General features: G+C 41.1%; 1 protein-coding gene across 3 annotated transcripts; it reads right to left on the bottom strand.

Moving 5' to 3' along the window:
• Nucleotides 1-326: 326 nt before the first annotated feature.
• On the bottom strand, nucleotides 327-80,604 carry LOC307048756 (phosphatidylinositol 3-kinase regulatory subunit gamma; the record flags this gene model as incomplete). Of its 3 annotated transcripts, XM_079697953.1 has the most annotated exons (10): nucleotides 327-570; nucleotides 7,172-7,342; nucleotides 7,779-7,853; nucleotides 13,179-13,355; nucleotides 15,879-16,021; nucleotides 24,278-24,403; nucleotides 24,796-24,976; nucleotides 33,031-33,129; nucleotides 35,042-35,150; nucleotides 80,499-80,604. In XM_079697953.1, 10 exons carry the CDS (start codon nucleotides 80,602-80,604, stop codon nucleotides 372-374), a joined length of 1,386 nt encoding a protein of 461 aa, XP_079554079.1. In that variant the 3' UTR covers nucleotides 327-371. The 3 variants fall into 3 exon arrangements, with proteins under 3 accessions (XP_079554079.1, XP_079554081.1, XP_079554080.1); XM_079697955.1 differs by lacking the exon at nucleotides 13,179-13,355; XM_079697954.1 differs by lacking the exon at nucleotides 7,172-7,342.
• Between the last annotated feature and the right edge of the window lie 41,652 nt (nucleotides 80,605-122,256).

Below are 122,256 nucleotides of genomic sequence, written 5' to 3' on the forward strand. Positions count from 1 at the left end.
AGAGCAACATGGCCTCTCAGAAGAGGACGTGGACTCCTCAGAGGCTTCCAGATATAACCCTCACCCCCATCAGGCCTAATGTGTTCTGTTGAGGGTGCCTGGCTAAATAAAACAAAACCCCCAATGAAACAGACTTTCCAAAAAACAGCATCTGCTCCCAGCTTCCTATGTCAGTGCAGTGGTGAGTCCCAGAGAACCCCAGGCCCTGTATATGCCCCCACTCTGGCCGGCTGCTGCTCGGCCTCTCCACTTCACATTCACAGAATCACTTCTTGTGCAAAACAAGCAGTCTACGTAGAAAGAATGCCCTCGTAGTCTAATAAAAACTGTAGAAAAATCGCTAGAGAGCCACCGCTCTTCCCACTCCCTCTTTATCTGCAGAGCGAGGGCATCTGTGCATGGACAGGGTAGGCAAGCCTGACGTTGAGGGAGTCATTGTGCTGGACGAGGGATGTCTGCTGGTAATGGAGCACCAGCTCCTTCAGTGAGCTGTACAGGTTGTAGGGCTCTGCAAAGCCATAGCCCCGAGCAGTGCTGTAGATCACGCAGTGCTTCACTTCCCCGTCAGCACTGCAACGATACAACACACAAACACCACAGGGAATTAAGGCAGATAGCAACAGATGAAGAGACCCTAAATGAACAGAAGTCTGAGAGCAGTTCTGCAAAGGAGAAGCAGAGGCTTTTTGTCAATCAAAGCTTGTATGATATCACACCCTTGTGTCCCCTCACCCCTACAGACTTGTCACAGAGATACCCTTCATTTCCCAAGACCTGGTAGCTAAAATGGATGGCTGCATTTAATCACTCAGCTCTGGACCTCCATTAGGCGAGAATGCACTGCAAGGGGCAAAACAAACCAAAAAAAAAAAAAAAAAAAATTAAGTGTGCAAATCAGTGGTTTTTAGAATATTCATAAGGTTGTGCAACAATCAACACTATCTCACTCCAGAATATTTTCATCACCCTAAAAAGAAACCATGTATCCATTAGTAGTCACTCTGTATTCCTCCCTCTCCCTAGACCCGGGCAACCACTAACCTACTGTCACTATGGATTTGCCTATTCTGGACATTTCATATAAATGGAATCATACAGTATCACTCAATCTTTTGGTCTGGCTACTTTCACTTAATACACCATTTTCAAAGTTCTTCTGTATTGATACTTCATTTCTCCTCATGGCTGAGTAATGTTCTATTGTATGGATATGCCACAATTTGGTTGTCCATTTATCAATTGATGGGACACCTGGATTGTTAACACTTTTTGGCTATAGTGAATAGTCACGTACAAGTTTTTGTATGGACACGGGTTTTCAGTTCTCTTGGATATATACCTATGAGGGGAACTGTTGAGTCATAAGTTAAACTTCTTGCGAATTCCCCAGAGGTCCAGTGGTTAGGACTCTGTGCTTTCACCACCGTGGCCCTGGGTTCAATCGCTGGTCGGGGAACAAAGATCCCACAAGCTGTGTGGCATGGCACCCCCCAACCCCACCAAAAAGAAAGTTAAACTTGAGAAACTGCCAAACTGTTTTCTGAAGTGGTTGCACCATTTTAAATTCCTGCCAGCAGTGTATGAGGGTTCTAATTTCTCCACATCCCTGTCAACACTTGTTATTGTCCATCTCTTTGATTACCATCATCCTTGTAGTATCTCATGGTGGTTTTGATTTACAGTTCCCTAATGACTAATGACATTGAGCATCTTTTCATATGCTTATTGACCATTTATATGTCTTCTTTAAAGAAATGTCTACTTGAATCCTTTGCCCATTTTTAATTGGGGCACTTGTCTTTTTATTGTTAAGAGTTTTTTATATATTAGATACTAGTTGCTTAGATATATGATTTGCAAATATTTCCTCCCATTCTGTGGGTTGTCTTCTTTACTTTCTTGATAGTGCCCTTTGATGCACAGTCTTTAATTACGGTGAAGTCCAATTTATCTTTTTCTTTTGTCGTCTGTGTTTTTGATGTGTAAGAGACCACTGCCTAATCCAAAGTCACAAAGATTTATACCTAATCTTTTCTCCTAAGTGTTTTATCTTTTAGCTCTTACATTTAGTTCTATGATACATTTTGGGTTTTTAAAAAAATATTTATTTTTGGCTGCATCAGGGCTTAGTTGCAGCATGCGGGATCTTTTCACTGCAGTGCGTGGGCTTCTAATTGCAGCGCGCAGACTCTAGCTGTGGTGCACGGACTTAGTTGCCCTGTGGCATGTGGGATCTTAGTTCCCTGATCAGGGATTGAACCCAAGTCCCCTGCATTGGAAGGTGGATTCTTAATCACTGGACCACCAGGGAAGTCCCTAAGATACACTTTGAGCTAAGTTTTGTATATGGTGTGAGGTGGGGGTCCAACCTCATTCTTCTGCATGTGGCTCACCAGTTGTCCCAGTACCATGTGTTGAAATGACTATTTTTTCCCCTTTGAATGGTCTTGAGACCCTTGTTGAAAACCAACTGACCATAATTGTAAGGGTTTATTTCCTGGCTCTCATTTCTATTCATTGATCTACATGTTTAATCTTATGTTAGTACCTCACAATTTTGATTACTACAGCTTTGTTGTAAGTTTTCAAATTGGGAGGTGTACTTCAACTCTTTTCTATTCTTTCAAGGTTATTTTAGCTGTTCTGGATCCCTTGCATTTTCATATGAATTTTAAGACCATCTTGACATTTCTGTAAAAAGCCAGCTGGTACTGTTTATAGGGATTACACTGAACACATAGATCAATTTGGGAAGTACTGCCATCCATGAACACGGATGTTTTTCCACTTATTTAGGTTTTCTTTAAGTTCTTTCAATGATGTTTCATAGTTTTCACTGTATAGCTTTTGCACTTTTTTTTAAGCTTAGGCATTTTAGCATTTTTTATGCCATTATAAATAGAATGTCTTCATTTCATTTTCAGATTGTTCACTGCTAGTATATAGAAATACAACTGATTTTTGGTATCCTAATCTTTTAACCTGCAACCTTGCTGAACTCATTTACTAGCTCTAATAGTTTACTTCTTCTTTTCCAATCTGGATACCTTTTATTTCTTTTTCTTGCCTAAATGCTCTAGCTAGAACCTTCTGTACAATGATTAGAAGTGGTGAGAGCAGACATCCTTGTCTTCTTCCTGATCTTAAGCATTCAGTCTTTTACCACTAAGTATGATATTAGCTCTGGGTTTTTCATACCCTTTATCAGGCTGAGGAAGTGCCCTGATGTTCCTAGTTTATTCAGTGTTTTTTAACATGTAAGAGTGTCAAACACTTTTTCTGAGTCTACTGAAATAATCAGTAGATTATTGTCAGTTGATTTTTGTCCTTAATTCTATTAATATGGTTTATTACATTGATTTTTTAATGTTGAACCTCTTGGCATTCCTAAGGTGAATTCTATTTAGTCATGGTTTATAATCCTTTTTATATGCTGCTGGAGTTGCTTTGCTAGTGTTTTGTTAAAAGATTTTTATGTCTATATTCATAAGGAGTATGCCTTCATAAAATGAATTAAGAAGTGTTCTCTCCTATTTTTTGGAAGAGTTTGTGAAGGACCTGTGTTAATTCCTTTTACAATATTTGGTAGAATTCACCAGTGAAGCCAATTTCTTTACTTGTTATAGTTCTATTCAGAATTTCTACTTCCTCTTAAGTCAGTTTTGGTAGTTTGTGTGCTTCCAGGAATTTGCCCATTTCATCTAGGTTGTTTAATTTGTTAGCATATAATTATTCATAGTATTCCATCATTATTGTTTTTTATTTCTGTAAGGACTACAAGTAGTGTCCCCTCTTTCATCCTGATTTTAGTAATTTGTGTCTTCTCTCTCTCCCGTGTATGTGTGTGTGTGCGAGACTTTAACTATTTGTTCATCCCAATTTCTGGTTTCACTGATTTCCTCAATTGTTTCCTTTTTTAAAAATTTTTATTTATTTTATTTATTTATTTTTGGCTGCATTGGGTCTTCGTTGCTGCGCACAGGCTTTCTCTAGTTATGGCGAGCAGGGGCTACTCTTCATTGCAGTGTGCAGGCTTCTCACTGCAGTGGCTTCTCTTGTTGCAGAGGTCGGGCTCTAGGCACACGGGCTTCAATAGTTGTGACACGTGGGCTCAGTAGTTATGGTTTGCCGACTCTAGAGCACAGGCTCAGTCGTTGTGGCACACAGGCTTAGTTGCTCTGCGGCATGTGGGATCTCCCTGGACCAGGGCTTGAACCCACGTCCCCTGCATTGGCAGGCAGACTCTTAACCACTGTGCCACCAGGGAAGCCCTCCTCAATTGTTTTCTATTCTCTATTTGATTTAATTCTGTTCTAATCTTTATTATTCCCTTCCTTTTGCTCGCTTGGGTTTAGTTTGCTCTTTTTTTAGTTTCTTAAGGTGAAAGAAGGGTAGGTTATTGATTTGAGAGCTTTTTTTTTTTTTTTTTTTTTTGTGGTACGCGGGCCTCTCACTGTTGTGGCCTCTCCCGTTGCGGAGCACAGGCTGCGAACGCGCAGGCTCAGCGGCCATGGCTCACGGGCCCAGCCACTCCGTGGCATGTGGGATCTTCCCGGACTGGGGCACGAACCCGCGTCCCCTGCATCGGCAGGCGGACTCTCAACCACTGCGCCACCAGGGAAACCCGAGAGCTTTTTTAATATAAATGCTTACAGTTACAAATTTCCCTCTTAGCACTGCTTTAGCTGCATTCCATAAGTTTTGAATTTTGTGTTTCTCTTTTTAACTCGAAGTATTTTCTAACTTCCCTTGTTTTCTTTTTTTGATCTATTGGTTATTTAGGAGTGTGTTATTTATTGTCCACATTTGTGAATTTCCCAAATTTCCTTATTTTTACTTTCTAATTTCTTTCCATTGTGGTTATAGACAACATATTTTGTATGATTTCAACCCTATTTATTGAGACTTGTGACCTAACCTGTAGTCTAGCCTGTATAATGTTTCATGTGTGCTTGAGAAGAATGTGTATTCTGCTGTTGTTAGACGGAGTGTTCTAGAGATGGCTGTTAGGTCTAGTTGTTTTATAGTGTTGTTCAAGTCTTCTGTTTCCTTGTTGATCTAATTGTTCTATCCCTAATCAAATTTCTTACCCCAAATGGCAATTACAATTAGGATCACAAGTGCTCACTACCTAACTCCTTAACCTAGTGAAACGCACATATTGTTGGCTCTAGCCTGAGAAGGCTGTAGAGTTAAGCAATTTCTTCTCAGCCTTCTTTATAATGTCATTTACAGAAATTAAAATGGAAAAACAAGTGAGTTTTATGCCTTGACTTCCTACTACACGATCATTTTAATTTTGCTATGAGAGTCTCCTTAAAAACTGATCTTATTCACATCCCTAACTTCAGCAAATGTCCTGAGTAAACTGAGAAATCACTGTAAGCAGGCTTTCTGTAGCTGGAGTGGCTAACAAACAAGTGGAAGTCTGTGATGCCAGACTCTTTTGCTTCCAATCTCTCCAAAAGTGAACCCCAATATTACTGCAGTTGGTTTTCATAGGCAACAGAAATCCACACTGCTGTGGACCTGAGTCTGGTTAAGTCTGTGGCTAAAGGAAGGAGAAGGAGAAAAAGAATACAGCTCCCCAAGATAGTCAAGCTGCTCCTTGGTCTCCCAGGAATTAGCCGAGCTGCTGAGCAGCATTTCCACCAGCCAAGTCTTGAACCCACAGGCTGCCACCCAACGACCTAGATAAGAGTGAGGGACTACTGATGCGCTGGGCTTATTGTCTTCCTTCTTTTTTTTTTTTCTTAAAATATCTCAGATCCTGCAAGAGCCATCTTCTCCTGCCATTTCCACTCAAATAAACTTGAGTATCTGAGGCCAGGTCAGAGAGAAATGAAATGTTTCAAGTAGCTCTGTCTTTGGATAATACTAATCCAATTCCTGCCTTCCTTTTTGCCCATAGATGTCCCACTGTTCAATATCCTTTCAAAGTCCAGCTCAAATGCCACCTCTTCCACAAAATCTCCCAACCCTCTTTCTCCATCAGAATTAGTTCTTCAGGCACACAGCCTACTAGTGATACCTATGTCACAGTGATTTTATTTATCTTGGATATTTAACTGTGAAATGAAGAAAGTGTGGTGCAAAAGAAAAATGTGGGCTTTGAAACCAGGTAAAGTTGGATTCAAACTCTGACTGCATGACAGAGACAGACCACTAAGGACAAGATGATCATGTAAAGCACTAAACATTCTGTTAATATGAGTGTCTTGTCTATCCTCACCACTTTGTCCTCTTTGAGGGCAAAATCATTTTGTTATCTTTGCCTTCTGGCATGTCCATCAGCAGCATCATTATCATAATAATATTAGTAGATAACATTACTTATTATGTTCCAGCACTGATCAAAGTATATTAAATCACATATATTAACTCGAGTAATACTTTAAAAACCCTTAAGTAGATATTATTATTATCCTTATTTTACAAATAAGGAAACTAGGCAAAGAAAGTTTAAGTAACTTACCCTAGGTCACATATCTAGTAAGTGGTAGAGTCAGGATCTGAATCCTATATATCTGGCCCCAAAGCTTGCTCTCATGACCACCATACTATACCTCCACTCTGAAAACAGTTGCCTTTTTAAGGAATATATATATAACACTTTGGCAGAATCTTACTGAGGCATGATTAGTTGTCCCCAGAATTTCACTTTCCATTAAAAGGAAAATAGGCTTTTCCAAACAAAGTCATAAGATCATCTTACAGCAAACATCCAACATTTTCTATCACTACCTCAACAGAATACTATTTAAGTACAAATTTTAGATAGTTTTTCTTCTGAAGTAAAAACAGTTCTGTTTAATCAAGCCTTCCTTAATATGACAATGAAGGCCAAGTTAGGCAAGCAGGAGACTACTAAAGAATTAAGTGATATTTTCAATTGAAAATCTGAAATTACTTTTCACAGATACCTAAAATCCAATAGCAACAGTGCAGGGCCTAGTCTGCTTACCATTCAAATTAAAATCCCCGAAATAATTTCAGATGGTATTTCTCTTAAAGCAACTAACTGTTTTCTTTGTACTAATATTAATGGTCTAAGCCATGGTTCCTCATTTTACTGTACTTCAACTAACTTGATCTGAACTTTAGGAGGGGTTGATTTTCTATTAATCAATGTGGAAGTTTTCAAAAGGTTATACCCCCAGAGAAGACTTACACCACAGAGCAAGCATAACATCCTTTCTTGCTACTCTCACGAATTAAGAATGCACCATCAGGTTTCCCATAAAGCAAGTCCTCTGCTTGTACTCGATTGATATCCTCAACAAACCAGGTTTTCTCATCATAATGGGGCAGGTTTTCATCTTCCTCATTGATAAAATAGGTCCTAAAAATTAAATGTTAAAATATTATTCTAACAATCAGTTTACTTATATCTAAAAGCAAATTCATGAATAAAACTCTCTTCTAAATCTTTAACCACAAAATGACAAAGTGGAATTGCAATTAGTTGGATTTTTTAACAACTTTATTATTTGCTATCATGCAGAAAGCACAGAATTCACATGTCTCATCCAATAACCTGACACATGAATGTCTGAATGAGCAATGCTTAAGCATCCAGGTTTCATATGGTTCAGCAGGTCTTTGAATTCAAGTGCCTATAGGGTATTCTTGAGGCAATTCAATTTAAAGAGGTGCAAAGTTCTTGATTCAAATGTCCTCAAGTAACAAAGAGAACCAGCACTCAGTATGTATTAAGAAGTCCCATGTCTTATCCTGGAAACAAAGCCCTCTGACAGAAAGGTACAGAGAGAACTTACTCAGCAGCATCCTCATTCTTGATTCCCAGCCAGGCATTTAGGCGCTTCTGTCTTACTCCTTTGTGATTGAGCCACCTGCCAGAGGGAAGACACCAGTGTCAGTGTCTATGCAAACTCTGCCTGGACAAAGTAGACACGTCCAAGCCAACCAAGCTTCCAGGGTCCAGGAACTTATTTTCCCCAGTCCCACTAAGAATGGCCAGAGATTTCCCTAAACTTGTTTCTCCATTACTTTTCCTTCAACTTTTTGCAAAAAGGCAGAAACACAGAAAGCTACTTGAAATTAGGCACTTCTCTCACTTTTCACTTTCCTTTTCTAGAAGGTTATATAACCACAAGCACACATATACTTGCACTCAAACACAATGGGACACTTGTTTCTGAAATCATTAGTTAGGTGAGCATGGTGTCACATTTGCAATCTCCACTAAGCCAGAGTATGCAATCCCTCACTGGCCTACTACATTGAGTTAAATTCTAAAACAGAATTTCAAGGTCTATTTTTGCACCTAAGCAAGCCACAAGAAATTCAGGGTGGCAATCTGAGTAATTAATACAAATCTACTTCATCACCAGGTAAATCACAGTATTTCAAAATATACCAACATTTTAGACGTAAAATGAAATAAACCATTTCATCTCCTTCCACTGAGATGGACGATGGCCTAAAACTTCAGTGGAGTATAAAAACTCTTTCATTCATCACCATCCTCCAACCAGGCCCCTGAGCATTCAGGTGTCATCATAAACATCTCAGGGAAGACTACCCTAAACTGTCCCAACTAAGGCAGTCCACCAGTCACTCTACACTTTTCTTTATTTTATCATCTTCATAGTACTTGCCTGCAATTCATGTTTTTTAATGTTTTTTTTTTTTTTTGGCCACGCTGCGTGGCTTGTGGGATCTTAGTCCCCAACCAGGGATTGAACCCAGGCCACAGTAGTGAAAGCACTGAGTCCTAACCACTGGACCATCAGGGAACTCCCTGAAATTCATTATTTTCACTTGGTTATGTTTGTCTCCCCAGCTAAAATGTAAGCTGCTTTAAAGAAAGGGATCTGTCCTGCTCATGGCTATTCCAAACGCTGAAAACAGTGCCAACACATGGTAGATATTCAATAAATAGTAAATATCTGTAGGTGGGCCACTTTTAACAAAGTCTTCAGGGTCAACTCCAAGGTCATCTTGTATCTCCCTCTGACCCCAAGTACACTAGATAACTTGGCATTGCACCTAATTTTAAAGTTATTTTAAGACAGATTACACAGCCTTTCTCAATAAGACATGTTCTTCAGTTAACCTGGATTTCATTTTGTATGCTTTAGTGAAACTGGAAAACAACTAACATATGATCATGATAGAATTTATTTAGTAACAAACCCCATCCTACACTATCACATCTCTTAGCAAAATATCCAGATACCCTCCTCTAAACACTCTTAACATCCAAAGTTTTCTATCCTTGAAGAACTGATCTTTCCTTTATTAAATAAAGAGACAAGCACACTGGGTAAAAGGCTTAAAATGAACAAACTTCACCACATTTTCTCTTGAGTCCCCATTTTCTTGTAAACCACCAACCTCTGTAAACTGAGCCTCCCTTTCTGCCACAAGGAATGTTAAGACACCCAGGAAAATCCAGGCGAAAGAGAAGAATACTTTGGTTCACGCTCTATCTATGATGGTCTTTGCCTTCTGACACAGGCAACTTTTCTAATCTCCCAAAAGTCCATTTCAAATACTACTATATAGTTCTGACTCCTTAAACATCTAATAACAATGCCAGGAACTGACTAGCTTCTAAAAATGATTTTTAAAAAGCTCAAGTAAATTTAGCATGTTAATTCATATTTAACTTACTGTTATTGAGTAATGCCACATATAAAACAGTACATTCTAGGGGAAAAACCTGAACAAAGCATCAAAGACCTAACATCCAATTCTCATTCTGTCACTAACCGTGTGTTTTTTTCTTTGTTTATTCTAAAAAAGATATGAAGTTGAAGTTACAACATAAATTCAGTACACATAGGATGAACTTATTTTCTTTATGTTCAATTTCATCTTCAACATAAAATCCCTCATCAAACTATCATTTTGTTTACTGTGTACTATGACATTTCGTACTATGACATTTCGCCTAATTTGTATCAGTTAGGGCCTTGGCTAGAAGCAGAAGGCACAGTCAAACTGGTAGTTGAGGAGAGTTTACTATTTACAAAGGTCTTGAGATGTTTTAGAGAAACTCCCTGGGGCTAGCAATAGTGGGAAGACATAACCTCTCTTAGAACTGAAGAATCAGTTGGAGACAGCAGTGACTTGAACCCAGAGAGTATCGTATGGAGAGTGCCACCTTTGGTAGAGAATGAGGACACAGCCAACTCACTGTGATCACACAGAGAGGAAGCCAGAAAATAAATATTCTTACTTCACTCTCCTCCTGCCCTCTCATCTCCTGCCAGTGCCTCCAAATGGCCAAAACTAATTAGAAGCTAGAGGGCAAATAGATCCATTTTCTTAGGCACAGAGCAGGGCAGAGAAAGATGAAGAGTAGAAACTGTGAGGGCAGATGGAAAATTCCAGCACACCCTTTGAAATGGATTAACTTTAAGTGGACTTTTTTTTTCCAGGACCTATCATCCTCAGATAAAGAGATGGCTTCCTGTACTCAAGGAGTGTTTACCCAGCATAAGAGAATGGGACTTTTAATGGCTTATTTAGGATACATTTCAATGTAAGATTAAACTAACTTTTGTAGTCACAATATGTACCTTTACTGAACAATTACTGACACAGTAATAATATCCTTCAGAATTCCTCATACACACGGCTGCCTCATCTTGCCTCTAGAATTTTACTTTCAGGAAGTTGACTTTTTGGAGCTATGTGTAAGATGACATTTATTCAAATTAAGTTTCATGATATTCAATTTGGATCATAGTTTCAGTCTCCTGAGATCTTTCTGGAGCCTGATATTTTATCATCTATCTGATCAGGTACTTATCCCAGCTTTTTAAAATATGATCAGCTGCTAATGACGATCCAATCACTGATAATAATGTTACTTTGGGCGTAGCTGTGGATGGACTGATGCACACTACACAGAGCCTACTCTAGGGTGGCAATAAGTCATAGTTTATTAGTCAGGTTAGACTAAGTTGTGTTATGGCAAATTATTCTTTATTTTGAATTCAGGTTTATGAATACCAAGAAAAGTAAATGGTAATCATGAAAACTAGCTCCTGATGAAAAAGAATTGCAAATGAACTCCTTTTTTTTTTTTTTTTTCGGTACGCGGGCCTCTCACTGCTGTGGCCTCTCCCGTTGCAGAGCACAGGCTCCCGACGCGCAGGCTCAGCGGCCATGGCTCACGGGCCCAGGCGCTCCGCGGCATGTGGGATCCTCCAGGGCCGGGGCACGAACCCGTGTCCCCTGCATCGGCAGGCGGACTCACAACCACTGCGCCACCAGGGAAGCCCTGAACTCCTTTTTTTGAAAAGGAATTTTAAAGGCTTTTAGGGAATTCCCTGGCGGTCCTGTGGTTAGGACTCCGCGCACTCACTGCTGTGGGGCCTGATTGGGGAACTAAGATCCCGCAAGCCACATGGCATGGCCAAAAACTAAAAATAAAGTAAAAATAAATAAAGGATTTTATATTTAAGAAATATTTTATTCTATATTTAAGAAATGAAATTCTGCATTTAGGCATTCAAGAATATTCTAGAAACAGTACATTGGAATCTCGGCAGAAAATCTCAAAAAATCCTTATGGGCTATACAGCAGGAAGTCAGGGAAATGTCCACACGCAAAAGGGACCTGATAAACTAATGACAGTCTCTCGTTGGGTGCTGCAGAATTCCAACCTATTCCAACTTCAACACAGGACCAAAGAGAGATCATATTCAGTATCATGCAGCAATACAACCAGTCTCTTTCAGGACTGACTGTACAATTTCAGCATTAGAGCAGATCAAGCCTACCAATCCTAGTATTGTCTTTGTTAGAAACATCAAAGCATGGACTATGGGACAGTGGACTATCCTCCCTGAAGCAATACTTCCAAAAGAGGCAATGGTTTTCTGTGTCTCCTTAAATATCCTAGCAAGATACAAGCAGGTCATGGCTTATCATCCATGATAAATTCTAAATATAGAGCTAAGTTCTCTTATATTTAGCTTACATAACTTGTTAAAGGAACTTTCAAGGTCTGGTTTGCCACCCTTAGTCATGCACCTAGGAATGGTAGGTTTCTTAATATCTCATCACTTTCCAGGGCAAAGAAGTGCTTCCATTCATTCCTTTGGTCCCTAGCACAGCCTTCTTGGGCCTTTCTTCAGCTTCATTATATGACCCGAACCATATAAGCATTCCAAGAGCAGACACATCCTGCTTTTACACAAGGGCACCTCCCTGCCTTGCTTCCAAAGCTCTTCTGTATGCTATGTGTACTTCCTTGACTTTTTTTGGCCACAACAGCAAACTGAAAGATCTCTAGAGAGGAGTGCTACTAAAAATTACTCAGTATAGTGTAGTTATAATTGTTTGCTCCCAAAACAATCACCTTAAATTTTCCTCTACTGAAACTCAACAGCCAATGTTCCAACCTCTAAGCTTATATTTTATCCCCTCTCTCTTTCTGACACAAAGAAACCCTCAGAGGTCTTTACTCTGTCTCCTCCTGCCAAGAGTTTGAACTGAGTGTGTTACATGCATGAAAGTCACCCATAAACATATTACATAACAGTCTATTCATTACCTAGAACTAAACCTAATATATTTTCCTTTCTCATGGATTTTCTCCTTCTATGAAACAGTCATCTGGCCTAAAACCCTTAATCCACACATCTCGCTCTGACAATATATCTTTCAATCTATATTTAGATAATATCCCTATATCTAGCTAAATCACAGTTTTCCATCACTCCTCAGGTGTGCCATTTTTCATACCTGCTATCAACAGTAATATTTCTATTACTTAAATATAGAATCTTATTTCTTAAATATAAAAACCCTTTAACGGACTATTCTGTATACTTCTTTGTAGGCCCCCACTATTAGTGCCCTTGCCTTTGAGGGGTAATTTCTGTTTCTATGGTTCTTCTATGTAGTCGAAGATTCTGGGTTTTGTGTTTTAGGCACACATTAATGAATTTGTACCTTTAAAACTCAACCACTTTGCTCATTTGTACGGATTACAGTCTCACCTTCTGACTGGCCCCACACGCTTGACTTCAGGTAGACTCTGATACCCCAACTACTAACAGGACTGCTTTCCTAAATTCTTACAATCTCACTGGCCAGTTCTCAATGACAAATCTCTGCTTCTACCTCTAAGGTCTCTAGCGCAGTAGGAATCAGGTGGTGGTGGATCCCTCCCACATAGTCCCAGAATACTTACACAAGGTGCTGATCTCGGATCTTGCGCAGCTGGATCAGGTCGGGTTTGATACTGTTCATTTTTTTATCTATTTCCCGGTTGTCCAAAGCTTGTTTCTTCAAATCCTGCTCTAGACGCATTTTGCTATCATGAATCTCACCCAGACGTGATTTCAATTTGTCATAGTTCATCATAATTCTGTGAAAATATTTGACATATTAAGGCTAAAACATGAACCAAGCAGGAGCTTTCTACAGTATGAACACAGTCCTAACACCTGAAGTGTGGTGGACATCTGCTGTTTTTGCCTAGCACATATCCATTCCTACTCTTCTGGGAGCAGCACCCTCATGTTCCCTGCCCCCATCTCAGATTCACAGGTGAACATCCACACCACCCAGCCTGGCCAATAAGAGTGTTCCATTCCTGGTGGTGCAGTGGTTAAGAATCCGCCTGCCAATGCAGAGGACATGGGTTTGAGCCCTGGTCCAGGAAGATCCCACATGCCCTGGAGCAACTAAGCCTGTGTGCCACAACTACGGAATCCTGTGGGCCACAACTACTGAAGCCTGTGTGCCCTAGAGCCTGTGCTCAACAAGAGAAGCCACAGCAATAAGAAGCCCGCACACCACAATGAAGAGTAGACACTGCTCACCCAAACTAGAGAAAGCCCATGCGCAGCAACAAAGACCCAACGCAGCCGAAAATCAATAAATTAAAAAAAAAAAAAAAGTGTTCCATTCCATCCTATCCCTGCCTCAGGCCACAATGACTTGTTCAGAAATGGGAATAATACCCAAACTGACCCAATGAGAGTCAAATCTAGGACTCTTACTAGAAATATTGTAAACAGAGATTCTCTCTTTCCACTGGGACTAAGTTGTGAACATGTGATTCTAGGACTCCCAGCAGCTAATATTGCTACCTCGTAGGGAAAGCCTGCCTGATGATGAAGCCAACATAGAGAAAAACTGAGCCAAAAGACACAGCATGAGGAGAATCCTGATGATCTTGTTTGGGCCCTGGATCCAGCCATGACTGAACAAGTAAAGCTGGGTTACTGTGTGAATTAATTGTGGTAATACATGTAAAAGGACTAAACTGTGCCTGGGACATCTTGGTAAGCACTCAGTAGATGATGGCCCTTAGCTTTTCCAGCACACAAAGTTTTGCTGTGCTCTGAATCCTAAGGCAACAACTGTCCACATTACTCATTTGTCACTCAATAATATGTAGTTTTATATTACTATTAAAACATCATCATGATACTATAACTCCCTTTGCAACTAAACTATAAGTTCTTTTCTATTTCTTCATTATTAGTAATAACTGTCACTTACTGATACCATATGTCAAGATATACACACACACACACACACACATACCTTTCTCTACCATAAATGTGTGTGTGTGTATCACTTAGTCCTCATAGCATTTCAACAAGGTTTTATCCATAGTTTTATGGAGGGAGAAACAGGCTCAGAGAGTTAAGTAACTCACTCAAGGTCACACAGCTAGTAAATGGTTAATATAGCATTTAAGCCCACAGTTTTATTCATGAAGCTATACTGCTTCACAGCACTTAATACTATTCTTAGGCACACAGAAGTTCACTGACACTTTGGTGCTAATATGAGAAATAATTTTGCTTTTCCCTTGCATGTGATTCATTTTTATTACTCACTTTTTCACTCCTCAACCCCATGTTATTTGGCTCATTTTCTAATACTCCACTAAATTTGCTTTGATAAAGGTTCCCAATATTCTTTTAGTTGCCAGATCCAATACTTCTCATGCTTCTCACTCTCTGTGTAATCTCATCCTTAGCATCTACCATCACCTACAACACTTTGGCCTCCCAAATGCTTTCTGTACTGTGAGTTCCAAATCCAGATAACCAGCCTGCCTCTCAGACAACTCCATTTGGGTTTTCACAGGAACCTCAAAACTCATTGGTTCCAACCCTGAACTCCCCTCATGTACTTCCCATTTTGGTGAATTACACATCCCTTAGTCACTAATATCAGAAATCTAGGAATAATCTTTGGCTTCTCCCACACCTGCCAGATCTGGTCAGGCACCAAGTCCTCAGCATTTCTATTACTCCCTCTCCTTTCATGCCATTGCTCTGGTTCAGGCCTTCACCATCTTTTAACCTGATGACCACAAAGACGCAATCAGTCACCTGCAACATGCAGGCTGGTCTTCCTGCCAATGGTCTTGCTCTGCCTTCAACTTATTCCCAGACTGCTGCCGTTGGTTTTCAGTTCAACAAATATTCCATGGGCACCACTATGTACTCTCAGGCACCATAAAACCTGCTGGAGCTATCAGGGAATATAAGCCACCACCCTTACTCTCAACAAGCTCAAAATTCAGTGAGTGTGACTTTCAGTAAATGTTACACTAGGGATCAGGATAGATGCTGTAGGGGTGGGGATAAAAAGCCCCTAAACCAGTCTAGGGAATCAGGGGAAATTTTCCAGTAAGTTATATCTAAACCGAGTCCTAAAGGATGAGCCGGGGTCAACAATTTTGGAGGACGGAGAAAGAACGCAGAAGAGAGAAGGTTCAGCTTGGTGCCATTAGTGGGAACAGCAAGTAATCCCATATGGCAGGACTGTCAAGTTTGAGGGCGTAAAAGCAGACATGTCAGAGATTATTGGAGAAGAAAAGACGTCTCCGCTCACTGATGCACTTGGAGGTATTAGGTAGATTTACCGTTCAATTTCCTTTTCATTCCCCTCCTTCCGAAATCGCTCAATATATTCTTTGCTATGTTGTTCTTGTGTATGACACTGCTCTTCAAATATTTTAATTGTTTCATTAAAAGCTTCAATTGCAGTCCTCTTCATCTGTATTTCCTATAAAAAAAAGAAAACACACATACTTCATTACCTTTGTATTTTTTGTAACCTTAGGCTTAAAACAAATCTTACAATTCTTGTTACGATTCCATATAATATCAAATTAAGGGGACCAAAACAAACCCTTCTACCCGTATTACTTGTATATAAAATACATCATTCAAACCCTAAAATAAAAGAAAAATAACTATTAGCTGAAATATAGTTGAGAAACACAGAAAGGCCTCTGAGTTGCTAAGAGAGATTAACCCTGAATATCTTGAAGACAAGGATAAAGTTCTGCCTTTGTAACTAATGTAGTGCTGACCCCAAAAGGTGCTGAACGAGTGAAGAGACAGCAGAGGAGCTCATGCACCAACATGCAAAGCCTTATTTCCAGAAAAGCCCTAGAGTCTACTTATACTTACTTTCATTTCTAAAGCATGGCGTTTTCTAAACAGATTCATTAGTAGATTAATCTGATTAGAAGCAGAAAATGCAAAGGGGAAGAATAGCTGCTAAAATGAGATGCAGAATAATAAGAAAAACTAAAAACTCCACAAAACAGAAGCCCAGGAGGCTAAGCCGTTCACACTAGGGTAAGTGGTCCTCCGCATTCCAATGAGCTCTGAATGTATTTGTACACTTTAGCTTATGAATCATGATTCTCCTAAAATCTTCAAAGAGGGTTAAATTTTGTTCAACTTACTTTAGAAAATCAAGAAGTATGTGTAAAGGTCTAGAAAGATTACAATCCTGAATGTTTACAATTTTAAAAGTTTTGGTGCTTATGGGATAACTCAACTATTTAGCACTGATTAATTTCAACAAATGATTATTGAGAATCCACTGTTTAGAAAGTACCACCTGGTGTTAAAGAGATTCATAAAACATGGGGCCTGCCCTCCAGGATTCAGAATATACAGGCAAAATAGATTTCTGAACTTTTATAAGGTTTTGTTTCATGTCATGATAGAGGCAATAAAGTTACTTACTGCTTTACAGAGACTTCATGGACGAGGCAACATCTGAGCTAGGTCTTAACTGAGAAGAAAATTCAGCATTGCACATAGAAGGCATGGCATGACATATACATGAAATAATAGTGGATGTTAGGGATCAGCAATTGCTCGGTAGGGCTGGAACATAAGGGGATTAGCAGATATGGGACACTAGAACCTTGTGATGTTTCATACAGCTGAGGTTACGTCATACATACCTCAAGCAGTATTGTAAACTTATTGTAATGCCCATATCTAAATATCTAGCTATAAATTCTACAACTCTCAAATTATAGTCTTGGCTCCCTTGCAAGGTTAGAAATTACCTATTAAAAGTTCTGGCCCTGTATCTTCAAAGGAAACACTAAAAATTTGACTTTACTGACACTGTTGTGTGTGTTGGTAGGTAGGGCAGCAAAGGAAAAAGTATTCGGTGCTGCTGCCAAAGCAGCAGCTCCCCAACAAACAATGCCATTATACCTACCACCAAAACTGTAACCCTACCTTTATTTATACCTGCTCTCCTTTCTCTTCTCTTTTACCTACATGTGCTCTGGGTCTCACCTCCTTTTGCTTTCTCAGGCACTTCATCTCATCACATCAACTAGCCCCTCTTACAGCATTCACTCTCCCAGTTTAAGGTTCCTTCTCATCGGCATACACACAAGTTCTAGTAACACCACTTTGAAAAAAAAAAAGTTCCTTAACCTTAATTTCTCTTCCAGTCACAGTTAAGCTTCTTAAAAAAGTTGTTTATATGGGTTCTCTCTCTTTCCTCATCTCTCATTCATACTGCAACTCGCCCTGTTCTGGCTTCTGTACTCACCATTCCACAGAGACTGCTCTTTCCAAGGTCACCAATGATCTCATTGCTGAATTCTTGTCTCTAATCCCAAACCATCGCTAAATCCTATCACTTTGCCTCCTAATTATATGTAATCCAGATGCCAAACATCCCCACATACAGCCTATTCTCACCCTGTGCCAGCTCTGATTCAGGATACACCATCTCTTCCCATTCTCTGGGAAGAATTCGATTACATCAAAGCAATCTAGATTTTATCTAAGATTTCACAGAAAAAAACAGAGAAGGTCTATAACACTTAGAAACACTGTAACACAAACAGAGGTCAATTCTTTAATCTCCCTTTAACACCCATTGTCCCAGCACATCTCCTAAACTGCTAATCACTGGATCCCTTTGGATCCCTCCCTCTCTTCCTCTACCTCCCAAAGCGTTAAGCCTCCAAGGCTCTTCTCCGCTCAGCCCCATCTCAGGTCTTGCTCTCAATTCTCACACAGAGGAATTAGCCCTCTTCTAGCTTTGACCTCGTGGCTTTTTTGGTTGCTTCCATCCACCCCCGTTCCCAGCTCCCCAACCAGGGATTCCAATTCCAGAACCCAGTCTCTTATCAGCTGCTCAGAACTCATATTCTGCTGTTAAAGCCCCCATATTACTGGGCATGTGTGCAGCACGTGGAGCTTTCTCTGCTTTCTCCAGTCATGACAAGAAAGCAGAAATGCAGCTCTACACAAACCAAAGCCATATGCAAAAGTGGCCATTTTTTCTAGCCTCCATTCACAGGAGGGTTAGCCCTCCCCAAGATTCCAGTCCATACCATGAGTCTGACTTCACACCCTTGACAAGGGTGGAGTGCTTTGGTTCATTATCTTGCATAAATTCATTCAACAAATAATTGAACACTGACTATATGCCAGGCATTATTTGAAGCATTTGGGATATGTAAGTAAACAAACTTAAAGATTTCTGCCCTCCTGAAACTTATAGTTTAGGGGGTTATACAGACAATAAATAATAGAACAAGTAAATAAATTACGTAGTTTGTTAGAAGGTAAGAAGTATTATGGAAAAAGAAAAGTAGAGTGGGAAAGGAGAAGTGAAATGTGAGCTGGAATTTCAAATAAAGTTGTCAAGTGAGCATCGCTGAGATGACAACATTTAAGCAAAGCCTTGAAGGAGGTGAGGTGCTTGGCCAGGTGCGTATCTCGGGGGAAAGTGTTTCAGGCAAGGAACTGGCTGGTGCAAAGACTCAAAGATAGGCAGCAGGTCTAGTATATTCGCGGAGCCACAAGGAGGCTAGTGTGGCTGGAGTACAGTGGGGAAGAGAGTTATAAGAAATGAGGTCAGAGAGGAAGAGGGACACAGATCATACTGGCATTGTAGAGAGAACTCTGGCTTTCACTCTATGTAAAACATGGAACCAGAGGTGGGTCTCAAACAAAGGAGTGCTATGATCTTACCTATGTTTTACAAGTATCACCTAGCTGCTATGTTGAGAACTGACCAGGGCAAGGGGAGTATAGATAAGGACAAGAAGACCAGTTGGGAGGTTTCTGTGATAAATGACTGACAGTGGCTTAGATCAAGGTATTAGCAATGGATGTGGTGAGAAGGAGTAGGATTCTGGGTATATTCTAAAGGTAAAGTCAACAGGAATGCCTGATGGACTGGACGCAACATGTAAAAGAAAGAGACTTCAGGGCTTTTGACCTGAGTGAGAAGAATATTATAACTCTCAACTGAGATGGGGAAAGCAAAGGGTAGAACAGCCTTGACGTGGAATATCAGAGTTCAATTTTGGATATGTTAAGCCTGAGATATCTACTTAAACATCCAAGTGGGGCTGTTGAATAGGCAGTTGAATATATGAGTCTAGAGTTAAAAGAAGTCAGAAGAACCAGAGATAGAAGTTTGGGAGTTACTGACATATAGGTGGTATGTAAAGGCATGAGACTCTCACACCAGACAGTGAATGACCATCCAGAAAGGAGAACTGAACCATGGTCAAAGAGGAGAAATCAGCAAAGAAGACTGAGAAGGAACTACCAGGGAGGTCAAGCTCTCAGCTGTCTCTGCTTATTTCCAGATCCAAAAGTTCCATTTACGATTATTTATTATGGGTTTCTCTTCCACCTCTGATCTATAGAAATATTCACATTGCTTTTGCATACAGCCATGGGCTTTTAATGTTTATCATTTTTTAGCATGAGATATAACATAACAGTAAAGTACATAAAAAATACATAGCTTAACAAGTTATTATAAAATGAACATCCACTACCAGCACCCCAGAAATTCCCTGTGTATGCTTTCTGGATCACAACTCCCTGCCTTTTCCCACTCCACCTTCCCTGCCTTGGTGATAACATTATCCTGCCCTTTATGATGATCATTTCCTTGTTATTCTTTTTTTTTTTTTTTTTTGCGGTATGCAGGCCTCTCACTGTTGTGGCCTCTCCCGCTGCGGAGCACAGGCTCTGGACGCGCAGGCCCAGTGGTCATGGCTCATGGGCCTAGCCGCTCCGCGGCATGTGGGATATTCCCGGACCGGGGCACGAACCCGTGTCCCCTGCATCGGCAGGCGGACTCTCAACCACTGTGCCACCAGGGAAGCCCCCTTGTTATTCTTTATGGTTTTACCACTTTATGCTCACAGCCAAAATTAAAAATTTAACATTTGCTTGGTTTAGTACCTTATAGAATACACTCATATTATATATATATTCTTTTGAATCTTTTACTCAATGTTTTTGTGAGATTAAACATAGTGTTATACGTTGCCCTTTAAATAAATATACACACACAATTATAGTAACCCATCACTGTTTTATTTGATGCAGAGGAAAGGGATTAAATAATGCTATTTTGACTAATGCACATTATATTTAACAAATATTGTCAGAGTACTTTGCCCTTTTACAAAATAGGGCCTCATCTCTCCCTCTGTATTTCTAGAGTCAAATATAGTTTCATACCTAGACTAGGTATTCAATAAATGTTTTTGGATGGTTGTGCTAACTGTTTATACCTGATTCTCCCCCCCCTCTCACAAACACACACTCACACTCAAATATAGTTGTAGTTGCCAGTATCTGCATCTTATAGATGGGAACTTGAAGCATGGACAAGTGATGTCTCTCATGGGACATCACTAGTTTTTAACATAACCAGGATTAGAAAATAAATCTCCTAAATTCCAATTCAGTTCATTTTATATTTTTTAAAAAGGTAATACATGCCCAGAGAAAAAAATAAATCAAACAATACAAAAGAATAGTAAAGATTAAGTTCCCTACTCCTGCACCCTCACTGCCTTAATTATCTTCCCCAGAGAGTATGTCAGTTTTTGACCAGAGATATTCTGAGTACATATAAATATATAACACCTTCCAAATTCTTTTCTTAACCATAAATGACAGTATACCACATATATTTTTCTTTTTTAAAATAATTAATTAATTTATTTATTTGGCTGCATCGGGTCTTAGTTGTCAGTGGGATCTTCATTGCAGCATGTGGGATCTTCCGTTGCAGCACACGGGCTTCTCTCTACCACATACATTTTTCTGTATCTCCCCCCCCTTTTTTTTTTTACTTAATATGTCTTAGAAACCACTCAAAATCAGTAAATGTAGACTGCCTTATTCTTTTTGATGGTTGTAGAATAATTTCATTTCATTTTGGGTCTTTTGGGGTTTTTTTAACATCTTTATTGGAGTATAATTGCTTTACAATGGTGTGTTAGTTTCTGCTTTATAACAAAGTGAATCAGTTATACATACACATATGTCCCCATATCTCTTCCCTCTTGCATCTCCCTCCCTCCCACCCTCCCTATCCTACCCCTCTGGAGATGGTCACAAAGCACCGAGCTGATCTCCCTGTGCTATGCGGCTGCTTCCCACTAGCTATCTATTTTACGTTTGGTAGTGTTCATTTTGTTTTAAAAAGAAGAAATGCCATTTTTGTTATAGAATAATACATGCATATTATTATTTTTATTATTTCCTTCTTTCTATTTTAACTGTATCTTCCCCAAATCTCTCTAATTCTATCCCCAAACATCCCAGCATATTTTTATAAAGTCTTCTCCCTTCAGGTGAGTAGGTACACCCACAGCTGAAATCATGTACACACAATTCTAAATGCTGTCTCCTTTACCTGAAACTACATCATTAGCATTTCTCAGGTCACCAGAAATTCCTAAGAAGCACTTAATAACAGCAGTTGCCTCTGGGGAATGGGGACTTTTACTTTGTGTGATATAATTCATAGAATTCAGCAACATTTATATTGAATTTAACATACATATTTATATAACTTTTTCACTTTTTAAAAATCAAGAAGTTTTAAAATAATTTCTGAAAACTATTCTAATAGCTGTATAACTTTCTATTATATGTATGATAATTTCACCATCCCCTAATGTTGACCACATATGTTGATTCCTCAGTAACTTTTTCCCCATTCTAACTCAAACACTAGCCTCATCACAGATAATGCACCTAGAAGAGGTAAATGAATACAGAAAAGCTGAAATCTGCAGTGTAAAAAAAGCATACACAGGGCTTCCCTGGTGGCGCAGTGGTTGAGAGCCAATGCAAGGGACACGGGTTCGTGCCCCGGTCCGGGAAGATCCCACATGCCGCGGAGTGGCTAGGCCCGTGAGCCATGGCCACTGAGCCTGTGCGTCCGGAGCCTGTGCTCCGCAGCGGGAGAGGCCACAACAGTGAGAGGCCCGTGTACCGCAAAAAAAAAAAAAAAAAAAAAGCATACACACACAGGCACACCACAGACACAAGTATCAGAAAAGGGAAAAAAAGTTATTAAAATCATTCTGAATAACTAATTAACTAATAAAAGAAAACCTGAAAATAAAATGAAATCAAACATCTCACATAGAAAAATGGACCATTATGGCAATTCTGGCCACTGTAATCCCACACCTTTCCCCAATCAGCACTATATCTCATACCTAACCTATAATCCTCACAAGCCAATATCCCCTAATAAACTCCTCCAGTCCTGAGGTTCCTGGTGCAGTCTCTACCTTTACACTGCCCACCACAGACACTAGCTTAGAAATAAGATCAAGGGCTTTGGGGCTGAGAAATCAAGAACATTAATTCTAGGGTCAAAACAAGGTACCATGAAGCACAGTAATACTGGAATACCCTTCACAGTTAACAATTATAAACTATAGACAAAGATATAAAAAAACAAGTATTTCACATTATAGTCAAATTGTCAAAACACAAAGAGAGAATTTTGAAAGCAGCAAGAGAGAAGCAACCTGTCATATACAAATGACCCCCAATAAAATTAATAGCTGATTTCTCATCTGAAACATAGAGGCCAGAAGGCAGTGGGTAGGCATATTTAAAGCCCTGAAAGAAAAAAAAAAACTGTCAACCAAAAATTCTATAACCAGCAGTACTATCCTTCAAGAATGAAGGAGGAGAAATTAAGATATGCCCAGAAAAACAAAAGTTGAAGGAGTTTGTTACCACTAGACCTGCCCTACAAGAAATGCTCAAGAGACTCCTTCAGGGTGAAATGAAAGGACACTAGACAGTAACTCAAAGCTACATGAAGAGGGACTTCCCTGATGGTCCAGTGGCTAAGACTCCGAGTTCCCAGTGCAGGGAGCCCGGGTTTGATCCCTGGTCAGGGAACTAGATCCCATGTGCTGCAACTAAGATCCCACATGCGGCAACGAAGATCCCGCGTGCTACAACTAAGACCTGGTGCAGCCAAATAAATATTAAAAAAAAAAAAAGCTAAATGAAGAAATAAAGAATACTGGTAAAGGTAACTGGATAAGTAAATATAAAAGCCTATATGATTTAAAGGACAAATGCATAAAACAATAATTATAAATCTATGCTAATTGGCAATGTATAAAAATGTAATCAGTGGCAGTAACAATATAAAGGGGGAGGAATAAAGATATATAGGAGCACAGTGTTTACACCCTATTGAAAACTTATTCAATGATAAGTTGGTATTATTCAAACTAGTTTATTTGATATTGAAAGATATTAATATGAAAAAGAATATGTATACATATGTATAACTGAATCACTTTGCTGTACACCAGAAACTAACACAACATTGTAAATCAAGGATACTTCAATTAAAAACAAAAAGATATTAAGACAGCTTAAACAACAAGGTCCTACTGTATCACACAGGGAACTATATTCAATATCTTGTAATAACCTATAATGGAAAAGAATCTGAAAAATAATTTATATATATAAATATATATATTTAAGAATTTATATATGTAAATCAACTATACGTCAATAAAAATAAAAATAAATTTAAAATTTTTTTAAATTAAAAATGATATTAAGACAGCTAAAGATTGTCAGGTGAATTATAGAAAATTATAAAATTATAGAAAATCTGATACAACTATAATACTTATTGCATACTTATTGGCCTAAACAACAAAAATATACTAACCTGGGATGTTCTCGTATATTCTTCATATAGCCTGTCATACTCTTTACTCTTTTCCTGATACTGAGAGTGATACTCTTGCAGTTTTTTACCTACTGCATCAATGTTATCTTCTTTTACCAACTGATCCTATACAGGTAAACAAAAGAAATAAAGAATAGGAAACATAAACAGAAGTATTTTTATATAAAGTTAATAAACACATACAACAAGCTATTAAGGAATAGTAGCCACAAAATAAGTTCTAAAAATATCTTAAATCTTAAGTAGGAAATTTTAAATGTCTAAATTTCTTTTTTTTTCCTAACTGATAAGCCTGGTAAGTTAGAATCAAATGATGTTGTTAAATAATGACTTGCCGATTAGCTATCAAGAGCTTGTGTAATCATGGGACTTCCCTGGCAGTCCAGTGGTTAAGACTTCACACTTCCACTGACGGGGGCACGGGTTCGATCCCTGGTGAGGGAACTAAGATCCTGCATGCTGCGCAGCACAGCCAAAAAATAATTGTGTAATCATACCTGTTGGTATCTGGACACTGGGTACATCAGCTTCACATCAAGTTTGGGATTGTACTGAGCAAGAGATTCATGATGATAGTGGCTAATGAGCTCCACCACAGAATTAAATGTCAGAGGATCAGAAAAGCCATATTTACCATCTCGATGATAGATCTTTATTAGCTTATTATTGCCTCCCTTCCTGTGAACAAGACAACAACTGTTGATTTTTTTCCCCCAAAATTCTATTGAAGTACTACTTTCACATGGAGATATGAAAGCTTGGTGTCACACTATAAACAAGTTTTTACTATGTTAATGAAACTGGAATGGGTAAAAAGGCACATGTTATGTGTGTAGAAGTATACATAATATCATTTTTTTTACAACTATTTCTTTTGTCTATAAAATATCTTGGTTACTAAAGGTCAGCATACTTACACAGCCTCCAGTATCAACAAATTTAGCAAAAATAATCACAAAAAAAAACAACACAAGTAAATTGTATCTTTTGTTTATTTTCTGAATGAATTTTTAAATTTAAATTCTATATCAGGAAGAACAGGGACAATCTCCTTGGGATCTAAAGATACGTGGTTGTGTGTCTGTGGAGGGAAGCAGAAGCAATCTCTACATGAAGGGGGATGATAACCATTTGTCACACATACACCAACACAGCACTCAAGGTTTTATTGTTAATGCACAAACATAATTAAGCTCCTTGAATGATTTATAACTGAGTAATTAATCTAACACCTTACATTATTTTTTCTTTTATATTTGCTTATAATTCTTGGAAATGACTATTTATTTAGGCTATCACAATATGTAAATGATTCAACTGTCATTCAACTGTTTTACAAAGTACAGCTTTTGAAGAGTCATTTATATTAGATAGATGTAATCTGATGCTTGAATAGTTTAGACCACTTTTGCTTACTGAGTCATATCCAATGGTCCCTTAAAAGATAATTTATAACCAAAGCTTAAAATGGCAGTGTTTTACAAGTCCCATAAGGTATAATCTAAAACCAGAGCAGATGTATTCATTATATCATAGCAAAATACTGTACTATTCCCACTCAACTGTTCTTATAGCAGAAAGCAGACTTAATGGGGAAAAAATATGCTTCTGTATCTCTTTATGCCATGCCATTACACATGATAAATGAACCACTGGGATTTGTGAAAGGTCAAACACAATTGGTTTGAATCTGTGGATTGATTTAAATTTAATGCTCAGAAGGTCAGTATTTAGATGGATGAAGAACTATTCCTGTAAAATGTACATTAGAAGGACCATCTAATCATACACAGTTTCTATAGGTGTATATACCCACACATATACCCACAATAAATGCAAGCTGGTCTTTCTGCTAGAGAAAAGCTAAAAAGCACTCATTCATTCAAAAAAACTTATTGAACATCTACTATGTGCCAGGAACTGTATGAGGCACAGTGGACATAATGATAAGCAGGCCAGATACAGTACATGCTCTCACAGAACTTCCAGTTTAGGAGCATGAGGAATGTATCTCCGTCTTTATAAAGAGGATAAAGAATTTTTCATTAAGATAGAACATATAAAATAAACAACTAGATATATCAACTGGTATTAAGTCCTTTGGAAAAAAAATAAAGCAGAGTAAAGGGAAGAGATCATTATGAGGGTGGAGAGATTGCTATTTTATACATGTTACACAAGGAAAACCACTCTGTTCAGGTGACATTTAGCAGAGCCCTAAATGAAGTGAGGGAACTAGCACAGCAGATATCTGGGGGAGAAGTTTTCCAGACAGAGGGAATGGCAAGTGCAAAGCCCCTGAGGTAGAAGCAAGCTTGGCATATTCCAGGCACAGCAATGAGGCCAGTGATGCTGGGGCTGAATGAGCAAAAAGGAGAGTAGTGGCAGACAAAGTAAAAGATATAAAAGGAGTTTAGATCATTTAATAGCCTGTGGGTCATCGTAATGGCTTTGGATTTTGCTGAGTAAGATAGGGAAACACAAGAGGGTCTAAGCAGAATGATATCATCTATTTCGTGTTTTAAAAGGCTCATTCTAGCTGCTAGGTTGAGATGAGACCATTCAAAGTGGGAAGGGGTAGAGTGGAAAGATAATCTAGGCAAGACATGATGGTGTCCTGGACAAGGGTAGTAGCAGTGGAGACACTGAGAAATGGAGGGATTCTGAATATATGTTGAAGAGAGAGCTGACAGGATATGCTGTGGCCTGGATATGGATATGAGAGGAAGAGACAAGGTAAAGATGATTTCAAGGTTTTTATCTTAAGCAGTCAGAACGGAATTGTCATTTATTGGAGTGAAAAAGGATATATAAAAGGAACATGTTTAAAGAGGAAAAAACATTTTGGTTTTAGACACGTTACATTTGAGATGCCTAGTGAACATCCAAGAGCAGAGGATCCTGCAGCCTATGTGAAGAATCTAAAGTTCAGGAGAAAGTTCTGGGCTAGATGTATAAAATCAGGAATTGTCAGCCTATAGATGTTATTTGAAGATGAACACAGTTGAATAAGAGAAAAGGTCCGAGGTCTAAGTCCTGGGGTACACCAATGTTTAGTGGTCAGGGAGATGACAAAGGAAACCAAGAGAGGGGAATTAATGAAGTAAATGGTATCCAAAAAAACAATTTAAAAAAAAGCATTTCAACAAAGAGGAAATAATCAACTGGGTAAATGATCTTGGGGCTTGGCAAAGTAGAGAATCACTAAGTGATCTTGACAAAATGGTTTCAGTGGAATGGTAAGGATGGAAGCCTGACTAGAATGGATTAAAGAGAATGAAAGAAGAGATAGAAGAAATGCCTATAGAGAACTGTCTTGAGGAATACTGCTGTAAATGGGAGCAGAGAAATAGGGAAACAGCTGGAAAGAGAAAGAGAGCAAAGGGAGTATTCTTTATTTACTATTCCTAAGTGAGAGACAGTATAGCATATTTATATACTGATGGGAACAGCTCAGTAGAGAGACAAAAACTGTTGATACAAAAGAAAGGACAAGATAATTCCTAGGGTGATGTCCTTGAGTAGGTTAGAAGGATGGGATGGGATCCAGTCCACAACGGGATCTTGGACAAGGACATGAGTGGAACAGGAAAAAGGCAGAGTATTCATATGCATGTTGACAGCTATAGCAACAGGAGCATGATGGAATTATGTCTTCTAACTGCTTCCATGTCCTCAGAGAAACAGGAAGCAGCTTGTTAAAAGGGAAGGAGGTGGGTTGTTGATATGAAGAGAAAAAAAAGAATATGTGGAATTATCATCTAGGAAAAGTGAGAGAGCAAATGGATTGCGGAAATGCAAATTCAGCTGGGCAGTACTAAATGCCCACTTAAGATCAGCAGTCACAAAGTTAATGTGAGACCAATCAGCATGATGTATTTTTCTCCACATTCAGTTGCCCAGGTATAAGCAAAAAATAGATGGAGAGTTGAATTTAACAAGTGTTGGAATATAGTTAGACAACTACTATGAAGGGAGGGAGGAGCAAGTTTGGAGAGAGGATATATTCACAAGGGTAATTTTAATAGTGGACCATGGACCTTAAACAGAGGAGGGAAGTAAAGACATGAAAGAATTGTGGAATGGTGGATTTTTAATTATGCCTCTCCCTCATTGTAATCTTCTTGAACAGAAGAATCATGCTATTCCTTCTTATATCCTAGCACCTGGCCCAATGCCTGGCATATATCAGATTCCTAAAGATTTGTTAACTATCCAGATTTTCTACAATAAATACTATTTGTTGATTTTTTAAATGGTTACTGAATTGAAAAACCTCTACTTTCTTATCACCTACTCTCTGTAGTCTGACTTCACTCTCATTCCTCTCATGTGAGGGTCACCAATGACTTTTACCAAATTCAGACTCTGCTCACTTCCTCTATCACAGGCTCAGATTCTTTGCAGTGACTAAAATTTCCCTACTCCCTTCCTTCCCTCTGTCCCCACTTCCTTCTTAATATTTCATACTCCCATGACCTCTAGGACATTACTCTTTTCTCTCAACCTCTTAGACTGCTCTTCCTCTGCCTCCATCCTGCTGCTAAACACAGTTATTCCCTAAAAAAATTTGCCTTCAGCCTCTACCCATTTTTTCCAAAATAAACTCTTCCTTTAAAATTCCAATTATTCTATATAGATGGTACCTGAATCTTTTTCTGGCCCTATACTCTCTCCTAAGCATTAAACCTAAATTTCTAGCCATATTCTAGATATATTTTTACCTGGAAGTTCTGAAGCAGCTAAAAATCAACTGCTCCTGGCTCTCCTATTTCTATAAATGGCACATTCATTCTAAGCCCCGCAGGGTCAAACCACAGTCACTTTTAACTCCTTCTCAACCTCATATCTTTTCTATTATCAAATTCTTTTAGCTCTTAGCTCCACATTGCCTCTTACTTTGATTCCTCAACTCCATTCCTAGAGCCACCATCCTAGGTAATAGTTTATTTAATCTTTCAATCATGTCATTTTCCTGCTTAAAACGTTTTATTAATTTTTTTTGCACCTAGAAATAAAGTTCAAATTCCCTACCATGGCTCATCAGGCTCTCTGCATTGGGCTCTTTCCCACTTTCAACTTCATCTCCTACCACTCTGTGGTTCACACTGGAAGCCAGGCACAGCAGTCTCTGCATTCATTGGATCCACCAAATCTTTCCAAAATCAGTGTCTTTGCATTTTCTGTTCCCTCTCTCTGGAACACTTTTCTGGATGGCTCTTTCTAATCCTTCAGTTTTCCAAAGTCATATCCTCAGAGAGGCCCTCCTGAAAACTATGTAAAATTCCCTTTCCTCATATTGTGTTATCAGATAACCTTATGTATTCCCTATATAGCACTTCATACGTTATGAAATTATCTTTTCTTTTTTTTATTGAACTAAGTTGATTTACAATATTGTGTTAGTTTCGGGTGTACAACAAAGTGATTCAGTCTCATTTCTTTTTTGGCTGTGCCTCGCAGCTTGCGGGATCTTAGTTCCCCAACCAGGGACTGAACCCAGAGCCACGCCAAGTCCTAACCACTGGACTGCCAGGGAACTCCCTCATTTCTTTTTTATGTGTTTATTTTGTCTCCCTCTCCCCCACTAATACCCCTTCCCAAATATAAACACTATAGACAAGAGATCATGTCTGGCTTGTCCATCATTTTCTTTTCCTAGAACAATGTAGGCACTCAATAATATTAAATGATTAAAGAGTAAATCTAGTTCTGGATGATCATTCCCTCTCAATTAATAATAGCCTTCTAACTCTTTACTAGTCTCTATCCTCTTTTATTTTTTTCTGTTCAAATATGGCCTGATCATATAACTTCCCTATTTAAAAAATGAAATGGGGGACTTCCCTGGTGGGACGGTGGTTAAGAATCCGCCTGCCGATGCAGGGGACAGGGGTTCAAGCCCTGGTCTGGGAAGATCCCACATGCCGCAGAGCATCTAAGCCTGTGCGCCACAACTACTGACCCTGAGCTGTAGAGCCCGCAAGCCACAACTACTGACCCCACGTGCCACACCTACTGAAGCCCACGTGCCTAGAGCCCGTGCTCCGCAACAAAGAGAAGCCACTGTAATGAGAAGCCCGCTCACCGCAGCGAAGAATGGCCCTGCTGGCCGCAACTGGAGAAAGCCCACATGCAACAATGAAGACCCAACGCAGCCAAAAATAAACAAATAAATTTTTTTAAAAAATGAAATGGTTCCCCCACCTCCTTATGATAATAAACACAAACCCCAAATTTTAGAATTCAAGGCCCTCTTCAACATGACCCTTTTCCAACCTTCTATCCCCTACTGCTTTTTCCTCTTTTCAAATGTTACCCTCTAGCCAAATGGGATTGCATCTCACAGAACAGGACTCTATAGTTCTTCACCTTCATATCTTTGTTCCTATTGTTACCTAATCCTGCAAACCTCCTCTCCCAACTTTCTACATATCCAAATCTGTTAGCAGGTAACTATGAAATATAAGCAAGGAGATGGTGGCTTAGATTTGGATGGTAGAGAAGTGTGAAGAGATTATGGATGTAGATTTGGAGGTAGAGTTGGCAGGACTTGTTTAATGATGGATTGGATGTGAGGCTGAGGGAAAGGGAGGAAAAAAAGATTTGTGGCTCTAGTAACTGTAGAAATGGTGGTTCTGCTTCTGAAAAAAGGAAAGACTAGAAGAGAAACAGTCTGGGTAAAGGAGGTGCATTAGAAATCAAGAATTCTGGGCTTCCCTGGTGGCGCAGTGGTTGAGAGTCTGCCTGCCGATGCAGGGGACACAGGTTCGTGCCCCGGTCCGGGAAGGTCCCACATGCCGCAGAGCGGCTGGGCCCATGAGCCATGGCCGCTGGGCCTGCGCATCCGGAGCCTGTGCTCCGCAACGGGAGAGGCCACAACAGTGAGAGGCCCGTGTACCGCAAAAAAAAAAAAAAAAAAAAGAAATCAAGAATTCTGCTTTGACTATATTAAAATTAGTATGTTCTCTAGTTATCTAAGTAGCAACTGGATATATGCACCTGGAATTCAGGAGGTCAGAGCTGGAGATAAGGTTTATGAATCATCACCACGAAGCTGTATATTAAAGCCATGGGAGAGGACAAGCTCACCTTGGGAGAATGAATACAGAGGAGAAAAGGAGGCCCAATTCTGAGCCCTGGGATATTGAGCAAAGGAGTCAGGAAGAAAATTAGGAGAGAGTGATGTCACAACAGCCAAGACAATAAACTGTTTCTAAGAAGAAGTGTCTATGACTAATGCTGCTAAGAGGTCAGGTAAGGTAAGAGAGAAGTGGCAACTGGTTTAGCTGTCCGTGTAGAGTAGCAGAGACAGAAGCCTGACTGGAATGGGAAAAAATTATGTTGAATGAATCACTGTAGAACACTAATTATTCCTCAGCACAACTGAAGTCCTAAGGTATTAATGTCTTTACTAGAAACTGATATAAGCCCCAAATTTCTAGCATAAAATATGGGATTATTTTTCCTAAAGATACTAGGCTGGAAAGGCAGCAAAGAGACAGATAAGTCTGGATTTGAACTCATCCTCTGCCACTTACAAGCTGTGTCTTTAGGACAAGTTTCTTAACCAAGCGAAGCTTCAGTTACTTCATCTATAAAATAGAAATATTAATAATACCTACCTCATAAGGTTGTTTTGATAAATAAATAGATATTGAATGTAAAATGCTTAGTACAAGGAAGTTGTTATTGTCACTATTGTTATCATTATTCTTTTCTTTAGATATTCCTTTTTAAAAAAAAAAAATCACAAGACTTTATTGCCCTTAGGCTATGTTAATTGTTAAAACTAAATGTGGAAATATCTAATACAGTATTCCTAACCTATTTAAATATACATGCCATCTGGGCTTCCCTGGTGGCGCAGTGGTTAAGAATCCGCCTGCCATTGCAGGGGACATGGGTTCGAGCCCTGGTCCGGGAAGATCCCACATGCCACAGAGCAACAAAGCCCATGTGTCACAATTACTAAGACTGCGCTCTAGAGGCCGCGAGCCACAACTACTGAAGCCCGTGTGCCTAGAGCCCATGCTCCACAACAAGAGAAGCCACCGCAATGAGAAGCCTGCGCACCTGCGCAATGAAGAGTAGCCCCCACTCTCCAAAACTAGAGAAAGTCCGTGCACAGCAACGAAGATCCAACGCAGCCAAAAATTAATTAATTAAAAATATATCTATAAAAAAAATTTTTTATAAATATATATACATCCCATCTTTGTAAGTATAAAGAATGATACATCCACGTTATGAGATTCTAATATGCCCATATGGATGGCATGATATAGGCTGAGAATTGCTTTATCTTCTACATATCCTCATCAGCCTAAACTATGTTGAGTTTTACTCTCTGAAGTCTATATTGAGGAAAACAATAGTTATTGGAGGGGTGGATTCCCAGCACATCATTAATAACCTTAGGCTGTGCCCATGACCTCTCCTTCACTCATAAGGTCAACAGTATATTTCTTACTTCATTACATTTAGGGATTTTAAGCCTTTTTGTCTTATTGCTACATAAAAATAAAAACTGTTGCCTTTTTAATATTACATTTAAATATTTAAATGTGTAGAAAAAGGACAGTTAGCCAAACTAAAAATTATGTATCTAAATTAAATAAAAATATGAAAAAATTTGTATGTAAAGATTTAAATAAAATATGGGAATCTTTGTATATCCAGAAATAAATAATCCTAGCAGAACCCTAGTCAAAATGCTGAAAAATACTCACCGTAAAGTCAAAGTGTAATCTCCCTGCATTTTTGTTGAGGCATCTCTGACCAAGAAGGTACCATCTGGCATGTCCCGTAATTTGTCATTTACCTCCTCCCTGAAGAACAGAATTATAGGAAAAATGAAAAAAATGTAAGTGTTGGTTGTTCTTTTCACATATTATCACTAAGACTATTTGGGAGGTAGGTACGTATAAGGTTATAGAATCATGGGGGCTGCCAGAGGTCATTTAGTTCCTCCCCGTAGATATTTCCTTCTGTTTTGATTTTTGGTGTTATGCAATCTAAGGAAGGGTATTTGATTTTTAAACTCTTCCAGGTTTCAACTGTCTGTAAGGAATAGTGTTTCCATTAAGCCTTTAGGGCTTCCTTAGGCAGGTATGAACTTGTAGAGTTTCAGAAAAAAACAACAGCTGTTTAGAAAGAAGATTAAGTTTAAGCAACAGTGGCAGCTGGGTCAGATCAGAGTGGGGATAATTTATTCAGTTCACAACCTTTAATATAATATTCTCCAATATGAATTTATACTGATAACAAATTCCTTCTGCAGAGTTGGTTTAGGACTTTAAGGAACAACACTAGAAGACTCAAAGAAAATGGCAGGGCATAAAAGAACCTTGAATTATAGAACCACATGGTCTTAAAATATAAATTAAGTAGTATTTAAATATAACAGATCCTTTTATTGTACACTGCTAAAATTTAAATTTTCTGATCAATTTGAATATGAAATATATTAAGTCTTCCTTAAAAAATTAAATAAGGAATTACCACAAGACCCAGAAATTTCACTTCTGGGTATACACCCAAAGAACTGAAAGCAGAAACTTGAACAAACATTTATATACCAATGTTCACAGCAACATTATTCACAATAGCCCAAAGCTGTAAACAATCCAAATATTCACCAAAGCCAAATGTCCAGATGAATGAATAAATAAAAATGTGGTATGTACATATAATGGAATAATATTCAGCCTTAAAAAGGAAATTCTGACACATGCTACAACATGGATGAACCTTGAAGACATTTTGCTAAGTGAAATAAGCCAAACACAAAAGGACAAATTTTGTATGATTCCACTTATATGAGGTACCTAGAATAGTCAAATTCATAGAAAGAGAAGGCAGGATGGTGCTTGCCAGGGGCTGGGGAGAACAGGAGGAAAGGGGAGTTAGTGTTTAATTGGTCAGAGCTTCACTTTGGGAAGATGAGAGTTCCAGAGATGGATGGTGGTGATGGTTGAACAATAATGTGAATGTACTTTATGCCACTGAACTGTATATTTAAAGATGGTTAAAATGATAAGGAAAAAAATGAAATGAGTGCTACTTTGTAATGGGAGAGAACAGACAAGAGAAAGAGAAGGACAAGCATATTGAGCAATATAGAAGCAACCTGGAATCTGACTTGGCAGAAATGGATAGGACTTTTTAAAAACAAGAAAATACAATGTTCAAATTTTAAAATATATATACATATATATTTTTTCCTTCTGTAAGTTAAAAGCTTTCCAAAACCAAATTTTACCCAAAAAGCAAATCTATCCTAGAGTTCTGTTTCTCAAAAGGAGGTGTGTGAAGGGTGCATAAAAATCACCTGGGAGGTTATAAGTGCAGATTCCTGGACCCTACCCCATGATTCTTGTGCATGCAAAGATTGTGGAACCATTGCCTTAGAAACAGAAAAGTAAGGAAAATTAAGGACAGATAAATATCTTTTATCCTAAAACACATGCACCTATCCTAAATGTATAGGTTTCATTTATTCAAAAGTCTACCCTCAATACAGTATTAAAAGTAATCATCACAGCCATAATTGAAAGATTTTCTTGTCACTTGTTCTGTGGGAAGAAAAGCGTTTAGAAAATTTGAAAGGTTCTCCTAAACAATTTTTTAAATGGTAATCTTTAAATGACAACTTGTGGGGCATTAAAAATGTTTTATTTTAACTCCTAATCTCAAAATTATTTTTTAAGCTTCATTCAATTATAGTACCCTTCTAGTTACCTTGAAATATCCCCCCAGTACCATTCTGCATCCTGAAGAGAAACAGAACCGTCCTTCATTCCATTGGTAATGGCTGAAGTCACTGGCTTAGGTGGCTTTGGTGGAAGAGCTAGAAGATAAATGAATATTATTATTTTGTAGATGTAAATTATTATTTGTTTTCTAATTTCCTCAAACTCAGCTCGTTAACCAATGTACATTAAGATTCAAATAATTATAAATCAAATTAAAAGTTATTTTATGTTAAATGTTAAACATTAGCCAAAGAAAGAATCCTTTTAGAACTCTACCAATAATTGCCTGAAAAAATGAAATATTCGAGCTATTTGCGTTTTCTTCCTTCTTATAAAATACTAACTTTTCATTGGATTCCTTTCTCCTAGACCAGGGGTGGAGAATAGAGAATGTCTGTGCCACCATTCTTTCAAGGTGGCATTGTGAATGAGCAGCACTCCTTTCCTCCATGCCAGGAATTGGTCTCAAAATCCACGTCATTTTTTCTTTATGCAGTTTCTTTTTTTTTTTTTTTTGCCCCACTGAGTGGCCTGTGGGGATCTTAGTTCCCCAACCAGTGATTGCAACCGTGCATCTGCAGTGGAAGCATGGAGTCTTAACCACTGGACTGCCAAGGAAGTCCCCTCAAAATCTGTGTCATTCATGCTTCCAGGCATCCATTACCAGTCCATCAGAGTGAGATAAAGTCTGTTTGTCATCCCTGCCTTAGGCAGAGGAGTGAATGAATTGCGTGAATAGACACCACCCAAAATGGCTTTGAAAGCAGCGAGCTGATTCAGCTCAGTTCCCTGGTTCCCAAAAATACGTATTAAATGTCTATCATGTGCAAGAAAGTGCTAAGAAGTGGGGATACAGACTTGAGTAAGCCACCGTCCCTGGCCTTGAAGAGTTTACAGCTTTGTGAAAATGTTTGCCACGATGGTCGTAATTAGACTGTCCATCTGGAGCATGCCCACTTTCGTCAGGCGCACTGGGGCTCCCTGGCCTTCCTGCCTCTCCAGTCCTGGCCCAATCTGCCCCCTACTTTATGATTTACTGACAATTATCATGAACTAGCTCTTCTCTAAATTTGAACATCACATCCTATGGTTTTGGTTTTTTGTTTTTCACAGTATGCTCTTTCTCACTACTTTCCATAGTCTTCTCTGTACTTCAGTTTTCAGAAAAGGATGATATGAGATCTGCTTTATTTAAAAATACTGACTAGGCACCACAGCCTCTGTAGCTGAGGGCTCAGTAGCTTGATCCCATGAAAAGGAGGAGCAAGGCCAGGTAAGTGGTTACTGGGAGAGAAGTAAGCTGTTCACATGTGCGTTTATACCTACGCCTTTAACACATTTCCTTAAAAAGCATTAATAAAGAAATGGACATTGAGACACTAGTCCTGACTAAAAATCAGTTGATTCTGCCTTTGTAATAACTATCAAAGGGTATGTTTCATTCACATAAGAGTACTTATTTTTCATTTTCTGGTGTTAAGAACACAATATAAAATACACACCAATTGATACAGACTGACTTCTGCACCTGACATAACCATTTACATCCATTCCTTACATGAGACAGATTAAGTGTAAAAGATGGTCAATTTTGAATTGCAGAAATGACTTTAGTAGGGTTGGGTAGTGCTTTGTCAAATGGATGTCATAGTTTATTACTAGTAAAGAAAAGGGAAACATAGTTTGCATTATCATGTCATATTTTCTAAAAAAAAACTTAATAGGGGCTCTATATTTAGTGGTCATATTAGGAAAAATGATAATCTGTAGAATGAATAGCTATGTTTTGTTACAACTAATACTTTCTTTGTTAAAAAGGTTGTATTGGCCATAAAAAGGAACGAAACTGGGTCATTTGTAGAGACATGGATGGATCTAGAGACTGCCATACAGAGTGAAGTGAGTCAGAAAGAGAAAAACAAATATCGAATATTAACGCATACATGTGGAACCTAGAAAAATGGTACAGATGAACCGGTTTGCAGGGCAGAAATAGAGACACAGATGTAGAGAACAAACGTATGGACACCAAGGGGGGAAAGTGGCGGGGTGGTGGAGGTATGATGAATTGGGAGATCGGGATTGACATATATATACTAATATGTATAAAATGGATAACTAATAAGAGCCTGCTATATAAAAAAATAAATAAAATAAAATTCAAAAAAATAATAAAGCCTAAAAAATATGTATATTTGTACATACACACACAATAAATTAAGTAAATTTAAAAAATAATAATAAAAATGGGGCTTCCCTGGTGGCGCAGTGGTTGGGAGTCCGCCTGCCGATGCAGGGGACACGGGTTCGTGCCCCGGTCTGGGAGGATGCCACATGCCGCGGAGCAGCTGGGCCCATGAGCCACAGCCACTGAGCCTGCGCGTCCAGAGCCTGTGCTCCGCAACGGGAGAGGCCACAACAGCAAGAGGTCCGCGTACCGCAAAAAAATAAAAATAAATAAATAAATAAATAAAAAGTAATAAAAATGTTGTATTGGGACTTCCCTGGTGGCGCAGTGGTTAAGAATCCACCTGCCAATGCAGGGGACACGGGTTTGAGCCCTGGTCCGGGAAGATCCCACATGCCATGGAGCAACTAAGCCCGTGCACCACAACTACTGAAGCCCGCACACCTAGAGCCCATGCTCCTCAACAAGAGAAGCCACCACAATGAGAAACCCGCGCACCGCAATGAAGAGTAGCCCCTGCTCGCTGCAACTAGAGAAAGCCTACGCGCAGGAACGAAGGCCCAATGTAGCCAAAAATAAATAAATAAATAAATAAATTTTTTTTTAAAAAGCTTGTATTGAGTCTTCAAATTCAAGTGTGGCTTAAAATGTAAATATATCACATGATGCATTTAAATACAATGATGCCTCTGAAGCAGTCAAACAGCATTCGTTTTGTGTTTAGAACTACAAAAGAAAATCTCTTCAAATAAAATAGTTCTAAATTAGAAAAAAAATAAACTTTTAATTCTAAACAGATGTCCAAAAAACTTCTCTCTCAAAAGACAACATGAAGCCCCTTCACAAACAATTCAGTCCAAAAGCCATTAAGGGAGAGCTGGTCATGATGGCCAAGAGCTGGTGTCAGAGCGCAAAGCAGGTGAGGGAGGACTATGTCCATGTTTGAGGGCAGCTGCACAACAAGGATCTCAGAGCTCCAGCAGGGTGAGGAGGGAATCCTCAAGAGGGCAACTTGGCGTGGGGTGTTGAAGGTGAGTGAAGAAGAAGGGCAGTGGCCTGGGGCCCGGGTGGCACAGAGTGTTGGAGACCAAGCTAACAAGGACACAGTCCTAGGAGGTGGGCATCCCAACACAGTGGGGCAAAGCCAGATTAGGATGCAAAGAATTTCTAATTGGGCAGGGGATGGGAGGGGGTAGGCAGAATGTAGCAATAACTATGAAAGACTGGGTAATACAGAGAAATGGATCAAATAAGTAAAACTACTATAGATAATAGGAGCTGGGGTTCTCACAGTCCAAAAAGGAAGTTACAAATATGGAAAGGTAGAAAAATAGAATGAACCCCCTGGTTTGGACTGCAGTTGCAGCTATTGATGGGAACTCATGGAATTCAACAGATAGATGGATAGATAGATAGATATAAATGTCTGTACTTATAGAAAATACAACTATTCCCTAGCTCTGTCCCCTGAGAGGTCCTGGGATCAGCAAAATCCTAATATGCACACCGAGCACCCAGATCTTGGTTTCTAATGCCATTCTCTACTAAAAGGAACCAGGGCTCTTTGGAGAAATGGCTGAGGTGGGGCAGAGCAAGTACCAAATGAACCTGGAACATTATGTTGTGCTAAAAAGTAACCAAGTACTCAAAGAATGAGGGGCCATGACAAAAGAACAAAGAAGCCAGCTTGAAGGGGCTCCCACTACCAAATCTGGGATAATTGGAGCATCAATACAAATAATAGTAAGGGAATATAAGCCATTAAACAAAATAGGAATCTATGTGTCCACACAGATATAAATAAATAAATGGAAAAATTGAAAGATTAATGAGGAGGAAGACATATAATTTTGAAGGCCTTCCCACAAATGCTTATTAATCACAAAAGTATTGAAAAAGACTAATATAATAGTGGAGAAACCTGGCAAATATACCTTAAGCAAGTAATCAAGGTTACTACCAACAGTAATGATGAGATCACGGGCCCCCAACAGGATGCATCACGAAGGACACAACATCACTTCTGCCAAATACCTGCCATATATGCATAAGCTGAATCTAATCATGAGGAAATCAGACAAACCACAGACAAATCATCAGACAAACCACAACTGAAAGACATTCTACAAAATAACTGGCTTGGTGCTTCCCTGGTGGTGCAGTGGTTAAGAATCCACCTGCCAATGCAGGGGACACGGTTCGAGCCCTGGGCCAGGAAGATCCCACATGCCACGGAGCAACTAAGCCCGTGCACCACACACCTAGAGCCTGTGCTCCGCAACAAGAGAAGCCACCGCAATGAGAAGCCCACACACCTCAACAAAGAGTAGCCCCCGCTAGCCGCAACTAGAGAAAGCCCACGCGCACCAATGAAGACCCAACGCAGCCAAAAATAAATAAATAAAATAAATAAATTTATTTAAAAAAAAGAAAAGAGATTCTCTCTTAAAAAAAAAAAAACTGGCTTGGAATCTTCAAAAATGTTAAGGTCGTGAAAGTCAAGAAAGACTGAGGGACTGTTCCAGGTTGAAGAAGACTAGAGAATCATGACAATTAAATACAATGTGTGAGTCTGGACTGGCTCCTTTTGTTATAAAAGACATTACTGGGACAATGGCAAAACCTCAATGGGATCTGAGGATGAGATGGTAGTAATGCATTAATTTTCTGATTTTGATAGTTGTATTGTGGTTACATTGGAGAATGTTCTTATTGGTGGGAAATACACACAAACATGGTCATCATGGACTATCATGTCAGCAACCTACTCTGAATGGTTCAAGAAATCAAGTTCTTTGTATCATACTTGCAACTTTTCTTTAAGTTTTAGATTGTTTCAAAAAAACTTTTTTTAATTAACAAAAAAGTTATAGATAATACTGTGGGGAAAGGGGAACAATGTGAATATAAGAATGCAGTTGGTCCCCCATCTCACACCATATATGCAAAAATTAACTCAAAATGGATCAAAGACCTAAATGTTAAGAGCCAAATTATATACCTGACAAAAAATTGTATCTAGAACACATAATGAACCTTGAAACTTAACAGAAAAAGAAGTGACTAAAATTAAAAATGGGTAAAGGATCTGAATAGACATCTCTCCAAAGAAGATATACAAATGGCCCACAAGCACATGAAAAGATATTCAATATCATTAGGCATCACGGAAATGAAAATCAAACCGCAATGAGATACCACTTCATACCCACTAGGATGACTATAATCAAAGAGACAGATAATAACAAGTGTTGGTGAGGATGTGGAGAAATTGGAACTTTCATACACTGCTCATGAAAATGTAAAATGATGCAACTGGTTGGAAAACAGTCTAGTAGTTCCTCAAAAGGTTAAACATACAGTTACCATATAACCCAGCAATTTCAATCCTAGCTGTATATTTCAAGAGAAATGAAACATACAACCATATAAAAACTTGTATATAAATGTTCATAGCTGTATTATTTATAATAGCCCAAAAGTAGAAACAACCCAAATGAATAAATAAAACGTGGTGTGTGTGAATACATATACATATAATTAAATATATTTAATATTTAATTATAAATTAAAAGGCAGTAAAAAGGAATAAAACATGCTGTAACATGGATGAACCATGAAAACATTAGACTAAGTGAAAAAACAGTCATGAAAGACCACATATTATATGATTCCATTGTCCAGAACATGAAAATCTATAGAAGACAAAGTAGAATAATGGTTGCCTAGGGTTGAGTTGAAGGGGAAAAGGGAATGACAGTTAATGTATGCAGTTATGTATGCAGGTTTCTTTGGGGGGTAATGAAAATGTTCCAAAATTGCTTGTGGTGATGGCTGCACAACTCTGTGAATATATTAAACACTACTGAATCATATACTTTTTAAGTGGATGAATTGTATGGTATGTGAATTATATCTCAATAAAGCTGTTTTTTTAAAAAAAATCAGACTTCTGAAATCACTAGATGCGGGAGAGCTTGCTATAATCCATACTTCTTTTTCTAATTGGCTACTTATTTATACTTATCTTCTTTGAAAAGGATGTGGCTTATAAAAGTAGCAACAGTTGGAACTATAATTTTGTAGAATTTAAAATTCTGCTACGTATAAGGATTAACAGTTTAAATGTGTGCTACACAAAAGCACTTTGCTATCACTATGAAAGGTACAAAGACAAGGCACTCAAAAGAACAAATCTAGAGGGAATCACACTTAGAAACACCTAACCATAATTCTCAGCAGAATGAGGTAAATAACTATAATAAAAGTAAAGTAAGGTGCAATGAAAACGCAGCAAAAGGAAAAATTGATCCCCTCCTGGGGAAACTTCAAGTTCAAACACTGGGCCTCTCAAACCTAGTCCTTACTGAACTGAATGCCATGACCAGGAGGGCCCAACAAGAACCAATTCGCCTCCTTGAATCAGCAGGTAGATTACAACTTAATCACCAAAAGGAGCCACAGAGACTTGCTTCTGTCTATATCCCTTCTCTGGGGGAGCTCTATACTGAACTGAGTTGACCAGCAGCATGGGGAATCTGCTATTTATGGATAATGACAGTTTACTGATAGCTCCACCACCACCAAACAGATAATGACCACGTCACATGTATTACAGAGGGCTCCCATAGCCTCCTTATAACTTGCTTTTCTCATCTGCAGAAATATAAGAAGAATGAAATGATTATAAAGCTGTTCCTACATAAAGTTGCTAAAAGAACACAATTAAGAATGAATGAGGGCTTCCCTGGTGGCGCAGTGGTTGAGAATCTGCCTGCTAGTGCAGGGGACACGGGTTCGAGCCCTGGTCTGGGAGGGTCCCAAATGCCGCGGAGCAACTAGGCCCGTGAGCCACAACTACTGAGCCTGCGCGTCTGGAGCCTGTGCTCCGCAATAGGAAAGGCCGCGATAGTGAGAGGCCCGCGCACCGCGATGAAGAGTGGCCCCCGCTTGCCACAACTAGAGAAAGCCCTCACACATAAACGAAGACTCAACACAGCAAAAATAAATAAATTAATTAAAAAAAAAAAAAAGAATGAATGAAATACTGGCCTATTTCTACATTCTCATCTATCATCATTCCATACATATATTAAACAAGTATTTATTGAATACCTTCTATGTTCTAAAAGCTGGGAATATAGCAATGAACTAGACAGACACAGTCTTTATACTTATGAACTTTGTAATCCAAAAGGATAAACTTCAAGATAATTCATCATTCTTAAAATCGTGAGTATGTTCAAATTTAGTTCAACTAAACTAACATGAGTCTTCAAACTAAATGTTTTGCTTTCTCTAGCAGTTGATCTCCCTCCCATGTAAATTATAGAATTTACTGGATGAAAGTAAGTAAAAATTTACCTTACATAACCTTCTTATTACATGGAGATAAGCATATTTTTATCTATATGTCACTTCCAGATTATGATATTATAAATAAAGGGAAAAATTACAAATCACATACATTTTAAGTAGGTCAAGTGGAACACATAAAGGGAGAAGCTAATTAGGGTACATTAATTACCTTTCAACCTCTTGACAAGGTGATTCTTGCACTGAGTAAGCACTGCAGTACTGAGTGATAAATTAAATGCACCTGAGCAAATATTGGGCTGGCCAAAAAATTTGTTCAGGTTTTTCCATAAGATCTTACAGGAAAACCCAAAAGAACTTTTTGGCCAACCCAATACCTTCCTACATAAGTATTCATAAAATACCTAGCACTTTTGTTTCTATCTAGTAGACAATGAACAGTACTTCTCTTCCCATTTTGAAAAATTATATTACAAGTTTTAAAATATTAGCCATACATAAAGATGTTTCAAATCCAGTTTTTAATATGTAGACATAAGAACAAACATACACACATATATGTCTGTGTGTATGTACATACATGCATAAAAACACCTGGAAGAATACACAAACTGCTAATAGTGTATACAACAGGAATGTTGGGAGCAACACAGGAGAGCACTTTACCTATATATGCATGCTTTATTTATGTATGTTTAAAAAAAACAAAACCAAAAATGGTTATGAATAATTTTTCATTTTAATTTCTTGTGTTTTCTGACTTTTTTAAAAAAACTTTCAAAAATTCACTTTGATTTTTTTAATTAAAGAAAGTGTTCAGGGGCTACAATGCTGTAAAAAAATTATTTCTTTGGTCATAATCTACAAATAATGTACAAATAGGAGATTAAAGTATTGTATCAAAGTTAAATGTACTGGGCTTCCCTGGTGGCACAGTGGTTAAGAATCTGCCTGCCAATGCAGGAGACACGGGTTCAAGCCCTGGTCTGGGAAGATCCCACATGCCGCAGAGCAGCTAAGCCTGTGCGCCACAGCTACTGAGCCTGTGCTCTAGAGCCCGCAAGCCGCAACTACTGAGCCCACATGCCACAACTACTGAAGCCCATGCACCTAGAGCCCGTGCTCCGCAACGAGAAGCCACCGCAATGAGAAACCCACACACTGCAATGAAGAACAGCCCCCGCTCACCGCAACTAGAGAAAGCCCGTGTGCAGCAACAAAGACCCTACATAGCCAAAAATAAATTAATAAAAAAAAAAACTACTAGAGCTAATAAATAAGTTTGGCAAAGTTGTAGTGGTCCAAGATCAACACATAAAAGTCAGTTATATTTCTATAAACCAGCAATGAACAATCTAAAAGAAAATTAAGAAAACAATTCCATAAATAAGTGGAAACACATCCTAGGTTCACAGATGGACAAAAGCAATCTACAGATCCAATGTAATCCCTATCAAAATTGCAGTAAGCTTTTTGTAGGACTAGAAAAAGCAATCAAATTCATATGGAATTAAAAGGGACCCTGAAAAATCAAAATCATTTTGAAAAAGAAGAACAAGGTTAGAAGATTCACACTTACTTGTTTTAAAACTTACTATAAAGCTACAGTAATCAAAACAGGATGATACTGGCAGAAGGACAGACACACAGACTAATGGAACAGAACTGACAAATCAGAAATAAACCTTCATATGTATATGGTAAACTGATTTAGGACAAGAGTCCAAAAACCATTTCTGGGAAAGTCTTTACAACATATGGGGCTGGGGAAACTGTATATTCATATGCAAAATAATGCAGTTAAACTCCTACCTCACGCTATAAAAAAAATTAATACAAACTGGATAAACTTCTAAATGTAAGAGCCAAAACTATAAATATCTTAGAAGAAAATATACAGAGAAATCTTCACAACATTAGATTTGGTAATAATTTCTTGGATTTGACACCAAAAACACAGGCAAAAGGGAAAAAATAAACTGGAATTAATCAAAATTTAAAACTTTTAGGGACCTCCCAGGCAGTCCAGTGGTTAGGAGTCCACGCTCCCACTGCAGGGGGCACGGGTTCAATCCCTGGTTAGGGAACTAGATCCCACATGCTGCAAGGTGTGGCCCAAAAATAAAGTTTAAAAAAAATTTTTTAACCTTTGTGCATCAAAGGACACCATCAAAAAAGTGCAAAAGACAACTCACAGAATTGGAGGAAGTATTTGCAAATCATATATCTACAAGGGTTTAATATCGAGAATACATATAAAGAACAAATCAACCAAAAACAAACAACTGAATTTAAAAAATGGGCAAAGGACTTGAATAGTTATTTCTCCAAAGCAGATATATGAAAGGCCAATAAGCACATGAAAAGATTATTATTAGTTATTAGAGAACTGCAAATCAAACCCACAATGAGTTATCACTTCATACCCATTAGGATGGCTATTATCAAAATAACAGAAAATAGCAAATGATGGCAAACATCTGAAGAAATTGGAACCCTGGTGCATTGGTGCTGGGAATGTAAAAATGGTACAGATGCTGTGAAAACAATTTGGTGGTTCCTTAAAAAGTTAAACAAAATTACCAGATTATCCAGCAATTCCACTTGTAGGTATATACTAAAAGAATTAAAAGCAATGACTCAAACAGATACTTGTACACCAGTGTTCATAGCAGCACTGTTCACAATAGCCAAAGGCAGAAACAAACCAGTGTCCATCAACAGAAGAACAGACAAATAAAATGTGGTATACACATATAAAGGAATATTATTCAGCCTTAAAAAAGAATGAAATTCTGATACAGGTTACAACATGAATAAATCCTGAATGCACAATGCTAAGTGAAATAAGCCAGACAAAAAGGATAAATACTGTATATTTATCTCAACTTACATGAAGTACCCAGAATAGGCAAATTAATAGAGACAGAAAGTAGAATAGAGGTTACCAGGAACTGTGGGGTGGGGAGAACGGAGGAATTATTGTCTAATAGGTACTAAGTTTCTGTTAGCGATGATGAAAAATTCTAGAAATTGATAGTGGTACTGGTTGCACAACATTATGAATTTACTTAAGGCCACTGAATTACACACTTAAAATGGTTAAAATTATAAATTTTATATTCTGTATATATTAGAACAATTTTTTTAAATTGCACAACCAGAATCTTTTCTTTTTGTCTTCCTACACAATACCAAATAAATGGCTAAGGTGATTTCTACTAAAATGGTCACGACAGGAGCTTCCCTGGTGGCACAGTAGTTAAGAATCCGCCTGCCAATGCAGGGGACACAGGTTCAGGCCCTGGTCCAGGAAGATCCCATGTGCCGTGGAGCAACTAAGCCCATGCACCACAACTACTGAGCCTGTGCTCTAGAGCCTGTGAGCTGCAACTACTGAGCCCACGAGCCACAACTACTGAAGCCCACGCACCTAGAGCCCATGCTCTACAACAAGAGAAGCCACTGCAATGAGAAGCCTACACACCGCAACGAAGAGTAGCCCCCGCTCACTGCAACTAGAGAAAGCCCGTGCAGAGCAAAGATGACCCAACACACTCAAAAATAAATAAAATAAAATTTTAAAAAAGCTTTAAAAATAAAAAAATAAAATGGTCGTGACATAGATAAAGCACTCTTCTCTTTATAGTAGTGCAACAGCCTGTGCTCCGCAACGGGAGAGGCCACAACAGTGAGAGGCCTGCCTACCGCAAAAAAAAAAAAAAAAAAAAAAGGCTAACAAACTATAATTATTCAGACTTGGGTATTTGGCAGACATTTTTCCTAAAAATAAATAAAGCTTCTCACTTTACAGAAAACTACGGACAGTATTTGTTGCCATTGATAAAACAGAGCTTTCAAAAGAACATTACAATTTTTGTAAAATTTGAAAACTTCCCAATAACTTTAAAACTTTTCTGCTGAGGTCAACAGTGATATTAATATGATTACTTAATATTGCAGAATGCAATGTGAAAACATCTGGAAGACCTACATAATTCAGTCAACCAATATTTTCAAAAAGACTGCTATAGGCTGAATGTTTGTATCTTATATGACGAGGCCACCCAAGACAGCTGTTTTCCTGCTCTCTGTACATCCCCTGCTCCACCAGTCCCTGCTTCACCTACACCTACTCACGTGACTGACCTTCCCTCTTTTTTTAAAAAAAATATATTTATTTATTTATTTTTATTTTTGTCTGCGTTGGTCTTTGTTGCTGCATGCAGGCTAAGCGGTGAGCGGGGGCTACTCTTCGTTATGGTGCACAGGCTGCTCACTGCAGTGGCTTCTCTTGTTGCGGAGCACGGGCTCTAGGCACACGGGCTTCAGTAGTTGTGGCTCGTGGGCTCAACAGTTGTGGATCGCAGGCTCTAGAGCTCAGGCTCAGTAGTTGTGGTACACGAGCTTAGTTGCTCCGCGGCATGTGGGATCTTCCCGGAGCAGGGCTCGAACCCGTGTCCCCTGCATTGGCAGGAGGATTCTTTACCACCACACCACCAGGGAAGCCCCTGACCTTCCCTTTTAATCATAGAATCTAGGCAAACACCTGCTCTGCACCAGCTAGTGATTGTTTTAATCTTTAGATAAGAACTATCTCCACTAGATAGTTTATCAAAGGCGTGTGCGCCTCTGCTGGTTCCCTGGTAACCAATGAGCCAACCTGATGTGAATCATTCCGCTCCCCCTCCTCCAGTAGCCTCTGCTGTTTATGTAAGATTCACCCACTTATGAAACCACTGATATCTCTATCGGCTGACTCCAGGTTCTGTCTTCAGTCTTGAGGTGGAGCAAGTACAGGTAGGGCTTGCAAGCCTGCAGGGTGCAGCCCAGCATATCTCCCCGAAATTCTTATGTTAAACCCTAACTCCCAACATGATGGTATTTGGAGGTGGGGGTCTCTGGGAGGTCATTAGGTCATGAGGGTGGAGCCTTCATGAATGGGATTAGTATCCTTATGAAAGAGACACAAGAGACCTCCCTTGCCCCTTCCACCATGTGAGGACATAGGGAGAACAGACACCTATGAATGTGAAAGTGGGTTCTCACCAGATACCAAATCTGACTGAGCCTTGATTGTAGATTTCTCTGCCTCCAGAACTGTGAACAATAAACTTCTGCTGTTGATAAGCCAGTCCATCTAAAGTATTTTCATTATAGCAGCCCAAATGGACTACAACAATTCATGATGTTATAAAATCATACATGGGTAAGAAATCCATTAAAGTACAAGATAGACCAATGGATTGTAATATAACAGAGTTTGAAAAGTTCTTTGATATGGCTCTTGATTCCACATTTGAACTAATCTTTAAGAAACTATCAAAGTTTTGGTAGAGTGTCAAGGAAGACCTTAAACACTAATATTAATTATATTAAAATATTCCTCCCTTTTGCAACTACCTATCTGTGTAAGACTAGACTTTTCTTCATAGACTTCAACCAAAACATATCACACTTCGCAAAGAAGTAAAGGGATTTCCCTGGTGGCGCAGTGGTTAAGAATCCGCCTGCCAATGCTAGAGGAAATGGGTTCGAGCCCTAGTCTGGGAAGATCCCACATGCTTCGGAGCAACTGAGCCCATGCACCACAACTACTGAGCCTGCGCTCTAGAGCCCGTGTGCCACAACTACTGAAGCCCACAGGCCTAGAGCCCACGCTCTGCAACAAGAGAAGCCACCACAATGAGAAGCCCGCACACCGCAATGATGAGTAGCCCCTGCTTGCCGCAACTACAGAAAGCCCGCATGCAGCAACGAAGACCCAACATAGCCAAAAAATAAATAAAAATTTTAAAAAGGAGTAAATATGAGAATCCATCTGCCTTTTATTAACCAGAGATTAAAGAGATTCGAAAAAAAATGTAAACCAATGCCATTCTTCTAACTAAATTTGTTTGGAAATTATTTTTCATTTCAAATGTCATTTATGTTACATGTAATGGTTTTGTTATTGTTATTTTTAAAAATTCATTAATTAATTTATTTTGGCTGCGCCGTGTCTTAGTTGTGGCACACAGGATCTTCATTGCAGCATGTGGGATCTTTTAGTCGCAGCATGCAGACTCTTAGTTGTGGCATGCAGACTTCTTAGTTGCAGCATGCAGAATTCTTAGTTGCGGCATGTGGACTCTTAGGTGCAGCATGCATGCAGGATCTAGTTCCCCGACCAGGAATTGAACCCAGGCCCCCTGCGTTGGGTGCACAGAGTCTTACCCACTGGACCACCAGGGAAGTCCCTGTTATTGTTATTTTTAAATGAATAAGGTAAACATTTTCAAATTTTTTCAGTTTTAATTTCTAATACAGTAACAATAGACATAACTCCCATAAACAAAAATGCTTTAGGGTCTTCAATAGTGTTTAAGGGTGTAAAGGGTCCCAAACCAAAAAGTTCAAGAACTGCTAATCTAATCAGGCCTGTGTTCAAATCAAAGAGGGATTTTTTTCACTACCACTTTTTGTTCATGTACAAAAGGATTTATATATAACTGAATTGTACCCTGAAACCAAAAAAACGAGCTAGGATAAAGAATAGGCTCAGGTTCTGGTCCTACAACCTATTCAGAAGGCCATATGTGTTACAGAATAAAACATGCCTCAGTGAAGGGGATCAGAATATACCACCCCAGGGCTTCCCTGGTGGCGCAGTGGTTGAGAGTCTGCCTGCCAATGCAGGGGACATGGGTTCGAGCCCTGGTCCGGGAAGATGCCACATGTCTCAGAGTAACTAAGCCCATGCATCACAACTACTGAGCCTGCGCTCTAGAGCCCATGAGCCACAACTACTGAGCCCAAATGCCACAGCTAATGAAGCCCGCACACCTAGAGCCCATGCTCCACACAAGAAGCCACCACAATGAGAAGCCCGTACAACACAACGAAGAGTAGACCCTGCTCGCCACAACTAGGGAAAGCCCGCATGCAGCAACAAATACCCAATGCAGTCAAAAATTTAAAAATTTTAAAAAGACAAGAAATAACAAGTGTTGGCAAGGATGTGAAGAAAAGAAAACCCTTGTGTATTGTCAGTGGGAATGTAAATTGGTACAGCAACTATGGAAAACAGTATGAAGGTTCCTCAAAAAATTAAAAATAGAATTAATGTATGAACCAGCAACTCCACTTCTGGGTATTTATCCCCCCAAAATGAAAACACTAACTCAAAAAGATATATGCACCCCCATGTTCACTGCAGCATTATTTACAGTAGCCAAGATATGGAAACAACCTAAGTGTCCACTGATGGATGAATGGATAAAGAAAATATATACAATGGAGGGAATTCCCTGGAGGTCCAGTGGTTAGGACTTGGTGCTTTCAGGCTTTCACTGCTGCGGCCCAGGTTTGATCCCTGGTCGGGGAACTAATATCCTGGCAAGCTGCACAGCTTGGCCAAAAAAAAAAAAAAAAAAAAAGAAAGAAAGAAAAAGAAAATATATACAATGGAATATTATTCAGTCATAAAAAGAAGATAATCCTGCCATTTGTGACAACATGGATGGACCTTGAGGGCGTTATGCTAAGTGAAATAAGACAGAGAAAGACAAACACTGTATGATCTCACTTATACATAGAATCTAAAAAAAACAGAAAAAGAATGAAAAAAACAGAACTCATAGAGAGAACAGGTTGGTAATTGCCAGAGGAAAGGGATGAGAGATGGGTGAAATGGGTAAAGGTGGCAAAAAGATACCAACTTCCAGTTATAAAATTAATAAGTCCTAGGGATATAATGTACAGCATGGTGACCATAGTTAATAATACTATATTGTATATTTGAAAGTTGCTAAGAGAATATATCTTAAAAGTTCCCATCATGAGAAAAAAAATTGTAACTATAATGTGATGATAGATGTTAACTAGACTTGTGATCACTTCACAATATATACATATATCAAATCATTATGTCGTACACCTGAAACTAATATAATGTAATATATCAATTATAGTCTAATTTAAAAGAAAAGAAAATAAAAAAATATGGCATACAAGCTCTTAAGCCTCACTGCTTCTTTGGGTTTTCACTTCTTTTCTGTGACATTCCTGTGTATATATGAGGAGTAAACCTTTTCTTTTGTTAATCTGGCATTTGTCAATTTAATTAGCAATCCTCAGTAACTAAACCTATGAGGGTAGAGAAAAAGGTTTTTTTCTCCCCCAAAGATGATATAGTGGGCACCAAAAATATTTATTAGGCATTCACAGGATATTTCAGTTATCACTAAACCAGACCTAAGTAACATATGCAGAACCAAAAGGCAAACAAAAAAGCAGTCATCTCTGTGCTAGGGAAAAAGTCCTTAGCACCTCTGGCTTAGTCAGCTGTTACTGGTAGTTTAGTATAACTAGAGATGGCAAACCAGGAGATCAGAAATTGTTTTTATTTGCATAAAGAAAAAGAAAAAATAAACTACTAATTCATGTTTACTCTTTACAGTTAATTCATTTAAGCTATATTTAGATACTGGTTCTGATCAATCAACTAAAAGTAAAAAAGGAATTTGCAATGCTCTCTTAAAATCTTTCTGTATCAACCTCTTACATTTTTTAAATTCTTAATATTTACCCTCTAAATAGTAAATCTTATCTTCTACAAATATCCTTGACATAAAAATTCTGTTTAAGAAAGGTGTTTCATTCATATAAACCTTTGCTGTATGGTACTGAGGGTACTGTGTTTAAGTACTAAGTAAATAAGGAAATTATCCTGTTAAGTGTTGTCAAAGGCAAATGATGTTATCAAGTACACATAACAAACCTGAAATATTTCATCAGATGATAAATTCTGACTACCTGAACAGAAAGTGTTATCCATGGTACTTTAAATGACCATTTTATTAAAAACGTACTCTGAATTTCTGGAAACATCAAACCAGCTGTTACTAACCTCTGCTAAGGAACCAGGGAACAAGAGAAAAATTCCCAGTACATATATTTGTGAATAATCGGAAATTATACAAGGTTTTAAACACAATAGTTATAAAACTAAATAATTCTATTAAAATACAGTTCTAAACTCATGAACCTATTTCATTTTAGAGAAATTTTTTAAAATAATTTTTTTAAAGAATTAAGAATTTAAAATTTTTTAAAAAGAATTAGAACTACTCTGGATGTTGATATAATCTTAGATATAGAAAAATGCTTAGAAAAGAACGACTGGTTGATCAGGCTATCCAGAGTTTTTCCCAACTATATTCAGAGGGAAGGAAAACTTTTACTTAAATTAAATCTTCAGCTTTTTGAAAACCTAAAAATAAAATTATGGAAACATGAGGAGAGAAAGAAACAAAAACAACATTTCATCCTTCTAAAAGAAAAACAACTGACACCTTTAACCAACCTCTTTTTCAAGGATAATGATTAAAACAAAATTTCGCCCCCAGCACCAGTGAGCTGCCACATTCAAATCCAGACTTCACAGACTATTTGGCGTACAACAGTGAATTACAGAACAATTTTGCTCACATATGGACAAATGCTATTTTTCTCCACTGAAATTATTTCTCTGTAGTATGCTCATTAGTAACACTGACCCTTTCCTATGTCCCAATAACCAACCTGCTTTGTGAGCTAAATCCCAATCCCAAATCAGATGTTGCTGGTAAAACTAATCTCCGAATGAAAACAGTACGTAAACCAGTCACAACACAGAATTTGGTTTGTATGTTACTGACATTGAGACAGAAAACTGCAATTTCCAGCACGTATTTTTAGTTGAGCTTCTTGGCTCAGCAAAACTGAAGTTATGATTTTATCTTTAGAAACATATATGTTATTTTCTTAAAATTATACTGCTGATTTTTTCTTTGAAAATATATGTTTCTAAAAGACTGTCTCACAACCAAAAAAATGATTTTAACAATTGGTAGAAGTAACATTTAATTAATAATTCAAGGTTAAAACACTTAGATTGAAATAGTAATGTGATTTCCCCTCCCTTTGTGCCTTTCCCCAAGCTAGAGACAGAATTCCCTCTGATTTCAATTTTTTTTTTAAAGATTTTATTTATTTATTTATTTATTTATTTATTTATTTATTTATTTATTTATTTATTTTAGGCTGCGTTGGGTCTTAGTTGTGGCACGCAGGATCTTTCATTGCGGTGTGCGGGCTTCTCTCTAGTTGTGGCATGTGGGTTTTCTCCCTCTAGTTGTAGCACAGGCTCCAGAGCACGTGGGCTAGGTAGTTTGTGGCACGCGGGCTCTAGTTGTGGCGCGAGCTCAACAGTTGTGGTGTGTGGACTTAGTTGCCCCGTGGCATGTAGGATCTTAGTTCCCTGACCAGGGATCGAACCCACGTCCCCTGCATTGGAAGCAGATGCTTTAGCACTGGACCACCAGGGAAGTCCCTCAATTTATTTTGACACTGCCTTTTTTTGTCCACTCACATGATATAATTTAGGTAAACAGCAGTTTCTTCAGTTAAAGTTAACTGCTTTGAAGATTCTAATAATAATAATAATAATAATATCATCTTCCTGATAGCAATGAATTCATTATATTTTCAAAGACTTCTCCAATTGGAAAATACGATGATTACAATATGATAAGTTTTAGACATATTTCTTTCAAATAAATAGAATACTGTTTCTTAGTATTGCTCACAAACACACAGAAAACTACTGGTCTAAAATAAAATCTCCAGACTTGGCCATAACCCAGCAATGTAACTTTGAACAATCCTCTTAAACTCTCGTCTTCTTATCTATAAAATGTTTGATTACGTCTAAATAGTTCCTCCTGTCCTTGTATTTGGCTATCCAAAAGAGACAGTATTTTAGGCAGATTTCATTTAAAGTTTGCTGTGTACCATGAGTCATATTCCCAACTGGTAAGCTAAATGCAATTATGAAGACTATATTTCTAGGTGTTCATAAAAAGAACAACCAGAATCAAAAAAATAGCATTAATATTTTTTAAAGTGAACAACGGAACTGAAGAAAACTAGGATTAGACTTTAGGGGGAGAGAGGGATTAGCAAAACAGAGGAGGGAACTCCTTCCAACTCATTGTATGAGGCCAGTATAACTCTGATAGCAATACCAGAAAAAGACAACACAAGAGAAGAAAACTATAGACCCAATATCCCTTAGGAACACAGATACAAAAATCCTCTACTAAATACTAGCAAACCAACTCCAGCAACACATAAAAAGTATTATATACCATGACCAAGTGAGATTTGTTCCAGGAATGCAAGGTTGGTTCAACAAACAAAAATCAATCAGTGTAATACACCATATTAACAGAATAAGAATAAAGGTTTGGTCATCACAGTAGATGCAGAAAAAGCATCTGACAATATCAAACACCCTTTCAAGATAAAAACACTCAACAAACTAGGAGTAGACGGGATTTTCCTCAACCTGATAAAGGGCATCTATGAAAAAACGCTCAGCTAACATGATACTTAATGGTGAAAGACTGAATGCTTTCCCCTAAATCAGGAACAATACAAGGATGTTTTTTCTTGCCATTTCTATTTAATACTACTAAGGTTCTCACCAGAGCAATTAGGGAAATAAAATATATAAAAGGCATCTAGATTGGAAAGGAAGAAGTAAAACTATGTCTATTTGCATACAGAAAATTACAAGAAATACACACACCAAAAAAACACTATTAGAGCTAACAAACAAGCTCAGCAAGATCGCAGGACACAAGATCAACATACAAAAATCAATTGAGGGGACTTCCCTGGTGGCGCAGTGGTTAGGAATCCGCCTGCCAATGCAGGGACACGGGTTCGAGCCCTGGTCCGGGAAGGTCCCACATGCCACGGAGCAACTAAGCTCAACAACTACTGAGCCTGCATTCTAGAGGCCCACGAGCCACAACTACTGAGCCCGCGTGCCACAACTACTGAAGCCCATGTGCCTAGAGCCCATGCTCTGCAACGAGAAGCCACCGCAATGAGAAGCCCACACACCGCAATAAAGAGTAGCCCCCACTAGCCGCAACTAGAGAAAGCGCATGTGCAGCAACAAAGACCTAACGCAGCCGTAAATAAATAAATAAACTTATTTTTTTAAAAAAATCTATTGAGGGACTTCCCTGGTGGTCCAGTGGTTAAGACTCCGTGCTTCCACTGCAGGAGGCGCAGGTTCGATCTCTCATTGGGGAACTAAGATCCCACATGCCACGTGGTGCGGCCAAAAAAGAAAAAAAAAAAAACGTGTAAGCCTCCTATAATCATATCCCAAAAAAACCCACTATTAACGATTTAGCTAATAAACCCTTGTTTAAAAAAAAGTCAACTGAATTCCTACACACTAGCAATTCACAATCAAAAATTAAATTAAGAAAACAATTCTACTTACAATAGCCCCTGAAGAGAATAAAATATTGAACAGACATTTCAGCAAAGAAAGTATACAAATGTCCAATAAGCACATGAAAAATGCTCAACTTCATTAGTCTTAGGGAAATGCAAATCAAAACCACAATGAGATACTACTTCACATCTGCTAGGATGGCTATAATAAAAATGACAGGGTTTCCCTAGTGGCGCAGTAGTTGAGAGTCTGCCTGCCGATGCAGGGGACACAGGTTCGTGCCCCGGTCCGGGAAGATCCCACATGCCACGGAGCAGCTAGGCCCGTGAGCCATGGCCGCTGAGCCTGTGCGTCCGGAGCCTGCGCATCCGGAGCCTGTGCTTCGCAATGGGAGAGGCCACGACAGTGAAAGGCCCGTGTACTGCAAAAAAAAAAAAAAAAAAAAAAAAGACAGATAACAAGTGTTGATGAGAACGTATAAAAAGTGGAACCCTCATACACTGCTGGCAAGGATGTAAAATCATGCAGCAGCCACTGTGGGAAACAGTTTGGCAGTTTCTCAAAAAGTTTAACATAAAGGTATCATATGACCCAGGAATTCCACTCCAAGGTATAAACCCATGAGAATTGAAAATTGAAATTTTTTTTTTTTTTTTTTTTTTTTTGCGGTATGCGGGCCTCTCACTGTTGTGGCCTCTCCCGTTGCAGAACACAGGCTCCAGACGCACAGGCTCAGTGGCCATGGCTCACGGGCCCAGCCGCTCCGCGGCATATGGGATCTTCCCGGACCAGGGCACAAACCCGTGTCCCCTGCATTGGCAGGTGGACTCTCAACCACTGCGCCACCAGGGAAGCCCGAAAATTGAAAATTTTGCACGTGAATGTTCATAGCAACATTCTTCCTAATAGCTGAAAAGTAGAAACAACCCAAATATCTATCAACTGATGAATGGATAAACAAATGTAGTATATACATAAAGTGGAATATTATTCAGCCATAAGAAGAAATACTGATAGATGCTATAAATAGATGAAGCTTGAAAACATTTTGCTATGTGAAAGAAGCCAAACACAAAAGGCCATAAACTGTATCATTTCATTTACATGAAATGTCCTAACCAGGCAAATCCATAGAGATGGGAGTAGGTTAGTTGTTGCCATGGGCTGGGGTAAGCAGAATGGGGAGTGACTGCTAACAGCTACAAGGTTTACAACATTTTTTAATGTTCTGGAATTAGATGGCTGCACAACTTTATGAATATACTTAAAACCACTGAATTGTATATTTTAAAAGGATGAATATAACAGCATGTGAATTATATCTCAATATAAAAGAGAGAAAGAAGGCAAACCAAGGTACTTTTAAAATTCCAATTTAAAACAGACTTTTATCAGACCTTTTCAATAGACCTTTTGTAACCTCATAACAAAGAAAGTATAAAAATACATACACACAGAGACCAATCACAGAAAGAATAATGTGTTTCAGTTCAAGGCTTACCTTCAACCCAGTACCACAATTTTGGAACCCCAGTGCACTGTTGGTGGGAATGTAAAATGGTCCAACCACTATGGAAAACGGTATGCAGGTACCACAAAAAAATTAAAAATAGCGCTTCCCTGGTGGTGCAGTAGTTAAGAATCCACCTGCCAATGCAGGGGAAACGGGTTCAAGCCCTGGTCCGGGAAGATCCCACATGCCGCGGAGCAACTAAGCCCGTGCACCACAACTACTGAGCCTGTGCTCTAGAGCCCGTGAGCCACAACTACTGAGCCCACGTGCCACAACTACGGAAGCCCGCGTGCCTAGAGCCCATGCTCCACAACAAGAGAAGCCATTGCAATAAGAAGCCCACACACCGCAACGAAGAGTAGCCCCCACTCACTGCAACTACAGAAAGCCCGTGCACAGCAACAAAGGACCCAACGCAGCCAAAATAAATAAATAAATAAATAATAAAATAAATAAATTTATGAAAAAAATTAAAAATAGAAATACCATTTGAGGGACTTCCCTGTCAGTCCAGTGGTTAAGATTCTGTGCTTCCACTGCAGGGGGCACGGGTTCGATCCCTGGTTAGGGAACTAAGATCCTGCATGATGCACAGTGTGGCCAAAAAAGTTTTTTTAATTAAAATAAAAAAAAAAGAAATATCATTTGATCCAACAATGTCAATTTGGATATATACTCATATATCCAAAAGAAATGAAAGCAGGGTCTCAAAGAGACACTGGATACCTATGTCCACAGCAGCACTATTCACAATAGCCACCAGTGAAAACAACCCAAATGTCCCCTGACAGATGAATGGATAAACAAAATGTGGCATATACATATAGTGGAATATTACTCAGCCTTAAAAAGGAAGGAAGACCTGTCACAGGCTACAATATAGATGAATCTTAAGGATATTACATGAAGTGAAATAAGCAGTCACAAAAAGACAGAGACTATATGATTTTTCTTATATGAGGTATCTAAAGTAGTCAAATTCATAGAAACACAAAGTAGAATGGTGGTCACCGGATGCTAAGGGGAGGAGGAAAAGGGAGTTGTTTAAATGGTACAGCATTTCAGATTTGCAAGATGAAAAAGTTCTGGAGATATGTTCTATAACAATGTATGTTTAACTCTACTGAATTACACATTTAAAAAGGGTCAAGCTGGTAAATTTTATTTTTTTTAAATCATGATTTTTAAAACTATATGAACCTGGAATCGTTTCAGTAGGTAGATTTTTTTAATCACTAATTCAATTTCTTTTATGGTTAAAAGACTATATAAAGATTTTTAATTTCTTCTCAAGTCAGTATTGGTAAGTCATTCTTAGTTGTTTTTAAACTGTGCTTTCCCTATGGAAGCTACGTTTTCACAGCTCATTAAATTGTCTGTTTTATCCTTACTTTTTGTAGTTACCAGATGAGCCCTATTAAAAAGTATCAAGTACTCATTTGAAGCCATAATCTATTACATATGGACTTGATCTACAAATGAGACAGATTACAACGGTGACTACTTTTTGTAGAAATTTACAGATGGCAATTATAGGCATCTCCAAACATAAAACCTGATAAATAACAAATCCACACAGAGCAAACCCTACTTTATGAGTAATGTGAGATATACTTACTAAATTCCTTCTGACACGTTCTTGAAGATTCCTTAATGTAAAATATTCTACATTCAAATGTTTCTTCCACTAAAACCACAGAAGGAAAGTGTCAAGACTGGGGAAAAAGGAAATTTAAACTACTACCCTTAAAGAGTCCTTATTTTTGCCCGTTTCAATTCAGCATGAAAGAACTAATTTTCAGTGGCCTTTTCATTGTTCTTTCAAATGAAGTGTTTTCTTCTGTTAACCACAGTAAAAATAATACCCAAATATAAATGACTGTGTTAAGAGAAAAATAACTTAAGATCAATATACAGATAAATGGATTGATTTATATTTATATTTGAAACCTATTCTAGAAGGCCTACCAAGGAATTCATGAATCAACTAGCAAAGCTGATTGGAAGCTATTATTTCTTCCACTCCTTCCAAAGGAGTCTCAAATGTGATATACTCAAGATCTGGATATTACATTGAGTCCCTTATGACATCTATAGATAGCCTTGGTCTCTTCATTAAAAATAAGAAAAATATTTTTTTTAGCTGAGCAAAAGGCTCCAGAAACATGATACAGTAGACTATTATAGAGAACCTTTTTTTAACGTGGAAAATGTAAATCAAAGAGACCCACTGCAAAAATAAATACTATCCTACCTATCCTTCATAGTCCAAGTTCAAACACCATCATTTCCAAAGTCCTTCCTTCCACTCTAGCCCACAATCCCCCCCTTCTCTTGAATTTCTAAAAGCACTTGTTGGTATCACATTTTGATAGTTATCTATTGCTCATATTATTACTCTCCACTGAGTCTGTTTCCTTAACTGAGAAATGAAAATTAGAGCAATATGTGAGGAAAATATTAAATAAGACTACTTAAGTAGAACAATGCTTAACTACCCAATAAGTACTATAATAGTTATTACTCTGCCATTTATCAAATCTATGACTCTGAATAGTCACCTTTGCTAAATCTCATTTTCTTCACCTGTAAAGCAGACATAATAATCCCTGTCGAATGACTGTCTGTGTGTGAACAGGGACAACCAATACTCTTTTGGTTTTGAGAGTATTTATTCATCATTAAGCCTAAGACAATCCCTAGAGTATTACAGTTGATCATTACTGAACCTTTGTACAACATACAGCACTCTTATTACCTTAATACTATAAAATAAGCATTTTATAAACATAAATTTTAATAGCTGCAAGAGTTTTTTATATGAATGTGTCATAATTCATTTAACTATGCCCTCAGTGTTGAGCATCAACCACTCTCTTATTGATATCTCTACCCAGCTCCTTGTTGTTCTTTTGCCACACCAGCCCAGTACATCTCTCAATCATGGGGAATTATCCAACCACCTGCTTCCTCTGGTTCCATACCACAACTGCTGAGTGCTGCTGAAGAAAAGCACAACGAGCATGGAATTTGTGCCACTGCAAATTTGCAAGTCTCTAATCTTCACTGACATTAACTATCTTATTAGTAATTCATTTATATATCAGTGGCCCTTTCCATCCCACACAGCAATCACTCTACACTCTTCTTCTTTCACAATTGCCCTCTACCAGAAAAAAGAACTCTGACCTCACCCAATTTTCCAACCTACATTGTTCTTCAAACCCATCTCCTTCCTTCTAAGTGTTAGACAAAGGTATCTTTCCTCCTCCCCTGGGATAATAATTCCTCTCACCTCCAAACACATCACTTTCCTGTTCCATCAAATCACCCGCCCCACCCATATATTCAACCTTATCTCTGCTTCAGCCTTATCTCTGCTTTATTATCTCCACCAAAATGTATCAGTTGTTCAACTTTTCTGTCTTTAAAAAAAAAAATTCTGTTTCTCAGGTCTATGTCTCTCTTTTGCTACTTCTCACTTTTCCTTCACAGCAAGTTTTCTAAGAGTGGTCTATATATTTATAGTCTATACTCTCACCTCTCACCCACTCTTCAACTTACTGTAATTTGATTTCTTCTCAATAACAAGGTCCAGCAGAAACTTTTCTATCGTTGTTTCACAAAATCACTTCAGGTTTTACAATGTAAGCCATTTTTAAATTTTTATTTATTTATTTATTTTTGGCTGCGTTGGGTCTTCATTGCTGTGCACGGGCTTTCTCTAGTTGTGGTGAGTGGGGGCTACTCCTCGTAGCGGTGCGCAGGCTTCTCATTGCGGTGGCTTCTCTTGTTGCAGAGCACGGGCTCTAGGGGCACAGGCTTCGGTAGTTGTGGCACGCAGGCTCGGTAGTTGTGGCTTGTGGGCTCTAGAGCACAGGCTTAGTAGTTGTGGCGCATGGGCTTAGTTGCTCCGCAGCATGTGGGATCTTCCCAGAGCAGGGCTTGAACCCGTATCCCCTGCACTGGCAGGTGGATTCTTAACCACTGTGCCATCAGGGAAGTCCCTGTAAGCCATTTTTTCCTTCTTGAAAATCTGCCCCTGAGCTTCCCAGAGACCAATCTTCTCTTCCTACCTGCCCTGCTACTTTTGAGTCTTGAATCTTATCATATTGCTTTAGCATACTATGTTTCAGGAGTTCTGTACTACCTGTAAGATAAAATCCAAATTCTTCAGTGTGGAATATAAGGCCCTTCAGGGCCTGGCCCTGCTTACTTTTCTAAGCTCATTTTCTTATTATTTTCCCACAGGCACCTTTCACCCTAGCCACACCCAAATACCCACAGCTCATCCAAACACACAACACCCTCTCATGCCTTTGTACATATGGTTCCCTGTACCGCAAAGAATGCCCATTCCTCTCTTTTTCTTTCTCCCTCTCTCTCTCTCTCTCTCTCCTCCTCCCCCCTCTTCTTCTCCTTCTTCTCTCTCCTTCTCTCTCTCTTACCACACTCTCCTTCCACTTACTTTTTAAAGACTCAGGTCATACATAGTTTTATCTATGAAACCTTCCCTCACATTTTTAGGCCTAGGTAAGCACTATCTCCTCTTTGATTCCATAGAGCTTTGCTGAACATTCTAATATAAAGCTTATCCATTATAGTATAGCTATTTACCTGTCTTTGTACTGAAACTGGAGCTCCTTGAAGACACACCTTTTCTTATTTATCTTCGTGTCTCCAGTGCTGAGTGTCTCACTGATAGAAGGCACTTGATAAATATTTGTTGAATTAATGTATGAGATGATCAGCATTTAGGCTTACCATAGAGAAAAAGAGAAGATCCAAGAATAATTATGCTGAAAGAACAGCAGTAGAGTTTTATTGAAGGCAGAAAAGGAAAAAAAGGTCAGCCTGAAGACAGAAAAACATTTTTGAAATTTCCCATAGAAAAAGGTAAAATGAAAAAAAAAAGAAAAAGGTAAAATGAGCCATAAAAAAAGAATAATGATCAGTGACACTTGCTACAAATATTAACCCACTGTTTCTCTTGTCCCAAAAGTTTACCCATCCTGACCTTAGAGCCAAGCACACACTAGAGTCAGGCAGCTTCTAGCAACTGAGATGTGCAGCTGCCTCTAGCAAAGCTTCCAGCACAAGCCCCTCACCTTAACCTCTCTAACATTTCCCTATCAGTATATCACAAAAGCACTGACCTTCAAGAAAAGTGAGTACCTGCTATATGCCAGATACTAAGCTAAGTATTATTTCATTATATGTATATGTATATTTGTGTATGTGTGTATATATATATATTATAATTCTTATTAAAATCTTTGTGAATTAAGTACCACTACTCCCATTTCACAGATGAAGACTGTTCAGTGTTACACAATTGTTAAGCAGACCAAATTCAAACCAGTCTTCTAACAAAGCACAATCCTCTTTCTCTCAAGGCATCAACTACATGAAATGTGACTTAAAAGTTCCCAGCAATCTTTCAGGTACTTCTCACATCATGTGTAAGGCTAACTCTAAGCTATCACTCTATGGCAGATGTTGTAGAATATTCAAAATTAAGATAAGACATTCACCAAGCTCCTTCTCTGCTAATGAGGGCCCTTTCTCTTTTATCTATACTTCTAATTCCTCATTCATCAAACCCTAAGAAACAGGATTAAGTGAAATTTTTATTCTCAAATTTAGAGTCTGCAGTAGATAGAATAACAGCCCTCCAAGGATGCAGACATCCCTAGAATGTTCCTGGAACCTGTGAATATGTTACATTACATGGCAAAAGGGACTTTGTAGATGTGATTCTGTTAAGAATATTGCGATGGGAAGATCATTTTGGATTATCCAAGTGAGCTAAAGAAATCACAAACGTCCTCATAAGAGGAAGGCAAGAATATGAGTCAGAGAAGGCGATATGACAACAGAAGCAGAGGTCAGAGAGAGAGTTTTGAAGATGCAATGCTACTGGCTTTGAAAGAGTAAGGGGCCAGGAGTCAAGGAATGCAGGCAGCTTCTAGAATGTGGAAAAAGCAAGATAATGAATTCTTCTCTAGTGCCTCCAAAAGGAATACAGCCTGCCAACACCTTGATTTTAGAACTTTTGATTTCCGGAACTGCAAGATAATAATGATTTAAGCCACTAAGTTTATGGTAACTGGTTATGGTAGCAATAGGAAACTAATACAGAGTTTCTACGTACTAATGCCTGAGAGTAAGAGGCAGCTCCGAGATTATCTTTCTGAAAATTAATTTTTTTAACTTAACTGTAGTATCCACTTGCAAATCTTTTCTCTTTTTAAATGTACTTTTAACATTGTTTTCGATATATAACAAATCTAGGACAAAAATTATCCACAATCCCATCATTAAATTATTCTTTTCATTTGATTGTATTCTAGTTCTCTTCCTTCACCATACTCCATTTTTACATATTTGTAGTAATAGCAAAGAATGGATTTTATAGTCTATATTTTTACTAGGAACACTCCATGAGTTTTGGGGGGTTTTTTTGGTTTTTTGTTTTAATTTATTTTTTTATTTATTTTGGCTGCATTGGATCCTTTGTTGCTGCGCGGGGTTTCTCTAGTTGCGGCTAGCGGGGGCTACTCTTCGCTGCGGTGTACAGGCTTCTCACTGCAGTGGCCTCTCTTGTTGCGGAGCATGGGCTCTAGACACGTGGGATTCAGTAGTTGTGGCTTGTGGGCTCAGTAGTTGTGGATCGTGGGCTCTAGAGCTCAGGCTCAGTAGTTGTAGTGCACGGGCTTAGTTGCTCCGCGGCATGTGGGATCTTCCTGGGCCAGGGCTTGAACCTGTGTCCCTTGCATTGGCAGGTGGATTCTTAACCACTGTACCACCAGGGAAGCCCCATGAGTTGTTTTTTTTCTTTTCTTTTCTTTTTGCTTCATTTTTTTCTGAGATCCTCCTACCCCTCTCTCTTTCAACCTCAGGTAAGCATCCTTTGCTGCTCCTACAACATTTCAAAAATACTCCTGCCTCAAGGTCTTTGTATGTTATTGTTGCTCACTCTACCTGTAATACTCTTCATTCAGCTAACCCCATGGCTCACTCATTCATTTCCTTTAGGTCTCTGCTCAGAATGTCACCTTAAGAGAAAATATCTGCAATACATGTACAATAATAAACAAGGACTGGGGCTTCCCTCGTGGCGCAGCGGTTGAGAGTCCGCCTGCCGATGCAGGGGACGCGGGTTCATGCCCCAGTCTGGGAGGATCCCACATGCCGCGGAGCAGCTGGGCCCGTGAGCCATGGCCGCTGAGCCTGCGTGTCCGGAGCCTGTGCTCCGCAACGGGAGAGGCCACAGCGGTGAGAGGCCCGCGTACCGCTAAATAAATAAATAAATAAATAAATAAATAAATAAACAAACAAACAAACAAGGACTGACACCCATATCTATAATTCCTACAAATCTAAGAAAAAGAAAAAATAGGGGACTTACCTGGTGACGCAGTGGATAAGACTCCATGCTCCCAATGCAGGGGGCCCAGGTTCGATCCCTGGTCAGGGAACTAGATCCCACATGCATGCCACAACTAAGGAGCCCTACAGTCACAACTAAGGAGCCCACTTGCTGCAACTAAGACCCAGTGCAACCAAATAAATAAGTAAATAAATATTTTTAAAAATAGACAATCCAACAGAAAAACAGGCAAAAGACATGAAAAGGCATTTTATAAGAAGATAACCAAATGGCCTACATATGAAAAGATTATCAACCTCATTCGGAATAAGGAAAATGCAAATGAATTTAAACCACAATGAGATACCACTACACACTTATGAGATTTACAAAAATGTAAATGTCTGACAATGCCGAGGGTTAGAGTAACATATACTGTTACAAAAGGAAACAGTTTGGCATTCTCTAGAAGGGCTGAGATACACATATTCTATAAACAGAATTCTGAATCCTAGATATACCCTACAAAAATGCATTGATGTAAAACAGGGCATGTGTGCAAAAATGTTCATAGCGGCACTGTCCATAATAGACAAAATAGAAACTACCCAAATATCTATCAACAGTAGGAATAAACTGTGATACACAATGAAATACCATATAATAAAAAAAGAAGAAACTACAGCTAGTTCAAAACAATATAGATGACTTCATGCTGAACAAAAACCACAAGAGAATACATATGGTATAATTCCACATATCTGAAACTCAAAAGAAAGGCAAAACTAAAATATATCATTTAAGAACAGGGAATTCCCTGGAGGTCCAGTGGTTAGGACTTGGTGCTCTCACTGCCAGGGGCCTGGGTTCGATCCCGGGTCAGGGAAATAAAATCTCGCATGCCGCGCAGCGCAGACAAATAAAAAGAAAAAGAAAAGAAAAGAAAGAAAACAAGGAAGTAATTGCATAAAATGTCAAGTCAATGGTTACCTCTGGTGGGAAGAAGAGAAGGGGGATATTAATTGGAAAGGGGCATGCTTTTGGCTTCTGGGAAGCTATCTTCAACATCTTTATCTAAGTGGTGGTTACAAGGTTGTTCACTTTATATGAAGTCAGTAAACTGTACATTTATGTTTTATATACTTATTAATATGTATTTTATGTCACAATAAGGTTAAATCACCGTATCAGTGAGGCTTTCTCTGATTACCCAAAATAAAACAGTAATTCCTTCTCTGACTTCCATCTCCCTGAGCCAGTAGCTTTTTTTTGTTTTGTTTTTTCCTTTTTTTTTGGATGTGTCACATGGCTTGTGGGATTTTAGTTCCCCGACCAGGGATTGAACCCGAGCCCTCCACAGTGAGAGTGTGTAGTTACAACCACTGGACCACCAGGGAATTCCTAAGCCAGTAGTTTTTTTTCTTCTATAGCCTTTGTCTTCACCTAACATAACTATGTATTTACTTCTTAATTTGTTTACTGTCATATCTCCTCCTGCATAAACAAGCACTTTGTTTTGTTCATTGCTATATTCCCAGCCATTAGAAGAGTACCTAGAATAAAATACACCTTTACACTTTTCTCCATGTGATCCAAGCCTGTCCTTCCTCTTTAAATTGTGTCTCTTAGTTTATGGTACCACCATCTCCCAAGCCAGAAAACTAAAAATCACTCTAGAGTCTTTGATTTTTCTCAAGATAGTCTCTAAGTCCCATCAATTCTACTTTTTAAATAACTCTCCTATTCATTCTCTCCGCTACTACCTTACTTTAGGCTTTTTTTTGGGGGGGGGGCGGAGGGCAGGTAATTTCCACTATTTTTTTTAAATGATTAGACGATAAAACAGAAACATAATCTCTAGTTACAAATATAAAGTGGGTATGTATATAGAACTATGCGTCAGTAGTTAAGATTGGCTAAGGCAGTCTCTGTTGCTAAAACAAAATTAAATTATAGTAAAAATCTCCATGAGTCAACATGAATTCTTATGCACAGGGTCTCCCCCCAACCTCCATATTGTTCTTTTTTTTTTTTTTCCATTTACCTTAGGCTTTCATAACATCTTTCATCTGTACTGAAATAGCCTCCTAGAGAGTTTACTTTCTTCAATCTGGCTTTCCTCCAATCTGTTTTTCACTTTGCAGCCAATATATTCTTTTCCCTACTTGAAACCAATCAGTCAGTGGCTCCCCAACTGCCCATAGGAAAAAATCCAGCCTCTAAGTGTAGCATTCAGGGCCTTTCATCAATTGGCCCTCACCTATCTCTCCAGGCTCATTTACCACCACTTCCTACCTCACACTTGTTTCAACAAAACTGAATTAGTTACAGTTCCCAAATACACCAAGTTGTGTGCATTTACCCAGGCTGCTACCTCTCTACTACCCCACCAGTAAACCAATCATTCCCTCTTCTGTTTATACATTTTTCTATTACTATACTTAAAACATTCATTCAATCAATATATACTGAGTACCTCTATGTGCCAGAGACAGTGCTAGGTACTGGAAACCCAGCAGTTAATTAAGGACTCAGCCCTTATCCTGATGGAATTGATAATCTAATAAGGACTAAAGATGCTAAACAACTAATTATAACCGTGGTTAAGGATTATAAAGTGGGTAATACAGTATACAATGGAAATGTATATTAGATGATAGACATGAGAAAGGGAGGAAGTTATAAAGAGAAGTACTACATGCATTTCTTTACATGTGGGTACTCCTTAATTAGTCTGAGCTCCTTAAGGACAAGGATTATGCCATCTTTATATCACTAGTCAGGACAGTAAATAGTAACATATAGTAATGTGCATTAACTATATTACAAAGATCACTGCCCTGTTAACTCCTAGGCTAATCTCCCTGGCCAGGCAAATGCAGTGATCTTATTGGCCAGGCCTGGGTCATGTGCCCACCCTTAAAGCCAATGGCTTAGATCAATTCTACCTAAGCCACACTGATTGCAAATAGGGGAGAAATGGTTCCAAGACAAAAATCAAGAAGCTGTTACCCCAATAAGAGGGAAGGAAAAACAAGAAAAAAAAAAAAAGAGGGAAGGGAAGCTGGACAGGCAAAAAACAGCCAGCAGTCCTCTCTTTAGTGGACATTGTAATTATCTCCTCAAAACCTATCTTGTTCCTTCCCCACACTGGTAAGGAGTTTATGTGGGACTGACTCCTTCCCCAGCTCCAGGTGCAGGCCCTGATTCCACACAGCAGTAGTTCTCAAAGTGTGGTTTGCAGACCAGCCAAATCAGTAACATCTGGAAACTTGTTACAAATACAAATTTTTAGAACCCAAACCTACTGAATCAGAAACTCTGGGGGTAAGGCCTAGCAATCTGTGTTTTTACAAGTCCTCCAGGTGGTTCTGATGCACTCTCAAGTTTACCAGACAGAGAAAGCTACAATTAATAGTTCAAGGAATCCAGATTTTAAGACAGTGATCCTTTGAGACACAGGAATAGTCTAAGTAGTGACAAACTCAGGATTTCTGTGTTATATTTGTGGGAAGCATCCTTTTTTCCCACCCAGAATTGAGGAAACATGTAGTCCCAGGAGCCACAGGCAGTCATCTTGTACTACCAGGGAAGCCAGCCTGAGAAAAAAGCTGATATAGGGGAGAGCCAAGAGAAATGCAGAAAAACAGGGCCAAAGCCTGACAGTCTTGATCAAACCCAGCCAGGGACCCCCATTCCCTTTTTTTTTTTTTAACTGAAGTATAATTGATTTACAATGTTGTGCTAATTTCTGCTGTACAGCAAAGTGACTCAGTTATACACATATATACTTTCTTTTTTTATATTCTTTTCCATTATGGTTTATCCCAGGAGATTGGATATAGTTCCCTGTGCTATACAGTACAATCCTGTTTATTCCCTCATTCCCTTTCAACTTTTCAACTACACAAACCCATAAATTCTCTTTGTTTACACCAATTTGAGTTGGACTTTTTGCTACTGAAACTAAAAAATCCTGATATCCTTTACAACAAGTTACATGTCTATCCCTACACATCTATCTCCATGGGGAGAATGTACTAGGAAATAGTGTCTATTCAACTGCCTAGCCTCTCTCTAAATTAGGCTTGGCAAATTTAGCAAATAAAAATACAAGACACCCAGTTGAATTTGAATTTCAGATAAACAATGAATAACTTTCTAGTATAAATATGTCCCAAATATTGCATGGGACATACTGAATGTATTTTATCTGGCAACTCTACTCTAAATGCCCACTGTTGATCCCTAGGAATCAAAAGAGAGGCCCATGTCAATCTCAGTCAGACAGAAGTGATAACGTCTCTTACATAGTTCATGACTACTAGGAAAAAGACTAAACTCCCAAGTCCTGATCTAACATCCTACAAGAGGTCTGAACTACCTGATTGTCTTAAGCAAACTTCTTTCTAAAAGTCAAACATGTTATACCCTCTATGGCAGAGAAGTGTGACAAAATGAAATATGTTGCTATATGAGTATTCATAGCTTCTTTTCTTTACTCCCTTGGTTACTGGCCCTTATTATACAGATCAGAGTAAAGAAATAGGCAAAGGAGAGAGCTGAAAGAGAAACAGGTACTCCTGGAAGAGAAACTAATAAGTTTGAGAAAGGGAGGAAAGAAACAAAAACAATGAGACTGTTCAAGTTGCTATAGAGAGTCTGGCAAGTTTTAAAAGAGAGAAGGAAGTTTGGGATTAACCGTGCAAAGATACTGATAAAAAATGGAGAAATCAGGGACTTCTCTGGTGGTCCAGTGGTTGAGACTCCGAGCTCCCAATGCAGAGGGCCTGGGTTCAATCCCTGGTCGGGGAACTAGGATCCCACATACCACAACTAAACCCATGTGCCACAACTACTGAGCCCGCGCACCGCAACTAGAGAGCCCGCACGCCACAACTACTGGGCCCACGCACTCTAGAGCCCACATGCTGCAACTAGCGAAGCCCACATGCTGCAACTAGAGAGCCCGTGCACTACACCTAGAGAAGCCTGCGTGCTGCAACTAGAGAAGCCCACGCGCTGCAACTACTGAGCCCGCACATTCTAAAGCCTGCGCACCACAACTAGAGAAGCCCATGTGCCGCAACTAGAGAAGCCCACGTGCCATGATGAAGACCCAGTGCAGACAAAATTAATTAATTAATTAATTATTTTTAAACAGATACTCAAAAAAAATGGAGAAATCAGATTTTAAGTAGTAATGCAATATGGAATGAATGTAATCCCCTTTGGCATTTTTGAGAAGCTGGAATAAAGATTTAAATTACTTTTCAATTCAATTTAAATGTTAGGCTGGTGCTTCCTCTGAATGCAAGAGAGGAGATATGTCACAAAGCATCCCAGCTTAATAATAAAAATAGCAACAACAACAGATACCTGCTCTAAGTGTCTAACATGTACTAATTCATGTAATTCTCACAACAACCTTACAATGGGGTTAATATTCTTCTCCTCCCTGCTATACAGATTAAGAAACTGTCCAGGGTCACAAACCAGAAGTAGACAGGGCTAGAACTGGAAATCCAAGCAGCCCGAGTTCAGAGCTCCTAAACACTGAGCAACACTTCCCTATTTCAAAGCAATGTCTATACTCAAGCACTTAAGCATTCCACTAATAAGCAAAAACACATAAATATAGTTTAATTATTCTAAAACACTAACAACTTTAGCACATAAAGTAAAATGACACATATATGGCATGGCTTCCTTCTCTTTAATTTCTTCTCCCCTTCAAAGCCCACCATAGAAACTTAGAACTTTAAGATAATTTTCTTTTCAAAGTTACTTTTGAAAGTAAATTATAGTACAGTCTAGATTTATACAGCAATGTTTATCAAAGCAACTTATGAGTAAGCCTTCATCAAATAACTAAGGCCACATATTATACTGCTTTGCACTCAGATGGCAGAGATTAGAAATCATAACACTTCAAAAAAGAGAAAAATCCATCCAAAATATATAGTTTTGACATAATTTTAAAAGCTAAATCTTTTCATTACTAAAGCATACTTAAAGCTAAGAAATTAGAAAATAATTAAGTCAGTTTAGAAATGACAAGCTACATAACTGGTCATAATATTCAGAATCCAACTACTTTCACCACCTCCTCAGCGTCCACCCTTGTCCAAGCCACCACCATCCCTCAGCTTGTTTATTGCAGTAGCTTCCTAACCAGTTTCTCCACTTCCACCAGCAGCCAGAATCATCCTTTTAAGCCAGGAATCATAATACATCACTGTTCAATACCCTTGAATGGCTTCTCATCACAGTTAAGTTTTTTTAATTGAAATATAAGTTGATGTACAAGTTACAGGTGTACAGAATAGTGATTCACAATTTTTAAAGGTTATATTCCATTTATAGTTATAAAATATTGGCTATATTCCTCAGTCAAGTTTTAAAAGCCAAGGTTCTTACAATGTCCTACGTGGTCTTCCCCACCATCCACACCATTACTTGTCTTTAAATTTTACTACTTTCCCCTCATCCCACTCCAAACACACTAGCCTCGTAGATGATCCCTGAATACATGACACACACGCTCCTGCCTCAGAGTAAGTCATATGGTATCCCCTCTACCAGGCACACTCCCCCGCCCTCTCAGCTCCCATATATCTACCTGGCTAGCCCCCTCATTTCTTTTAGGTCAGGCCCTCCCTGTCCTATTATTTAAAATAGCAGGTCCCCCACCCAGCACTCTCTTTTTGTTCTCTGCTTTTTCTCCATATCATTTAACACCATCACTATGTATTTCAATTATGAATTTGTTCATTCTTTGTTCTCTCCCCTCCCTTAAAAATGTATACTCCATGAATACAGGGAGCTTTGCTGTTCTGTTCACTGCTATACCTAGAACACTATCTGGCAATCAAATATTTGTTGAAAAACATGAATTAATCAATACACATGAACAAAAACATTTTTGGATGCTTAATATGGTCTGGGCATGTTAGCTGCTTTACATTTGTTAATTCAGTAAATTCTCACAACAATCCTACTGAAGTAGGGACCATCATCATCCCCATTTTTTAGGTGAGGAAACCAAAACACAGAAAACATAAGTAAATTGCTCAATGACATATGCTAGGAAGTGGCAGAGGCACAATCTGAACTCAGGCAATCTGATTCCAGAACCCTCTCTCTTAACAGCCCCACTATATTGCCTCTAAATTTCTAACTAGTTAATACATTTTAATTGAAAGATATGATCTGTGGGTTACTTTAAGTGTCCTAATTTTTAATGTCATTCAAATCATAAATCATTCTACCAGTCCAAGGCTTCATATACCAAACTTACTTAAGTTACTAAACTTTGAAATTTGGAGTTTACAGTTTTACAAAATTCTCTCTTCACACTCATTTACTTGATATACTAATATACTCTATTCCAACACCTACATGACTCAAATAAGGAACTGTCAACCAGAGAAGTTAGTTTCCTCATCTTCTAGAAAGCAACTGGTAAGATAGGAAAAGGCCTGTCTTATATTTAACTCCCAGTACTATGTGACCCTGTGAATTCCAATTTATAAAATGAAAATGGGTTTCATAATACATCACTATACTAATTAGATTTTAGTTTTGAAAAAGAAAATAAAAATAACTCGCTAATTCTTTTCATTTCCAAACACAGAGACGAGAACTTTGAAAGAACTATGGTTCTCCAAATTACTTTCCATATTGGCCACTGTTGTTTGCCTACCTAGAATCCATCCCCTCCTTCTTCCTTCCTAATAGAATCCTTCCCCAGTATAATGCCTCAGGGGAAGTCAACACCACTCCAGATTCAGGCACAAACGTGGTTAGTTTGATAGTAATCACTATTGAACCATTCCTGATGGGTTCAGGAATGGACATACTACCCAATTCTGGCCGAAAAGGTCTGAAAGAAGCCTGCTAGAGGCTTTTGGAGAAAGTTTCCTCTCTCTGTAAATAGAGGCACAGGAAGAGACATCTTCCTTCTTTTAGAAGTTGTGTGTATGGATGTGATGCCTGTAAGCCTATCCCATGGAGGGAAGCAGAATTGAGCAATGGAAAGAATATGGGTTTTTACTGACATTGTTGAATTTCTGTAATAAACCAATGCTGAAGCCTATTATATGAGAAGATAAAATTTCTTATTTCTTAAGCCATGTTGAATTAGGTTCTGCTGCTTACAGCTGAAAACATACTAACTACATACTTTTTTATGAAACATATCCCAGGACTAACCTCAGAAAAAAAAGTTTGTGGTTAAATAGAATTAGGTCAATAAATATGCTATATCCCTACAAATGAATACAATCCTATTACTTAAAATGATGTTGACATGAATAGTTATTGTCATGGGAAAGTGTTCATGACAAATTAAGTGAAAAAAAAGCAGGTGTTGGGCTTCCCTGGTGACGCAGTGGTTAAGCACCCACCTGCCAATGCAGGGGACACAGGTTCAATCCCTGGTCCAGGAAGATCCCACATGCCGCAGAGCAACTAAGCCCATGCGCCACACTACTGAGCCTGCGCTCTAGAGTTCATGAGCCACAACTACTGAGCCCATGCACCACAGCTACTGAAGCCCACGCACCTAGAGCCCATGCTCTGCAACAGGAGAGGTCACCACAATGAGAAGCCCTTGTACCGCAACGAAGAGAAGCCCCGGCTCGCCGCAACTAGAGAAAGCCCGCGCGCAGCAATGAAGACCCAACACAGTCAAAAATAAAAATAAAATAAATAAATAAATAAATAAAGCAGGTGTTTAACTGGGTGAAAGGTATATGGGAATTCTCTGTACTACTTTGCAACTTTTCTGTAAATCTAAAACTATTCTCAAATGTAAAAGTTTGTATAAAAACCTTAAAAAGCAGATATTTACAGTACTGTCTCATTTGAATTTGAAATGAGAAATACACGCATGAAAGAATATATCTGAAGGTGATCACAGTGGTTATTCTGTGTGGTAGGATCGGGAGCTCTTACTTTCTTCTTTTTACTTATCTGTATTTTCTATCTTTTCTACAATGACTATGTAGTACTTTTGTAGTGCTTTTAATAAGAAAAATAAAATTTATCTTAAATTATCTTTAAAAAAAGGTTTGTGGCTAATTCTACAAATGCATATTAGAAGTTCAACATGAATTATACCATACTGAATGACTCAGCTGTAGAGTTAGAAAGTTAAAAAGGATACATGTGAAAGAACGAACTCTAAAGCAGTATTCTTCTAGCACAATCATTTCAATAAGGCCTTCTCCAAAACAATTTATAAACAAATTTTAAATTTTGACTCATGATTGAATTTATTTTTTCTTAAGTTTAAAAAAAAAAAAACTAGGGAATTCCCTGGTGGTCCAGTGATTAGTACTCGGCACTTTCACTGCCATGGCCCGGGTTCAATCCCTGGTCGGGGAACTAAGATCCTGCAAGCCACGTGGCACAGCCAAAAAAAAAAAAAAAAAGAAACTATAACAATAAGTATTTAAGATTACATAGCTACATGCTCTGGATTTGTTGCCCTATACCCTTACACACAGGTAGACAACTAATCTGGTCCACAACCAGAACATCAGACAGGAAATCCAAGGCTGGATAATGGCGGATGGTATGACACCATGGTGTTGACTTTGGCTTTGTGTTGGCTCATATTCACAGGTCACAGGGCAGTTTTTATATTGACGTGGGACATGCAAAATGGTATGATCTGGCAGGCTGGACCTAGCCTACTGCTTCTTTTATTTAAAAAATTAGATAACCCTCTTACTTTATATGAACTTACAAATAATACACAAGGAACAAAAAATATACCATATATGGGCAAACAATTTGGAAACTGATCTTATAAGGCTCTATGCTTGACCTTACCTTGTTATCCCAAGTCAAGTCCTACACAATCTAAATTTAATTGGGATAGTAACACATTAAGTAAATTAAATCTACATTTAACCCAATACTGTGTTAAAACTGGCCTAACAAACTTTCAAAAACTTACTACTCACTTTAATTCTTCCAAATTTCAAATGTGACTTTTACGCAAAACCATAAAATTTTGCTGATAACATTAAGTATTGCAATTTTTCATTATTTCTTTTGTTAGAATAAATTATCTTTATAAGTTTAAAGGTCACATGTTGATAATAAATAATATCAACATTTTGAAACAAGTCACAAATGAAGCTGGGTGGGTCCACAGGTCTAAGATTTAACAAAATATTTGGACACTAGGTATTTAGAGAAAAAAATAGATACAAAAGAAATATGACAGCTTGACCTCAAGAAGCTTACCTTGTTGGGGAGACAAATTATATTCACAAAATAATTAATGCCATAATATAACATGATTTTGTGTCAAAATAACAGACCTTAGCCCTAGATAATGTTCAGTACTAGAATTTTCAGAGGAAGAAAAAAAGAAAGAAGAACTTGCAAAGGATCCTGATTTGAAGATGGGGTGGGATGGGCATAATCTAACACAAGAAGCGGCATAACCAAAAGTCTGGAGATGGAAATAAGCAACGTATATTGAGGGGATAAGCAAGGTATATTGAGGGGATAAGCAAGGAATTGGGCAAGATGAGAAATGAGAATAGAGGATTAGTAATTAAGTTGGAAATGTAAATTGGTACCATATTACTAAAGACTATGTAAGCCAAGTTTAAGAATACAGCCTCTGCTTAAAAGAAATGGAGAGCTGCTGATTATTTCTAAATAGAGCAGTAAGGCAATGAAAATAACATTTCAGTAGGATTAACCTGGCTGAAGAATTCAGGATGAATTTATGGGGGAGGGGAAAAAAATTAGAAACAAAGCAATCACTTAGGAGGCACTGATTAAGAACTTGGGCATTAAAGTCAGGCAGACAGACCTGCTCTGCTACTTGCTGGCTGGGAGGCACTGAATAATTTACTAAACACATTTATGCCTCAGTTTCCTGTCTGTAAAGTGGGATACTAATAGCGCTTATTTTATAAGGTTGTTGTATGGCTAAAGGAAATACTACATATGAAAGCATTTAACATAGTGCTTGTTCTGTAATAACTACTCAACAAATGTTGGCAACAATTACCGTATTACAAACCATTTCAAATGCGAGGTGATGAGGAACAAGGGCAATAGAAACTAAAAAGAAAGGATGACTTGAGTCGTATTTCTATAGACTCATGAGATGTTACAACTAGAAAAGACCCTAGAGAATTCTTCCAAAAACAAAACGGTCCCAGTTTAAAAGTCAAGGATGAGACAAGAATGGAGCAAGATAGCTCAAGAGGTTTTGACTGCAAGAATGCCCAAAGCAGTAGAGTTAAGATAATTAAATATTATCAATATGCTTTAAGAGGGACTTTCCTAGCAGTCCAGTGGTTGAGACTTTGCCTTCTGGTGCAGGGGGTGAGGGAGCTAGGATCCCGCATGCCTCTAGCCAGAAAACCAAAACATAAAAACATTGTAACAAATTCAATAGAGACATTGAAGGTGGTCCACATCAAAAAAAAAAAATCTTTAAACAAAAATATGCTTTAAAATATAAGCTACAATGAACTGAGTATATAACATGTGCCAAACACTGTGCTAGATTACGATATAGTACTTCTAATTCCCAGAACAACTGTGAAAGGTACGTATTAGTTCAATTTTACAAAAGAGAAAATGGATGCTCACAGAGGTTAAGCACTAGCCACGTAACCTTGGGCAGAGTTAAGAAGCAAAGCTAGGTTTGGGACCCATACCATCTGTTTCCAAAGCCTGTGTTCTTTCTAGTACATTCAGGCTGCATCCCCCTTTAATATCAATAAAAATTATATCATACCACACAGACATATTTGTAATTATTTTTCTATCCACTTTGTGAAATATGGTGAGCATAAACATGTCCAATCTTTTCTACATTCTAAGATAAATATAAAAATGAGAATAAATTTTAAAAGCATTATAAAATGAAGACTTACCATATTTCTAATGAAACGTAGTTGGATATACTATAAACTATAATATATTGAATGAAAGCAATGACTAATCTTTTTCAATAAGAACATGCAGAAAAAGTTGGCATGGCTTTTTACATCATTTGACGATATTAACATTTGTCCCATACTACAGCATCATTAAAAAGTGACACCTAGCTCATAAAAGAAATACCTTACTACACATAGGAGAAGCATTTTACATAAGATGAATCCATCAAATGTTCAGAGTTATAAAGAAAAATTACACCACAGAAGCAGAATGCTCAATCTGCTAATAGTAAGGACCACATGGTGGCAGGTGACCTATTTCTTCAGTGTTGCTTCTCAGCAGATATTTCCTTCAACCACAGGGCCAGTATGCTAGTTCTCCACCAGAATGTTACTTAATCTAAATTTTACCAGGATGAAAATACCAAGTATGCCAAAGCAAGGAAGTTTCCTGAAACAACCTTTTCATTTGGCTTCAAAAAAGTCAGAAGATACTTTACTGGGTTGGCCATCAAACTATGTAGTCAAGTAACTACTAAACTAGTACTTTTCAAAGTGTAGTCCAGAGACCAGTGAGAGTCCCCAAGACCTTTTCAGAGGGTCCAACAGATCAAAAATACTTTCAGAATGTCACTAAGACATTACTTGCCTTCTGTACCCTCATTCTTTCACAACTGTGTAGTGGAGTTTTCCAGAGGCTATGCTATGACCTGTGGTATCTCAACAGACTGAATAGAGGAGCAGACTTAGGAATTTACATGTCTTCCATTTAAGCCAGACATTAAAGATTAAAAAGCCAGACATTAAAGTTATTTGCAGAAACATAAAATGATGCCACTCTTCCCACTTTTTTGTTTGTTTTTTGGGAAATATAGCTATTTTCTCATTTTAAAGTTATGTTAACATGTAATGCTTTATTATTTCTAAGTGAATTAAATATTTTTTAACTTCTCAGTTTTATTCTAATATAGTAAATTTCAATAGATATAACCCACTTAAACAGAAACTCTTTGGGATCCTCAATAATTTTTAAGAGTATAAAAGGGGTACTGAGATAAAAAAAAAATGAGAACCACTTTTCTAGACCTTCCTGTATTTATGTTTTGCCAAACAATTAAATTTTTAATTTTCTAGTGACCACTGAGGAGATGTTGCTGCCATACAGATTATTTCAGAAATTTGTCTTGATAAGAACAAAAAAGTCTACAGACAATCTTAAAACGAATTGTATCCATTAGTTTAAAAAATAAATCATTTATTACATCTCCTCAAAATAAATACAATAACAATGTCAAAACTAAAGTGCAAGCTAATAGACCACTATCTATAAGCTCTGGGCATGAGTTTATGATCAGTTATGTACTGGTAATCCTCCAATAGCTCCTATACCAAAAACAGGGCTCTTTGAGAGGCCTATCCAGTAACTGTTCTGTTATGGAATAATCCTGATTCCCAAATCACAACAGGACTAACTGAGATGCTTAAAAGCAATTCTCCGTACCATAATCTTAACATCTCCAAAATAAAAAGTTTTGTTTCATCTAAACAGTTCAATATTTCCCAGTATTTCTGGGAAATACACAAACATTAAGACATCAAAGTCCCATCTGGATCCAATCCTTACGTTGTCAATAAATTGTAATAGATGTAGCTATCCGTGCAGTTATTAGAAACCTTCAGGATGCATGGTAATGGTAGTTTTTGAAAATACAGGCTGGAGGGAAACACCTTTCAATACTAGTTTTTGAGGCTGCTGGAAGCAATAACAGATAAAAACTTCACATTTATGCTTCAGTCTAAAATTAAAATGAAAGCCATATTTTGAAAACTGTAATATTAATATTATAGTTAAGGAACCTAAGTCAACAACTGTCTAATTTGAAAGTTACTTAACCCTAGGCTATTGCAATAGCCAAGAAATGAGGTGACCAAAGACCTTAAGTAGAAAAGTACTTAAAGGCTAGAAAGAAATGATGCTCCTTAGGTATTCATTAATTCATATATTTATTGTCTACTACTTTCAAGACCTTGAGCAAGCTAAGAAGCTCATAAGCTGGTGGGAAGAAAATTCCAAAGGGGGAAGTATACATAAATAAATGCAGAAGCTACTCTAGACAGAATGGAAGAAGTTCTATCTGAGAAGTGCTAGAAGAGGGAGGGAAGGATGTCTCCTAATAGAAGGGATCATGGAACATACATTCTGGCATAGAAGGCATCTCACCAGGGCCCTTAACATATATAAGATTCCAACCCAAAGTGAAAGACATCCCAGGAAGAGGAAAACACACACAGTAAGGAACAGCAAGTATAAAATAGCTTCCACGGAACTTGTGATGGACTCCAGGAGGAGAAAAGACTGGAACATTAGGCTGGAAGCAAAAATAAAGGGACTTACATGACAGGATAAGCAAGACAGGGCTTTTTTTCTGTAGGCAAAGGGAAGCCATTGGACAGTTTTTAAAGTCATCGGAAGATTTGCCATTGGAAGGTAAATCATCAGATGATACTTTAATAATACTGTGGATTGGACAGAGTAGAAACGGGGAGAACAGTCAGTGCACTATCACACCAGTCCAGGCAGGAAATAATAAGAGCTTGATCTGGGACAGGAACTAGGAAAAAGGCAGACACAAGACATGCTGCAACCTCTTCACTAAAAATTAACTTAGTTTTAAATGTTTTGAAACTTAATTTACCACACAAAACAAGGTTCTTCACATTATTTACATTAAAAACCATCCACTTCATAGGCAATACTTCAGCATACTCAAGTGTGCTTCTTTTTTAAAAAGCTGTTAGGAATAACTGACTGTATTCTACATTAAGACTATAAAATGGGTAATAAAGAGCAGCATAACCATACTTTCAATATTTTGATTAGAATCACAGTATGCAAAATTTCTTTTAAGGCTGAACATTTTAAACTCAGAAGTTTATTTCCATGGAATACACAAAGTTTGGATCAGAATTTTCTACACAATCTTGTAAGACCCACACTACTACATAATTATAATAGTTCACTTTTCTTAAAATCATTTCTGGACAACTCAACTCAACTCGGTCTACACTTCTACCAGGCCCATATTTTTCAAATATTAGTGCCTTCTTCATTTTCTCCCCTCCTCCCCACTCACCTCTCCGCCCAACAAATTCCCTTTGTATGTCTGCAAGGCAAGATACTATGTGATACAGTATGATTCTAAGGCAGTTCCAATATATAATTCTTATAGTAACAGAAATCTAGAATTATTAACCTTACTTTTTACAGGAGAGGAACCAATGATGTACTAAATTTTCATTTATGTGAATGATAAATGCATCTAATAGAAATGATGCTTTACCATTAGGGGGAAACAAAGGGGGAAATACACACAATAGATGGGTGGCAAATCTCACAAACTTTGCAAAATACAAAAAAAGCTGCATCTGGACTGCAGTCACAATTATAAAAGCAAATAAAGAAGGCCCCAAAATGAAGGGAAAAGAAAAAATTCTAAGTGATCATTAAGAGTGAAAAAGGTTGATTCAATATTAGTACTAGTATTTAATGTAACATCATTTAACACTCTATCTCTCTATGACTAGTTGAAAAAAACCCAAAGAGGATAATTCACTGTTCACAAGGACACAGGAAATAATTTCTACATACATGCTATAAGACAGTTATACTTCATTACACTTTCATGGGCTCAAATCCTTTCAAAGGCTTCCAAAAACACATAGTCTTATGATAACTGAGATTCCCCAATGACACACAATTTATTCTGTAGGCTTAGCTATAACACATTTTTTAAAGACATAACAAATTCATCCTCAACAAAAATAGTCACAAAGGCCCTCTACTTATTCAAAAATCATTACATAAAGCACTGTATATAACTGCAAACAGGGTTTGAAAATCTGACAGCTAATAATCATAAAATGGGGTAGACTTTAAAGAAAAAAAAATTACCCAACTTTTCCATTTTTCCTTCCTTTTCCTTTCCTACCAGATACACAAAATGTCTGTAAGGATCTCAGACAAAGCTCTAAAGTAAAAATACAGTATATGTATACTTTACATTATGTATACTCAAACCTATCTCATATATGTACATATCACATATATTCACACAAAAAAAGGCTTCTCCTTTTTTTTACGCTAAGAATTGAAGTTATGTTAAATCTTATCCCATAAATGAAGTTAAATCACCATAAATTAAAGAGTAATAAAATAGGGCACGTAGATCTGAGTGACTATATTCTGAAAAGAAAAACCTCAGACTAAGGCCTTGACTGAATAAAAACGCCCAATCCCTGAAAATCACTAACCGGCATTCAGTTTCCGTGGGAGAAAAAGGGGGTCTTAAAACGAATCATCACATAGGTAACCCAGTTTCAGAAGTTAACGAACGTAAAACACAGCGAACCAAACAAGACAAAAGTACGAAATGACAAGCTTTAAATAATTTCCCCAAAGGGAAAGACTGACTTCAACACTGGGATATAAAGCATCCTTTGCAGGTAGAAGAATCTTTAATTGAAAAAGAAAAAAAGGGGGGGCGGTGGTGAAGGGTACGACAAAAAACCGAACAACAAGCAAAGGCAAAGAAGTAAAAGAAATGGGTCTCTCCTCCCATCCCCCACCCCAGCCCCCACCCCCACTCTCACAGGACAATAGGATCGGGGTCCTAACTGAAAACTTTAAACGTGTAAACCAGAAGCAGTTTTACTGCAGCTCTAACTGCAAATCTGCCCCTCATCCCGAACCTAGTTCACCCAAGAATACTTCTGCCCTGAAAACATCACCAAGGTTTTGTTAAACACAAATCAGACCCATCACAAGATTCTCTTTTTTTTCTCCCAAGTACCTGGAGGATCCATTTCAATATAAAATATCAGTTCTGTCGAATAGGGCATCATCACCTCCCTCCAGTCTGCGTCATCGCGGTCCATACTCCACACCGTATTGTACATCGCGCTGTCAGGGGCAGGTCGTCAGGAAATATATAGAAAGCATATATATTTTTTATCTGCTATTTAAAAATCTAAAAATATATATCTGTAAAAGTCCCACTCGGAAATGTACTTCGGGGTTTCCAACGGCCGGTACAAGTCCAGCCAACTACCAGGACAAGGACGGGGTCCTCCTCCCCTCTCCTGCTCTGGCAGCCAGCAAAATGCCCCCCGAACGTTTAATCTACGGGCTTTTCTCCTCGAAGGGGTATAGAAAGGCTTGGGGGGCGGAGGGCAGAAGTGTTAAAAAGCGGCTTCCCCAAAATCCCTCCTACACAGTCGTTCTCCAAAGAGAAAAGCTCCCACCGCCTTCAAATCTTTCCGCGGAAGCCACTTTTGTGTCCTTCGAGAGAGGGAGAACAGAGAGGGGGTTAAAAGAACGCGCTGGGAGAAAGGTGGGTAAGTGACAAAGGAAGGCATAAAAAGGAGGTTGGGTATTGCGTTCAAGTTTCGGGGTCCCACTGGTCTGCGGGGAGAAATCCCCTCAGGGGCCAGGACTCGGGCTCCGTTCCGGTCGGGCTCGGAACCGAAGCTGCTGCAGCCTGGGGATGGGGGCCCGTCCGAGAGTCCAGTTAGCTCTGCTTGGCAGTGCGCTCCCGCCCGGCTGCAAGCAAGCTCGCCAGCGCCGGCTCCCCTCACGCTCTGCCCTGACTCAAGCCACTAGAGTTTCATTTTAACGGCGCGGAGGGGGGACACCCTCCCCCGCCCCCACACTCTCCCGCTGAGGCGCCACCTAACCGCGCCGAGCAGGGGGGATGGCCAGCATCGCCACTGCCCCTTCCATTCTATTCCGCCTCGAAGTGTTGGGGCTTTTATCAGGTGCCTGAGAGACTGGTTAGGAAGCTGTCCTCCGCCTCGGCTATCAACTCTCCCCACCGCTCCCTAGGCCTCGGCTCCTTAACCCTCCAACCTCTCTCCCCCCAGCCTCAATCAGAATGGTAGGGCCCGGGCGCTGGCCGCTCGCCAGGAGTCAGTGCCGGGAGCACGCGAGCCGCGCGGGGAGGGAGAAGCGAGAGGGGAGGTTGGGGGGGGTGGAAATGAGAGGATGAAGTGGCTGGTGATTGGCTGAGCCTGGTTGCCGGAGCCCGGAGCCTGCGTCTTTTGTCTGCCTTGCTCCAGCTGAGGAGCGGGAGACGGCTGCGCGCCCCAAGCGAGCCAATCAGGAGCCAGCCGGCGCCGGCCGGTGAGGCGGCGATTGGTCGCAGCCCAGTTACTAAGCGGGACAAAGGCAGAAGGGGGAAAGAAAAGAGGAGGAAAAAAAAAAAAGAAGAAAGAAAGAAAGAAAGCGCAAACGGCGGTTACTGACAGGCTCGGCGAGCGCTCAGGGGCTCAAGCTGCCCGGAGACAGGCGGGGCTCCCGCTGAGGCTCGGTCCGCCCGGACGAGTCGGAGAGGGGGAGGACGGCCTGGCGCGAGACACCTCTGCCCGGAGACTGGCCGCGGGGGAGGGGAGCGGACAGAGAGGGCGCGTGCTGTCACTTGGCGGGACGCGCGCTCTTCTGGTCCTTAGGAGGCCCTCGGTTAGAGTCCCTCCCCACGGACCTCTTCTCCGAGCTGAGACAGCCCGCCCCACCCCCCATGATAAGTTGTCAAATATAGCAAAGGTCCACAAACCCACTTGCAGGACCGTGCTGCTAAGTGAGAGGATGTGCCCATGGGCCCCGTGCAGCCGTCCGCGGCCTTTACCTGAGCCCAGCCGCGACTTCTCCCCTTGAGCAGTGAGGCACTTCTTAAGCAGGTATTTCGCGGTTACCCTGAGCTTTCCACCCCAGGATTTTTGAACCCAGAGGGAACTGCCCACACCTGAAATAAATGGTGGAACGCCACAGCAGGCCCCTCAGCTCTAATGCTCAAGCCGGAAAAAAATGCCTTGCAATTACAGCGCGTGTGTGATTTTTGAGATAAATCACAGGTGTTGGAATCCCTCGCCAAAAGGGCTCTATTCTGTTTCCCCGACAGATGCCTTTCCACATACACCCAATCCCTACACCCATTCTTAAAATGCTGAATATTTCCACGCATTTCAGAAACTGCTAATTAACTTGCTGGGGGGACACGGAATAGCCAAAAGCAGATTTGTGTCTCGTGAAGCTTGTGCCTGGAATTGCCATTCTGCATACCCTGCAATACAGTCTGGGGAGGCCAAAAACTGCTCTTTCCTCTTCACACAGGAGTAACGAAGCCCATTGTGTTTGGGTTGACAACCTGATTAAAGCCCTAGCAAAACCTCCTACCATGAGTGGCTCTGCTGTATTGACATGCCTGTGGAAAAGTTGCCACGTTTCATCCTCAACCTCCTAAAGTGGTTCTGCCTTCTTTAAAGGTGCTCTGAGTTGAAACAGTTCCTGGGAACAGTCAAAATGTGTATGGACTGGGTATAAAGTCATGGGTTAAAAAGAGCCAAGAAGAATGAATGGACAGGGTTGAGCTGAGAAAACATATCAGGATTCTCATATGCTTGCTTGCTTACGTTTCTGAAATCCAAATGTGATTCTGGAGCCAAATCAACCTGGGACAGGTCACATTAATTTGAATGTCCTGAACCATTCCTCCAGGTAGAAGATACTGGAAGATCAACCCTAATTTGTGGCTGGTTTCCCAGCAGGCTCTTTACTTCACTGTATCTGGGAGCCAGAAGTACTCACATCTGATAACTCAAAAAGCAGAACAATCAGTCAAGGGCAAGTTGGTTTATTTTTGTTCACGGGTGTCCCTGTGCATTCCCAAACAAAATGAAGGTGAAGAGAGGAAGTGTGGAAAAGATAATAGCTTTCAGATTTCCATAACAGCTTTTGCCTGGACCACTTCTCATGATTTAGTGGTGGGGATTCAATCTCCAATGCACAGAGCAATCACCCAGGCCTTCCCCACAGCTAAGGCTTTGGGAAATGTAGTGAAGAAACAGCACAGTATATAATGTGTGCTCAGAACTGATACATTGAGTAAAGCTGTGTGATTCAACCTTGCCACCTAAAATCATATGACCCAGCTGTCCAACAAATAAAGGAGGCCTCCAAAGAATAACAGTGATGCAAGAGGCAACGATGAATCAAGGGGAAGCACACTTCCTTCAGATGGACTTGAACCAATGCCCTGCCATGGTGGGAAGTGCCTGTTATATGATGTTGGCTTTACTTTCTTTCAGTTGAGAAATAGAAGTGAGTTTCTGACTACTTGTCACCAAACCGCCTCAGGCTCTTTGGCAAAGGTAGACAATGTTAGCTCTGGTGCCCTGGATCATTTCCATCCTGGAGAATTATATTTGGCCTGGGTGTGGAGTAAATTCAGCTGTAAGAGCTCAAACTCCTGGGTCACAACCTGCTACTTTGGGAGTTGTTTTTTCCCCTTTGCCTCCTGCCTTTTTAAAATTTAAAGTAGTCTTAGGTAAATCACAAAATCTGCCTTCATTTATATATCTGTGAAATTGGAGATTACCTTCAGATTTATGCAAGCTACTTAGTTTATTGTGAAACACTCTGAGAATGAAAAAAATGCCACTTAAGTACTTAGAATTAATAGTACCTTTCTGTAACTCCAAACAGAGTGTCCTTCACTTTTCACCCTGCTCTTGTCTTGCTATGAAACAGTTCAAATATGCTTCGTTTTCCCCTCTTTATTTCAGAGGTGGGTGAAATATTTCTTCTGTGCACTGAATATAGGGTATGATCTCAGACCTCTCTGTGCCAGCAGAATCAGCCTGGAACTCAGCCAAAAGTTCTTCGTGATTAAAGGTGCCATCTGAGCACATGATATTTTTTTTAAAGCCTTGCAAAATGGAAACATACTTTTATTATTTTTTTAAGGTCACTGGCTTTAACACAGAACTGGCTTTAGGCTTTGGGGAGGATCAGTGGCCTCAATCCCCCTCTTTTTTTCCTTTCTCATTATCTTCCCTTCGCCACTTGTCTTGTGATAAGGCCAAGTCCGTGCAGCAAAATAAACTCATTTAATAAATGGGATTCCAAGAAGACTCTACAAATTATCAGTTGCAGATTTTAGGACCTCCCCAGCCACATGCCTTATAAGTTGGGGGTATATCAAGTTTTTATGGAAAAGTTTGCCTTTACAATGTAAAAAAAAACAATGCTAGTAGATCTTCTAGAAAGACATCTCCCCTGGGGATGGATAGTCATCTCTTGAGATACCAGTGTCTAACATCTTGGTTTTCCATTTTTTTTAGAATGATACCCCTTTTATTTGGCATTTGTAATTTTTTATTTCTCCTCTACATCTTTCTTGAAACTTGGAAAACCATGGTAGGGTTAATCCTATCAGCCCAAGGCACTGAGAAATTATGACATTAGATGAATGAGCAGTTTTCATAGGAGTGGCATTTCTCCAGATGCTGCTAAATTCCTGGGCTTATAGGGCTCTGTTTGAGGGCTTCCTCAGACCCTTCAGCACATGGTATAGATCTCCCCACTTTGGGTCCTCCTTCAGCTTTGGAGATCACCAAAAAAGCAGGTCTCTCTCTCTCTAGCCTAACTTGTTCCCCTCTTTTTGGTGTCTGCCCTTTTAGCAACACAAGGGCCACCTGGATGGTATGTTATGCAAACTTCCCCTCCATCAAGGCAACAGCTTTCAACTCAGCTCTCACCGGGAGAGAGAGAGAGCAAATGAGATCCAAATGATAGGAACAATAGTCCAGGCTGTTTCACGAGGGCAGGGCACAAACAGGGCAGCTGGTGAGCTCTGCTACCTCATTTCATCTCCATAACCCTGAGGAAGTTTGTGTTTTATTCTCCTTTTACAGATGAGGAAATTGAGACCCAGAGCAGTGAAGAGACTTGTTCAAAGTCACACAGCCACTCAGTAGCACAGCCAGCATTAGAGCCCCAGGTCCTGATGCCTTTCCCACTACACCACACAGCTTCCCACCCCTTCATTCACTTAGCGAATGTTTATTGATGCTTCCAAACACTGGGGATACAAAAATGAATATGACAGAGTGCCTAACATTGAGTCCAGAGTCCATAGAGAAGGAGACCAATTATATGCCTGTATTTATAGAAGTATGCTATAATAGAGAAACTGACAAAGTGCTATATGAGCCCCCAAAACAGTAATGATCTCTGCCCACAATGCAGCTGAGTAAAGGCTTCCTTGAGGAGGTGATATTTGGCCTGCCCCAAACTTCTATGCACCTGCTTTGAACATGTGGCCTCTTTACTTCTCACTTTGTCCAATCCGTATGATTAGCTCCAAGCCTGAAAAAGTTTCACTGAAAGCTGACCCAAAGATCAGATCACCAGAGTCTTTCATTATCTTTAATCAGGCTGCAACAGCCTCCTCATAATCTCCCTGCCTTGCTTCTTCCAGTTCATACTCTATAAAGTTAGAGTGATAGCTCTAAATAAAAAATCTGGGCATGTCACTCCCTTGCAGAAACTGCATGGTAATCCCATTTGCCCTCAGGATAAGGTTTCAGTCTCTTAGCCTGGCATTCAAGGCTTTGATGGTCTAACCCTTGCCTCCCTCTCCAGTCTTTTCTCACACATTTCTTCCTGTCACTCCTAAGAACTAGCTATACTGAAGTACAGCATTTCTCAGAAAATTTCTCCTCCACGCAATACCCTCCACTAGAAACTTGCCAGCTCCCACTTATGTGCATCCTATTTTGAAGATTGTGCTCACTCAGCCCCCTGCACTGGCCTCTGTACAGCCCTTAGCACACTGGGTTCAAAGTGTCTGTTTCCAGGTCTAACTGTCCCCTCCTGCTCTTGGAGCTCTTCATGGGTGGAAAGCATGTCCTCAGACCATCAGTGCCCAGCATCAGGCCTGGTGCACAGTGCATAGCCGATGAATATTCTTTGAATGAATAAACAAAAGTCACAAGAAGAAATGAAACTCTCCAAGAAAGTTCTGGGGCTGTCTAAGTTCAGGTTACCCTGATAATCCTTTCTGTAGTTCCTCAGTTGATTCCCATTTATTTGAACAAAAAGAAGAAATTTTAACTGTACAGTTTTTGGTTACAGAAGTGTGAGGGGCAGACAGTGACATTTCTCTCCTGCTGGGTGCCTCTAGGGTCTTCACCACAGACACTCAGTTCCACTACCCTTTTATTTTATCAGCTGTGAATTGTTAGCAAAATTCCAAGCAGCTTGTAGAAAATTCAGAAAAACTCAGCAGTGAGAAGAGGAGCTGGTTTCATTTTCCAGGCCAGCTCATTTCTGAAATGTAACACCATATAGAGCTTTAAAGTACGCTCACTTCCTGTGGTCATTATTTCAATAGTTTGGAACAATTTGTAGTTCATGCCCCCTTTCTGGAATGTACAATAATCTCCCTGTAATTCCAGGGTCTCAAATCTAAAAACTGTCTTATATGTTTCATTGTAGAGGAAAAAATCAGTCCAGTTCCCATATTGGACAATTTTGGTTTAAAAAAAAAAACAAATAGCATTTTTCATTGCTTCTATGAATAATAAAATCACAAACATCCTTTAGAAATATTCTATAAAATCTATGCATTAAAAGAAAAGTTGGGACTTCCCTGGTGGTCCAGTGGTTAAGACTCCGTGAGCTTCCACTACAGGGGGCACGGGGTTCAATCCCTGGTGGGGGAACTAAGATCCTGCAGGGTGCAGGGAAGGAGGGAAGGAGGGAAGGAAGGAAGGAAGGGAGGGAGGGAGGGAGGGTGAGCCTCTTGCAGCCTCCCCAGACACCTCTGCATGGGCATCCTTGAAATCTGGGAAAATGATGCAACCTCTAGGGCTTAAAGATCACCATTTGAATAAGAAAAGTACAGGCATGGAATGTAAAAGGCTTGATCTTCAGATCTGAGAATTTGACTGAAAAAAGTGATACACGCACAGTGACTTTTTTTTAATTCAAGGGTAGAGACTACCTTGTATTCTGCTCATCTTACACTTCTTGCAAAGGAAACGCTCTGCAAAGATCACTATTATTCCCCAAACTTCATCCAGGATCCTGTTGCTCCCCTCTCAGTACCAATATGTGAAATTCTAAATTATGCAATGTTAGGGCTAAGTAAAGGCACCTAAGGTCCTGATAGTAGAAGTAAAACACCTTAGGTACTCCTAGCATAAGGAACTGGGAGTTCTAAAGCAATATATTTTCATATAGTGAACAAAAAAAAATTTAACTGGTCATCACATATATCAAAAATGTAATATGATAATTGCACCTAAAGTAGATTTATTAAATGTTAAAGGTGGAAGGGAAGAACAATCCAAAATGACAAGCTCTTTCAGTTCAACTGAACCCCTTTCACGATCTACAGTTTATGCTGAGTACTCAGTAAGATGCTATTTCTGTCCTTGTTGAGCCCATCATCTAGTAAGGGAGACTCATGTGAACAAGCAATAATAGTTTCACTGACCTTTGTGCTTTTTTTTTAATAAATTGAAGTATAGTTGATTTACAATGTTTCAGGTGTACTGCAAAGTGATTCAGTTATGCATTCTTTTTCAGATTCTTTTCTACCATAGGTTATTACAGGATATTGAGTATAGTCCCCTGTGCTATACAGTAGGTCCTTGTTGTTTACCTATTTTATATACAGTAGTGTGTATCTGTTAATCCCAAACTCCCAATTTATCCCTCCCCCACAGCCCTTGTGCTTTTAAACTGGCTAACTCTCTTGAGGTCAAAAGATCAGGGCAAGACAGCCTCTATTTACCCTCTCCATCTTCTTCTCCAATAGCTCTACTGTTCCTTAGCCTCTTTCTCGTCTCCTCGACTGTTATCTTATCGTCACACTCCTCACTGATTCTGTTCTTGCAGCACTGACTTCTGGCTGTGTTCCCTAACCACAGCTCAAATGTGTCCCTTGCCTTCTTTTTCAGGGCAATGGAGGAATATAGCTCTGTATCCTACCCTGATATAGGGCCTTGTGGTTGGTGTTTCTCCTGAGTTCTCCCAGGACCCTGCAAACAAGAAGCAGACAATATTATACCCATGAATTGCTCCTTCTCTGAAATCTCAACTCAAACAGATAACTCTCTCCAACCCTCCCTGACCTTTTTTTTTTTTTTTTTTTGCCAAGCATAGGCATTGGAGGAAAATGATTACCATCTCATACCACGGTAGTAAATAGTGGTCCCCAAAAAAGATCTGTCTAAGTCCTAACCCTTCAGAAGCTCTGGGTGTGATCTTATTTGGAAAAAGGGTCTTTGCAGTTATAAAGATCTGAAAATGAGATCATCCTGGATTTAGGGTGAGTCCTAGATCCAAAGGCAGGTGTCCATATGGAAAAAGGCAGAGGGGATTTGAGACACAGACAGAGGGGAAGGCAATGTGAAGCAGGCGCAGAAATTGGAGTAATGCATGTCCAAGCCAAGGAACACCAAGGATTGCCTACAACCACAAAAAGCTAGGAGAGAGGCATAGAACAGATTCTCCTTCGGAGTCTTTAGAAAGAATCAGTCCTGCCAACAACTTGATTTCAGACGTCTAACCTCCAAAATTGTGAGAGAATAAATTTTTGTTGTTTTAATTCACCCAGTTTGTGGTAGTTCATTACGCTAGCCCTACAAAACTAATACATTGCCTGATAATTTAATAAAGACATTTTAATATCAAGACATAGAAAGAAAGAAAGAAAAAAGATATAGAAAGAATATAACTTCAAACTAAAGGATCATCCTTCCCAAGAAATGACCTTAAGTCACTTTAAATATAGTGTTCAAACTGATGAAACGTTGTTATAGACTAGCCCCAGTATTCAGAACCTCAGTCCTAACCCAAGGTGTATCTTTTTAACAATTTTCTCACAATACCTTCAACTTTGTCTCCCCTGTGTCCTTCCAAAAAAGTCACCCTGCTGAAGCCAAATCCCAGACCAAAACAAGAGTCCTGCTTCTGCTCTTACACTCAGGCAGCTGGGGCTTAGATAAAGAAAAACCAAGTTTACCAAGTTCGCTCTGGGCTGGTCTCTGGTCATAATTGGGCTTCCTTTTACTTAATCCTCAATGTGCTCTCTCCGATGTTCCAAACCTTCACCACTTATCTCAAATGACTACACCCCACCCTCAGATCAGTAAATATAACCTGGCCTTTTACTTCACAGAGACCATCAGGCATAATGACCCCCCTGCTTACATCCCCTCCAGAGCCTATAAACTTCTACCATCCTTGCTTCCTTTCCTCCCTCTGAAGCAGCATGTCTTTACTCCAACTGAAAGCCGATCACCCATTCTGACCTCTGGTAGCACCCACATCAACCTCCTAAAGCATCCCTTCTCCTGTCTACCCAAATGCCTACTAGATAGCCCCAAAACATCTCAAAATCATCATATCTAAGCTGGTTCCTTTTCTAGTTGGGTGACAGGGCCAGATGGGAATACAGGCCCACAAGGAAAAAAGCATGTGCAGATGCCCAGAGGAGAGCATGTGTCTCTTGGGGGCGCTGGAAATAGTGCCATAAAGGATGTAGAGGATGGTGAGGGATGAAGCTGCAGGGCAAAGAGCCTTGTAAACCAAGATAAGGAATGCATTCTTTTTTTCTTTTTTGGCCGCACCACTAGGCTTGCAGGATCTTAGTTCCCCGACCAGGGATTGAACCTGGGCCCTCAGCAGTGAAAGCGCGGAGTACTAACCACTGGACCGCTGGGGAATTCCCAGGAATGCATTCTTTATGCTCAGAGCAATGAGGGCAGATCTGTATTTGAGAATCATTACAGATTGCAGAGTAAATTGAAGGGACAAACTGAAAACCATTTGAAGACAAAACATTGTTAAAACAATGTAGACAAAAGATGGAGAGCCCTGGGTAGATTTGAGAAACGTTTAAGAGGTAGGAAAGGCAACACTTGGTAGTATTAGGTAACCAGCACATCCCCAACCTAAAAAACGGCTCATTGCAAAATGAGATTACAACTTTTCTAGTTGAGAATCTTTCTCTTTATTGGTAGTATTTTCCTCCTCTGCTTTTCTAGGTGATACACTCACTTCTGGGACCTCGCTGGGTGGATTAACCAGCCCCGAGAATACTGTTTATGGGTTAAGGCTTGAGGGTGTGAGTGGATTGATGACCCAGACTGGTTGGTCAGTTGCCCCACTGTAGTAGACACCTTTTAATACCTCTGGCCAGTTCACCATGACATTTCTCTCCTCAATTTGTACATGACCTTGCTGCTGGCCATAGTTGATGGGACACAGACTGAGTTACATTTTCTGTCACAAATATTTGCAAACAGTAGCCAACACAAGAACTGGTCTCTCCAGGGGTTTGGACGTGTAGCATGGAATCTCTGTCACAAATATTTGCAAACAGTAGCCAACACAAGAACTGGTCTCTCCAGGGGTTTGGACGTGTAACATGGAATCTCTGGAGCTGGCCAGTGTTCAGAAAGCCAAAGAAGGATGAAGAAAATGCTCTGAAAGGAGCAGGGATGAAGAATGGAAAGGACCTAAGCAGTAGTCAACTTCTTTTTTTTGTTTGGCCGCTCAGCATGGTATACAGGATCTTAGTCCCCTGACCAGGGATCGAACTTGTGCCCCCTGCAGTGGAAGCGCAGAGTCTTAACCACTGAACTGCCAGGGAAGTCCCCCAGTAGTCAGTTTCTTCAGTCTATAGCCTCCTAATGCCCAGCTTTGTCCCTGTTCTAAGGTCAGGCCCACCTCTAACATTTGCAGAGCCCAGGACGATAATATAAATAGAAGCACACATACCATATGTCAAAATACTTAAAAGTTATAAATCAAAGGAACAAACCATTAAGTAAAATATATTCAATCCTCCTATCTTGCCAAATATACCTTCATGTAAACCTGGAAGACTAGGTTCAAATTTAGAATTCATGGGGCTTCCCTGGTGGTGCAGTGGTTGAGAGTCCACCTGCCGATGCAGGGGACACGGGTTCATGCCCCGGTCCGGGAAGATCTCACATGCCGTGGAGCGGCTGGGCCCGTGAGCCATGGCCACTGAGCCTGCGCATCCAGAGCCTGTGCTCCGCAAAGGGAGAGGCCACGACAGTGAGAGGCCCGCGTACCGCAAAAAAAAAAAAAAAAAAAAATTTAGAATTCATGGATTCTTAGAGTTCTGACTCCCATCTCTTTTCACCCCTGGCTTCATCCTGCACTGTGAAGGGGATCCTTGTGCACATGTCCAAGCCCCTTCCATCCATTCTGCTACAAATAGCAGTCGCTTGACCACCCCTTGGGTCTAAAGGTACTGACATTGACAATGCTGTCTGTCCTTAGGAGAACAGATCCAGGGAAAAGGCCCAGTGCAGTCCTGGAAACAGGCTTGGGGCCATTTGGGTGAAGAACTCCAAAAGCATGGTCTAGAAGAAGGAACCGAAGCCTCTGGGTGGCTCTACTGATTTCTCATCCTATGAGGAAAGGTGGGCTCAGGACCCTCTAGATCCTGTCCTGGGCCCCTCTTTCTCAGACCTAATAGGGGCTGCTTATATGAATTCTTTATTTAAGTAGGCTCCAACTGGATTCTTTTATTTGCAACCCAAGAATCCTAAATAAGACTGATGTCTTTACCCTCTCAACCACTGTCCAATTTTCTCTCTCTGTTCCCCATGGGGCCTCTGGTAGTGCCTGGGGGAGGGTTTCCTCATGAACCCTAATGCCTACCAAGTGGGCCAGAAAAAAGGAGGGTTCCCCCATCAGTGGTAAGTTATTTTGGTCAAGCACTGTGACTGTCCTCTCCCACTCTCAGGCTATATGTTATACCTCCAATTAGCTATTTTGAGCTTAATGGGCAGCCCCAAATCCTAAAATAGCATTTTATTTCATTCTTGCCTTTTTGGCACCATACTCAACATCATATCAGAGTTTATGGACCCCACCTCCCACCTGATTTGGGAGTCCTCCAAAACGGAAGGGCGTTCAGATGCCAGGCGGCCAAAAACGTCAAATGTTCGGTACTATGCTATTAATCAGGTCTTGAAGCCATCTCTATTGGAGGATGCTCTGGTCCTATTCCTTAGGAAGTTTTGAGTATTTTCTTTGGAGAGAACCCCCACACACATTCGGCTTGGGTCCTGCCTATCATTCCTCTCTCCAACTCTACACTCACATTGAAGATAGTAATGGTCTGCCCTGGACCACACAGTCAAATGCCACTGTGATCACAGTGTCCAAGGCCTGTGTCAAAGCCTGATTCTCAGTGGCCCGTGAGTATAGACAGTGAAGAAAAACCACCAGCATGCTTACAGATCGATAATAGTCAGGTACCAGAAGAAACCAACTTAGTACTGGGAAACACATGGGCAAACGAGATGTAGTCTAGCACCTGACACATCCGCTCTCTCTCTCGGAATGTACCTGTGATTTCCCACTTTTGATCCAGGAACTCTATTTTTTAAATAGTGTTGCACCTCACTATCAGACAGACTTGATAACAAAAACTATAAACCTTCTCTCTTCTTCATTCTTTTAACATAATACTTACTTAGATGCCCTCAAAACTGACATCAGCGTGGGTCAGCAATTGCTAGGACAATCCTGAGCTAAGGAGCTCAGCAAACTTACCAAGGCCTTGAACTCTCACAAGGGAGTGATGGATTTGACTTCCTTCTGGATTTTAAGCTGACTTATGAATTGGTGAGCTGGGTCTGTCCTGATAATGCCACGTTAGAATACAAGTGAATTCTGCAATCTTGGAAGAGCTTTTCATAAACATTATGAATATTTCTAGTTTTTCATAGTTGATGGGGCAGAACTAGTTGTTAATAGAGATCTTCTCGTGGCCTGTTCTTAACCTCGTGTGACATTACATGTCATCCTCTTTTACTGAAATCAAGCAAAATTACTTGAGTTGTAAAGTCTCCCAAGCGGTCTAGTATCACTATTGTATTAGTATGACTTTTTCGGATGTGTGACAGAAAACTAGCTTAATCCAAATAAACATATCTAAGTAGAGGTGCTCAAATAATGCTAGCAGGAACTAGATTCATTCTCAGTTCTCCTTCCCTCTGATGTTCTCCCAAATGGTGACAAGGAAAGCTTCCAGCAGCCCCAGGCCTACATTCCACATGCTTAGCAACTCCATCTAGCAAAGTGCAAGTTTCTCCATATAGTTACAGAAAAATTCTGAGGGTTGAGTCTCATTGGCCTACCTTGGATCACATGCTCACCCCTGAACCAATCACTGAGCCTAGTTAGATGGAATGTTCTAATTGGACAGTTCTAGGTCATGTGGCACTCCTGGAAGCAGAGTATGGGGTCAGCTGCACCCACCATACATAGATTGAGAATTTAGATTGAGAACTGGGGAGGGCAGTTTCTTAAAGAAAATCTGGGCAGACCAAAAAAAAATGTTTACTACTCTTTTTTTTTTTTTTTTTTTTTTGGCTGTGTTGGGTCTTATTTGCAGCATGCGGGATCTTTGTTGTGGCATGCAGAATCTTTCATTGAGGCATGCGGGCTTCTCTCTAGTTGTGGTGCTCGGGCTCTAGAGTGCCTGAGCTCAGTAGTTGTGGCACGCGGGCCCAGCTGCCCTGCAGCATGTGAGATCCTAGTTCCCTGACCAAGGATCAAACCCACATCTCCTGCATTGGAAGGTGGACTCCCAGCCACTGGACCACCAGGGAAGTCCCCATGTTCACTACTCTTGAAGAACCATTCTTCATGCTTTTCCAAGGTTTTGGAGAACATGAATATATGTGTATATATATAAATAATGAATATATAAATATTACATATAAATGAATAAATAAACACTTCCAGATAAATTCAAATGACCAATCACTTTCTCCAGTAACCTCTGAACAGTAACAGGGGTTCCTGAAACCCCAATCCCTTCATATTGGTAGACCTACACAAGACAGATAAAATCTACCCTGTTAACGTCCTCTGCAGTCATAGGGATTTTATAATACTTGCTCTGACATCCAATTCTGGAAACAACTGACTCCATAGGAAGTGGCTAAGCCATCCTGTATAAGGAAAACAGTATGCTGGACTATTTTAGACTGTCTATTCAGAGCCAGGAAATCCACACAAACCCAGAATTTACTTGATTTTTTTCTCTTCACTATCACAAAAGGGAATCTGTGGGATATGGAACCCAGAGATGATGCAGTTAATCAGTAAATCTTTAAGGTGATCTAAAAGATCATCCCTTTCAGACAATATAGACTTCCGGCACTCTTTTCTAAAGAGTCTAGGTTTCCAACTTCAAGCTTATGCTACTTCCCCTAAGCCCAGTCACAGTCCATTCTTAAAGAGAGAAAACTATTCTTGGTTTGGGCCTTCCATGACACCTTCTATTTCCTCCTTTTGAATTTTAGGAATCCCCCAAATTAAAGCTTAACATAGAGGACCCAGAATGGAAAAAGGGAGGATGGGAATTTGGGGCTCTTCCTTGCCTTGATTTTCCTGTGGCTTCCATTCCTGCATGAGGGTTGAACACAACTGCATGCTTTCGGTAGACACTTTAAAGGGTCTGGACTTGATCCCTATAAGGTACCTACCTTTCTTGAGCACTTCCAGGGTCCAACCTATAACCACAGATTTTTCACTCCTTCCATCATCTCCACAAGTCCTGTAGGAAACTCAAGCTTCACAATCACTACTAAAACAAAACCACATCTGACCCATTCTTTTTTTTTAAATAGATTTTAATGAGTTATTTTATTTGTTTTATTTTTGTCTGCATTGGGTCTTTGTTGCTGCATTCGGGCTTTCTCTAGTTGCAGTGAGTGCACAGCCTTCTCATTATGGTGGCTTCTGTTGTTGCGGAGCACAGGCTCTAGGCACGTGGGCTCAGTAGTTGTGGCATGCAGGCTCAGTAGTTGTGGTGCATGGACTTAGTTGCTCTGCGGCATGTGGGATCTTCCCGGACCAGGGGTCGAACCCGTGTCCCCTGCCTTGGCAGGCAGATTCTTAACCACTGTACCACCAGGGAAGCCCAGACCCATTCTATTTTCATCATGGAGAATGGCTTGCGTGCTTGCTACTTGTGGATTCACCATCAAGCCGTGCTTAGTACTTGGTGCTTTTCTTGGCTGCTCCTCTTCCTAGTATTTTTCCCTCCACAAGACAAAGATGGGCTCTTCACCTGGCAGGGGATCCTCTTGTGAGGGTTGAAGACAGCTCAAACTCCAGGCCCATCTCCATTCCCTTTCCCTGGTGCTCTTCAACCTTAGGAATGCTATAGCTGGGATTTCTTCTTGACCTGGAGCCTCCTCACCCCTCCAGTGTTTTGCCTTTTAGGGGCTCTGAAGTGTCCACCCTCATAGCTCTTTCCCCAAACCTAGAAGGCCATCATTAGGGCTCTCATCTTTACTGTGAAGTCCTTCTGTATAGTAGTCATTGGAGTCCTTGCTACATATCTACAATCACCTCAATTGACGGAGTTTCCTTCATTCCATGACTTGAGCTGCCTCCCTTCCTCCTTTTCCTGTGCTAATTTCAATAATTGGAAGAACCTAAAAGACTACTATGGGTCTGGCAGCTGAAAATTTCCCCAAAGCCTTAATTTAGGATAGCCCTAGTCCTTGCCTGTTACACAGGGGACTTGATTCACACTGTTTAGAACTTTGGCTCCTGTTTCCTCTGCCTCCTATAAGTGTGTCTCCAGGCCCAATTCAAAAGTAGGCATCTTTTCAACATCACTAATTATTAGAGAAATGCAAATCAAAACTACAATGAGGTATCACCTCACACGGGTCAGAATGGCCATCATCAAAAAATCTACAAACACGAACTTCCCTGGTGGCATAGTGGTCAAGAATCCACCTGCCAGTGCAGGGGACACAGGTTCGATCCCTGGTCTGGGAAGATCCCACAATCCGCGGAGCAACTAAGCCTGTGTGCCACAACTACTGAAGCCTGCGCGCCTAGAGCCCGTGCTCCGCAACAAGAGAAGCCACTTCAATGAGAAGCCTGTGCACTGCAGCGAAGAGTAGCCCCCGCTCACCACAACTAGAGAAAGACCCAATGCAGCCAAAAAAAAAAAATCTACAAACAATAAATGCTGGAAAGGATGTGAAGAAAAGGGAACCTTCCTACACTGTTGGTGAGAATGTAAATTGGTACAGCCACTATGGAGAACAGTATGGAGGTTCCTCAAAAAACTAAAAATAGAACTACCATATGACCCAGCACTCCCACTTCTGGCCATATACCCAGAGGAAACCATAATTCAAAAAGATACATGCACCCCAATATTCATTGTAGCATGATTTATAATAGCCAGGACATGGAAGCAACCTAAATGTCCATCGACAGAGAAATGGATAAAGAAGATGTGGTACATATATACAATGGAATATTACTCAGCCATAAAAAGGAACAAAATAGTGCCATTTGCAAAGACATGGATAGACCTAGAGTCTGTCATACAGAGTGAAGTAAGTCAGAAAGAGAAAAACAGATATTGTATAACATTGCTTGTATGTAGAATCTAGAAAAATAGTACAGATGAATTTATTTGCAAAGCAGAAATAGAGACACAGATGTAGGGAACAAACTTATGGATACCAGGGGGGGTGGGGGGATGGGATTAATTGGGAGATTGGGATTGACATATATACACTACTATGTATAAAATAGATGACTAATGAAAACCTACTGTAGAGCACAGGGAACTCTACTCAGTGCTCTGTGGTGACCTAAATGGGAAGGAAATCTAAAAAAGAGGGGATATATGTATATGTATACCTGATTCACTTTGCTGTACAGCAGAAACTAACACAACATTGTAAAGCAACTATACTCCAATACAAATTTAAAACAAACAAAAAGTAGGCATCTTTAAAAAATAAAGTAGGCATCTTTTCTCACACCCTCCAATAGAGCAGAGAAAAATATCTGAACAACCCTATGGTTATAAACCCTCCCAACTGCTAAAGTGGTCAGAGAATTTGGCACTCAGGCAACTGATGCTGAGACCTTGATAGCCTTGAAAACTCCCTTTGTCAGACTCAGAGGTTCTGCTCTCACTTCTCCACTACTGGTATCCACTTGTAGTATCTCAGTAGAATGCCCAACCAAAAGCACACTTTCCTCATACTAGGGGTGGCCTTCCCCCCAAATACTCTCAACTTTGGATCTCATAAATCTCTAACTGGAAGGCCTTTCCTTCCCCCTGTCCCCAGTAACTAGGCCAATGATTCTGGTGGCAGTTGGAACTATCTATTTTCATGTAGGAGAACTTCTAGCTATATCCAACACTGAAACTCTGTTCCCTGGTATCTCCCTGGGACTGCAGACTAGTTAACATCTTTAGAAACTTGAGTAAGGCTGTGTTCTCTCCCCTCCTGAAGACCTTGCTGGGCCCAGGGACCTAACAGAAGTTTGCACACCTGTTCAATTTCAGGTTTTCCATAGTTCTTTTGAATCCCACAAGTCATAGAGATTTCTGGAAGTCTACATCTACCACCAGGCACAAATTTTCTAATGTTTTCTTGGCCATTATCCTAAACATTTATTGGCTTTATTTCTAGAAGTAGTGGTGAGTTCATGGTACAGATATAAACTTTTGGTACAGATATAGACTTCAATAAGATTCATAAAAATTCCAGGTGGAACCCCCTCCAAAATATAACCCACATATCCTCAGCCTCATTTGCCTCCAACTACCAAATGAGATTATATTATTTAATAACCTTTTATACCTAAGTTATTCTAGCATGAACACACACTTCCCTATTTGTAGGAATTAACCCCACGTCAGCTATTTCGGACTCTCTCCAGGGCCTCTTGAGTCCTCAAAAATAAGTTCTTCAATGGCTGGTCATCTTGCCACCATACTACTCTTTCAGCTTGTGTCAGATGACTCCCAGGAGCTTTAATTGGCTATGGGATTTGCCCAAAACCACAGATGTTTCAGTGTTCTTTCAGCACCTTCACACTATCTGAGTTGTCAACTCTGTCACCCTCCAACTTTCATCTGAGATTTTCACCAAAACATTAGCTTTGGGTTTTAAATATTTCACAATTCTGAATGTGTTCAACATGACAGAACACTCATTAGACACATAACTGTTTCAAAAGAATTCACCTTTAGGAATTTTATTTAAAATGTGAGATTCAACAGTGTGATGTTAGCAAAAAGGTAGACACATAGATCAATGGAACAGAACAGAGAGTCCAGAAACAGTCCCACACATATATCCTCAGCTGACTTTTGACAAAAGTGCAAAGGCAGTTCAATGGAGAAAGGACAGTCTTTTCAACAAATAGTGCTGAAACAATTAGATACCCAACATGCAAAAAAAGAAAAAAAAAACATACCTCACATCTTATACAAAAATTAATTCAAAATGGGTCATAGACCTAAATGTAAAACCTAAAACTATAAAACTTCTAAAAGAAAACAGAGGAAAAAATCTTTGTGAGCTTGGGTTAGGCAAAGATTTCTTAGATATGATATAACAGAGCAATCTATAAAAGAAAAAAATTGATAAACTGGACTTCCTCAAAATTAAAAACATCTGCTTGCAAAAGATCCTGTTAAGAGAATAAAAGAAAGTTACAGACTGAGAGAAAATATTTGCAAATCACAGATCCAACAAAGGACTTGTATCCAGAATATACAAAGAACTTAGTAACAAAGAACTTAGTAACAAATCACCTAATAAAAAATGGGCAAGAGATATGAACACTTCAGCAACAAAGATATACAGATAGCACATTAAAATGTGCTTAACACCACTAATCAATAGGGAAATGCAAATTAAAACCACAATGAAACACCACTACGCACCTATTAGAATGGCTTAAAAAAACATACCCTGACAATACCAAGTGCTAGTGAGAATGTGGAACAAATGGAATGCTCATACATGGCTGGTGGGAATTTAAAATCGTACGGCCACTTTGGAAAACAATTTGGCAGTTTATTATAAAATTAAACATACAATTACCATATGATCCCTGAATTCCACTCCTAGGTATTTACCTAAGAAAATTGAAAGTTTTTTTTAAAGTATTTATTTATTTTACTTTGGCTGCGCTGGGTCTTAGTTGTGGCACACAGGATCTTTTTTTTTTTTAATATTTATTTATTTGTTTATTTTGGCTGTGCTGGGTCTTAGTTGTGGCCCATGGGATCTTCGTTGTGGCATGCATGATCTTTAGTTGTGGCATCAGACTTCTTAGTTGCGGCATGTGTGCGGGATCTAGTTCCTCAACCAGGGATCGAACCCAGGCCCCCTGTATTGGGGCCCGGAGTCTTACCCACTGGACCACCAGGGAAGTCCCAGAAAAATGAAGATTTACATTCAGACAAAAACCTGCACACAAATGTTCAAAGCAATTTCATCCATAATCACAAAAAACTGGAAATAACACAAACATCTTTTAACTGGTGAACGGATAAACTATGATATGTCCATAAAATTGAATATTACTCAGCAATAAAAAGGAATGAATTACTGATACACTCAACAACATGAATGAATCTCAAATGCATTACGCTAAGCAAAAGTAGTCAAACTCATGCCTTATGATTCTACCTATGTATTACTCTGGAAAAGACAAAATTATAGAAACAGAAAACAGTGACTGCCAGGGATTGGGATGGAGCGGGGTGTTGACTACAGAGGTGCAGTATGAGGGACTTTTTTAGGATAATAGAACTATTCTGTCTCTTGATGGTTGTGGTAGTGAACTGACTGTATGCATTTGTCTAAACCAGTGGTGCTCAACAGGAGGCAATTCTGCTCCCTAGAGGATATTAGACAATGTCTGGAGACATTTTTGGTTGTCACAACGCAGAGGAGGGGGTGCCACTGGCATCTAGTGGGTAGAGACCAAGGATGCTGCCAAACATTTTACAGTGCAGCAGGACAGCATCCACAGCAAAGAATTATCTGCCCTGAAATGCCAATATTGCCAAGGTTGAGAAATCCTGGTCTGAACCAGAGGTCAGAAAACTACAGCCCAAGGGCCAAATTCAGCCCATCACCTATCTTTGTATTGCCCACAAGCTAAGAATGTTTTTTAGATTTTTTTCATGATTGCAGAAAAACATCAAAAGAAAAAGAGTATTTCATGAAAATTATATAAATCAAATTTCAGTGTTCATAAATAAAATTATGCTCATTCATTTATGTATTATCTGTAGATGTTCTGGTGCTCCAAAGGCAGAGTTGAGTATTTATGACAGACTGTATGTCCACAAAGCCTAAAATATTTCCTATGCAGCTCTTTACAGTTAAGTCTAAACCCATAGAAATGTACACAAAAAATAGTATATTTTACTTACATAAAAATGTTAAGGTGAATTTTATTTTATTTTGTTTTGGCCGCCCCTCAAGGCATGCAGGATCTTAGTTCCCCCACCAAGGATCGAACCCATGTCCCCTGCAGTGGAAGCACAGAGTCTTAACCACTGAACCACCAGGAAAGCCCCTAAGGTGAATTTTAAAATGTGAAATTATAGATGTCTACACTGAATTACTATAAGCTGTGCTAAAACACACTCATTTCTGTAAATGTGCTTGTCTTTTCTGGTTTTCCTTATAGAAAATAAATAGTAAATAATAGGAATTCATCACTGGCTGGGCTCTGATGTGCAAGTTTCCTATTTAAAAAATCATATGCGACATCTCTGACCGTGAAGAATTTCATTCAGTCTCCTGGACACAGAGACAGTTCACCGGAGCAGTCATCTGTGGTGAAGCAGCTAATATGCCGTGCACTTGTCATCAGATCAGTAACAGGGTCTGACTGGGTCTCTCTGACTGTGACTGCCCCTGGACTGAATGGGGCATTTAGCACACTGTCCCAGATAAACCAGCTGACCATCACTCGCATGGGCCCAAGAGCCTGTCAATTAGCTCCTGTCCATTAGTCCCTGTCCAAACACTCAAACGCCCTGGCCCTATTACTGCAGTCATGTTATCAGTCCCCTCCAGACCCTGAAAGCGTGATCAGGCATGAGCTCCCTGTCTCCTACCATCCCTCATTTCTACTTGGACAAACTGTCAGTTAATTAGCTAATGTGGGTAAAAATGCTCGAAGCTTAAAAATGCTCAGCTGGGCTATTATGATAATCATCTGCTGGGCCCCCTCTCTCCAATTCCCTCCACTCCAAAGTCAGCCCGCAGGACTCCTTGCTGCCCGTCAGTGGGAAAGCTCCACAGGAGATGGCTGAGTGGTCATTCATGTTCAAGGACAGAGCCTCCCCAGTCTCCTAATATTGATGCTATGGATTCAGCCAACTAGTATCGTAAATCCTGAAGTTCAGGGACTGGATTGGCTTTCTTCTTTTAGAGGAACTGGCAGCATGGCAGATCTGGGTTCCCCCAAATTATCAAATTTTAGTTATCTTTGATTTCTTTCTTCAGCTAGATAGACCATTTAGAAAGTCAAAACAGCCTTGGAAAAGATTATGTGGAAATCACAGCATTATTTGCTCCAAGATTACAGAGCTTTATACCTGACATTTCCAGGGCCAAAACTCAATTCTCCATGTCTCAGCTCAAGCCGCTCTGGGAGCCAGGACAAATCCCTGTTCAGAAAGTTGATCCCTGCAGGACAGAGTGATGGCTAGAGTACCCCAAGCTGCTGAAGTTTCGTGCAGTTTTCAAATGCCAAAACAGGAAGGTTCCCAGGGCAGACACATGTTACTCCTGTCCATCTCCCTTTCCTGAAAGGTATTTCCGTGGAGTGGGACTGAAAATAGTTGACCTCAATCTCCCAAAGCACAATTTCAGAAGAGTTGAGAGCACAGTTTCATTGTAGTCATATCTGGGCAATTCCTATATGTTCCTTGATGATCCTAAGAGAGGAGTTAGAGCACCTTGTTTCACCCTGAATTTCTATCATCCTTCCTCTCCATCTCCATTCCAAAGGCCTCATCGGTACTCATCAGTGCAGTTGTTACAGCCTCCTGTAGAACCCGTGTTCTATCCCTCATGGGACAGTAGGCATCTTAAGAAAATCCTATAACCAAGTGTGCAGTATATAGTAGGTGCTGTTAATTATTAGTGACTGATGAACCAACTGCAGCAGAAAGATAATAGGCTAATGAAAGCATGAATCAGAGGAAGAGAACTGGGATGGAGGGAGAACCACAAATCATTATCAAAAAAGAATGGTCAACAAGGTCAAAGACTTAGCTGTCATCTTAATGACAAAAGCTTACAAGGCCTGGGCCTTGTGCTAAGCTTTATCACATTTATTCATCATATCTACTCTGTGATATAGGTACTATTATCATCTGTATTATTAATTTTATTTATTTTTAAAATGTATTTATTTATTTTTGGCTGCTTTGGGTCTTTTGCTGCGCGCAGGCTTTCTCTAGTTGGGGCGAGCGGGGGCTACTCTTCGTTGCGGTGCGCGGGCTTCTCATTGCGGTGGCTTCTCTTGTTGCGGAGCATAGGCACTAGACGCCAGGGCTTCAGTAATTGTGGTGCACGGGCTTAGTTGCTCCGCAGCACGTGGGATCTTCCCGGACCAGGGCTCGAACCCGTGTCCCTTGCATTGGCAGGCAGATTCTTAACCACTGTGCCACCGGGGAAGCCCTATATTATTTAGATGGGAAATTGAGGCTCAGAGAGGGCAGATTCATTGTTTCAGCCACCGGCCTCCTTGTTGGTCTATAAACACATCTCACATACTCCCACCTCAGAGCCTTTACACTTGCTCTACCCCCACCTGAAACATTCTTCCCCCAAGTATAGGCAGGGCTTGTTGCCTCTCTTCTTGTAGGTCTCTGATCAAATATCACATTATCAATTAGGCCTCCTCTGTCCACCTTATAAAAGGTGGCAACTTACTAACCCCCTGGCATTTCATCTCCCTCTCACTTGCTTTATCTCCATATCACTTATCTCTATCCATCATCCTACGTTTTATTTTATTTGATTTTATTTGGCTGTACCACATGGCATGTGGGATCTTAGTTCCCCAACCAGGGATTGAACCCATGCTCCCTGCAGTGGAAGCATGGAGTCTTAACCACTAGACCACCAGGGAAGTCCCTACATATTTTATTTATTTGTTTATTTTCAATTTCTTCCCACTAGATCATAAATTTCACAGTCACACAGCTGGTCAGGGGCAAAGCCCAGATTCAAACCCAGTTCTGACTCCAAAGCCAGATGACAAAGTTATAGTCTGGTGGGGCAAAGGAAGTAGCCTTGGTCTTCATGGCTCCCAAAGGCAAATGCCTTTGATCATGGGGGAAGCATTAAGGAGGCTGACTTCATCTTAATATGAGTACAATAGAGTTGTTAGCTGGCATTCTCTCTGCCTCTTAAGAACCAGATAAGGGAATTCCCTGGTGGTCCAGTGGTTAGGACTGCTGAGGGCCTGGGTTTGATCCCTGGTCAGGGAACTAAGAACCCACACAGTGCAGCCAAAACAGAACAAAACAAAACAAAAAACAGACAATATTGGTCAAACCCCCATTCCCAAAAATTCCCAGAAACATTCCCAAAGATTATTGAAAATCCCCAGGGCAATTACACACACATTGTCATCATAACCTCTGTCTCTGCCTCCCTGCTTCCACTACCTGAATTTAGCTTATGGATTGCCTCACATCCCCTGTGTGTTATCCCTGTCCTGTTCCTGGTCCTCAATCCTTTGTCATCAAAAATGGTCGCTTACCCAGAAGCTTTGTTACCAAACTTGGGACAGAGAGAACTTAGCATAACCACGGAAAACCTCTGAAATTTAGTATTAGACATTATTGTTCTTCAAAGCCTTTCTGCTACTATGCCATATTATTTGACTTTCCTTTCTCTTCTTCTTTCTCTCCAGCCCCCACTTCCTGGCCCCCTAATTCTCAAAAGCAAAAACATATATACACTACCAAACGTAAGGTAGATAGCTAGTGGGAAGCAGCCGCATAGCACAGGGAGATCAGCTTGGTGCTTTGTGACCCCCTGGAGGGGTGGGATAGGGAGGGTGGGAGGGAGGGAGCGGAAGAGGGAAGGGATATGGGAACAGATGTATATGTATAACTGATTCACTTTGTTATAAAGCAGAAACTAACACACCATTGTGAAGCAATTTTACTCCCAATAAAGTTGTAAAAAAAAAAAAAAAGCAAAAACAAACAAAACACCCATTATCTTATTCAAACCATTTAACCTCTTTCCTGCCCAAACTCAGCTTTCTTTAACCTCTTCCTTTCTAAAGCCAAGGATTTGGCCAAAATACTTGGGTCATCACATTAGATCCTTCCCGTCTTTTGTCTTAGTTTCAGTCATGGGAAGTAATTTAGTTCTTCCAGTTCATGAGAAAAAAAACTTTCCTTCGATGTTGACTTTCCAATGATGGTGACCTCGGGTGGCCTCGACCTGCAGTGGCTTGATGCAGGATCTCAGTTCCCCAGCCAGAGATTGAAGTCAGGCCATGGCAGTGATAGCACTGAACCCTAGCCACTAGACCACAAGGGCCAGTGGCCAGTGACAAGACCCTGGCTTGTCTTCTTTGTAGAAATAAATTTCAACAAAGAGACGAAAAGTAGTGAAACAAGTAAATGATGTATTAGGAGGAAAAAAGTACGTGTGAATAGACACACACGGTTGGGCTCAGAGAGAGGGTCGTGCCTTCGTGGTAGTTTAAGTCACTTATATGGGGCATTTCTTCTGGGTTTCCTCTGGCCAGTCATCTTGCTTACCTGGCTCTGAGTCTCTATTTGGTATAATTCAAGGTGCTCCCCTGTGTGCACACCCATCTCTTAGCCAAGATGGATTCTAGCACAGAGGCCTACAGAAAGGTTGACATCACCTGCTATGGGGTGGTGCCCCTCCCTTTTTGGCCCCTGAGGAGTCTTTCTGCGAACACACGTGTAGTCAGGAAGATTTCCTTGACCTTGAGAATGAGAAATATATGGTTCCTTTATCTTTTATCTTGGCAGGGCTCAGCTCCTCCCTGCTCCTGCCATTATCTTATCTTGGAGTATCTTGGTGGGGGGGTGGGCACAGACTTCAGCTGCTCAGCCTAGGGACCATCTATCTCCTGACTCAATGGGACAGATTACCTTTGAAGGTAGTGAGTACCCCATCCTTTGAATTATGCAAGCAAAGGCTAGACTAATACCTGACTAAAACACTTGGAGATTTGCATATAGAACATGAATGAAGAACACAGTGAAGATCCTTCAACCTTCAGAACTTATGATTCGGTAACAATTTAGGCACCTTTGCCTTTTCTGAACACCATGCAAAAACCATAGAACTTTTTCAATTGTATATAACAGAAACCTAGTTCAAACTGCCTTTAAGGGGGAGGGGAGATCGTATTTGTTGCCTCACGTAAATGAAAAGCCAGACAGCTGAATCCAGGGGCTCAGAAAAAGTCTCCAGGTATATCTTCTCCATTTCTGGGCACCACTTATCTAGTATTAGCTTCTGTCTTAGGCGGGCTCTCCCCTTGAGTGGCAAAGTCAGCCACCAGCCAGTTCCAGGCCTGCATTCTTTTATATATATATAAAATATATATATATATATTTGTATTTGGTCAGTTTCAATTATGTATACACACATACATCCATTGCTTCAGGAACTTATAAAATTGCTTTGTTAAAAATTATAATATTTGGGCTTCCCTGGTGGCGCAGTGGTTGAGAGTCCGCCTGCCGATGCAGGGGACACAGATTCGTGCCCTGGTCCAGGAAGATCCCACATGCCGCGGAGCGGCTGGGCCCGTGAGCCATGGCCGCTGAGCCTGCGCGTCCGGAGCCTGTGCTCCGCAACGGGAGAGGCCACAACAGTGAGAGGCCCGTGTACCGCAAAAAAAAAAAAAAAAATTATAATATTCCCTTTGCTAAAAGAGGAATAGTGACACTAGGAGAGTTGGAGGAAAGAACGAATTTGAATATATAAATTATCTGGAAATGCAGGCCTGCATTCTTTAGCTTCACTCTCTCTATCCCCAATCCCCTAATAGGAGAGATGGCCTCTGTCCCCCAGGTGTTCCAGCAAAAGGCCATCATTGCCCCACTTGCGTGAAATGTCCGTTACTAAAACAGTCACTGTGATGACTGGCCAGGCCAGGGTCTCAGTGCCCATCCCTGGAATTCCGGGGGTGGAGAAGGCCCACTTGAATCACACGGACCAAAACGGAGGAGGAAATTTCCCAAAGGAAAACTGGGAGACTGTAACCACAAGGAGGAGGGAACTCCAGGCAGGTAAAAACAACAGATATCCACAACAATGGCCAACCCCCACCAAGTTAGTGAAGGAGACAGTCTGACCTGTAGAAGAATTTACCGGTCAGACTGGACCAAATCTTTGACCTAGTAGACCCCTGCCACTCTGGCCTCCAAGAAACTATTCAGCAACAACAACAAAAATGAGATTCCAGTTTGATACTTATCAACTTAGAAGAATTTTTTACTCAGTGTTATACCATAAGACAGGTACGTTTATATCAGGGTGATGGGGTGTAACTGGCACAACCTTTCTGGAAAGCATTTTGGCAATTCATATCAAGATCCTTAGTATAGCACAGGGAACTCTATCCTGTAATAAACCATAATGGAAAAGAACATGAAAAAGAATACGTATATACATATGTATAACTGAATCACTTTGCTACACACCAGAAACTAACACAACATTGTAAATCAACTATACTTCAATTTTAAAAAGATCCATAGGGACTTCCCTGGTGGCTCAGTGGTTATGAACCCGCCTGCCGATGCAGGGGACACGGGTTTGAGCCCTGGTCCAGGAAGATCCCACACGCTGTGGAGCAACTAAGCCCGTGCGCCACAACTACTGAGCCTCTGCTCTAGAGCCCACGAGCCACAACTACTGAGCCCACGTGCCACAACTACTGAACCCGCGTGCCTAGAGCCCGTGCTCCACAACAAGAGAAGCCACCGCAATGAGAAGCCCGTGCACCGCAACGAAGAGTAGCCCCCACTCGCCGCAACTAGAGAAAGCCCGTGTGCAGCAATGAAGACCCAAAGCAGCCATTAATAAATAAATTAATTTTAAAAAAATAATAAAAAATTTAAAAAATAAAAAGATCCTTAAAAATATTTTGACCCCCTGACCCAGTAATTCCACTTCCAGAAAAAAATTATAAGAAAATAACCCAAAATATGGACAAAGATATATGTATAAAGATTTTCATCACAGCATTTTTATAATAGAAAGAAAGAAAGAAAGAAGTAAAGGAAGGAAGGGAGGAAGGAAGGAAGGAAGAAAGAGGGAAAGAAAGAAAGAAAGGGCCTATACGTCTAAGGATGGGGGGAGTGGTAAAATGAAATATGGTAACTCCATATACTGATTATGTAGTCATTAAAACATTTTTTTAACAGTTTTAAATCATATGAGATAGTTCTTATAATTTTGTTGAACAAGAAAGCAAGACACGGGATTTCCCTGGTGGCACAGTTGTGAAGAATCCGCCTGCCAATGCAGAGGACACGGGTTCAAGCCCTGGTCCGGGAAGATCCCACATGCCACGGAGCAACTAAGCTCGTGCACCACACACCTAGAGCCTGTGCTCCGCAACAAGAGAAGCCACCACAATGAGAAGCCCAAGCACCGCAACAAAGAGTAGCCTCTGCTGGCTGCAACTAGAGGAAGCCTGCGCATGGCAATGAAGACCCAACGCGGGCATAAATAAATAAATAAAAGAAAGCAAGACACAAAATTATCTATGCAGTATATTAACCATGTAAAAGAAAACCAGAAATGCCCAGAAATGAAAAAAAAGGAAATACTTTAAAATGTTAGCAGTATTTCTCTCTTAATGGATGCTTTATTTTTTAATTTTCTTTTTACTTGTATTTTCTACAATGATCAAATATTACTTAAACTTTGTTTGGGAAAGTTACCCCTTCTCAGCTCCTAAAATGGAGCCACGCCCTTACCATGCCAGTTATTCGGACACCTGGAAATAAACACTTAATGAGTGACAGATGAAAGTTAGCAATGTTTTTTTGTATCTTAAAACTTTTCCACAATCATCCACAGAAAGATCAGTTTTTCTTGTAATTGTCAGTCCTCCCTTAGAAATAACCCATCACTTTATCACACGATTTTTTTTTTTAAGCAAAACCAAACCTGGGAACAGAACAGAAACCTGTGCTGAACCCTGATATGAAAATGAATAGGCACTGGGATTCCAGCTGCCAGTGAAGTGCCTGTGCAGAAGGGATGCTCAGGTTGACGGATGCCAGAGACTGAGGTAGAAGTGCCTCCATTTCAGGCCTGAAATGCCTGCAGGAATTCCAGCCTGCCAGTTTTGGGGCTCTGTGGACACATTCTACCTAGAGGTCCCTCAGATGACAAGGTCTCTCCCTCACGGCAGGCAACGGCTGATTGTCAATGATTGCTGGCTGGGAAGACAGAAAACAAGATTGCGCTTCTGTGACCTCACAAATTGCACCACCTCCAGGAAGCTTTCCCTGCCTCCTCCCCCAATCCCCTTTACCCCCTCTAGATTGCATTTCTCCCCCAAGGAGCCATGGCTCTGGTGCTTTCCCTGCTCCTCTTAGAACAAATGTCACCTTTGATGATGCGGCAGCTGGAACTGTGAGAAGATATCACACAGACCTTTGTTCACTTCCAGTGACCTTTGTTCTGCCACTCAATTTCTGAGCCTCAGTTTCCTGAGCTATAAAACTGACACAGTAATCTCCACAGCACAGAGCACTGGCCCCCTCCAGGGACTCTCTTTGGGAACGATCAGACAACTCAGTCCTTGAGCTCCTATAACATGACTGTGCCCAAAGAAACTGCCTAGCAATCCAGAACCACAAAGGAACACTCGCCAGACCCGGCCCAGTGGTAGCAGCACCCCCAGCCCAGCCTCCCCACCCAGACCTCCAGCCAGTCGCAGCCAGGGGCCAGCCAGCCAGCAGTGCTAATGATATCCCTCCCATCTTATGGACAGAGGAATTGCCAGGTGGGACAAAAGGACCCCAATTATTGAGGGTCTGTCCAGGGGTGTGGTCAAAGGCATGTCCAACACTGAACTCAGCTTCCCCTCAGATGTTTTACTCTTCCCAATCCCTGTCTCAGAGAATAGCAGCACCCTGGGAACCCAAGTTAGAAATCAAGATATGCCTCTTATTCAATCTATCACCAAGTCCTGTCACTCCTACCTCTTCTAAATCCATCCACTTCTTTCCACCCCAGGGCTGCCGCATAGTTCGTGCCATTATCCTCCTCCTCACAGGTCTCTTTGTGCCCACACTGCCCCATGGGAGCCTATCTCCTCCTGCCTCCGATGAAAACTCAACAGCTCTCAGAAGGGAAACCGGCCTCCGTAACTTTGAGCCCCACCTTGCCCCAGTCTGGCCCCAGCTCACCTTTCCACTGCCTGCCTCATGCCTCCCCGTTTCCCGCAAATTCACTGTCCTGTTTCTCCCCGCCTGTTTTTACTCATGCTGTCCCCTCTGTCATTAACATTCTTCTCTTCTCCCTCTTCCACTGACAAGCTGCTACTCATATTCTAAGACTCAGCTCCAATTTCCACTCTTCCAGAAGACTTTTTGCTCCCCATGCCCACCCTCACCTCCAAAGTAGGCTAAGTAGCTTTCATTGTTACCACTTGCTGAACACTGTTCTAAGCAACTTTGCTGTCCTAACTCATTTAATCCTCAAACAAATCCACAAACCCTGGGCCTAGGTTCTCCTATTATTATTTTACAGATAAGAAAAGGTTTGTAGAAGTTAAAGCAAATTTTCCAAGGCCAAACAGTAAGTGGCTTAGCAGGGCTGAAAACTAGGTCTATTTACTTTTTTTTTTTTTTTTTAAATGAGCTGTCGTGTCCTTTTCTGGTTATAAAAGTAACAAGAAAAAAGCGAAGACGTACTCCTCTTTTTGTCAATTTGTTGAATATCCTTGGTGTGGCATGCAGTATGCACTCAATAGATGCCATCTCCCTATGCCTATACATACATCCTGATTTGGCTAGCGTTTCCTTATAAACTGCTCACACCATTCCTGCAGGTCTGCTTCCTGAAGCTGGAGCCCCAGCACCCAGCACCCCTACTTCCGCCTGTCCTCTCCTCCACCCTCCTCCCAGTAGGGTCAGGCACTCAGGCCTCCAAGGTGTAACTCCAGCTTTGGCTTCCCTGCCAGACTTGGGGCGGCCCATCACAGGCCCGGGTATTCCCCCTCGTCTTCCACCCCACGATCTCCAGCGCTATACACGATCCCCAGCCCTAAACCTTCATATCTCTCCACCAAAAACCTCAGGCCCGGACCTGAGTTCAGCCTGCCCAAGCTGCTCCCCATTCCCTACACTCCTAGTCGGGTTCTTGCTGGTCTTCCAGACCACCGCTTCCGGCTCCACACCCAGCGTTGGCGTTCCGGCGGGTTAATTACAGCCCCGCCCCCAGGCCGGAGCCGCCGCGGCCCAGCACCCGTACTCCCAACACCACCCCTATCCCCGGGCTAGCGGGGAAGGCACCCCCGCCTAGTTCTAGGCCCTGGCGCCCTTGGGTCAGGGCCGGGGGAGGCACGTCCAGCCAAGCTCTGGCGCCGGGCGCGTCCCGCTTTACGGAAGAACGTCCGGGAATAAATCCGGAGCGGATTTGCATCACAGCAGCACTGGGAGGGCTCGCAGCAGCCAAAGCCCTAAAGCCGAGGACGTCCCTCTCCCGTCCACCACCCCGCCCGCAGTGGCGGGATCGGGAAGCTGCTGAAGGGAGGAGGTGTGCGCACTGGCCGGAAAACCTGGGGCGGGAAGGCAGCTACCGGGGTGTAATCTTCTCCCCTTAGCTGGGCCCGACCTCACGCTGGGCCTGAGTCCTGTCGAGGGAGGTCAGGGCAGAGCCTAGGACTGGAGGAAACGGACCGGGCCCTGGGGTGGTGAGAGTCCAGCAGACCCCACCCCTGCTGCTAAGACTCTCCCAGCCCTGGTCTTCCTCAGACTGCCGTACCAACCGCCTCGGGGACCTGGATCCCTGCAGCCTCCACCTCTGTGACTACTCACAGAGCACAGACAGTCCTGACCTCAAGTCCTGACCCTGGCTTATACTATTGCCCATCAGACTTCTATTCCAACCACATGGGCCAGCCTTGTAGGGCAATTTATTCATCCCACATAGCCAGTCAGTGTCCCCTCTGGGCCGTTGCTCATGGTGTTTCTCAGCCAGGAAAAGTCTTTTACCCCTTTGCATCAGCTAAAAAGTTGTCCTTTCTTTAAGCCCAGCTTTAAAACCACGTATACATTTTTGATGAAGCCTTTAGGGGTCTGTGCCTCTGCCTCTCTAAGCTCCCAGTATACAAAGTCTGAACCTCTCTTTTAGCCCTGACATCTCTCTTCGTGTGTCTACCAAGCAAACATTGGCAAGTCCTGTTCTCTTTCTGGACCTCAAACTCTTTCCTCACCCTTACAGTGAAGGATCTGGAAGAGATGACTGCCCTCTCGCCCCCCACCCCGCCGGGGTGCCTCCAGTCCTGACCCTGTGAGGCAGTGACTTCCTGATTTCCCAGCCCCCTGTGATGACCCAACCTTGGACAGGGCAGGGGTTAGGTGTCCATCTGAAATCCTTCCACTTCCTTTGAGCCAGTTAACTGAGGCAGCCGTGCAAGGTTGCTGAGTCTTAGGGATCCAAAAGGTGCTGGGACCCTCAAGGCAGTGAGACTAGTGCCAACACACCATGCTATCCCAGCTGAAAAGTCCCCTGCCCCAGGTCCCAAAGGCCTGTCAACCAGCTCCAGCTTCAGGTGGCAGAGGCTGGCACATCCCAGAAAGCGAAGAAGCCCACATTCACTGACCCTCCCCAACATGCACACACTATCTCCAGGAACAGTGACAGCAGCCTCTCAGCACTCTAAAGATCAGACCAGGACCACCCCACTCTCCAAGCCAACCTCCTCACACTCAGCCCAGCCCAGCTATCTCCAGTCTGAGCTCAGGATACCCAGGGGTTCCCAAGAGGAGCCTCAGTTCAGCTTTTTTCACAGTATGAGCTGTCAGTCCTTACTGCAAACTTTTCTTCTTTTTTAAATAAATTTATTTATTTATTTTTGCCTGTGTTGGGTCTTCGTTGCTCTGTGCAGGCTTTCGTGGCGAGCAGGGGCTTCTCTTGTTGTGAAGCATGGGCTCCAGGCGCGTGGGCTCAGTAGCTGTGGCTCGTGGGCTCTAGAGCGCAGGCTCAGTAGTTGTGGCGCATGGGCTTAGCCACTCTGCAGCATGTGGGATCTTCCCGGACCAGGGCTCAAACCTGTGTCCCCTGCCTTGGCAGGCGGATTCTTAACCATTGCACCACCAGGGAAGCCCTGCAATCTTTTCTAAGTGCAACTCATCACCTTTCAGATCCAGCCAGAGAGACCACTTCTCCCTGAAACTCCCATCCATGGGCTTTCCTTTTACCTATTGAAGCCGCATGAAATAATGCTAATCTGAAACCACAGCACTCAGAATTAAGACAGACCTGGTTGAGATTCCGCTTCTGTTGCTCCCTACTGAATGATTTGAAGCATGTTATTTACCCTCCCTGAACCTCAGTTCCTTCATCTATAAAATGGGAGCAATGATTTATATACACAGGGTGGTTGTGGGCATTGTATAAGATTTATAAAAACACTCATCGTGGGCACTGACACATATAGCATGTCAAATGTGAGCATTATTTCTATTCCCTATTCCCTGTATTCTCCCCTGACGCTTCCAGACACTTTCTCTGGAAGCTGAGAATGGAGATATCTGAAGTTGAAACTGATCTGGACAAAAGCGGGACTATAAAGTACTAAAAGCTTCACTTAGGACCCAATTATAGACTTCAAAAAAGAGCAAAGGAGGTTTGGGGCCTAGAGAGGGGACAGCATTTGCCAAAGGTCACACAGCAGGTATAGGTAGGTAGAACAGAAGGCAGGCAGGGAGAGGGAGGCAAATGGGGGTGTGGGTAGAGGTCGAGGCTGAGGTTTTGAGCTGAATCCAAGGACAGGCAGCCGAGCAAGAGGATCTCCAGCTGACATTGCCCCATTTCCCATGAGCAGCAGGTCCTGGCATTTGCCTTTCTCTGGAGCTGCTCCTTCTGGGTTCCTGAGTTTGCAGTAGTTTCCCAGAAATACTAAGTAAATATCCCTGTTGTTTACTGAGTAACCAACCCCATAATCAGACAAGGGTCCCCACACAAAGTGCTGCCTCAAACTTGGCTCCTTCCATAGAGATGCCCGCCCCCAACAGACACCACCCCAGACAGATGCCCTCCACAAGGCCCCCTACCAGGGCCTTGCTGGGGGCTCTGAACCCCACCCCACAAGCTGGTTTTGGTGTACACCATGTTGCTCCAGGTTCAGCATCCCTTTGGAGAGAGGCTGCTCCTGCCAGCAGCCCCAAGAAAAGTGTAGTATATAGACTTTTTTCTGTTTGGTACCTTTCTGACCAAAAAAAAAAAAAAGCCAGCCGTGGGTCACCATTCTAATGTCATAAAGAGTCTTACTAACCTACTAACCTTTGAAAATGTCCTGGGCTGATGTTAACCCCAAATCCTGTGGCAGTTGGACGCATTAGGGCCAGTGTATTGTGCTACTTGATGATTTTTTCTTCAGGTTACATTTTATTTGTTTATATAGTTCCCCTTCTCTCCTCACTGCCACCCCACTCCCTCATCCTCAGGAACCAGGAATGTGTCCTTATGAAAGAGGTCTGTCTTCTGTCCGGTTTGCTGCAGGTGTGTTACCTCACCCTAGCTAAGCTCATGTGTCCCAGGCTCTGCCTCCTCCTTCGTGTTCATGTGAGAACTCCTGTGCTCATCCCCAGTGGGGAATCCCCTGGTTTAGACCTCCACCCTTTACTAATTGACTTCTCAAGACTTCCATCTCAAGGATATGCTAACCTTGTCATCTGGGACTCAGTGATGCCAGAATTCTGTATTTCTAAGATTCTGTAACTCAGATTGCACCATGCTAGAATTCTGTGATGCTAAGATTCTGCGACTATGGATTCTATGCATCCAGAATTTTATGATTTTTGTGTTTCATGAATTTGTCATTGACATGGTGACAACAGTCAGGATTCACTTGGCCTGGATTTCTGTGTTTGTTCTCCAGAGGATGCAAGTCTCAGCTCTAGGCTGTTTTCTATGAATTCGCTGAAGGCAGAGGAAGAAGATGGCTGGATAGGTGAAGAGTAGCACTCCTACCTCCCCTGGGGCTGCCCGGGGTGGGATATGCCCAGGGCAGCCCAGTCTTAGAACCATGCATTCAGTCCACCTGCCTCCCCCAAGCCCCTTATTTAGGCTCCAGTATCTGAGGGTAGCAGGAAAAGCAGCCTCCTTTACAGCCCTCCCACCCAGCTTCCTTTCCTCCCTGGACTGCCTGCGGGTCCAGGAAAAGAAAGTTGACTGGGAGACTGGCCTGGCCAAACGGGCAGAGGGGGAGGGTTAAGCACAGGGCAGGGAGCCAGTGGAGGAGATATGGGAGATTCCCTAGGGAGTCCTGCAGCTTTCCCTGAAGGTGAGGAAGGAACAGAGGCCGGAAGTGGGGGTGGGGGTGAGGGCACTGGTAAGGGTGGGGTGACCGGTATTGCATTGTGGGGCTGGAGCTGGGCTTCCGGCCATTGATCCATTGGTGACAAGGGACCTCCAGCCTGGCGCCCTAGAGGCTGTCTGGTTAGCCCCTACCCACTGGCTTTGTGTTCCTGTGCCTAAGTCAGACTCCCAGGAAAACACAGAGGGCAGGAGTTGGGGGTGGGGAAACTGATCCTCTAGAGCTCCTTCCCGGAAGGGCCCACTGAGGCCAAGAAAGGGGGCAGGACTTTCTAAGGATCACACCGGGGTCTGGGACAAAACAATGACTGAAACTCTGGGCTCCTGACTTCAGCCCAGAGCTATTTTCCACGTACTCCAAAGGGCCCCAGTTTTATAAAATGCTCCTGCAATGAGACCATTTGGCCAGACTCCATGCTAGAGGATGGACCCACCTCCAGGCCACCTCCCAGGTGTGGTCTGGACCACTCCTCCAGCCCTGCGGCTTAGCTGAAGCTGCCAAACCTGATCTTCCGGCAGTTGCCCTGGCTGGGTAGAGCAGGAAGCCCTCCTCCAGGCACGAGCCCCTCAGGCTGCGGTCCTCCCCTGTCCCACCTCCTGACCTCATCCCTGCTCCTTCTACACCAGTGCCACCACCACTTCCTCCTCCACCTGCCTGCCATCTCGCCTGGGCTGCTCCCTGGGCATTGAGGGATGTGGTCCAGCACTACCCCCTCTCTGGTCCTCAGTTTTCTCATCTGTAAATGGGAAACACTGGACTGCTTCCTGGGGATCGACTGTGGGGAAGCTCCAAAGAAAAGAGAGACACAAGTAGCGGTGGGCCACCCCTTGGATGGTGGGCTGCTGCAGTGCTGGGAGCAGAGAGTGGGGTGTGAGAAGGAAGCAGTACTCTGTGGGATTCTGGAGGTGTGGTTGTTGGGGTGCGAGGTGCAAGGTAAAGGGAGTGCCCCTCTGGTTCCCTCAGGTCACCTCTGTGAGAGACAGAGACCATCATCCCATACTAAATCCCCTCGTTACCAATTTTCAGAGCCCTCGCCGCGGTCCAGTGCGGTGCCTGTGTGCTCTGTTTCATGTCTGTCTCCCACCGAGCCATAACTCCAGCCAGGAAGAACGCCCACAGTCATGCTCACTGCTCTGTCCCCAGAACTTGGCATCCTCCCTGGCACACAGCAGGCACTACTGACCAAGACACAGTTTCAGATTGAAAAGCAGAAGGAGAGGTGCCCTAGGGGCTGGAGACCGGCCAGTTCAGCTCACCTAACCCAGGCCCCTTCTCTGGGCTGCCATACTGCCCAAGCCTCCTCCTCTGGCCTGGGAGCCCGGTGTTCTCAGCTTCCAGGGAGCTATGGCTGGGGTGAGAGAGAATGAACTGTATTCGGTCAACCGGAGGGTCACCTAGACTGGGGTGGTGGGTGCCCACTGGCTGCGGCTGCCTCTGGGAGCCTGAAGGGGGAGGAGAGATGGGAACCTGGGAGGGGGAGGGGCAGTGAAGCAGCCATCATTGCAGAGGGAGCTAAAAATAGCCAGAAGAGCTGATGTCATCGGGTTCCCACAGCTCAGCACCCCGCTCACTCACACACACACACACACACACAAATGCACACACACTCTCACAGACCCAGATACACACAGACACAAGTGTGGGCATGCATGCATGCATGCGCTTGCACACAAACACACACATACATTCATATAGGTGAGGGAGACTCTTCTGGGTCCCAGGGCCGCAGGGGCAGGGAAGCCTGGTGAGTGTGTTTGCATGTATGTGTGTGTGTACCTGGGTTTGCATGAGTGTGATTGCAAGTGTCTGTCTATATGCTTGTGTGCTGTGTCTAGGAGCATGCATGTTTGTGTGTGTGTGTGCTCATTTGTAGGCATGTGTATGTGTTGTTACATGTGTCATGTGGAGAGGTTTATATGCATTTGTGTCACTGCATATATCTGTTTATAGGCATGTACTTGTATGCATGTGTGAATTTGTTGCATTGTGTATCTGTGAGTCCAGTTGTATTTACATGTCTGCATGTGTTCCTGTCATGTGTCTATATGTGTGAGCCCCCCTGTGGGCCTTGGGCACTAGCCTAGCTAGCTTCCAGCTCTGACTGGGGTTCAGCACCTTCCCCCTAAACCCCGAGAAGCCTCATCCTCCGCCAGTGCAGTCTGGGCGTGATGTGTCAGTGAATTCTCTGCCCCCCTCCTCCTCCCAGGGTCCCAGTCTCTGGCAAGCCTTGGAGTGGATGAAAGCAGACAGAATTCATTTTCTCCTCACAGGCTTCCTAGGGGGCCAGGCCAAAGGTCTCAGTGTTCACTCCTACCCCCAACCCTCAAGGAAGGGAGCCCTGGAACTGGAGCCAGACCTCAGGACACTGGGACACACACTAACTTGTGCATAAAGTGACACCTTAGAGACACAGTCCCTCACAATGTTTCCTGCCACTGAGACACAACTTCATGGAGACACACCCCACGTAAACCCAGTTACACCCGATGACACATGGGCGCACATGCGGGAATCCAAGTGGAAAATCCCCAGGCCTGAGTTCCACTTTCTGGACTCTAACTCAGTCTCACCCCACCCCCAAACACCCCAGCTAAGCTGTTAGTCCTGGAAAATACCAACCTCAGAGAAAGGCTGGGGGACTGAAGATGGTACACCCCCCTCAGAAGCTGACACTCTCCTCCTTCCGGCCGCCTGCACCCGCCTCCTGACCTTCATTCCTCTTCGTGGAGATGATGCCTCTCTCTCCGACCTGCTCATACGCTCACAAACACACCTTGACACACACAGCTGGCAACAGAGGCACATTCTTTGCAAAGGCACGTTCAACCACATGTCTGCTTAGATCCCCCTTCTCTTGGTCTCACAAACACTGACCATAACAGGCACACAGAGCCACATACACCACTCACTCAGGCACTCATGGTTTACACTGGAGCAGTGAAGTCTGTCTTTCATGCTATCCTTTTCTGATCTGTGCCTCTACCTCCCTCTCCAAGGATCTGGCTTCTTATACCTTCCAAGATGTTTCTGGAGATCCTTTTCCCTGTGCAGATGGGAGTGCAAGGCAGGAAGTTCCCCCACCTCGTAGGGCAGATCAAAAGCTGAGGCCAGGGCTTCCCTGGTGGCGCAGTTGTTGAGAGTCCGCCTGCCGATGCAGGGGACACGGGTTCGTGCCCTGGTCTGGGAAGATCCCACATGCCGCGGAGCGGCTGGGCTGGTGAGCCATGGCCGCCGAGCCTGCGCTCCGCAATGGGAGAGGCCACAACAGTGAGAGGCCCGTGTAACGCAAAAAAAAAAAAAAGCTGAGGCCAAAGACGGTGTGTGTTGCTGACCTTGTTCTGTCCTTCCACTGTCTTACTGTGAGGCCTGCTGCTGTCGCCGAAGCCTATCCCTGGGAGCATTCAGTCCCAACCCTGCCCTCATACCCTACATAGTCAGCTGGAAACACCTTGGAGTGGAGTAAAGAGTTGGAGCAGAAAGGATTGTTATTTGTCTGCTGTTTACCACCCGTAGCCCTTAGGAGATGCAGGTCCAGAGCCAGCCAAGCTTCTGGACTAGTTTCTGGGCATTTCTAGAGGATCAGAAAGCTGCGAGGTTGACAAAGGTGTCTGAGTACTGAGGAGAGGAGGAGAGGGAAGAGTGTGAGGAAGGCAGAAGTTCTGGAAGCTCCACTGCTCTTAGATTCTCCCGTTTCCCCAGGCCCTCCACTTCCAGCCAATACATCCTCTGTTAAGGCTCTCAGCCTTTGGGATGTCTGCCATCAAGACCCCACCATACCTTTGGGGTGATAATTCACAGAAGGTGTGTCCCCTACAGTGCCTGCACAGGGCTAATGTGGGGAAAACTTGAGTGGCCCCGTTTTCCCACCCCCCACCCTGGCTCAGGACCCTCGGCTAACCTTGCGGTGGAAGGATCCACACCCTGGTGGTGGCAGTGTGGGTGTTGTTGATATCCGTGGCCATGGTGGCAAGATTGGTGGCTGCAGTGGTGGCAGCTGGGCCTTGGGATTTCTGCCGCTACCTTCTGTGGCTACACTTGAACATCCTGGGAAACTGGAGCCGAGGCCAGCCCATACCTGGCCTCCGGTGGGGAGAAATTAAGCCCCGGGGCCGGGCTTCCCTCGTGGCGCAGTGGTTGGGAGTCCGCCTGCCAATGCAGGGGACACAGGTTCAAGCCCTGGTCGGGGACGATCCCACATGCTGCGGAGCAGCTGGGCCCATGTGCTACAACTACTGAAGCCCGCGTGCCTACAGCCTGTGAGCCACAACTACTGAGCCCAAGTGCAACAGCTGCTGGATCCCGCGCGCCTAGAGCCCGAGCTCCGCAGCAGGAGAGGCCACTGCAGTGAGAGGCCCGCACACCGCAACGGGGAGTGGCCCCCGCTCGCCTCAACTAGAGAACGCGCACGCGCAGCAACGAAGACCCAACGCAGCCAAAAATAAATAATAAATAAACAAATAAATAACAAGCCCTGGGGCCGAGGGGCACAGACAAGCTGAGAAGGCCCTATGGGCACAGGGAGCTTCTGTCATGTGCCTGATGGTGCTACTGGCCAGGGCAGCTGAGGCCTCTATAACATACAGAGCCTGTGTAAGAGTGATGCTCTTTATTACTGGTCCAGATCCCCAGCCCCTCCCTTAGGGGTCAGGCTCCCTCACAGTTCTCTCCATGGGTCCAGCCGAAGAGCCAGAAAACCTCAGCTTGGCCCCTTGGAAAAAGGAACTCTGAGTAAAAAAAACCCTCCCTCATTTTCTCACTCATCCACATTAACAACATTAACAATGTTTATTGAGTACTTACTATGTGCCAAACACAGTGCCAAGTCCTTTACAAACATAATCTCATCTAATCCCACAACAACCCTACAAGGAGATTCTGTCATTATTCCTATTTCATATACAGTCGATTCTTGTTATTCGTGGTAGTTAGCCCTAATAAAGTCACCACAAACACTGTATTAGCAAATATTGAGCCAATGCTCCCAGGAGAAATACAAGATTAGATTCATACTAACCTCTGGTCACAGCATTTTGTCAACTGAACAATAACCTAGTTTATTTGTGTTTCTGTTAAAGCCACTTCATTTAAAATATATTGATGTCAATAATATTGAACTCACGGCCAACAAATGGCCAACGTTTGCCTGAATGAAGTTTATCTAACACATGTATTGTCTTCATAAGGCACATCACAGCCTTCTTGCACTTAGGAACACTAGAGAGCACTTCAGCACTACGCTGGAGGGAGTCTTTAATAGCAAAGTCACCAACAAAAAGCACAAAAATGCAAAAAACATGACAGACTGTAAATAGGCCGCAAAAAGAACACTTGTTTACATTGTGAGAGCTGAAACAAGAAGGCAGAGCATCCCCTTGTTCAACTTCAGCTGAGAACAAGCATGGTAGACAACTCAAATTTTTTGCAGCTCTGCACTGTCCATGAATGACCACAAAAGTGCTGTGAGTATTGGTTTGGAGTTATAAATCATTTTTAGTGAGTGGGTAAATTCACAGATATGGAATCCATGAATAATGAGGATCAACTGTACAAGGAAACTGAGGCTCAGTTAGGCTCACACAATTAGAGGTAGGCAGGGATTCAAATCTGGGATGGCCAAGGCCCAAAGCCCAGATGTTTAACTCTTGCTATTCTGCAAGCATTCATTCATTCAGAAATGTGCACTTAACCTTCTGTGCCTCTCTTTCCCCATATTTAAAAAGCAGACGAAAAGAGAATCTTATAAGATTGTTGTGAAAGGGGAAAAAAGACTTACTATATAAGTTATGCATTTAAAACATGATATGTACAAATGTTAGTGTTAACAGCCTTCCTCTCTCTCCTGTCTCTTCAACTGCCTCCTCCCATTATAAAAACAAAACAAATTTAAAAATCTTCCATCCCACACCCCCTCTGGCTGTGACCCTCCTTATTCTGAACTTTTCACTCTGTGGTCATTCCCTTATGTCCCAGAATGGGAAGAAAAATCTCATTTTAAATCTCACTTGAAAGCCCCATAACTATTCTGTTATACAGACCAGGAAACAGAGGCTTAAACCCAAGTCTAAGAAATGCCCCTAGGGTCACACAGCTAATAAGCAACAGAACCAGGATTCGAGCACTTGGTCTGAGTGACTTAAAAGCCAGAACTTTCCCAGCACCTCGACCTCCAGGACCAGCAGCCCCGGAAGGATTGACGATGATGGGGATTACCGAGCTGTAGAACTTGGTGGGGAGGGGTCGGGGGAGGAATGGCGGCAGTGCTTTTGTGGGACCATGGTGCCCCCTGCTGGCAGGAATGGAAGGGGTGTATGCAGAGTGCTGAGAGGACTGAGGAGAGAAAAAGGGTGGGGAGGGAGAAGAGTGAGGAGGAAAGACTCAGGGAGGAGAAAGATGGGTTGAAGGCTTTTTTTTTTTTAAACATCTTTATTGGAGTATAATTGCTTTACAATGGTGTGGGGTTGAAGTTTTGTGGAGAGAAAAAGACTAGAAAATTGGGCTTCCCTGGTGGCGCAGTGGTTGAGTCCGCCTGCCAACGCAGGGGACACAGGTTCGTGCCCCGGTCTGGGAAGATCCCACATGCCGCGGAGCGGCTGGGCCCGTGAACCATGGCCGCTGAGCCTGTGCGTCCGGAGCCTGTGCTCCGCAACGGGAGAGGCCACAACGGTGAGAGGCCCACATAACGCAAAAAAAAAAAAAGACTAGAAAATTAGGAGTCGTTTGCCACTCAGAGGAGGGGGCAGAAAACTCCAAGCCTTGGCCGTTTCCTTGAAAGCACGTGTGGGCATGCCTGCGTGAGTGTGAGAGTGTGTGTGTGTGTGTGTGTGTGTGAGAGAGAGAGAAAGGGAGAGAGAGAGAGTGTGTGTTTCAGTACGTACTTCAGATGTTGCTCTGTTGATTGTTGCTGGGAGTCAGTCCACGCAGTTCAGAGTGTGTGTGTGTGCGTGTGTGAGTGTGCATTCGAGAGCACTAGGAGGTGTTTGTGTGTGTGTGTGTGTGAATATACAGCTTGGGCAGATGTGTGTGCCTCGAGCACGCAGGGTGTGTACGACAGTATCAGCAGGTGCAGGGTAGGAAGCGCCTGTGCGCTGCCGTGGTGGAGGGCACACAGTTCTGGGGGGCCACTTGCCCCACCCCCAGACCTCTCTCTTCTTCAGGTCAGGAGGGGCGTTGCCCGTGGCTGCGTTGCCAGGCGGAGCCCTGAGGCGGCTGGGGCTGTGAGGACGGAGCGCCAGGCAGCAGGGGGGCAGCAGGCGCTGGAGGAGGCGGACTGGCTGCAGGTGGGGTAGGCAGGCAGGCAGAAAGGAGGCCTTTAAAGC

This window comes from Hyperoodon ampullatus, assembly GCF_949752795.1.
Source record: "Hyperoodon ampullatus genome assembly, chromosome: 2".
Lineage (NCBI taxonomy): Eukaryota > Metazoa > Chordata > Mammalia > Artiodactyla > Ziphiidae > Hyperoodon > Hyperoodon ampullatus.